Source organism: Vigna umbellata, chromosome 1 (assembly GCF_029865625.1).
Source record: "Vigna umbellata cultivar VRB3 chromosome 1, Vumbellata_1.0, whole genome shotgun sequence".
Taxonomy (NCBI): domain Eukaryota; kingdom Viridiplantae; phylum Streptophyta; class Magnoliopsida; order Fabales; family Fabaceae; genus Vigna; species Vigna umbellata.
The window spans coordinates 87,785,813-87,916,494 of record NC_142165.1 but is presented as its reverse complement, the minus strand read 5'-3'; the positions used below and the strand labels follow the sequence as shown (position 1 = coordinate 87,916,494).

At 32.2% G+C, this 130,682-nt stretch overlaps 9 protein-coding genes, 1 long non-coding RNA gene and 2 other non-coding genes across 18 annotated transcripts; 8 read left to right on the top strand and 4 right to left on the bottom strand.

Moving 5' to 3' along the window:
- Positions 1-4,142: 4,142 nt before the first annotated feature.
- Positions 4,143-4,214, bottom strand: TRNAE-UUC (transfer RNA glutamic acid (anticodon UUC)). The gene has a single exon. It is a non-coding gene; the product is annotated as a tRNA-Glu (tRNA).
- Positions 4,215-28,355: 24,141 nt separating this feature from the next.
- On the top strand, positions 28,356-32,656 carry LOC124826501 (cholesterol 22-monohydroxylase CYP90B51-like). The gene is made up of 8 exons (XM_047299333.2): positions 28,356-28,793; positions 28,872-29,196; positions 29,299-29,454; positions 29,599-29,850; positions 29,983-30,075; positions 30,294-30,372; positions 30,545-30,651; positions 32,209-32,656. The coding sequence occupies exons 1-8, from the start codon at positions 28,588-28,590 to the stop codon at positions 32,431-32,433; spliced, it is 1,443 nt and encodes a 480-aa protein (XP_047155289.1). The 5' UTR covers positions 28,356-28,587; the 3' UTR covers positions 32,434-32,656.
- Positions 32,657-35,490: 2,834 nt separating this feature from the next.
- On the top strand, positions 35,491-42,631 carry LOC124826513 (succinate dehydrogenase [ubiquinone] flavoprotein subunit 1, mitochondrial). Its single transcript, XM_047299347.2, has 16 exons — positions 35,491-35,802; positions 35,916-36,083; positions 37,250-37,337; positions 37,520-37,666; positions 37,750-37,890; positions 38,856-38,941; positions 39,032-39,124; positions 39,213-39,276; positions 39,406-39,549; positions 39,759-39,946; positions 40,861-41,035; positions 41,116-41,286; positions 41,411-41,480; positions 41,578-41,698; positions 41,784-41,821; positions 42,303-42,631. Exons 1-16 carry the CDS (start codon positions 35,737-35,739, stop codon positions 42,403-42,405), a joined length of 1,863 nt encoding a protein of 620 aa, XP_047155303.1. The 5' UTR covers positions 35,491-35,736; the 3' UTR covers positions 42,406-42,631.
- A 4,682-nt stretch (positions 42,632-47,313) lies between these two features.
- On the top strand, positions 47,314-51,363 carry LOC124826512 (uncharacterized). Its single transcript, XR_007027870.2, has 3 exons — positions 47,314-47,472; positions 47,545-48,736; positions 51,097-51,363. It is a non-coding gene; the product is annotated as an uncharacterized LOC124826512 (long non-coding RNA).
- Positions 51,364-69,591: 18,228 nt separating this feature from the next.
- Positions 69,592-70,587, bottom strand: LOC148206697 (uncharacterized). Its single transcript, XM_088108638.1, has one exon. The coding sequence runs from the start codon at positions 70,585-70,587 to the stop codon at positions 69,592-69,594; it is 996 nt and encodes a 331-aa protein (XP_087964764.1).
- Positions 70,588-78,556: 7,969 nt separating this feature from the next.
- Positions 78,557-82,740, top strand: LOC124826511 (uncharacterized). 4 transcript variants are annotated; one of them, XM_047299346.2, is made up of 7 exons: positions 78,557-78,779; positions 79,014-79,115; positions 79,496-79,589; positions 79,999-80,175; positions 81,203-81,301; positions 81,386-81,631; positions 82,203-82,740. In XM_047299346.2, exons 3-7 carry the CDS (start codon positions 79,524-79,526, stop codon positions 82,503-82,505), a joined length of 891 nt encoding a protein of 296 aa, XP_047155302.1. In that variant the 5' UTR covers positions 78,557-78,779; positions 79,014-79,115; positions 79,496-79,523; the 3' UTR covers positions 82,506-82,740. The 4 variants fall into 4 exon arrangements, with proteins under 4 accessions (XP_047155302.1, XP_047155301.1, XP_047155300.1 ...); XM_047299345.2 differs by lacking the exon at positions 79,014-79,115 and having other exon boundaries at positions 79,456-79,589; XM_047299344.2 differs by lacking the exon at positions 79,014-79,115 and having other exon boundaries at positions 78,558-78,779.
- A 2,775-nt stretch (positions 82,741-85,515) lies between these two features.
- Positions 85,516-85,589, top strand: TRNAI-UAU (transfer RNA isoleucine (anticodon UAU)). Its single transcript has one exon. It is a non-coding gene; the product is annotated as a tRNA-Ile (tRNA).
- Positions 85,590-92,745: 7,156 nt separating this feature from the next.
- Positions 92,746-93,872, bottom strand: LOC124826510 (Putative methyltransferase family protein). The gene has a single exon (XM_047299342.2). The coding sequence runs from the start codon at positions 93,701-93,703 to the stop codon at positions 92,828-92,830; it is 876 nt and encodes a 291-aa protein (XP_047155298.1). The 5' UTR covers positions 93,704-93,872; the 3' UTR covers positions 92,746-92,827.
- Positions 93,873-94,598: 726 nt separating this feature from the next.
- On the top strand, positions 94,599-100,660 carry LOC124826509 (Clathrin adaptor complex small chain family protein). Of its 3 annotated transcripts, none has more exons than XR_015783713.1 (8): positions 94,599-94,815; positions 95,036-95,115; positions 95,215-95,257; positions 95,344-95,405; positions 95,840-95,936; positions 97,770-97,902; positions 98,250-98,341; positions 100,319-100,337. XR_015783713.1 is itself a non-coding variant. In XM_047299340.2 (8 exons), exons 2-8 carry the CDS (start codon positions 95,047-95,049, stop codon positions 100,383-100,385), a joined length of 501 nt encoding a protein of 166 aa, XP_047155296.1. In that variant the 5' UTR covers positions 94,602-94,815; positions 95,036-95,046; the 3' UTR covers positions 100,386-100,660. The 3 variants fall into 3 exon arrangements, 2 of the variants coding, with proteins under 2 accessions (XP_047155296.1, XP_087960740.1); XM_047299340.2 differs by having other exon boundaries at positions 94,602-94,815; positions 97,770-97,840; positions 100,319-100,660; XM_088104614.1 differs by lacking the exon at positions 94,599-94,815 and adding an exon at positions 95,521-95,659 and having other exon boundaries at positions 95,100-95,115; positions 97,770-97,840; positions 100,319-100,660.
- A 206-nt stretch (positions 100,661-100,866) lies between these two features.
- On the bottom strand, positions 100,867-108,174 carry LOC124826508 (FAD/NAD(P)-binding oxidoreductase family protein). The gene is made up of 15 exons (XM_047299339.2): positions 107,660-108,174; positions 106,923-107,102; positions 106,740-106,797; positions 105,949-105,999; positions 105,634-105,716; positions 105,008-105,095; positions 103,276-103,317; positions 103,104-103,178; positions 102,953-103,021; positions 102,337-102,452; positions 102,068-102,180; positions 101,799-101,878; positions 101,517-101,637; positions 101,303-101,369; positions 100,867-101,188 (listed from the first exon to the last, which is right to left on the bottom strand). The coding sequence occupies exons 1-15, from the start codon at positions 108,073-108,075 to the stop codon at positions 101,056-101,058; spliced, it is 1,692 nt and encodes a 563-aa protein (XP_047155295.1). The 5' UTR covers positions 108,076-108,174; the 3' UTR covers positions 100,867-101,055.
- A 5,103-nt stretch (positions 108,175-113,277) lies between these two features.
- LOC124826507 (uncharacterized) lies at positions 113,278-116,895 on the top strand. 2 transcript variants are annotated; one of them, XR_007027867.2, is made up of 9 exons: positions 113,278-113,464; positions 113,723-113,794; positions 113,886-113,960; positions 114,877-114,960; positions 115,555-115,624; positions 115,709-115,800; positions 115,995-116,036; positions 116,148-116,284; positions 116,615-116,683. XR_007027867.2 is itself a non-coding variant. In XM_047299338.2 (9 exons), the coding sequence occupies exons 1-9, from the start codon at positions 113,438-113,440 to the stop codon at positions 116,684-116,686; spliced, it is 615 nt and encodes a 204-aa protein (XP_047155294.1). In that variant the 5' UTR covers positions 113,280-113,437; the 3' UTR covers positions 116,687-116,895. The 2 variants fall into 2 exon arrangements, 1 of the variants encoding a protein (XP_047155294.1); XM_047299338.2 differs by having other exon boundaries at positions 113,280-113,464; positions 116,204-116,284; positions 116,615-116,895.
- Positions 116,896-126,356: 9,461 nt separating this feature from the next.
- On the top strand, positions 126,357-128,508 carry LOC124826506 (GATA transcription factor 18-like). Its single transcript, XM_047299337.2, has 2 exons — positions 126,357-127,284; positions 127,731-128,508. Exons 1-2 carry the CDS (start codon positions 126,847-126,849, stop codon positions 128,004-128,006), a joined length of 714 nt encoding a protein of 237 aa, XP_047155293.2. The 5' UTR covers positions 126,357-126,846; the 3' UTR covers positions 128,007-128,508.
- Positions 128,509-130,682: the final 2,174 nt, after the last annotated feature.

Genomic DNA, 130,682 nt, shown 5'->3' with positions numbered 1-130,682 from the left:
ATCCGTATATTACATCCGTATATAATAAATATATTATATACGGATCTGAATCCGTATATACTGATCCGCAGATAACTGGCTATTTTCTTGTAGTGTATCAAGAGAATAACTATCGATGTGTATTTGGATAATAGTTTGGACAATTATAGGATAGTCCTTCATTAGACAGTTGTAGATACTCTTTTGATTTCTTCATACAATTTTTAGATTAATAACATAAGCTTATATATACGAGGACTTGTTCTTCCTTTTTATAAGGAAGAAAAGAAAATTTTCATAAGTCTAGTTCTTCCTTTTACTATTATTTATTCTTTTCATTTTTTTTATTAGTATTTATTAAAAACACAAGAAAATATAGCTATTAAGAGTTATCCATAAACTCTAACTAGACTAGGTTATATTTAAATATAATAAAAATAAAAAGATTTAATTGTTTTGAAAGAAAATAAAAATGTAACTGAGTAACTACTCTGTTAATAAATAATAATTATGTTTTCATAAAAAGAAACACTTTATTAAGTAATTATTATATTTTCAAATTTATTTTTTTATTAATTATTTACGTCATTAAATAAATAATGTATACAAAATGAATAATAATTTAAGCCACTTGAAGAGGAAGATCATTGTCTACGTCTTTATTTCTTAAATTATAAAAAAGAATAATATATTTTTAGTTCATGAACTTTGAGGTAAAATTAGAATTCATTTTTTTTCAAAATTTTTACATATTTTGGTTTCTAAACTCTAAAATGAATTGATATACTCATTTTAATCAATTATGTTCAATTTTTTTTGCCATGTCAAATGCATTTTCATTCTGATATTGTGTAAATAACTCAGACATCAACATGAAATGCATTTGACACGTAAAAAAAAACTTAATTAAATTGTGTTAAAAGAACTCCTTTATTTTTAAAGTTTAGGGATCCAAATGTAACAATATTTTGGACAGAGCGAATTCCAATTTTGAATAAAAGTTTAAGGACTAAAAATATATTTGACACAAATAATAATTATATTTTTATAGATAGAAGTACATTATGATTGACTAAGGGTGTCAAGCTTGTCAAATTCAGATTGGGCAGAGTCATCCTAACATCAATAAACAAGTTAAAAAATTGAAGATGTCCCATCACTAGACAGGCGAACTAACATGGAATTTTTTTCATCCCTCAATCACCTATTTACCTATCACTCTTTTCTTCTCCTTTATCATAATCAATCTTTGTTGGTTTCCATCATATTCCCACCTGCATGACATGCAGACCCACATACACATAAGAAATATAAGCATAAGATCGATCATCTTCATCTTTGCACTAAGAACCTAGCTGATGTGACAAAAATCTCAATCTGGCCAAAAACTCCAATATGCAAAAATCATCACAACCATAAATCTCAATCTACAAAACCATTACAACAAAAAACCAACCATAAAAAAAAGGAACAAACCAAAACAAAACCATAAATTAGGGAACCACAAATTAGGGCAAATGAATAGAAGAAGAAAAACAAACTTGTGTTGCCTTCATGGGTGAGCTTCGTAGAAAGAAAAAGCTTAGCAAATTAATCAAAGAAGAGAAACGAACCTATCACCATTGGGGTGAGCTTCGTCGCTATGGGTGACCTATGCCACCAAGAGTGAGTTTAGCCGCTAATGAGTCTCACCGTAAGTCTCAAAGTGAGAAGATGAGTATTGATATATTTATACATGTAGGTCTCTCTTTGGGGTGAATGAAGAAAAAAAAATGACACATTTAAAATGGATTGTGGATCGGCTTGACTTAACAAACTAACAAGTTGGACTTCTCCAAGTTGATAAATTTGAATAAGTAATTCGGTCTACCATTTTTCTCTCGAGTTGGCCCAATAACTCAAACCTGTTTTGACTCTTTGAATCATTGTAAACGAGTTTTGTAGATAAAATTAAGGTTTAGTATATCATTTGGTTCCTAGTTTTGGGCTTTTTGTTCAAAGTCGTCTTACTTTTTAAAAAAGTTCAGTAAGACCTCATATTTCTTTAAAAACGGCTAAAAATGGTCTTTTTGGCTTATGGCGTTAAAAGCATAACGGTGCAATTGCCTCTGTGGCCAAAAGTGAATGTTGTGTACAGTTTTGCAATACGTGGCATGTTTGATATATTTTAAGGTGTAAATTCTAAAAATAAAATTGAATGATATGGAAAAAGTTTAACTGAGGGTTAAATAAAATTACAATTAGGTTAGAATCGATTCACGATTTAGGGTTCAAGAATCTGATGAAAGTGATCTTCAATTTGGGTTCATGGTTCGTTGAAGGTGCAATTGGAAGAACCCACCTGCTAGCAACCCGTTTCAGCATTCATAGTCTCTCTTTCTTCATTCGTTTTTCAATTCAATCACAACAAAAGACAGAAGGAAACCTACCGCACCCACCTTCATCTTCTTTGCGTGAGGTCACTACAACACCACCTTCACCCACGACTGCACTTTCCTCGCCTCGCCGTTAACGTCGAAGCCAGACATGATCGTCGGTGTTGCTGCATCTTTTCCAAGGTGCGTTGGCTAGGAGCTCCACCAAAGTTACCACCGACCCTTTTTCTCAATTATTGTTCAACCTTCTTCCTCCTCTTTGAATGAGTTTTTTCTGGTTGTGAGTGTTTGAGGTGAAGAAGAAGACAACGATGGGGTGATGATTGTCGAAATATTGGGAGAAAGATGGAGTTTCTGATTTTTTGTGAATTGCAAATTGACAATTAGGGTTTCTGATTTTGCACATGATTTTTTGAATTGTGAATTGAGATTCTGATTTTGAAAATTGCAATTGGGGCTTCTGATTTTACACATGATTTTACAAAAACCCTAACCCTTTTCTTTTACCTAATAACTTCAACTTTTTAACATTTCCATATACCTTGCCAACTTAATTCACCTCACTTTGCCACATAATAAAAAACTGCACATCATTCACTTTTCGCCACGGAAGCAATTGCACTGTTATATTTTTAATGCCATAAGCCAAAATGACCATTTTGAACTGTTTTTAATGAAATTTGGAGTTTTACTTAACTTTGAAAAAAAAAAACCATAACTAGAGACCAAATAATTTGACTTACTTCAACTACTGTAAAATCAATATCTAGCCGTACGTCTCGATTCCTTCAATTAAGATGAAAACAAAGAAATTAACATGACTTTTAAATTTATAGGCCAGAGAATGCAAATTAATGAAAAGCTGCATGTTCTATCTAATAACTTGATTTCCATGTTTCATATATATAATAATTCATATTGGCAGCACGTAGATATTGACTATATAAGAATAATATATATAGCCAGGAGACAAATAATTTAGGGACTTATCTAATAAAAACTTATAGATTTCTAAAACCTGCAACATTTCTATTTAGACACAGTATTCTCCCGCACAAAAGGAGGAATAATTTCAATTCATGTTAATTATTTTCTAAAATTAAACTAAATTAAGATATTTACAAATATGAAAATAAACCTCATAATATTCTATTAAGAATAAAACAATGGAAGCTTGAAGGAAATTTTGAACCATTCTATACCTTTAACTTTTACTTTTCCATGAGCGTGTATTATTTTCTTTTACAAAGCATAAATTTTAATAATTTTCTTTTTTCACAGTTTAACCCAACTTTTCAACATATGTGTTTTTGTTGAGTTATAGAGGTGCGAATTTGCTGTATATAGTAAAAACAATTTTTAAAATTTTTAAATAATACAATAAAAACGAATTTTCAGTCGTATATTTTAGACAAATATATAAAGAAAATTTATTTATCTCGCGCATTTTTTTCCCAGGTGTTTAAGTTTGACTTTTCCACATATACAAAGAATGCATTATTCAATAATCAAACCAGGTTTTTCCCGGAATTTTATGTTCTGTTTAATAAAAATAAGAAAACGAATTTGTTATTATAAAAAGTACATTAATGATTATACACAACAATAGTTTTAGCAGTGATTAAATTAATTAATATATAACATTTCTATTTCAATTGATGTTTTATAGCTGCACCGATTGGGCCTATTGTTTTATTAGTTGCACCTATCCTTTATTGTTGGGCCTATTGGATTATAGTGAATTAGGGAAGTAATAAATTACAAAGCCATTAACAAAAAGTGAAAAAGTTCCATTGCCGGGAATCGAACCCGGGTCTCCTGGGTGAAAGCCAGATATCCTAACCGCTGGACGACAATGGATTTTTGATATTAATCATCAGAATAATATATATCCAATACGTAAATGCAGAGAAAGAAAAACTGAACAAAATTCTTATGGAAATAGTGTGAACAAAGTTAAATTAAATTTAATTTTTTTATAATAAAGATGCTTATATGATAACAACTAATTCGCAACAATAATTGATCGAATAATATGATTGTAACATGTTTATAGAGGTCCACCACCAACAGACACCTTTTGCTTTCTATTTTGTAAGTTCTATAATAAGCTGATATTTAAATGGCATGAATAATGTGTAGATTGACAAAGTGATACATAACTTTTAGAATATTGAGCACTGTGACAGAAATCAGGTAAGGAAGGGTTAACATAAACAAAATTTAATTTTTATAAATACATTTTAATAATTTTATCTCTAAGATATTATAATATTTGTCATTAAACCAGCGCTCTACCTGTCAACTGACTTTGCTTAGAGGATATAACTTGTATAATTTGTCTTGTATTAAACTGCCTTTTTTCTTCTTATAATTAATAGAGTTAAAAGATCTTATATAGAATTGAAAATTGATTCTATTATAATTAAACACGTGAAAATTTTATGGTTAGAGTATTATATTACGTCGCAGTTATCACACTTTTCATAAATACCTAATTATACATTTAATATATTCATGCTATAATATAAAATATAAGTTATTAAGAATACAATTCAGTCTCTATCGAATAAGAGATCAAGGCATCACTAAATATAAAATACCTTTGACGCATGGCATGGCAGATATATAATACAAAAGAAAAAAAAAACAAATAACGTGCTTCATACTTCTTGAGCTGTGGAACAAGACCAGTCTTAAAAATGAAGTTTATTTTGATAATGAAAAGAATGTCATTTGATATTAAAATTGTCAATTGCAACACTTTAGTTAGAATGCGATCAATGAATATTAAGATTATCAACCATGCAGATTAATAGAATTATCTTATAATAACAAAAATAAAAGCTTCAAAACCTGACTTATCTTCTACTTAGTGCTCAGTTTTTTTCTTTCTGTTATTCTGTTAAGATTATGGACCATGCGTTGTATATATTTTCCTTTCTTTTTTTTTCCTTTGTACATAGGTAGTTTTTCACGTGAATACAACTTTTTGTTTTCTTATTTTCTCATGCTATGTCACTGTTTATGTAGGTGAGGCTTATGCAAGTGCAGGAACATCTGCGTCAATATATCAACACCAAAGCCATGCATTTCTAAGACGGTATCAAAAGCACTTCATTTGAAGTGCTATAACATATTTTTTTCTCTCTTTTTTTTTTCATCTTTCTTTTCATTTATTATGAGTAAAGAGTTTTTTTATAATATCTTTGTATCTGTTAATAGTCCAACCATTTCTTTGGTATCATCCGTGTTCGACATAAGAAACTATCATTCTTGGAATGTCTCTAGCTGTTTTCATTGCTAAGAACAAACTTAAATTCATAAATGAAACAGTGCTTGAGCCAGAGAACCATAAGGAGACTTAGAGGCAATGTAATAACATAGTAATATCTTGTACATTCTGTTTCACCCACCATTTGTTAGAATATTTTATGGATAAGCGAAGCTTAAGATATCTGGAAAGATATCAAGACTAGGTACTTTCAGCGCAATTTTATTCTTGCAAGAATCAATGTCCTTATGGTGTTTATGTCTTGAAGACCAGGTCATGCAGTTCCTCAAAGACTTGAATAAATAATACAATAACGTGAAATCACATGTTCTTTTGATGGACCATATGCTTTCCATCAACAAAATTTTCTCCTACGTCGCCCAGCAATAAGGACAAATCATAGAAAGTAACTTATTCAATGAGACTAAATTCATGGTAAATGATATCAACAATCAAACAAGCTGCACCTATACTGTGGATAAAAAAGCTCATCTAAAATCTAGTTGTTACAGCAAAAATGGATTCTTGTGGAATTAACATAGAAATGGTTTTAAGAACACAAAGTGTTGTTTGTGTTCATTATGGAAGGAATGGTTACACAATAGACTTGTATTATAGAAAACATGAAAGCATGAGTTCCTACCGACATATAATTACAAACATAGTCGATAATTAATGAAGGATAAAATTTTTTGTCTGATAGTTACAAATAGATTAAAATATTTAGTTGGTAAAATTATCCATAACACTTTTACTATTTGATAATTTTAATTCATTGATGATTTTATACTTACCGACCAATTTTGATGGTTGATAAAATTTTCTTATAATAATATTAATAAAATCAACTCTATTTTCGTTTATATGATGCAACGAGATAATACCTACGTTGTTACATATAATCTTAATAAAAGTAATGCTTGAAAATTTTATTTTTTATAACAAGATTAAATCCATTTTTACAACTCATAAATGTCATGTTAAATTAAAAGATAAATTGTTTTAAAATGTTGTTCATTTTATTCTATCATTTGACTATGATTTGAATTCCATTTCCAGTTCTCCTTCCTTCCTATAATGTCTTCCTTCGTTACTTTCCTGATCACTGTGCATCATCTTTTTTTCTAATTTTTTGCCTTCATTCTTTCTCATGTGTAGAAGGAAACCCAGCAACAAAGACCCAAGATCCAAGACTATGTTCAACTTCAAAAAATGTTTGACTTTCTTTTATGGATTTTGTAGTTCTTTGATTGGGTTATAGTAAGTGTTTAGTAGTGGTGGGTGTTTTGTGTTCGGGTTTCTTTAATCCAATTATGGATTTGGTAATCTAGAATGCACTACCAAATCCAAGAGTGTATACTGCATTGAGCAATCAAAATGTTTGAAATTGAAGCAGTATCAAATTCGACAATCTTGTATGCATCTATAAATTTAGGATTCATGAATTTGGAATGCATTCTCAAATTAGGTACTGCATTTCGGATTAGCCAATTTGCTAATCGATTTTGATTAGTAAACTGGGCAATCCGCAATGGTTGTATTGGATCCAAGAATGCATTTTAGATTTCTTAATCCAAAATTTACAAGTGTATATACTAGATTGATCAATTATTGAACAATTAAGAATTCACTTGGTAAAGTCGATACTACATTTTAGATTGGCTAATCCGAAATGTGGAATGGCTAAAAATTATGCAGTAGGAGTTTTGACTTAATATGTTTGTTCTTTTTGGAGGTGTTGAAACTCTTGGACACAAAAGATTATTTTAGAAGACTATCAAGTGAAGTTGATTAGAACTGCATAGAAGAATGTGAAATGTTAATGAGAAAAGATGAAATGTAAGAGAATATTATAGTGGACCTTTTATGTTAACTTACTTGAGTGAGTGCGAGATACTGCTCTTATTCTTTGTTTTGTAGTTATAGTTTTGAGATTTGACAATACATATATATTTTGTTAGGACATGAAAGAGATTGTATATATATATATATTGTTAGGACGTAAAGGGACTGTGAGTATATAAAATAATGGTTTAATACATCATTTGCTCCCTACTTTTAGGGGTTTGGTTCAAAATGGTCATACTTTTTGAAAAAGTTCAGTAAGGCTCTATATTTTGTTTAAAAATGTTCAATTCGGTCCTTTTCGTGGACGCTGTTAAAAACATAACAATGTTGATGCCACTGTGGCCAAATCTGAGTGAGGTGTTATGTTGGATGATTATGTGGCACTGTGAAGTGAAGTGAGTTGGTGCAAGCAACCCCACCGGATTTGGATGATTACGTGGCCAAATCAGAACAACGAAGGCCACTATACCCAAAACCAGATTTGTTCATCAAGATCTCCATCACTTTGTTACAAGCAACCCCACCAGTGCAAATCCACCAAATCTTGAGAAGAAAGATGTGTTTGAGTCATGGTCGCTCATGAGCTTCACTATCGCGACTCTATCGTAAATCACCCCGAAGTTGTCCGGAGTGATTGTTGTTGAAAGAATGACCCTTCATTACGAAGGTACCACCATCGCAAGTGCTTTTCGAAGACAGCCACCACGACTCCATCGTAGACCATTAACAAGGGAACTTCACTGCCTGAAACAGAGCTCCGCTGTGAATGTATAAGGGAGCTTCTATTAGGGAAAAGAAGAAATAGAGTGTCTCGCCAGACCTGTAAGAAAACCAGAATCAAAACCACCATCACTTCGAACGCAACCAAAAATCATTATGTTTTCAATGATCACCACTGCTTGCGAGAGCTCCATGATAGAAAACATGGCGGCGCACCAGAAAAGGGATCAAGATTGGGGTTTTATGAAACCCACGATAGAGAGAGGAAAAACCCATGGATCACTGGGTTAAAAGTGTGAAAGGATTAGCCATGTTCGATGTACAACGCACTGTTGGTGAAGAAGGAAGGAAGGCAAAAATGCATAAAAAGATTGGGGATTTTTCCCCAATTTAGGGTTTCTTATTCTAATTTCCACTTTAGGGTTCTTAAAATGTTAGGGTTTTAGATTGAAATTTTCTTTGATTTTAATAAAAGAACTCACACTTCACTTCACAGTGTCACGTAATCATCCAACATAACACCTCACCCAGATTTGGTCACAATGGCATCAGCACCGTTATGTTTTTAACATCGTCCACGAAAAGGATCGAATTGAACATTTTTAAACAAAATATGGGACCTTACTGAATTTTTTCAAAAGATATGACCATTTTGAACCAAACCCCAAAAGTAGGGACCAAATGATGTATTAAACTTAAAATAATAATTTGATTTGCAACCAAATATATAAAATATTAATCTTTGTTGGTGTCCGTGCTCTCCTTAAACCCATTAATTGCAATCAGAAAACAACATACCTAGTCTTTTATACCAACCAAATCAAATTGTATAGAGAATAAGAAGTGCACGATGGAGGTGTGGCATGCTCTTCTTTTCGCAATGGAGGTAGATCTTGGAAGTGTAATAGTACAAATACTAAGGATGAACACATAAAATCATTAAATTGTGTGAGAGAATGAGATAGAACTGCATGATTTTTTGTTGAAGAGAAAAGTGAAAATGGAGTGCACGCAGCGGCGTGGAAAAGAAAGGGAAAGATGGGACACAAAAACCAATTAGGCTATTTAATATACTCAAGGATAAAAGTGGGATTATGAAAGTTAGGGGTGCAGGAAAAAAAATGGAGGAAGAATGGCCTAAAAATGATTCATAGATATAAATATAAAGTATTCAACTTTAAGTCACTGTTTATTTATGAGGAGATACAAATATTTGTCTTCTTCCTTAATATTTATAAAACTATATTTCTTTTAATGGACAGCTAAAAAAAATCATAAAATGCCTTTTCGCCATTTAATTTTAACTAATTCTTGTGTTTAAGTAAGCTAATTTGATTTGTTTGTTTTTTTAGAAACTTCTTTCCTATTCAATTACTATAGTTAGTGAATTTTTGCATGGTGCTCCCAATTTGAGGAGGAATATTATCTTTATTTGTATTATTAGTTAAAATAAATTTTATTATAATTTGTATAATATTAGTTATATATATATATATATATATATATATATATATATATATATATATATATATATATATATATATCTTCCTTAGTTGAATAAATTTTATTTGTTTTTAATACATGAACACAAGAGTATGGTATATTATTGCTTTCTTTTATTATTTCTATGACATATCACGGAAATGAAAATTCATATTTAATATTTTTCTGGTAGGTTAATTATGTTTGGGTTGGCTACTATGAACTTTATTAGTGGAATAATTCTAAATAAACGTATATCTAAGTTTTTTTAGCTATATTAATTTACTGTGTGAACCTTCAAAATTCAACTTAGTCCTGTATTTTTTCTGAAAAAGTAAAATTGGGTTTATCCACAACTGATCCAGAGACTTGGGGTACACTGTACTAGTGGAAAAAAGAAGTTTCCCGCACACAAATCGTAAACACCTTATATGGAAACAGAAATTTATGCCTTTGTTCAAACTCTAACTTATAATTCAAGCTTCCGTAATGTATTTTTCTTTTATATATATTAATAAAAGAACTAATAAATAATGATGGTGATAGACAGACTTCTAAACCAAATAGTTATAGTTACTGGGACCACTATTTTATTTTATTTTTACTGAATTTTGGAACGGAATGTTATGTTTAAATCTTGCTCATGAAAAAAATTAAATATAAATGACAATAAAAATAACCATGTATTTTTATATTTCATATTTTTAATTTAATTTTATGTACATATAATTATGTTATGTAATGAAATTTATTTTAACTTTAATACATCAACACTATTTGTTCATTACTTTTGTTAAGTAATTATTAATTTTTAGAACAAATGTTATTCAAAGGAAGGTGGAAAAGAGTTATTTATGCAGAAAATTATCATATAATGAATATGGGAGCTAAATGGATTCTCAATTCCATGCAAAATCTCTTAGAGTTAAACTTTGTATCATAAAAACTGCAATGTGGAAGCATCAACAAAATGTAGGAAAATGTAATAAAGAAATACTAGGACACACAGTAAAACAAGAACCATCAATGAGATCAGAAAGAGAGGAAAGAAAAAGGATAATAATATAAATGTACAGAGATGCAAGTATAAGAATGTACCAATTTGTAATATAAAATAGTTAAAGCGTACTTCATAGGATGAAATGAAAAGAAGTGCAATCATTTTGTGAATCTTTAAACATGTGAAGAGTATTATGTTAGTTACGGTTGAATGTTCTTCTACATATATAAAACTATCAAAGGGTTTTATATATATATATATATATATATATATATATATATATATATATATATATATATATATATATATATATATATATATATATATATATATATTATGTGCCTATGTAAAAGAAATTTTAATTTTGATTTTATATTTAATATATACTGATTATTATAAAATACTTTACACGAAATATAATTAGATATTTTGATTTTTTGAAAAGTATCTTTTATATACCTTTAGGGTGTGTTCGTTTGGAGTGATTTGGAGGAGATGATTTGGGGGAGATGATTTGAATGGATTTGAGTGGATTTGAGGGTAATTTTTTTGTTGTTTTTTTGAGTGGATTTGTGGGTAATTGAGAGTGGATTTGGAAGTAAAGTTTGTGAAAATTAGTGTAGGATTTGATTGATGTGATAGATTTTAAAAATTAGTTTAATTGATATAAATTGAAGATTACCAAAATGTCCCTAGTTATAAAATGTTATTTATAAATGTTATATTTAATTGTAAAAATGTTTATAAAGAAAAAAAAATTATGAATAATTTATAAAATTAATGTTTAAAAATTTAAAAAACTAAGTAATCAATTTTTTTTAATAAATTAGAATACTAAATAATCAATTTATTAAAAATAAATTAGAAAATATAATAATCAATTTATTAAAAATAAATTAGAAAATATAATAATCAATTTATTAAAAAAAAATTAGAAAATATAATAATCAATTTATTAAAAATAAATTAAAAAACATAATATATCTAATTTTATTAATATTAAAATAATTATAAAAAAACTTGAAAAAAAAATAAATAGGAAATCGCGTAACCGGTTACGCGAACGCGTAACCGGTTACGCGAACTCGTAACCGGTTACGCGAACGCGTAACCGGTTACGCGAACTCGTAACCGGTTACGCGAACGCTTAACCGGTTACGCGAACGCGTAACCGGTTACGCGAACATGTAACCGGTTACGCGTTTCTAGCGTTTCTTAACCGAGGGCACACGCGACATTTCGCTCACAATCCGCGCAAATCTCTTCACAACCGCGGGTGACTGAACAGTGCAACCATCCCGCATTTCATCGCAAATCCGTCCGCGCATTTCACTCCAAACGAACGCATAACGAGCTGAATTCTTCGCTCGCAAATTCGCATGAACAGTAAATTCCGTTCATGCGAACTAAGCCTTAATGAATTTTTATAGAGTTTGTAGCTATCAAAAAGAACATAGAATAGTGTTTTACAGTCTTCCAATAATGTTTTAGATAGTGTAGGATGAAATTCACAAACAGAAGCTACACTTTGCCATTGGTTTAATGTTCAAACTTTTTTTGTCAGCAAATTAATATCAAGCTTAAAATAATATTTTAAAATTGCTTTTTTAATTTTTAAGATATTTTTATATTTTGCTAATATGAAAAGATATACCATAACCAAGTAGTACTTATTATTTTTATTTGAATTATATGGCTCATCATTTTTGACATTTTAATTTAGTTATTTAAAAATAAATAATAAATATTTATTTTGGAAAATAATACTCTTAAAATACTTGTTTCAGCTCTTATTATAAGATAGTATGATTCTTTATGATATTATGTTTTTTTAATAATGTAAAAAGAGTTCCTTAAAAGAATTTGAAGCTAAATAAAGAAAAATTAGCAAAAATTATCATGGATAGATTTTGTGACCAGTATAATTGATTATTTAGAATAATAAGGAATTTTAGTATTCATTACTTCAGATATTTTATATCAATTATATAATTGACGTAGATATTATTAATGTATAAAATTCTTTCACAAAAGCTACTATAAACTTTATTCACATACATTAAACATTTAGTCATAGGTTATGTAGGGCATGGTTTTGAGTGTTTTGAAACTTATTCTGGATAGGGTTTTTGGTATGTTAATCCAAAAGAAAAAAAAGTTCAATTTGTACTTGAACTCATTGTCAGGAAACTGAATTGAAAATATTTTAAATTGTGTTATAAATAATATATTATTATTTTTGAAAAATGTAAGAATTGATAGTTAGATAGTTAACAAAAGATAATTGGAGGGAATGGTTGCACGTAGCTAGGAGGAGAAGTGGTCAACGATGAGAACTTAGAAAGAAGTGCCAGGGAAAGCTATCTGACAATAAGAGTGATAGAGAGAAACGCGTGAGCAATGATTGAGGTCCCCCACGACCCTTCCCTTCCTTTCAATGCTCAAACACACAGTTACATGAACGTCTTTCCTTTCGCTCCTGCTTCTTCAACTTTCAACTTTGAAGCTTAATTTGTTTGCTTTTGTCTTTCTTTCCTCTCCTTAAAGCCCCTTCAATATCTGTCACCACATAAACCCACCTCGTTTTTCACAAACACATGGTACTTCCTTCACCGATCAACTTCAGGACCACAACCATTATTGTACTTAAAACTTCACTGCTCTCAAAATTAGGATAAGCAAACACACCTTAATCCACCAAATCAGCACCCAACAAAAATCTTAACAATCTATTCTTAAATTCAATAAACCAATAATATTAAATAAATAACATAACTCAGAAAATGCACTCTTCTTTAAAGATATATTTATTGCTGTGGATTGGAAAATACTGTAGCTCTGTGATTTCTGTCCCACTCCGACTTACTCCTTTCCTCTTCCGTCATCTTACTGTCAGATTTATTTTTCTTAGGCTCTTTATTACTAACTCTCAACTCTCCTTGTCAACCTGAAATCAAATTTCAGTTTCTTACGTCTTTAGTACTATCTCAAAATATTTAGTCATTTTAGAATAACTAATTTATTAATTATTAATGTATAATTCTAACATTGAAATATATTTTAAATTTATATTTATCAGTCAAATGTTAAAAAATATATTCTTAATATCTAAAAGTTTGTTTTCTAAACTCATAATTTAAAGTATGAGTCAAAATAATGAAAATAAAAAGTTTTGGTTGAAACAAATAGATATTGTCAAAAACAGTGTAAATAAAGAATTTTGTATTTATAAAAATAAATAAATAAATATATATATATATATATATATATATATTATTGTTACTTATAATTTTCATGATAAATTACGAACTTATTATTATTTTTTATAATTTTCAAACCAACTCTATTAATTTTCTCTGTAACGTAATTTGTTATGCATAAATGACAGTAAGAACCTAGAAAATAGAGTATTAGAGTTGGTAGATGTATTAAAATAATGAGACCAGAGTATTTTATTATAAAATAACCTTATACTATAAATAAAATTTTCTAAAGCTTGGTTCATTATCTAAAATACTTTTCTCTCTCTAAAACATTATCCTCTTCTCTTTCTCTCACTTCTCTCTACAATTTCTTACTCCTTCATCATCTTTTCAACGATCAAGAAGTGTTTAGGCGATCCCTGCATTAAGGGCTACCTATCTGACCGATCAATTGGTTGAATCGAGTAAGTAAGTGGTAAACCCTTTTTTCCTTAGTGTTTAGGGTTTTTTATCATTTTGTTTTATATGGGTCAATAATCCATCTCCCTTGATTCTTATTTTGTTTGTGGTTCTAAGAGTGTTCTCCAATCACCAATCAGTGATCTGTAGGTTTTCTAGAAATTCCTTGTACTGCAAGAAATTTGTGGAGTGTTTAGAGGTTTTGGAGCTGTTGAGTCAAGGTAAGGAAAGCTAGATAATTGTTTTAATTGGAATATGTTGTGTAAATTTGATGGAATGTGAATAATAAATTGTTTGGATGAAATAGGTTATGGTATGTTATTGATATTTGAGGTAAAGTAAGGAAATTGAAGATTTGCATGATGATGAATGATGTATAACTTTATGAAGCTGTTTGTATGTGTGTGGGATGTTGGATTTGGGTTGGTGAAGTGATTTGTGTTGATTGAATTGTTGATAGAAAAGAATTCATGTTGATTGTAGGTTATTTTGGTATAGAAATGAGTTCTTAAGTAGTGAAATAATGAAAAATGGTTGTTGAGTTACTTTCTTGCAGTTAGGATGGGTTGTGAGATGTTTTATGTCATGCTCAAGCATCTACTTTGGTGGGAAATTGAGTTGTGAATGTGTTGTAGAGATGAGGTAGAGTTCTACTTAGTTTTGAACTCAAATTGGAGGAAGTGAACTAGTGAAAATTTGAGTTTGGGATTTTATGAGCAAATGGTCTGTTTGGAGAGTCTTGGTAAGTCATTTGGGACTTGTTAGAGTCCCTAAGTTTCTTGGAATTGTGCCACAAATGGTAGAATTCAATTTGAGTCTTTAAGTTGAATTTTTGTAAGTTTTTAGGGGAGATCTTGAGACTACCTGTTTAGATTGATGTTAGAAGGGTTTATACACCCTTGGTTGAGTATAACTGAGCGTATAAAACAATCTAGGAGAGTTAGAAGTTGGGAAAAATAGTTAGAATTAGTAAAAATTGGTATAGGATGTGTAAGTCTACATAATTGGTGCTGCAAATTATGCAGACTCGCTGAGCGAGTGGATTCGCTCAACGAGTGGTTGTAGAATGGGTTTTTTGTCTGAGGATTTTCGCTCAACAAGAGGGTGCGCTCAGCGAATGGTTGAGGTTTGGGAACACTGTCAATTTTATTCAGATAGCGAGTGGATTCGCTCAGCGCATGGGGTCGCTAAGCGACTAGTCCAGGGGGTGTTTTATTCTTTTTATTCTTTTTTTCTTATGGAGTAGAGTTACATTTCTATTCATTGTGAATGATGTATAAATATGTGTGAGATTATATGATCAAAGAGGTGATGTGATGATGATGTTCAAGTAATGTGTGAGGTGCGGATTTCAAGTACCATGTGAGAAAGGAATACCAAGGAGGAATATCCTAAGTTGGTTGTCTTATGCTATGTATTGATGTAGGGGCTCCTGGATTGGGTAATGATATTGACATTCTCAATAACCCATTTAATGTAGAGATGGGTGATTATGTCGTGGAGAGTAGTAGGATATCCTAGTCTGTGGCCACTGGTTAGGGTCATATATGTTTGACGGATTAACCTTGGTGTATGGTTTTATTGGTGGTGGTTGAGGATGTGGTTATTGTTATTATTTTTGAGCTAGGTTACTCCACCATACACAGGGTGCGGGTTCCCCATGAGTCCGATATTAATGCATCTATCCGGATAGTGAAAAAGTGTGTTAAGTGTATTGGAAAAGTTGTTGTGTTGTTTGATTCATCATGTGCATGTATATTGTTATTGTTTTAAAAAGTATGTAAAAATTTTTTATATTCTAGCTTACCCTTGCTTTTTTGTGGTTTGTCTTTGTATGTTGTGTCTTTTTCGTGATGATCACCTTAATGGCGTGACCCTAAAGATGCAGTGTTTTCAGTTGGCACACTTGAAGGCGGGGAGTGAAGTTTATAGTATAGGTAGTTGTTTTTGTTCTTCAGGTGAATATTTTTATTCACCAAATGTAGTTCTTGTTTTATCATTATATGTAATGTTCAGTTTAGTAGTTTTATATTACTAAATTTGGGATGTTGCAATGATGACATGTAAATATATTTCCAAATTAATATGTATTATTAAAATTAATTATTCAAAAAATCAAATAAAAAATATTTTTACTAAATTTTACTTTATATTTAACTCTATGAGAATAGACTTTTCTCCATTCACATTTTTGCATGCTTAGGGGTTAAAGTCTTATGCTTAGCAGTTTGGAGCAAAAATGCTCCTAGATCTACACAATGAATTGGCGTTTAACGCAAACTTGTCATCACTCACCTCTGCATCAGATTTCAAGAGACCTAAAATTGTGATTTGGGGAAAAAGAAATATGTTCAAATGATCAAATTAGTATTTTCTACTTAATATTTTAGTCAAATGATACATACTAACTTGCTTAAATGATTAGATCTTAACAACACACATCTAAGCTAACCAGATTTTCAGTAGTTCAAATACCAATATTAGCAAATCATACAATTTCAAACAATCCAAACACTCAATTTAACATTGTCAAATCATTTATACTTTAAAATAAGATAATTAGATTCTCTTATTTGAGAGATGACCAAGCAACTCTAGAACTTTATTAAAATATAGATTCGCTTATTTATAAAAAAAAATTATTTATACCTAAATTTTTAATATTAAAATAATCAAATCTTATTATTTAAAACATACTGTAAATTTTAAAATACAATTTTTTTACACTCTTACAATACAATTTATTTTCAGCTAGGAAAGATAAATTTTATAAGATGTATTATGTATAAATATTATTCCAAATAGTTTAATATTTTTTTACAGAGTATTCAGTTTTAGAATGAGATTTTCAATATCTCAAATCAATTTATTGGAAAATAATATGCATAAGTTAGTATAACCAAGGACATTTCAAGATTACTTGTAGCAAAACATAATATTAAGTGGCTGCTAAAAAAATTCTTACTATTCAATTTTCTTTTTTATGTATCTCATTTTATAAATTAATTTCGTTATCTTTTTTCTTTTTTTTTCTCTCTTTTAAGTGGTGTTCACTCTTGGGTGATGGATGAAAGTTATTATTCTCCTTATACCAAATGATTAATATTAATGTTTCTTGTACAACCATCATAAAAGTCACTTTATCCTCTCTTTTTTTAACTTTTAAGTACAATGGTTTGGTTATAATATATTTGATTTGTTAAATTTCTATTCATTCACGTAAGGTAGAATATTAATATATGTTTTTGTGGTCCTATTGTTATATATTATCATTATTAATATATGATAAACAATGAAAAAAATAATCTTTCCTTCTCAACATGCATTTTAGCAACCACGTAATGTAAACACGTATTTTAATCAGAAAGAAAATGGAAAGAGATTTATGAATGTTTAATGTGAGCCTGACTTTGCACTTGAGACTCCTTTTTCTTTCTACTTTTTGTCACTTCTCATTATAATTTCTTTTATCTAAGGACAACACTCTTAAATTTAAATTTTAGGTTAAACCTCTTCGGAAGTCCTGTGAGTTTTTCCCAGTTGCATTTCCGTTTTATCGGTTTCGCCAATTTAGTCTTTTATAATGAAAAATTGGCTCAATTGAGCCATTGCCATTAAATTAGCTTAACGTGGTTAAATTTTTTATGACATGTGATATTGACATGGACAGTTTTTTAAACATGGCATTGAGAGACCATTATATGTGGCATTTGATAAAAGAAATCCATTCCGGGAATGCATAACAACAAATTAGAGATCAAGCGTCTCGCAGACAAGCCAAAGTCTGACACTTTCAGGTCTTTGTTCTCGTCGAGGAGCAGATTCTCCGGCTTCAAATCACTGTGGGTGACGCCACGATTGTGGCAGAAGTCAACGGCGTTGATCAGCTGTTGAAAGTACTTTCGGGCGATTTCTTCCTTCATTGGTCACCTTGGCCAAGAGTTCTCCTCCCTAATTCAATTTCAATGAACCCTAATCTCTTATTATAGGTTTTTGTCCAGTGCGATTTAGGATTCGTGGTTAATTTGGGGGTTTTGAGATTTGTGATTTTGTTTTCTCTTTACAGGTTTCAAATGGTTTAATGGAGAAGAAAATAGATGATGATGAGTTCGGTTGGAATGTGAAGAGCTTGAGCGTTGGTTACGTTGGCCATGGTGGCGATTTGCCCTCGCGGTACTGGATGGAAGGAGATGAATTAAAGCGAACCTGGCAGAGTCATGATTTTGATTTTGTGGTTAGTTGATTGCAGGTTGATGATGCACGAGGAAGACGATGGTGGTTCTGAGGCGCGATTAGATTCTCTGATGATGGTTTTGGGTGGTGCTTGACTGTAATGGAAGATGACTTTTTTTAAAAAATTTTAATCAAAATGTTAAAATGTTTGTAAATTATAGGTAGAGCTCTGTGAATGCCATGTTCAAAAAACTTGTCATGTCTACCTCCCACTTCATAAAAAACTTAACCCCGTTAAGCCAATTTAACGGCTGAGATCCAATTGACTCAAATTAACACTTTTAGGACTAAATTGAAGATTCTAATAAAACGGGATCTAACTAGGAAAAACCCACATAAATAAGAACTTCTGAAGGGGTTTAACCTAAATTTTAATATCCTTCTCTATTTTTGAACTCTTTTTTACTTTTATGAGTTTATTTATTGACCAACAAAGTGCTATGATGAATTTCTCGATGAGTGAAAACTTTTCTTTTTTTATTAAAGAAAATGAATTATTAAAGAAAATGGAAAAAGCAACATAAGAGAAAACTACAACAAGCAACAAAATAATTAATAAATGACACAAGGAAAATTTTGTAAAGGATAATTTTCTACCAGTTTTGATTGAGAAAATTGGAAGAGATGAAAAATAAATGATCAATGTATATTGGGAGTATAATGTGATTGCATAAGAAAACAATATCATTGACTAATTGAGAAAGGAAGTTGATGTTACTATAAGAAATTATAAGAGGAAGAGAGAAAGAAAAAGAAAAGGTGTCATAAGAAAAAAAAAGGGAATGTGGGTAATATTATTTTTTTTTCAATGGTTTAAGCAAGATAAATAAAAAAATAATAATTATTGATCCAATATTGACCAAATAACCTAGCAAAAATTTTTTTTGAAATTAAAAAAAAATAATTACAAAACTTTTATTTTTTTAATAATTAAATTAATTAAAAATAACCAATTTTTTTAAGTTATCATAATGTTTTTGATTTTTTAATTTCGGTAAAAAACACACACATAAAATAAAAGAAAATAATATCTTTGAATTAACACTTTTGTAAAAGAAATAATTTAAGCTACATTTGTGCATATACAAAAGAAGGACAAATTTAGATGTTCAGAATTTCCAAGAAATATTAGTTTATAAAAATAATGAAATAAAATTAAATTCTTTATCCTTAAATTTACATAAAACCATAGTTGACAAGATAGCTAATTACTCTAAGAAGTTTTCCTATGGGTGAAAGTTTATAACTGTCTTCCATCTTATTTAATTAATAATTAAAGTTTGTGTTAATCAAAATTTTAATTACTAATTAAAAGTTATTTCATTTTCTCTTTTTTTTAAAAACGATAAATTACACAATTATTATTATTCTAATTTATTATTTAAATAGTACTATTAATTATTATTACTCAAATTTATTATACATTAAATTTTGTACATAAATCATTATTACTAAGATAACAAAAAAATATTGGTAGACAGACATATGTGAATAAAATTTTCGACAAATAACTAATACCTACACGAATATCAAATATTTTAATATTCATTTATAGAAAAAGTCAAATAAAATACATATTATTTATGCAAATATTTATTATTCATAAAAAATAAAAATAAAAATTTAAGTTATATTTTATTAAGTTAAATTTAATTAAAATTAAAATTAATTTATATTTTATTAAATTAAATTAAATTAAAATTAAATTTTAATTTGTATTTAATTTAATTTATATAATATCTAAAATTTGTTTTATAATTTTATTTATATTTTATTTTAAAATATATATAAAATATATTTTTTTAAATATTATGAGTATTCACTGGTAGTTATAAATTTTAAAATATTTATAAGTATTTTTTAAATAAAAATTTAACAAATAACGAAAAAAATAATATATGAGTTTTTTTTTTCAAAATAGAAATACAAATGGATGTTCGACCCTATGTAATTCCTAATTATTAGTAGGTTTAATAAGTTTGGAGGTCCCTATATTTGCAGGTTCGTTTCACTTGGGTCCTCCAATTTTAGAAGTGATCAATTAGGTCCCTAATTTAACAAAATTGAGTCAATAATACCCTTTCCGTTAAATGCAAGGGAATCTGAATGCAAATTAAAAATTGCAGAAATTGTCACGTATTAACCTCAAACTCTGTCACCTGCAAATAAAATGATGCCTCAGCATGCCACCTGTTTAATTTGCATTCAGATTCCCTTGCATTTAACAGAAAGGGTATTATTGACTCAATTTTGTTAAATTAGGGACCTAATTGATCACTTCTAAAATTGGAGGACCCAAGTGAAACGAACCCGCAAATATAGGGACATCCGAACCTATTAAACCTTATTAGTAATAATAACTTTTATTTCCACCCACTCCAGCTACAAGTTTGAAGAACATAAATTAGGCTTCTGTGACTGATAGGCCCTATCTTTCCAAGTAAACAAGTTTATTTGGGTAAGTGTTTGAGTATTGGATCTACAGGAGGATTTTAAGTGAAAAAAAGGTTTTACTTAAAGAAATTTGTTTGAAGAAGGCAGGTTCCAACGTAATCACTTTTTCTTTTTTTTCTACTTTCCCTTTGGGTAGGATTTTTTGGAAAGCTAATTAGTAGTAGAACTAGAATTAGAAGTAGAAGAAGCTTTGAGAGAACATCGTGATGGCATGTGCGCTTGTCCTTTACCTGCAAATGGAATATATAAATGTCACGGATAACAATCACACCTACTCTTCCTCACTCTTCTCTATGCCTCTGCCTATTCTTTCAATTGCATCATCATCTAACATAAATGCAGTGAAAAATAAAAGAAAATAAACTCAAATATTAAATTATTTCAATATAGATAAGTTTAGCTTATTACTAATGCTATATTCTGTTGAAACCTACCTCCATTCTTATTTTCTAAAAAATGTTGTCCATTACTTAAAGTCATGAAAAATTAAGAAAAATTTTATTGAATGAAGTAAAGGAATTAGAGGTAAAATAACTTTTGAATAATTAGTTTTCTAAATTTATTTTGAATAATTGGTATGCAATAAATAAATAAATTACATGTAGCACAGTACATTCCGCCATGTTACATAGCCCATGACAGGGTTGTAGTGACATGATTGACTATGTTTCCACCCGCACGAGTGGCTTTCTTTTGTTTTTGTTTTGTACTTTTGTCATCTTTATTTCTTACGGCTCCTCTATATCTTTTTCTTTTATTATCATCCTCTTTTACTAACTTTTTCTGCTGACTCTGCTATGCTATGCTCTACAACCCTACAATTTAATAATTTTAAAATATTAACCATCTAAAAAACATTATTGTAGCTATATTATAAATTTAGTTTTGATTAATTTATAAATTCTGTAATTTTTATTTATAGATAAATTATTTAATTAATTTTTTACTTTTAAATGTTATATTTTAATTAAGGTTTTTAAAGTTTTTTAAAACTAAATTTTTAATTTATTTTAATTTTACAAAATTAATATGTGTAACGTATCATTTAATAATATAAAAAATGCTAGATAAAATATTATAAATTTTGATAGTATATAATATATAAATAGAAAACATAAAAAATATTACTATAGTTATCTATTATAATAAATATATTAACATAGCATATGTACAATAACACAGAAAAATTATATAAGGTTTTGCAAAAGACAAAATATTATTAAATAGTCAACTAATTAAAACTTAAATCATCACATTGTATTATCTTTGTCATTCACCAAAAGTCATTTCAGTACATAATTCAATCTCATTAAGAGATGATCATTACAAAAGAAAACAACACACAAAAAAAATATAATAAACTAGTTATAATATATTATAATCAAATGGAATCATATTAAATACCAATTTAACATTTATAAGGTAATACGATTCATAACATAGATATAATTAACTCTAAACTCAATTATCTGGATATATGTTTTAACATAGGACTTCACTTTAGGTGGGACTCGTAATAATATTTATATTTTGTGAGTCATAAACACAGAGGTTATCACCATATTACTCACGAGGTTAATCTTTTCACACCTAAGACAAAAAATTCAGAACAAAGACAACATGTCATTCTCTCCCCCACCACATTCATCTCTATATGAGTTAAATGATTGATAGTATATCATGATACCTCTTTTTTGAACTCTCATATGTCAAAGCATACACTAAATAAACATTACCATCACATAAAATTTTTCCTTGAAATTCCCTCAACAATCATACCACACATAAACATATCCTCTTATACATTAATACAATTATTACACTCAAAAGCAACAATCAATGGTTATATCCATGCTAAGAAACTAAAATGAAAAAACCAAAATAATTATAAAAATTGGCGCTTAGGGTAGCGCTCAACGCAAAACCTCTCGCACAAAGGTGGCGCTCAACGACATCTCTAACACTTAGTGTTAGACCTTTCGCAAAAGGTGACACTCAAGGAAGTTTCGGCGCTCAGTGACAATCCTTATGCTCAACAACAGTCCTGACCATCATTCTTCTCGCAAAACATCTTGCTCAGTGACACTATTTTGTAGCTTAGTGACCTGGGATTGAAATGATTCCAAACCTACAGTGAAAAGTGACGCTCAATGGTGTCCAACCACCGCTTAGTGCCAAACCATTTAGAAAAAGTCGCCCAACTATAAAAATAGGCACTCAACAGTCTAGATTAAAATTGCTTCCAAACTTACGCTCCACCTTACACTAGTACGACTCTACACCATGCTAGAAAACAACCAACTCAAATATGTGATTTGGGGGACCAAAGACATGTTCAGATGATCAAATTAGTATTCCGAACTTTGTGCTTGATTCAAAAACAGTTTTCAATGTCAGAGTAGCTCAAATGGTCAAATACTCAATTATCTCAATCACCACAGTCCAAACACAAACTAAACACTCAATTTAATCAACCAACCATATAATTCAATTCAGGATAAACAAAAATCATATTCAACATGCCAATTTCAATTAGCAATATCCAAATCACACACATTAAAGCATCTAACTTCCCTTACTTAAAAGATGACTAAAAATAACTCAAAAACCCTAAAGCACCCTTAAAAGTACAAATAACTCATGTGAACAATGCAAACACAATCAGACACATTATGAAAACCGTTGATCAATAGAGACTCACAAAATAAGCACAAACACAATCTACAAGTTGAACAAAAGCCACATGGAGAAGAAAAAACAACTTACTAAGAAATTGACAAAAAAACTAGCTTACCTTATTGAAGAAAATGATCAGATGATCTTGAGTTCACTGTCAGAAGAGATCCTACCGTCTTTAATAATCAAAAAGACGAATAATTTGTAAGATATTTTAGAAAAAAAAGGAGAGAAATTTCTAAGAATTTTAATATCATATTAAAAATTGAACTTTAAATCTAACTTAATATTATAAAATTAATTTATAAAATAAAATTTATATCTATAAATTTACCTTATATCTCTAATAAATTTAAGATTTCTAATATAATTTAATATTTATTTCTAGTCAACGAAACCATTCCATAATTTTTTTTTCTTATCTTACAACTATGTTTAAATAAGATGGCATTTTTAACTTCCAATTAACTTTTTAACACTTATTACATAATTGTGTCAAAATACCCTTAAGAATCAAAATAGTTATTTATCCTTAAAGTAGGTGTTTGTTTTTCCCCTTCCCTTCTACCAAACAACTTTGCTAATTTGGTTAACTCCCGTGGTCTTTATTTCCTTACAATTAGTGTACTTATTGTAACGTTATTCGAGGCGAAACTCATTAGCATTGGAACAGACGCGAACTTGCGATTTTTCAGTTACAGATTACAAACTTCTCATAAAATAAGAACAAAATATAAAAACCAACACAATTTGTTCTCTTTCTGTTTTCTCCTGCATTGTTCATTTTAATTTTTGTTTTGTAGTGTTGCATCTCCGTATCGAAAACGCAACTTAGCAGTAATGGGTCGTGGGCCAAATGCCATGAACCTTTCGGCCATCAATGACTTTTCTTGCTAGGTGGTGAATTTTCATGCAGAGTATAAAGACACCTTAACAATTACAAAATTCAAAATTCTCAGTTAGATCAATCCCAACCAATAGTTTTTTTTTTTCTGATAAAGGTGAGGTAAAAGAAACAAAAGGACAAGTCCTGAACAAGACGAAGACACAACTTAAGAAAAGACTGAAATAAAGAACGAAATAGATTTGCAGAAAACTTGGAAAACAAACAAAGATGCCAGAAATAGAAAAGAAACACAACCTAAATAGAAGACAAACACATTAGACAACGCTTGGTATGGAGATTCACAGGGCAAGGCACTGAGGGCTGAGACAAGGCACGATGAGAGTGAATAGAAGACAACAACAAAATGCTTCTGACTTAGGAACAAGATGATGTCATGCGATTCACCCCAGTGATGCATCGTCAGACAAAGAATAATTGGAGAGCATGTGAGATAGCTCAAGTTTGAGGGGATAAAGTTTAAGAATTCAAGATCAGTTGAAATGATGAAAAAAGAGGGGAGATAATGAAATGTATGTGTAAAAACACCTATAAATTCATGTTCTTAATGGATTGGATTCGAAGGAGTGTGTGTTTTATATAGATTTGTTTATGATTTATTAGAATCAAAATTTATATATATGGATGGGTTTGTTAACATATTTAAGCTCTTTTTCTTCAATAATAGAAAAAAAAATCTCCAATAAAAAAGACATACTTTAAATACAGAGGTATTTTAATAATTTTTACTTTTAATTTAAAATAAAAAATTATAAAAAATAACAGAAATACTCACCTAAACTTAACTCACATTTCTCACTTATCTAATTTGTTTTTCTCTGATCTCCATCATCTCTCTCACTGACACATAGCAACCCACGACACCGCAATATGTTGTTACTGCTCTGTTCGTTTATTTATTTGTCACCTTAATAACAAATAATTGATGATGTTGATGTTGATTTTTGATGGAAAGGTTGTCTTATATCTTTACCCTTCTAATTGTTATTAAATTTCGTTTTTAAATTTTAGAAGCAGTAGTTTATCTTCAGGAAGTTTGATACTTTGACTATGATGTGGTCTGCCTTGTTTGGTGGTTTCCTTTATTCATTTTGCTTAACATTTGAATAACAAAATAATTGATAAGTTAAAATCATGTTGATTTGCAAAGTGAAGAATCTTTTTTCACTACTTTGTAATAGAAAGTTGTAAGCCTTAAAATTAATCTTCTAAACAGGGCATTTCCTCCATCAAACAAAAAGTTCGATTCTTTCAGAAGTTGAAAGACAAAATAGAAGCTTCAATTGCAATTTTGGAACCTTAAGAATGAATAACAATTTGGAAATGCCTTCATGTTGATAACAAATTGTACTCGGTACTTTATGACGGATCAACTCACAAATTTCCCAAGACAAAACCATGTTTAACCATAAATTCTAAAACGATTTTTACACTTAATAATAAGTTCATGTTAATCTTAAAGTATCTGACAACAACAACGAATAATAGAAACAAAAAAAATTACAAATATAAAAATTAAAACCTATTTTTTTAGAAGTTTCAAATTAAAAAATGTGACATTCAGCACCAAAAATATTTTTAACTTAAAATTATGTGTGACAGTTTTCTACATCAAAATAAGATTCAATCATGGGCTAAAATAAGCTAAAAGTGTTTTTCTACCATTGCAACATATTAGTCTACTTATGCTTACCAAAAAAATTAATCAATCACAGTAGAAAATCATGAAAAATTGATGGAAGTTATGGCAATAAAATTCATTCAGTGGCAATATGGCTAATGTTCTACCTAATATTATCATTCGAGACAAAATGATTAGGTTTTCTTAGTAAAATCTAACCAGCATTTCACCATTTCTATCTAGTTACCAGATGAAAAATTAAGATTAAAGTTAGATGAATGTTTCTGATTTTATTTTTATATTTTTATTTTAAATTAAAAATAAATATTATTAAAATATCCTGTATTTAAAGTATTTCTTTTTTTATAAATGAGATTTTTTTGTCTATTAAAATTTGATACACCCTTTTAAAATATATTGAATAGGTTAGCAAATTCATATATATATATATATATATATATATATATATATATATATATATATAATATACACACTTTGATGTTTGAGACATCGAAGTTATACTTCTACAGTCAAATAAAATAATTAAAAAAAATAAAAGTTTTATAAATTTTAGATTTTTATCAACCGAAACATTAAGTAAAATAGACTTTCGTTTATCAACAAGCAAAATTTATAAATTTGCTATAATTTAAAAAATGTTATTGCGTGTTTATTTTTTTTAAACCAAAACATATAAAACTATTTCAAAAGTCAAATCTGCACCATATTATAATATATATAAATAAATTTCTTACTTCTATGCATTATATTACTAATATGTATAAACAAATTTCTTAATTTTGTACATAAAATTAAGAAAAATAAATATCTAATTCTAATAAACATCTATTTGTAAAGATGTCTACACATGTTTAATTTCACCTATTATTATTATTATTATTATTATTATTATTATTATTATATATATATATATATATATATATATATATATTTAAACTATCTCAAAATTCATTCCAATAAAACTTTTAATTATTAATGTATACAAGTAATTTTATTATGAATATTTAGAGGGTGGATAATTTAACGTATATATTATATTTTGTATATTAGGACAGTCCTACAATAGTAATATTATTTATATACATTTTGAAGCTACTATACTAAGAATGCTAAATCGTTTTTAGTTTCATGTTCTATCTAGTTATAGAAACATTATAAAAATCATACAAACTTATATTAATGACTTAAATGATGTAATTAAAAAAAAGATCACATGAAAAGACAAAATAGATTTGAGACTAAATTACTCAATAATATATTATATTAGATACTAATTTCTTGACTTTTTACGTATATAGACAAAAATGAAATGAGATTTATGTATATAGGCAAAAAAAAATTTAAATTACACATTTAGGCAAGTTATGGACCAGACCCACGCATGACTTAAAGTTTTGTTTTAAGGTTTTTAGAAATAGTTTATATACAGATATAAAATCAATAGGAATTAAATTTAAAACTTTTCAAAAATTTTGACTGATTAAAATCTTAAAATTCCTACAATATCTCAACAAGATTAGCTAAAAATTTATTTATCCTATGTTGATTTGTAATATCGTTAGTGTTACTGAGATGTTCAAAAAGGGAATATATACACCAAAAATAGAAATTTATGAATATTTTGTAACTGTCCCTGTTTTGTAGACTTAATTGTTTTCAGTTATACCATAAATACTTTTATTTATATTAATTACTGTATAGACAAAACCCTATTTTTTGGTTATGATCTTATCTGTGCTTTTAAAATTTGTGATTAATAAGTTAATGACTTAATTATTGTATAAACATATCAACATTTTTTTTATTGTAATCATAAATGTATTTAAATTGTGATTAATGAATCAATAAAAACAATGGTCCCATCACGTACCACTACTTGCTATTTGTTTAAAATGTTGTGAATGTTTTGAATACGTATTTATAAAAATGTGGTGTATACATATACCTCGTAATTATCGGATTCAAGCATAATAAATAAAAATAGAGATTGGTAAATTGGTAAGGTGCATGTTTTCCAAGTGTAAAGGCTACTTCTTCACTGCTTTCAGCTATTCCTTTTCTGCTTAAAGACAGAAGAGAAGGTTATAAAAGCACCCTCTTGGCTATACACTTTCATTAGGTTTGATCCCATTGGAACACCTGCTCTTGTGATTTCACCAAGTTAAAAAATGGAGCCTCCTTTTCACCAAGTGTGAAAGCTTTTCCTCATCTGTTCCGCACTGCACACACATGCAACTTTCTTTTCTTTCTTTTTTCTTTTTTGTTTCCTTCACACAGAGAGAGAGAGAGAGAGAGAATCAGAAGAGAAGAAAGTAGAAATAATCAGACAGGCTACTCCATGTCAGACTCACATCTGACTTTCTGTTTTCTTTCTTCCATCCTTGCTCTTATAGTCATCACCTTCATTTTCACCAAAAGAAAGAAACCAACCCTTAATCTTCCCCCTGGCCATACGGGGTGGCCCCTCCTTGGGGAAACCATAGGGTATTTGAGGACTTACCAAGCTCTTAGACTAGGAGAGTTTATGGAGAATCACATAGCAAGGTAAGCCCCCCTACCCCCACACACAACATCAATATTGGAACCAAAAACAAGTTAAAATTGTTGGATATATATGTGCAGGTATGGAACAATTTACAGGTCAAACTTGTTTGGGGAGCCAGCCATAGTGTCAGCAGATGCAGGGCTCAATAGATTCATAATGCAGAACGAAGGGAAGCTGTTCGAGGCTAGTTATCCTAAGAGCCTCGGTGGAGTACTTGGAAAATGGTCTATGTTGGTCATAGTAGGAGACATGCACAGAGACATGAGGAACATATCACTCAACTTTCTCAGCTATTCCAGGGTCCGATTTCATCTATTCAAAGACATCGATTACCATGCCCGTCGTGTTATTTTCTCGTGGAAACATAATTCTACAATATCAGCTCAAAAAGAAGCAAGAAGGGTAACTATTTATCACTGATCGCTTACTAGTTTTCTTTTGTTATTATTTTCGGTGTTACTCAAAGAGCACGCATAATACTTCGTCACTGAACTATTATTGCAGTTCACCTTCAATTTAATGGCGAAACAAATCATGAGTTTGGACCCTGGTAAACCGGAGACAGAACAATTGAAGACAGAATACGTCTCTTTCATGAAGGGTGTTGTATCTCTTGTTCCTTTGAATTTGCCCGGAACAGCATACAGAAAGGCAATAAAGGTAGCAATATCGGTCAATTACTATTTAATATCAGTGCTTTAAAGAACCCCTTTTTCCTATAATTAAATACACTTGTAATGAGTTTTTAATTTTGATTTTTGAATTTTTAATAGGTAAGGTTTCCTTTTACTGTATGTTGTACAGGCTAGGTCCACCATTCTGAAGTTCATAGAGGCGAAAATGGAAGAGAGGGCGAAGAGGGTCCAGAAGGGTGAGGCAGTGGAGGAAGAAAATGATCTTCTAAACTGGGTTGTGACTAATACAAACCTTTCAAATGAGCAAATGCTTGACTTGATATTGAGCTTGCTCTTTGGTGGCCATGAAACCTCGTCGGTAGCCATAGCTCTAGCTATTTACTTCTTGCCGGGTTGTCCTCGAGCTATGCAACAATTGACGGTAAGCATGCACCGGGATGATCTATGATACGTGGAATATTTTCTTAGGACAATTGCAACCACAAATTTCAAAAGATTAACTTTATTCCTGGCCAATTATTATTATTTTTTTATTTTTCTTCAAAAATAATAGGAGGAACACGTGGAAATAGTCACTTCCAAGAAGAAGACAGGGGAGGTTGAATTGACTTGGGATGATTACAAAAAAATGGAGTTTACTCACTGTGTAAGTGTCACATATATGATAAACAAATTGGGGTTTTATCTTTCTGTCCTTTTGTGACTCTTTTTGTAACAATACTAATTATTATTCTATTTTTAAAAAGTATTATATATCTATATATATGGTGGATATGAAGTCCGACATTAACGTGTTTGCAAATCACGTGTGCAATGAATGATTCTACGTTAATAATAAATTGCTCTTTCTTTGTGTCTGGGAAGGTTTTGAACGAAACACTTCGACTAGGGAATGTTGTGAGGTATCTTCACAGGAAGGCTATTAAGGATGTTCGGTACAAAGGTGAGAAATAGGATAGGATGCTACAGTATCTCACTGTTTTTGTGTACATATTTGGTTGAAAGAAACGAAAACGAAAGAGGAAAGGTTGGCTTAAGTGTTATAGTAAAAGAGAAAGGTGCCAGAAATCCAAAACCATATATGTGTATTGAAAATATGTGTTTGTGTTTGAAAGGTTATGACATTCCACGTGGGTGGAAAGTTCTTCCGGTGATTTCAGCTGCTCATTTCGATCCTCAACACTTTGACCAACCTCACCAATTCAATCCATGGAGATGGCAGGTAATTAACTTCTATATATATATAACCATTGACTCATTTCCACGCCTTGCATCATTATTTTTCTAAAGCTCATTATTACCACATGCAATCACTCCATTCATGGCAGCTGTGGCCCGTGAATCAAATCCCTAATTCATAACATTCACATAACCCTATATGCCATTCGAAGAAGAAAAGAAAGTAATGAAAATAGGAAGACTAAATAGAAAGAAAATAAAATGTTTGAGAGAAATGAGGTATTGAAAAACTAAGTAGGGCTCACGGATATCCTTTCTTATGATATTTTGTTTTCAATCCTGTTTCTATTTTTCTTGTTGTCTTTCTTTAATAAATCGTTTTCCATTTTCATTCTATTATATTTTTACTTACTCTATCTGTCTCATGTTTGGCGCATGGACCATATATAGGTTTTGTTTGTTTCTTGTTTTTGTTGAATAAAACACATCAGTCTTCTGTTTCCTACTGAATATTATCTCTTTTTTTAAAAGAAAGATGAAAGAGTAGAATAAAAAAGAATATAAGTAGTTGTATAGTTATGTTATAGGTAGGTTTTTTAGCTTGGGTTTGTAGCTTCCTTTATAGTACATGATAACACTTTACATTCGGCGCTTCAGAATCAGGCCCCCACATGAGGTAGACACGCCGTACAGCTTTGACGAAACTGAAAAGAATGCTTCATCCTTTGATCCTCCTTGTTGACTTAGTCATAACCAGATAGATACTTCCACTGCACTCAGATTCTCTTCATATTATAGCTTCCACGTTATAATAAAAAAAACATTCAACTGTTTCATCTAAAACTCACTCACTGTTTACAACCACTTTAACATTTTCTATGTTTAACCAATCATAATCTCATAATGATGAAGCTCAAAGTACAGATTTATGGAAAATTAAAAATGGGTAGTCTGAGATAATGATTGGGTTAAAACCTCTAATTTTGATGCCTGAATAAATTAGATGGCACGGAGGAAAGGAAGAGGGAGAATAGTAGAGTTGGTAGAGTAGAGAGATGAAAGGATCTTGGGAACAGTAGTGGGTCCCAGTGGATGCCGAACACGCCTCTTTTTGTGCACGTGTGTCCATGGCCCTGTTCTCTCTGTCCTTCCACATTATAAATGAATGCCCGTGTGCAAGTGGGCCTCTCACATCCCACGTGCATCTCTGTCTTTTCCTTTTTCTTTCTTTTCTCACTCAACCTTCTTCATTCATTACCTTTTTCTTACACCTTTTCTAATATGTCTATTGCTTCTTCTACTCTTACAATTACTTATCGTACCCCGTAATAAGAGGAAAAGATGCCATCATCACTGTCATCATTATAGAGGAAAAAGAAGAGAAAAAAATCATCATTTCAGAAAATTATTTCTAGAATAGGGAAAATTTCATTTCAGAATACATTTTACATGGTCCAGAAATTGAATTCCAAAATATATAATTCAGAAGTGATTGGAGGGTAAAATGGTAATTTAGAAAATTTGAGGGAGTGTGCAAAGAAATTGCACGGGTGCAAGAAGTAAAAGCCTGTATTAATATGTATTTTGGTTGGAGTTGCAGGGGAGTAATGGTAAAGCTGATAATAACTTCATGCCATTTGGAGGAGGATCAAGGTATTGTGCAGGGTCAGAGTTAGCGAAGGTGGAAATGGCGGTGTTCATCCACCATCTGATTCTGAACTACAACTGGGAACTTCTGGAAGGTGATGAACCTTTTGTATACCCTTATGTGGATTTCCCCAAAGGTCTACCCATCAAAGTCCAAGCTACATCATCATCCATCTAAATTGCAAACTCTCTTACCATCTACTGCCTGCAACATTATTAGATCTTCTTTGCTTTTAGTTCTTCTTTTCCATTTCATGCTTTTAGAAAATAAAAAATAAAACTATGTTTGTTTAGCTTTCCTTCTTTCCAATACTTAGAAAACTTAAATGATAAAAGTCTGTTTAGTTTATCATTTTTTAGTGAGTTCCAAGTTTATCTATAATTATATATAGTTGAACTTATGTTTGTGATTTGCTAGCTGCTTGATTGTTTTCAAAAGGAGTAATTTTACTTTTAAGAAGTGGTTTTAGAAGATGAACGTAGTAAGATACTCAATGTTCTTAAAGAATATGGGGTTTAAGTTAATAAATCTTAAATACACTATCTTTTTTAGAATAAACAATTTTTTTACAAGCGATATTGTAATGTTCTCTTTAGCATGCGAGAAGTTATAAAAAGACAAGAAATAGGTAAAAAGATGGAATAACTTATTTAATTTGAAAAAGGAATAAAGTGTAAAAAATCAAATTACGTCATTGAAAGAATGGAATGATTATTTTATTAGAAGAATGTGTAGAATTATATTAAATTTCATAATTTTGTTTAACAAATTCAAATTATTTCAGCGAAATAGTTTTTAAATTTGTTACATGCCTCTGAAAAATTTTCACACAGTGAAATATAATTAATTATGGTACCTAGGATTATAATCCATGGGACAAGGTCTTCCTAAAATAATTTGACCTTTTGAAGTAAAATAGATATATTAGTAAGAAAATCATGTAAAATTTTGGTTTAATAGCCAATTTAGTTCCCACTTTGGTTGAAAAATCTCAATTTAGTCCCTCGTTATAAAAGTGTTTTGAATTAGTCCTAACTTTTAAAATAGTGGGTCAGATTGGTCCTTTCTGTTAAATATAAGTTAACAAAATTAATGGATGATGATGTGACACAACTTAAAGCTAACGAGGGACCAATCTAACACATCAGCTTTAAGCTGTGTCACATCATCATCCATTAATTTCGTTAACTTATATTTAACGAAAGGGACCAATCTGACCCACTATTTTAAAAGTTAGGACTAATGTAAAACACTTTTATAACGAGGGACTAAATTGAGATTTTTCAACCAAAGTGAGGACTAAATTAGCTATTAAACCTAAAATTTTCTATCAATTTCTAAAGTCTTTCCAAATAATTTGAATAACTTCCATATACACAATATTACAACAAAGTTTTATAATTATATTCATTACGATACGAAAGTAATAAGAAGTTTTGTTTATGTAATGCTATTTTTCTCTTTCTTTATTTAACCACTGAAATTTACATTTATATGACAAATTAGAGTGTGAAATCACGTGTGGTGATATTGATGATTTAATAACATGTTATGAATTAAAATATGTTGAAAGATATGATGTGATATTTATATTGCATGTAATTATACGGTGTAATTTATACGGTGTAATTTATACGGTTGTTTGATAATATGAAATAGAGAAAGTCTTATTATAAATGTGTCCATATATGTGATATGTTGGTATAAATGAGAAATTTCAACGAAAGGTGAGGACACTTGATATAGTAGTTCTAGAGGTATACTTGTTAGATAAAACTCTTTCGGAAACTGTTGTACTTGACTAGTGAAACTTTTTTCGAAAAGTGTGTTCTTGTCGATAAAGCTCCCTAAAAGAGTAATGAAAAGTTATATATGAGCTGGTAAACTATGTGTAAGGACTATGTTATTGATTGAACCTCTTAGGCCAAGACTACATGTAAATTAATTGTTGATAAATGATATGATAATAATTGCTATTCAATTATGTGTTATTTATTAATTATTGAAAGATTGAAAGTCATATATTCATAATTTTAATTATTATCTTTTCTTTTAAGTAAATTCACCTTTTGTATATTTGTGATTTGGTTTTCATTTGTGATGATGATATAACTTATATTATTGGTGAAGAAATAATATTACATATGGTTTAGATGCATAACAATAATAAGGATTGTGTTAGGAATGATTTTGCCTGTATTTCACATGTATTATTAATAAACATTAAGTATTTGACTATCCTTAAATTGGAATGAATTTATTGAGTAAAACATGATGAAATAAATGAACATTTTCATTTTCTTATTTTATGTTGAAAAATCAATACGCGAGGTGTTACACTTATAATGAGTTAATTTTTTTTATGTTTACATAATTTTACTCAACAAATTCAATTTCTTTTACGGAAATAGTTTTTAAATCTGTTACCTGTCTTTAAAAGAACTTTGCTATATAACCATTCACTGGGGAAAGCCTTACCGACATAATTTGACCTTTTAAAGGTAAAAAAAGGTAAAAATATTTTGTTTTTGAGAATTGCATCAACAAATCACTTTCAAATTGAACTTTTATTTCATTATAAGATATGCGGAGAAAATTTATTTTCAAAACTAATTGAAGAATTATGTTTACTAATAAATGTCTCATATTTAATTAACTATTCTATTGAGACAATTAGACGCAATTACTCCAACACATAGAACAATTTATTTTACTTTTATTTTAAGGTGTAGAAGAAGAGAGTTACCCTTGGAAGAATTACTTTGTGAAGTCTCTTTCAGAGAATTTTAAAGAATATTTAGATCTAAAAGATAATAAGAATTTGCTTGACTTTATTTATTTATATATTAGATCACAACTTTTATCAAAGGTAAGTAACTCATTTTAGGTGAGAATCTCGTGGCTTTAGCTTTTGATATTGACTCTTTCTTCCTCTTGGTTTTAAAAAAAAATTAATACAGTTTTTATAAAATAAATTCCTTCTCCATTTAATCCATATGATCATATCTAGTTTTGGGATGCTACGGTGCGTTTCAGGGCTACGTGGACTATCTATATCATGTCAGTCGTGGCATAAAGAACACCACCCACACTCGCTTTTTCCATACACAAACACTCTGGTCTTGCCACGCGTCACTCTCTTAAATATCTTACGTGGACCACTTCACTTTTTTTTTCATATTACCTTACGCAACCCTACCCGTGATAGTCACGTTCCAATATATCCATGCATTCTTTCCAAACAACCAAAACCCTCACCGAAAATTCCTGCGTTACTTGCCTAATCGCATTCTGCTTCTTCCTAATTTGGCTTAAATTTCAATCACTTTAAAACTCAATATCAAAATTAATTTCATGCTTTTGCTACTTGTCCAAAACACTACCAAATTAGAACAACACACCAAAAGCACTGGAAAATAAACAGAACATTGGCAAGGGGTAGAAGAAAGAAAAGAGAGTGAACAAAAAGTGTGCTTCGAAATGTGGCGGTGCGTGGCTCGTGCGAATCACCAATCACTGAGATCTCACGTGTCAAGATTTTTCTCTGTGCGAACAATTCCGTCAAATCTCTCACTCTGTCTCTCCATTTTCAGTTTCCGATTCGTTCATGGAAATTTTGTTTTGTAAACGGCGTTCTTTTGGTCGTTGTGTGTGTGCAGAGTGGTGGAAACTCCTCCTACAACGTGGTCGATCACAAGTACGATGCGGTTGTCGTGGGTGCTGGGGGTGCAGGGTTGAGAGCCGCCATTGGACTTTCCGAACATGGCTTCAACACTGCTTGCATCACGAAGCTCTTCCCAACTCGTTCGCATACTGTTGCAGCTCAGGTGCGAGATCTTCTCCCACTTTCCACGTGTTAATGCATGTTACTTGTTTGTCGAAATTCAGGATTTTACCTTTTTATCGACTTCATTTGTTTTTTGGCTTTTCGGTTGCTATAGTTGTGGCACAAGTTGTCTGCATATGTGAAGTTATTCATTTAGTAAGGTAGTAATAATAAAATCAGTTTGTTGGTCATAGAGGATCATGACATGAGAAGCAATTTGGTTTAGACGAAATACACTCATTCAACGACGTTGAATGTTATTTCCACATTTTTCTTGGAACTAATTAGCCCTATAGCTAGAATGGGCCTCAATTTTGATTATTTACTTTAAATTAATCCTTTTATGGACCACCGAATGAGGGATATTGGCGTGGTTTTAATTTGGGCTGTTAAAAAGGACTGAATTGAATCAATTGATACTGAATTGAATTGTGTAAAAAAATTTAATTGTTTTGGAAGAAAACTGAATTGAATTGCTCTTTAAATAGAACTATTTGAACTAAACAGAATTATAACTTCTATGATTGAAAAATATGCTTTAAAAATAATATGTCCATTGGTAATAGTTCAAACAATTCATATAGTAATTCAAAAACAATTCAGAGTAAATTCATTTTGATTCACTCAAACTATCTTTACTGTAATGCAGTTCAATTCATTTGAACAATCATATAGTTCCGTTTCGTTGAACCACTTTTAGAGTTTAGTACAATTTTACTGTAATTCCATTCTGTTCAATCATTTTGACCACCCCTAGTTTTAACTAGATGACTATAGCTGTGGTAACTTGAATAACTTCTTTCATTTTATCATCTCCACTCACAAACTTTTAGGCATGTTTTAAATTTGATATTACACTGTTTATAGTGGGATAGTTGATGTAATGTATTCCGCTTATTGTCTTTTGGTCACTTAACACAACACCTCATCTTTGTTTGACACCACTTTTAGGGGATGAAAGACATCATTTTGGCTATTGCTTTGCAATGATAAATGAGGATTTTTCTTTCTTTTCTTACCTTATCTTTATGTTGTATTTGTTTGCATGGTTAGTTAAAGTACTGGTTGATGCTCAAAAGTGGATTAAGTCGGCCTAACCAGACCAACGTTTTCTTCTGAATCGAATATACTGATTATGCTCATGCATGGCAACAAATTTGTGTGTAGGGTGGTATAAATGCTGCATTGGGAAATATGACTGAAGATGATTGGAGGTGGCACATGTACGACACTGTCAAGGGAAGTGATTGGCTTGGTAGGAACTTACTCTACCTTAAAACTTTAAACTTTTTCGTTTTGTCCTACAAAATTTTCATATAACAAGAAGATGATTAGTTTTGCTGTTATGAATATCATGGAAAGTAGAGACTCTTGTCTTGTCCGTTTTTTTTTTTGTTTCCTTTTTGGATATGAAAAGGTAAGCTTCGTGTTCTGCAGGGGACCAAGATGCCATCCAATATATGTGTAGGGAGGCACCAAAAGCAGTCATTGAACTTGAAAATTATGGACTGCCATTTTCAAGAACTGAAGATGGAAAAATATACCAGCGTGCATTTGGTGGTCAGAGCTTGAACTTTGGAAAAGGTAAATGCAGATGGTGGAATATTATCACTTTTTATCTGAGAGTTCTGATTTTGACTCTTTTTTTTCATGTTGCTATACCACAGGTGGTCAGGCATATCGTTGTGCGTGTGCTGCTGATCGAACTGGACATGCTTTGTTGCACACTCTCTACGGCCAAGCTATGAGACATAATACCCAGTTTTTTGTGGAATATTTTGCACTAGATCTATTAATGAACAGTGATGGTAAGGTTCTCTGGAAAGTAGTTTCTTTCTCCGAACAATTTGCAATCAATTAATTGCACAGCGTATCAGCATTCACAGGAAAGGATTTAATAGCATAGGACGACCAGAAAGTTTCCTGCACTGTGCTGCAGGAGAATTATATCCTGCAAGTGGATTTTATGCATCCACATTTGCATTTTAGAGTCTCATCTTTTCTTTATACTGTTCAAGTATTCGTGCATTTGTTAATAATCCGCCAAATTCGAAATAGTTCTTGTATCATTGACAGAGGAAATGAACTACAGTTTTGCCAAAGCTATAATACAAAGATAAATAGGTCACAATTTTTCTTCTGCACGATAATAGCTACTAAAAGGCACATAAAGGAAAGTATGGGATTGTAGGAACAATACTTCACTATGTTGGTATGTCCACAGGCTAGGAAAGCAATTTCAAGGTTCAATTGCAAACATGGTTGCCTGTTTTGTCCAGCTAATCTTGAAATTAGAGTTAACCAATACAATGCTATTGTAGAAAGTAAAAGCTGAAACTTTATATTTTTGTGCATATCCCGGAAATCTAAAGAATTTAGCTTTCCTTCTCACCTTGCCTGCTGACTTCTTTGGTCATATTATGACTAGAACGCAAGCAGCAACACTGGTGAGAGAAGAACAAGAGTAATTAAAATTATTAAAAATTCTGTCACATGACACAGTTATAGGACCAGTTTTATGAATGGTACACCAAAGTATACACTTCTTTTTTTATTTATATTTAATATTTAAGACTTGAGATTAATTGGCTATATGTTCTCATCACTTATTTTTCTCACAACTATCACCTGTCCTTCATATGTACAAATATGGCGTTACTTGTTTGTGATGCTCACTGGATTGTTTAAACATTTGCAGTGCTGAAAAGATGTTGCTGACTGTGTATGTGTAGGAGTTGATAAAGTTAACAAATTTTCCTTGTTTGAAATACAGGTAGTTGCCAAGGAGTGATTGCCTTGAATATGGAGGATGGAACATTACATCGTTTCCAAGCAGCTTCAACAATTTTGGCAACGGGGGTACATCATTTTCTTTTGCATGTTAGACATTGAAGTTTATAATTGTACTTGTCGTGAACATGTATGTGTTAATCTTCTGTTTTGCATCAGGGTTATGGTAGAGCATATTTTTCCGCCACCTCAGCACATACATGTACTGGAGATGGCAATGCCATGGCTGCACGGGCTGGGGTCCCACTTGAGGTATATTTTTAGGCTTTGCAAATTTTGTTATTATGCTGAAATCTTATATAACAAGTGTTTCAACATTTTCTTGTCATAAATTTTGAAGGATTTAGAGTTTGTGCAATTTCACCCTACAGGCATATATGGAGCGGGCTGCCTTATCACGGAAGGTTGGAATGTCTTAGTTCTTATTTGCATATAGGCTATCTTTTGATTGTATACTGTAATGACAGTTATGTACGTTGGCCAATTTAGTCGAAACATATATTGCTTCTCATTTTCTTTCTTGGACCTTCTAGGTTCTCGTGGTGAAGGTGGGATTCTTAGGAACAGTGAGGGTGAGAGGTTTATGGAACGTTATGCTCCTACTGCAAAGGATCTTGCATCAAGAGATGTCGTTTCCAGATCAATGACTATGGAAATCCGGGAAGGCCGTGGTGTAGGTATGGGTGGCCTTAAATTAATACTTCTATGTTCTGATAAAAAAAATATTCTAACTATAACTGTGCTGTTAGTTTGTATATAATTGTGGCTATATTATTTTAGTGGGACGTTGTCTTCCTCTAGAAACTAGATATGCACGATATTTTCTTGAACCTTGACCTTCTAGTTAATTTGGACAATTAATTTGACCATGGAAATTGTTTTGCAGGACCCCATAAAGATCACATCTATCTACACCTGAATCACTTACCCCCAGAAGTTCTCAAGGAGAGACTACCTGGTATCTCTGAAACAGCTGCTATTTTTGCTGGTGTGGATGTTACTAAGGAGCCTATTCCTGTTTTGCCAACAGTGCATTATAACATGGGTGGTATTCCCACAAATCATCATGGAGAGGTACAATGTTAAAACTAATTGTTTAACCTCCATTTGAGAAAAGGAAAGAAAAAGAAAATATGAGAAACAAATTAAAAAATGAAAAATAAATTTAATTAGTCATTGTCATACCTATAAATATTTTTTCTAGAGCAAATATTTGCTACCATTATAAATTACTGCTCTCCGCTTGCTTGATGCACAATAGTTGAGAAGGACACATACCACAACAGATAATTGTTTGGTTTTATTTTGACGACTCCAACCTTTATATTGGCTTGTAGTTATGTACCTTACACACAAAAGAGACAGAATGTGCCAGAATGGATTGGATTATTCTGTTATTAAAGCAATTTTCTATTTAATTTATCACTAGACACCTAAACTTTTAGTTGTTTTCTATACTTCATAGAAACAGTTAGAAACGGATATAAAGCTGAGTTTGACATCCTTATGTGTTGAAAATTTTTGTGGTATGAAGTTATCCGAAAACCGTGATTGAGGAAGTCATGTTGGTACCTAAATGTCTTTCTAATATTTTTGTGAATCATTTTGTACCTGTTGCGTTACATTACTCCCATTACTATATGTATGTATGAATGTATTTTTTGTAACTAACTACCACCACTCCATTTCACTTCTATCTATGAGGGAGACTCTTGCAGAAATCTATTTATTTCTCAAATTGCTTCTCCAGGAATTTGAATATGTATGTCATTGCGTCTGTCACATTGCAAATAATGATATATTTTATTAATTTTGGTTTATGGCATACTTGATTACGTGTTTGGTTTATGGCATACTTGATTACCTGTTTGGTTTATGCATGCTATCTTGTCCTATGAATTTGTTATATTTTCATTAAATTTTTATTTAAACTACGCAAAAAAATGGAAAAAAAAAATTGGTCTAATATACATTTTTTTCTTAATTAGGTGGTTACTATCAAAGGTAATGATCCAGATGCAGTAGTTCCTGGATTAATGGCTGCTGGGGAAACAGCCTGTGCTTCAGTTCATGGTGCCAATAGGCTTGGTGCAAATTCACTTCTTGACATTGTTGTTTTTGGTAGAGCTTGTGCAAATAGAGTTGCAGAAATCCGTAGACCAGGCAAGATTCATTCTCAGTTATAAATAGATTGTGCAGGCTGAAATGAAGTGAAAAAAATTCACCTGATTAATATTTTGCAGGAGATAAACAAAAGCCTTTAGAGAAAGATGCTGGTATGAAAACAATTGCTTGGCTGGACAAATTGAGAAATTCAAATGGATCATTGCCAACTTCCAAAATTCGGTTGAATATGCAAAGAGTAATGCAAAACAATGCGGCTGTGTTCCGTACCCAAGAAACATTAGAAGAAGGTAGTACTTTGTTGATCAATAATAATTGTTCTTCTTATCCCCTTCCTATGCCCAAAGTACACTTATAACCTTTTCTGCTCCTATAGTTATATTCTCTCTTTGAATATCATGTACCTTGTGACAGGTTGTCAATTAATTGATAAAACATGGGAGAGCTTCCATGAAGTCAAGTTGGAGGATCGAGGTTTGATATGGTAAAAATTCTTTGGCCTATGTCACTTGGATCCCTATTACTTCAAGAAATCAAATCTGTTCCATCATTTTAAAAGTTCTATGCCTCAATATTTTCAGGAACTCTGACTTGATTGAGACCATTGAGTTGGAAAATCTTTTGATTAATGCCTGCATCACCATGCACTCTGCTGAAGCAAGAAAAGAGAGTAGAGGTGCTCATGCCCGTGAGGACTTTACGGTTAGTATAACCTGCTGTATATATTTCACCCCATTAATATGAATAGTGGGTCTGATTGAATACGGTGCTTGCTTTTAATTTACAGAAAAGAGACGATGGAAACTGGATGAAACACACTTTGGGGTAAGTCATGTTTCAATTAATTTGCTATTTACATGAGTAGATATTTGGATTGCGTTGGTTCTCTTCATTTCTTGTGGGAATCCTGATGCTTTTAATGTACACAATCCTGTGGATTCTAAGTGCATCAGAGTTTGCGTCTTTAATCTCTTGTATTAGTAGAGAAGTCAAGCAATCAACAAAACCAGTTGTATTAGTTGACACTATCTGGTATACGTACCATCTTTAAGTTATCCTTTCTTGAAGAACCTCCGTCTCTGGGTAGTTTAGTTTTCATTGCAGGAAGGGACAACCCTTTATGTAATTCAGTGTGTTTGCTGTCTTTTATTTAGTAAACCCCATCAAATTTGAAGTTGTGACAGAATTCAAAAAACGGACATGCATGTGGTTTGCCGGATTTACCGTCACACTTTCGACGGTATAGATACTTATGTTTATGAGTTGCTTTGCTTTTGTTAGCTGAGCTTTTGTGCATGATTTGCAGATATTGGGAGAATGAGAAGGTCCGGTTAGATTACAGGCCAGTGCACATGAACACGTTGGACAATGAGGTGGAATCATTCCCTCCTAAAGCTCGTGTTTATTAAAATACTTGTTTTAAATTACTACTATGGATGATTTATACGGATTGTTTCACCAAGTATGAAATATGAAATGGCAAGTGTAAGTGAAAAAGGATTCAATAAAAGTGTTGTAGATGCATGATCTTGATGATAATCGTTTGATTCATCATCACTCGATAATATACTATGTCTGTATCGAAAGCTGAGAATAATACCCATAAATCTCAATATTAGATTATCTTTTGCACAATAGTAGTTTTAATCTTTTTTGTATTCATTTTTATTTTTCTAACCTAAGTAGCAAATGAAAGCCTGATTAAGTGTCTTATGTTGGACTCTGGGAAAGATTAAATAAGTTGTGGAAAGTAATTGAAGTGCTATTTTGAATAGTGGGAGTTTGTGAAACAACATTTTAAGTGATTGTTGTAAACAAGGTTTTGATATGAAAATTTGTAACATTTTATTTTCATAAATAAACTGTAAGTGATTTTAATTAGTTACATTGTTCCAAATGTTGTCCCTATGTAGGATCATAAGATTCAATTAGTTATTTTAAAGCACTATTTTCCCCAATCTTAGGTAGATCGAATGGGTTCAATGAAAACATATTCATTGGCACACCACTGAACACTGCATTGAATTGGTTTAACAACTTACTTGATAGTTTCATTTCTTCATTTGAAAAGTCTTCTATTATGTTCAAAGCCCATTTTACACAAATAAGATCAAGTCCCTTAAAAGGAAACTTACTTGACATGAAATAATGATAGGGTTACATGACACATTTATTCAAAATCATTGTCAAAATCCCACAACCTAACAAAAAAAAAGTACGTGATGCTTTTGGGAAAGCACATTAAGTCAATATATTTAGTGAGTCCTTAGTCCAACAAAAGATAAACACTATATCGAAAGTTTAAAGTAGGACTATATGAGATATGTGCACAAATGTGACAAGTAGAAACCGAAAGTACCCATAATATATCATTTCACAATATTGTTAAAAATGGAGAATTAATATTCTTGATCCCTTACCACAACTAGTCCACCTACTTAAATTCCTAATAGTCAAAATTGAATACTTTACAAAGTGAATTGAACCAAAACCATTATTCATAAAATCAATAGAAAAAATTAAGTAGTTCATTTCGATGTGTAGATTTATAGTCTTGCATGTGTTTAGTAATGGCACTTAGTTTGCTAGTCGACATGTTTTCACAATTTGTCAAGAGCTTATAATTAAGCAAACATTCACACCACGGGAACATCTCTAAATAAATGGTGATGAATGTATGAATGCCATAAAATAACTTAAGCAACACATTCTTATAAGAGTTATAAGAACCATGACAAGATAACTAGTACAAAAAGAGGTTTTTAACTCGCACATTACGTTTCGGTTTTTTTGAAACCGAAGCGTATCAAAACACGGTGGCAATTTCGTAATTTTTGCGAAATTATATGCCTCGGTTCAATTGGAACTGATGTCTAAAGGGTATACTGTCTCGGTTCTCTGACCAACCGAGGCAAAAAACTCTGCTTTCCTTCTGTAAATTAGCTTTTTCACCTGCCAACTTTTTCAAAATAGGCTTACTGCCTCGGTTCTGTGCAGAACCGAGGCAGTATGTCCTGCCAAAAGCTGACAACCTCTGGATCTGAACGTTTCAAATCAATTTTGTTAGCCTTTATTGCCTCGGTTCCATTTGAACCGATGTCATAAGACCTTTATGCCTCGGTTTAACCATGAACCGATCCTTATAGTTTTTTTTTTGCCATTTATAATTTTTTTTTGAATTTTTTATGATAGGTTTAGGCATCGGTTGTCTTTAGATCCCTATAGCTTCTTCGATTTTTAAATATCAGACCTTGCATTCTCCCCTTCCACAACCTTCTCACCACCACCATCCTCAACTCCCACCAAACAAACTTAACCTCAGACTCACCATCCTCAACTCGCTCTGCCGCCGCTGCCTCCACCATCGGTCGTCGTCGTTGCCTCCACCATTGGTCGTCACTGTTGCCTCCACCGTTGGTCGTTGCCGCTGCCTCCACCATTGGTCGTCGCCACTGCCTCCACCACCGATCGTCGCCATTGTCTCTACTTCTCTCACGCGAACTAGTTGTTCGTTGTTGCCTTTGGTTGTACGTCATCGACACTGGCTGTTCGTCACCGTTTTCGGTCGTTCATCATCGCCTTCAGTCGTTTGTCGTCGCCTTTGGCCGTTCGTTGCCGCCTTTGGCTGTTTCGTCGCCGCCTCCGTTGTCCCAAATAAAAAAGAAAAAGAAAATATTTTGAAAAGCAAAAGTCCCCATTTTCTGAAAAAAATAAAAATAAAAAAGGCATCTACCGCCTCGGTTCGAAACCAACCGAGGCAAAAAACTCACACATATTGTCTTGGTTCAGAACCGAGGCAAAAAGGTTATCCCATTTTGCCTCACCTGTATATACCTCGGTTCAGGAACCATGGTCATAAACCCAAAACAACCGAAGCAATAACCCTTCGTTGCACTATTGTATAAGATGTTAACACAATCTCAAGTGGACAGAAACTAAAGTAATGTAGACAACACAACATTATTTGACTATCCAACGATTGTTGGATGACCATTACTTAGGATCCATGTTCCCCTGTCAAAATTTACATTCCTATTAGGTTTGATAGTTGCCATAGAATTTCATAGTTAATTAAAAGCTAATTGAAATGGGAAGAGAGCAAGTTTTCTACAAGAATAAAATAATGCAAAAAGCAATATACAACAAACTCACAGAGATTCAGTCGTGAGTGTTAGTGCAGCTTATAAATAGTCTTATTAGTTCACCTTGTATTTCAACCTTGTTCTTTAATCACATAATGCCATCACTTCAACTTCTAGCATTTGGTATAAATAAACTTTAAATTTGTAAAGTTTAATCACATAATGAAGAAGGTATGAACTATAACAACTATTATGGCACAAATTAACGTCTTCAAGGAAAACAACACTAAAATCTTAGAAAGAATAATGAATAAGAGACTTTAAGAAAAACAACAAATATTAGGACACAAGAGGAGAATAATAGGGTAACCAAATAGAATGAGCAAGACGTACTTCAAGATTTATATTATCAACTTTTTTAAATATAATATTCACTTAAGTTTGTATGTAATATCTCTATATACAATTTTATTTTATCTATAGATTTAATTAAAATTATCTATGGTCATATTTCTTTTAAATTCATTTTTCATTATAAGAAAAATATGAAATATTGACCAAAATTTCAATTACTATATTACCATCCATCACTAATGAAAGTAGTGATCGATTTAATAAACGACCCATATCGATCATTATTTCTTTGGTCACTAATACACAGCAAAATCAATCAATGATTTAATGATTGAAATCAATGTCCGATTTAGGGACTGAAATCAATGACTGATTTAGTTACAAAATTATTGATTAGTTTAGTAACCAAAATTAGTAATCAATTTAGTAACAAAAATCAGATTTATTGAACAAAATCAACTATAAATTTAATAACTAATTTAGTGACTGAAACAAGTAATTAATTTAGTTACCAATTTCCATCTAATTTAGTCACCAATTTCCATCTAATTTAGTGACTATTTTTTCAATCACTAATAATATTATTCTTTAATTTTAATGACTTTTGGAAAAATAATATACTTAATGAATGTATAATATATATTATATGGTATAAAATTATTTGAAACAACATAATGGTTTCAAATAATTTTATACCATTGATGTAATTTAAAATCTATAAAAAATTATAGCATTATAAAAGAAAAATAGCAAAATTAGACCTTCAGCTGATATTATGCACTAAAAGAAATCAATATCTTTGAAACAAAATTATATGATAGAATAAACATCATAAAAAAAATTTTAATAACGGAAATAGCCTAATATTACGGTAAAGCCTTAAAATATAACTTAACCGTTCATTCATTTAAGATAAACTTGTAGGAAATCATGCTTTTGTTATTTTTCTTATTCAAATGGAAACAACCATAACAAGAGAACAAAAAGAAATTGAACGTATTCACCACATGCTAACTTGTTCTCAAATTTATACTTTAAATCTCATCTTGAGCTTATTAGAATCAAAATGAAGAACTCTTTTCCACCTTCAAATGACACTAAACTTTTTTCCATCTCTTAATTAAGTCCTTTTCCTTTTACTGCTTATTATTAATTTCAATTATTGCTTTAATTCATCAGTTTTTTATTCTTATTGGCCCTTGTCATTAGATATTTGATTTAGTTTAATGGTCATGGTCATGTGTGTATCTTGAAATCTTAATGTCAATGAAATCATTAATTACACTCCATATATCATTCAATTACGAAAAAAAAAACAAATAATCATAAATTGATACTTATTACTCGAATTTAATTACTCGTTGACATCATAAATTTACAATATTTGATCTTTATCAAATTATAAAAACTAAAAGCAACCAATAAAAGGTTTTGCATGTCTGAAATAATAATTATATTATTCTTTAAAGTTTAAGAATTTTTTTTAATTTTTTTCTCTATTTTGTTTTTCATTTAAATACTAATAAATACGTTGCTATATGTTGTGGTTGTTGAATATTAAGAGGATTACTTAAAAAGCTGTTTTTATCTCTATGAATTTAAAAAAAAAATCATTTGGCTTATAATTTGTTTTATCTCTTTTCGAAATTTTATATTCCCTCTTATATTTAATATAAATATTAAATAACTTTTAAAATATCGTTGTTTGATGATAGAGTATGCTGATATTAGTGAGTCTATTTATTTATTACTTGAAAAAAAAATAACAACCAAGCACGAGTCAGAAGGGATTATCTAACCAACACTATCTGGCTGTTGCAGAGAATATCACGCGTCTAAAGTTGGAAATCTCAACCGTTCATTCGACTAAAACAACCCTATATATAATAACTGGTGCGTTTCCCCTATTTTCAATTCAGAAGTTCTCTCATTCCTCTCGTACGTACCACGTCTCAAGAGTTCGGTTTTCCTATTCGTGACCTGGTTTTGACATGGATCAGATTCCGATCTACTCGCCAATCGTGCTTTTCCTACGAATTGGTACGATTACTTTTCGATTCTTTTTATTTTCTTGCGTACGTTCTATCACTTACGTGTCTTATTTGATTAAAGATTTTCCAAGATTTGAAGCCCGGTGTCACCGATCTACCGTTCAGAGGTGTGATGATCGTGTTCGTGTTGCTTGTTTCGTGAAGGCTCGATGAATATAGCGCAGATCGCCAGAACAAAATTACCAGGTGCAGCGCTTCATAGTTGCCGTTCCTGTGTGGAGTTCTTCGCATTCGGATTTAAAGAAATTATATGAGGATTCTTGAGGGGATAGGTTCGGTGTATGTAGTAGTTTGAATATTTGGGGATGAAGTGGTTATGGAGAATTTTGTCAATCGACCTTTGCCATGACAGGTGCGCTTGCATGGCAGGTCAATACAAATTAATAAAGAAAAATTATTTGTGGGTTTTGAGGGAGATCGCACGGGAATTCCCGGGTTCTCCCTCTGGTGTGGTGGTGTGTGTGTCTGTGTTCCTTTTCCTTCTTTCTCCCTTTCTTTATATTTTTCTTTTCCTCTCTCACTCTTTCTTGCGACGGATACACCACCACTGGACTCGCTTCGTCATCGAACTAACAAGGTATCGTCTAATTTATCAATTTAACTTTACCTTTACAATAACGCCTTTCTTTTTTGGTAACATAGTCAATATACTAATAAAAACTAACAAAATCAATGCAATTGCAAACATTGAAACAAGTAACTCGTATATGAAAAATTAATCACTATAGTTTATCTCTCGAAATGGTGAATTAGTAATTGAAGTGATATTATGTTGTTAATTATAATTTTTTGACCGTTTTCTTTTATTTACTGGGAATATCTAACAGCTTGGATGATAGATTCGTAACAACAACATTGATCCTCCGGTCGACTTCTGTAATAACTAATCAAAAGGCGAAACTACTAGTTAACACTTTATTGATATTTTTTCATCTGTTAACTTTTAAAATTTTGCAACGCCATTACTACGAGTATCATTTCCAGTTTGAGTTCTTATCATTAATTGTAACCCACAATCTGTTCTCCTTGACATTTAGCATTTCATTTTCCCACAATGCATAGATTTTTCTGTAGATATACTCGTTCGATTGAAGTCTTCGCAGCCGGAAGGGTGTGAACAGTGTTTCATCGTATCAAATATTGCAGTGATCTTCCTCAGCTTGACTAGAAAGAATTGCAAGGTTTCAGGTGTTCAAAAGGCTAAATTCAAGGGAACATTTCAAATATATGTTCTTATTCATCAATATTTTGAGGTAGCTTTCTAAAATTTTAGTGAATAAAGTCTCATTGATGGTTTTCGGTCTCTGGAATAATTCTGTTTGGCCTCTGGTTTATGTTGTTGATTATGTTTTATGGATGGAATGGGATCACCATAGATTTTATCTCTTACATTTGAAGCTTAGTAATGATTTTTTTTCTTTTATTTTGAGTTTATTTTTTTATGTAATCCAACTTTCAATTGAATTGTTCATGCGTAGATCTTGTTCAGTAATGAATGAATTTTTACGTGAAATAATGCCAATTACCTTCTTCATTAATTCCAACTGGGGATTCTTGTCAAAGATGTTAATGTGTGCACTTATAATGGAAATTGTGTTAAGTTAGAATTTTATGTGATCCTAAATTACTACTTGATTATAAATGAGGATTAATGTTTCATGCAAGGGCCCTGATCCTCAATTATGCAATATTTATGAGTTATCAAAGATGATAATGTAAAGTGTGAAAGGAAGTCCTTTTTTCATCATGTATTTTATTCATTTCGCTGGAAATAATCGTTTTATTTTGAATTCAACGAGATCTTTAAACATTATTCAACTTCAATTGCTCGAAACTTTTTTGAGAGGTGAGGTGATATTAGATAATTGGTCGATTTGTTGTGAGTAAAAATATTGTTATGCAGAATGTACTGATTATTAGTATTAATATTATATATATATATATATTATATTTTATTATATTATATTATAATAGTAATAATAATTAAATCAATGATTATTAAACATTATTTAAAATGTATATTAGAGGATATATTTAATTTATTAATCATATAAAAATTATACTTTTCTTTTAATTAAACTTGTGGTATCAGAAATTATGTGTTTGAAGTTTTAGTAATAACAGGATTTTGAAAGTTGTGGAATGAGAAAAAAATTGCAATTTCTCAAGGGATTGGCCATTATCTTTAACGTTTATGTTTGCTTGTATGAATATTATTATATAACTATATTATAAATAGTATGTGTATGATGTGCTCTTAATGTTCAAATGGGTTGCTTGAATATTCTCTAAATATATGTTACAGAGGTGATTTGGCCACATCAGTTGCCTTCTTTTGAAATTCGTTGAGAACAGAAATAGCCACCTAATCTGGAAATTGTTGGAGAAAAAATGTATTGTAGATTTCTAACATTTTCTTACGCATGTTCTTTCTTTGGGAGTACAAATATTAAAAATTAACGAGTTTCACTCAATTAAAAAGGTTTATTCATGATTGTATAGTTTTTAAATAAACATAAGATAGAACAGAGTGTTTTAAGAAGTGCTATGTTGTTAATATTTCTCCATAAGATTGTGAATTATTTTCTGCATTTTCTTTCCAAGGTGAGAAAATTTTGTTAAAGAGTATTTTGATTTGAACATTGAGGAGGGGTTGAAATATTTTTTAACTAAATGTTTGATCCATTTATTTTCATGAATTTAGGAATTATTCTATGTTTTGCAAAACTTTGATTATAGCTATGTTTTCTGCAGAAAGACTGCGTTATAAATCCTGTAGTTTCTCTTGAAAGTTCTGTAAGCTCAAAATGGTAGAGCGCTCAATGCATGTTTCATTGACCTAATCTACAAAAGTTGTGAATGCTATTTTAATTTAATTTCAAATTAAGTAGATAGTTGGCTTTGAGAGGTTGGTGATTCGACCCCATCCGGATCTGTCAACAGTTTGTTGTGGATGCTTATTGAACAAGGTTTTTTTTAATAACAATATGGTATATTTTTATACACTTCTTTTACAAGTATTTTTTTCTGAAGTTTTAAATAGTAATTTCTAAATTAAGTTGTAGTTCATTTCATACTGATTAGTTTATCATGATGCAGTTGAGATAATTCTCTCTAGTATAAAGTTAACTATTATTATTCTGACAACTTTTATTACGAGGATACAATCGGGTGATTGTTTTACAAAAGGAACTATAATTCATTCTTAAGACTTTTAAATATAATTGGGCATAGGCTAGAAACTGGAAGTGTAACTGAAAGGCTGCATGAATTTGTTTTAGATATTGAATTCTGACTCACTATAATATTCTATGGAGAAGCTTTCAGTAGTTATTGGAGTAACGAATTTTTAGCTGACAATTATATGTATTGACAATTATCAATGAGAATTAGGCAGTAAATATGAACCTCTAGTTTATATATAACCATTCATCGTTAGGTGGAAAAGATAAATTTATTGTTAGGAGAAGAAAATATAATTGATTAGGAGAAGAAAAGATAAATTTCTTAAATCATTTCCGGTTTGAGTTCTTTTTCATTAATTGTAACCCAAAATCGTTTTTCCTTGATTTTTACCATTTCAATTTTCCACAATGCACATATTTTTATGTAGATATACTCGTTCGATTGAAGTCTCCGGAACTGGAAGGGTGTGAATTAGATATTGCAGTGATCTTCCTCAACTTGACAGGAAAGAATTGCAAGGTGTGTTAAAAAGGCTAAACTCAAGGGAACGTTTCAAGTACATGTTCTTATTCATCAATATTTTGAGGTAGCTTTCTCAAATTTTAGTGAATGAAGTACCATATTGATGGTTTTCGGTCTGTGGAATAATTCTGTTTGGTCGCTGGTTTAATTTTATGTTGTTGATTATGTTTTATGGTAATGGGATCACCCCAGTAAATATATATATATATATATATATATATATATATATATATATATATATATATATATATATATATATATATATATATATATATATATATATCCATAAAATCTCCACCCTTAAATTTTATTTTTCACACGTTAGAAGCTTAATAATAGTTTTTTTTCTTTTATGAGTGTTGGCTTTTGATTTTATTGAGTTTATTTTTTATGTAATCCAACTGTCAATTGAATTTTTCATGCGTGGATTTTGTTCAGTAATGAATGAGTTTTTACGCGAAATAATGCTAATTACCTTCATTAATTCCAATTGGGGATTGTAAAAGATGTTAATGTGGGCACTTAAATGGAGATTGTTTTAAGTTAGAATTTTATGTGATCCAAAATTACAATTTGATTATAAATGAGACCTTTAATCATTATTTATATATATAAGTAATAATAACTAGATCAATGATTATTAATCATTATTTAAAATTTATATTAGAGGTTATTTTTAATTGATTAATCGTATAGCAAATTATATTTATCTTTTAATTAAACTTGTATGAATGCTCTATTCGAAGGTTTAGTAATAACAAGATTTTTCAAGATGTGGAATGTGAATAGAAATAGCATTAGATGGAGTTCAATTTTTCCATGTTAAGAGGCAGAATGTTTTATTTTTAAATTAAATTTATTTCATTCTTGGATTAATTAATTTATCGTGAGGATGTAAATTGAGACGATTTTATGGTATAATGTTTGTCAGTATTCATTATGACAACTTTTATTACGACGATACATACTAGAAATTACTGAGGCTGCATGAACTTTGTTTTAGATATTGAATTATATTCTATGGAGAAATTTTTAGTACTTATTGGAGTAATAAATTTGTAGGTAACAATAATGTGCATTGACTGTAACTTATAAATGAGAAATAGACTGTAAATATGAACCTTTATTTTACGTATGTACCATGAGGACCTAATAATGCCAAAACATCATAGCACATACAATAATGCTAAACACACAAAGAAATACTGAACACTCTCAACCATCACGAAAACTTCAAGCTTAACTAGGGGAATAAATGTACTTAGGGCTGAGGATGAATATACCTCGACTTAAATACCACTTAAGGAGACAATCTCAAACAATCACACTAGCACCAATACCCTAATAAATATAATATGAATAGCTAATGGAGACTAATGAAGGATTAAGGTGATCAATCACAAAAAGAAACCCTAAAATGAAACACACCTATAAATTATAGGCTTGCTAAGAATAAAGTTCGTCTAGGTACTATAAATAGACATTATTAATATATTATGACATACATTTAATTATTACAATATTTATTGTCTAACATATTACTAACTTGAACATCAAAGTTGCATTGCAAGCTCCTTTAGCAAAGACTTTTATCTCGTGATCAAGGTAAAAATATTCAAACAAGGAGACACAAAGATACTTCAAGTTGAAAGGAGTGTTTAAAAGATAATGGACACATGTGAAGCACGAGCACATCTTGATCTAGTAAGAACATTTAAACCCATCATAGCGTCGAGGTATACATATGTACATGGTGTCTACTAGAAATATGACAAGCAAGGGGAGGACACTTGAGATTGAGGTACTAGGTGGTGGTTCTAACCAGATGACAAATCAGATGGAGTTGTACAAGGAGTTTTGGTTGACTTGATGAAAAAATGAAATACTAAAGAAAATGGATGTGTTATAGTCAAAAAGTACCAAGAAAAGGAGAAAGTTTAAAGAAGTAGAGGTAGGAAAGAGTCAAACAAAAGAGTCAAGCTCAGGCTACTCAAACAACTTAGTCAATGTACTTGGACACAGGGGCGAGTAATCATATGTGTGAAAATGAGAGTTTTTTCAAAGAACTCACCAAGGTGGAGGCCAGATATGTATAATTTGGAGATGACTCTAAGGTGGTCGTGAAAGAACGTGGAACAATCTAGTATTTATAGAAGGATTGATGGGTTTGAGGGATAAAAGATGTTTATTACATTCTTGGGCTCAATAGTAACATAATGTGCATAAGTCAATTGATGGAGAAGGGTAACTAGGTTCTAATGAAGGACCAAGTATTTACTTGAAGGACAAACTCAAATGTTTGGTTGGGTATAGATGAAGAAAAACATGATGTATAAGTTGGAGTTGAATATTCTATAGAATAAGTGCTCGAAGCTTGATGTGAACGACAAAGCCATGGTATCACATTTTTGGTTTGGCCACTTGAATTTTAAAAGGCTGCCTAAGCTGTTAAAGAAGGAACTGGTACTTGAACTACCAAGCATGGAGTTTGAAAGGAATTTTTTTGAAGAGTGTGTACTCAGAAAACATTTGTGGATAGGTTTTTCGAAGACAACCGAGTACAAGGTAGAAGAATAGCTTGGACTAATACATATTAACCTGTGTGGATCGATCACTCCTAGTTCATGAAGTGGTAAGAAGTAATTCATTTTATTTATAGATGATTTTTCTCGGAAAGCTTAAGTGTATTTCCTATAGGTAAAGTCAAAGGTGTTTGAGGTATTCAAGAAGTTCAGGTTGATGCTAGAGAAGGAGATCGATAAACATATAAAAGTTGTGCAGTTTGATAGGGGAGGCAAGTTCATGTTAGGGAGGTTTATGATGACATAAGGCGATTCTAAACAGCTTCGTACTCACCACATTAGAACGATGTGGTTGAAAGGAAAAATATAACCATCCTTGATATGGTTCAAACCATGCTCAAACATAAGAATATGCTACAAAAGTTTTGGGTAGAAGGAGTACAATGTGGAGAATAAGTGTCCACATACTAAATTGGATGGAATGACGCCATAAGAAACATGGAGTGGAAAGAAGCCAAGCGTGAGTCATTTCAAAGTGTTCAGAAGCATGGCTTATGGTTATGTTCTAGCCTAACATAAAATAAAACTTGAAGATAGGATCAAAAGGTATGTTTTTATTAGGTACAATGAAAAAATGAAAGCTTATAAACTATATAACCTAATTACAGAGAAGGTTCTGGTAAGCTAGGATGTTTAGGTTCATGAGGAGAATGAATAGAGTTGGGACAATATGAAGGAGAAGTCGTCTGGAAGCTTGAAATTTGGGGCAGAGATCTCATAAATATATAGCAGGAGCTCGAATGTTAGTAGAAGAAGCTCGAAGTTCATTCCTAAGAGGATTGATGAGTATTCTGATAAAGAAGATCAGCCTTTGAAATCTAGAACTCGAAGTTTATGGGACTTTTATAACTCCACTGTTGAGGTACATGTGATATGTATATTGGCAGGTGCAGAAGATCTTAAATTTGAGGAAGTCGTGTTCTGTGAGAGGTGGAAGAAAGCAATGGATGAATAGATTGGTTTAATTGAAAGGAATGATACATGAAACCTGGAAAATCTACCTACAGAAGCCTAGCTAATTGGTGTGAATTGGGTATACAAGAAGAAAATCAATGCAGATGGAAAAGTGGAAAATTTCAAAGCCTAACTTATGGTAAAGAGCTACAAACAATAGAAGGAAATCGATTATTATGATGTTTTTGCTCCTATGATGACGATCGAGACAATTCAATTATTGTTCTCCTTAGCAACCCAACGTAAATGGAAGATACAACATATGGATGTGAAATCAAATTTTCTAAATGAAATTCTGAAAGAGGAGGCCTACATGGAGAAACCTCTCGGCGACATGCAGAAAGGTGAAAAGAAGAAGGTGTTGAAGTTGAAGAAGGTGTCATTTAACTTAAAATAGGTCCCTCGAGCATGGAATGAGAGGATTAACACTTAATTCAAGAAGAATGGTTATGAGTAGTGCCTATATGAGCATACTCTATACTAAAACAAGAACAAAGAGGATATGATGATTGTTGTCATGTACTTAAATGAGTTGATCTTCATGGGAATCAAAGTCAAGCTGGTCGAAGAGTTTAAGGAGGTAATGAGAAATGATTCTTGGTTTTTCATCTCCACAAAGCCATGTATGGGATTAAACGAGCACCTCGTGCTTGGTATCACATACTTAGTACAAACTGAGTTATTTTGAGTTTGTTTCAACAATAAGTGATCCCTCCCTTTTCATTTAAACTTCTTCACATTCTACACTTTATATGCTCATATATGTTGATGGCTTTCTCGTTACAGGATCTTCTAAGCTTGTCTTCTCCAATCTTATCTCCACTTTAAACAACACTTATGCTCTTAAAGATCTTGGTCGTCTTCACTATTTTCTTGGTATTGAAAGTTGGACATCCATTAGTTCTCTTCATCTTACTAAAACTCGATATTTTCAAGATCTTTTAGCCAAAGTCAACATGCTTAACACCAATCCTTAACCTTCTTTTATGATTTCCTTACTTAAGTTTTATGCTGATGAATCCATTGTGTTTAATGATCCAACCTTTTATCATCAAGTTGTAGGTGTTTTTGTATATCTCATTTTCACGAGACCAAACATCATATTCATCGTCAATTATGTGTGTCAGTCATGCAACAACCTCAACACCATTCACTGAAAAGCCATGAAAGGATTCTTTGATATATAGTTGGCACCAACACTCATGGTTTTCTCTTCACTCCCTTTTTGCATCTTCATATCAAAGGTTTTCCAGTGTTAATTGGGGTTCGATTTGGATTATCAAAAGTCCCCCTTTAGTCATTGCATCTATCTTGGTTCAAACCTCATATCATGGTTATCTAAGAAGTAAATAGTTGTGTCTCACAGTTCCATGGAGGCAGAATACTAAAGTCTTGTTGCAACTGATATCAAATGGGTTCTTTCCCTTCTTTCTGAATTACGTCTCTCGCATCCTACTCCAATTAACTATTTAAACAATCAAAGAGTAATTTTTCTCATACAAAGTCCTATTTTTCATTCTCGCACAAAACACTTTGAGCTTAATCATATTATATTTGTGATCAAGTGCAGAAAAATCAACTCATGGTTAAACACATTCCAACAGTGTTTCAAGTAACTGATGTATTTACCAAGTCCATCTTCGGTGCCCCTTACTTGAGCTTTTGTAGTAAACTTAAAATAATTGATATACATTATCCACCTTAAATTTAAGGGAGCATAATAATCATTATAACAATTTTACATAAAATTGTATTGTCGTTATTTTTGTTACTTTAGTTGCATAACCTTGCGTGACCTTTGTTTTCTCTATATAAGATTTTTTCTTTAAGTAAGTATTTTTTTCAATCAATAAATGGTAAGTTCCTTTCATCTTTCAATGGATTTAAATTTATTATAACAATACTACTATCAAACTATCTATTAATATATAATTTTATGTTAAATATATATACATTTCAATATGAAAAATGAGTTATAAATTCTATATCTACTAGAGATCAAGTCTAAATAATTGCAAGTCCTACCGTTACACCATTAACATGTTGGCTATTTTAGGTTGTGTTTGCTTTCGCGGATGGCACTGTTTGCGCCAATTTGCGAGCGATGAATCAAAAAAAATTTGTGTTCGCTTCAGTTGATTAGCTCGGATGGAAATGAAGTGATGATTTGCGGGATTCATCCACTGTTCATTCACCCGCACATCTGAATAGATTTTGAGGGATGATGATGAAATAGTCTGAATTGCCCATGTTCTAATAATTTTATTACAATTGAATACACCCACAATTGATCTGGAGAAGCCGTAATCGGTTACAAGAGTGTTGTAACCAAGGAGTAATCGGTTACAAAAGTGGTGTAACCGGTTACAGCTGCATGACTAAGGGCATTTTTATAATCTTTAATTTCTACCAATTAAACTAATTTTTAAAATCTATCACATCAATCAAATCCTGTACTATTTCTCACAAACTTTACTTCCAAATTCACTATCAATTACCCATAAATCCACTCAAAAAATAATTAAAAAATTACCCTCAAATCCACTTAAATCCATTCAAATCATCTTCCTCAAATATACCAAAAGAATAAAGCCTTGTATTTACCTCAGTCTTTAAAGTTTAGATCAATACATAAGGAGCAGAGAAAAACAAAAATACACCTTGATACAGCAAAATGTTGTTAAGATGGATTTTGTACAGAACAAGTGAGGAAAAAAAATGTACAGAACTGATTTTGCATGTGCATAACAAAAGACTTCAACTGAATAGCTGTCACATCTCATTATGCAGCGCATGTCAATGGGGAGACATTTATGGCCATTTGAGTTAATGTGTTTTTTATTTGATGTGATAGAAAAACAAAGTAAAGTGTATTAAGATCAATGCAAGACTCGTTATTTTAATTGAATTAGAAATCAAGTCATGGCCTAGTGAAACATGAAAATCTTTTCTAAGATATTCTAAACTATTCAATGTTATAAAATAACATTTTAAACTATTCAACCATACAAAAACAATATTCTAGACCATTCAACGATACAGTAGTGATATCAAGGAATTTTTTAGATATTCTAATAAGATTATATTATTCTAATAAAAAATATGGTGTATGTTACATGTTTTAAGTGTTTTGATGGCATTATTAGATATGTCAATACAGAATGGTTAAAAAGTAGTTTCTACATATCAATTTTTTCAGGCATCATCCTAATTGGTGTAGTTTTGAAGAAATCCAAAATTTAGTTTCCAATATCTCACTATAAATAAAACCCACAAAATATATCATAACTTTAACATTTTTTTTTATTTCACAATCTTAAATGTCAAGGTTCAATTTCTTTTATCATCCGCAACTCTCCTTTAAACACATTTATCCAAAATATATTATTATTAAAATTATAAACATTATAACATTGTAGTCTTCTAATAATTTTGGTTTCGATTATAACATATAATTAGGTATTAAAAATAACTGGTTATCTTAATGGTGTTTTGTAAAGAAAATATAATATTTTAATTATAAAAATTCAAACTATAAAACATATTTTTAATTAAGAAAGTTTATTTCTTTTTTAAAATCATCATCTCTTTAAATTTTCTTTCTAGATTTTTTTTCTCTATCATCTCTCTTCAATTTTGATCTCAATCTTTGTTTGTTTGTTTGAGGATCAGAAATTGTAAAATTATTCTTAACAAGTGGTTCTAAGAAATTATTTGATTAAAGAATTAAATAAAGTAACTTCGTGTTTTATTCCTTTTTGGTGTTTTATGCATGTGACTCAAGGTTGTTTTTAGTAAATTTGTATTATTCTACGATCATGATGTTATGCTTAGAACTCTAATTAGGATCTTGAATCAATTGTTTAGGTGATCTTGTGTTGTATAGAGCTTTAGGAAGCAATAATGTGAGAAAAAAAGGATTTTTTGTCTCAAGTGAGGGAAGTTAATTCTAACTATTGCATATTTAATTCATTCTAATTTCTGATTTTACATTTAAAGCTACAATTGTATGATCAATTGGTTGTTTGATTGTTTGATAGCATATGAAATGAGATGAAGGTTTCTAATGAATGTTTATGTGTCATGAAGTTAGAGTTTCTATGATTGTTTTACTACCAATTATGTATTTTTGGTTGCAATCATTACAAGTTGTCATTTCCTTCCATCATCACCAACCCCAATCCTAAAAAAATATTTCTACCAATCAAAAGTTCTTGACTTATCTTTTTCTTATTAAGTTGAACACTCTCCTTACCATCTTAAACCCTCTTCTGAGAAACATCATCTTTTTTGTCATTGACATCAACATTCAAAATATCTTTAGTAATTGACTCATCCATAGTTACTAAATCCTAATACAATAATACAATAATACAAATTCATTTAATTTAACAATGAAGAATAACATGGCTACTAATGAGGAAGGCAAAGAATAAATATTGACCTTAAACAAAGTGATGTCAGGTTGTGCAACAATTGAAGCAAGATATGTGACCTGTTTGCGTCTGCTCTAGTCTGGAGGAAATGAGGATGACACTAGAGGTAGAGTTTTAATCCAAAGAAGTAAATGAAGTATTGTATTAGGTGAGACAAATTTCTTATTTAATTTTTTTAATAATATTGGACTATCAAGCTAGACAAAAGAGATTGAATTAGGATGCGAGTTGAAAAGGTCATCTCGACCCATTTCTTTTGGTCAAAGCTTATCCAAACTTAATCCTTTTGTCATCCATTTTTTGTACAATATTTGAACTGGCCCAATACTGTGCATTTGAGTCCGCGGCCCAACCCATGATGGCTTGCTGTTGGATAAGTGTGTGGCGAGTGAAAGAGCCACGCAAGCAGTGTGAAACAGATGTGAGAAGAGAGAGAACGGAGCGAGTGGAAGCTTCTCTAGGCGATGCAGCAGCAGCGGCATCAGAGTAATTCGGCGACTGTAGAGGCGGCGGTTGGCGACGGCGAAGAAGACAAAGATGAAGACGACAACCAGAAAGGTAAGAAAAATGGTGTCTTTTCTTATTATGAAGAGTTTTTAAACATAGATGAAATTGTATTGTGTTCCTTGAAACAAAAAGGAGAAGCTCTATTTATAGAGCTCTGTAAAACTAACTAGAAAAATCTAATAACCGTAAACCATAAAATACAGTGAATTATTGTCTTTTGACAGTAAGGAATCTATTTGATTCCCAATAGCCTCCCCTCAAGCTGGACGGTGGATGGTCATCAGTCCAAGCTTGGGAACAATCGACCTAAATCTGACGCGATGTGGGAATTTCGTGAAGATGTCTGCCAACTGCTTGTCGGATCGCACGGGAAGGAGATTTAGGAGGTGTTCCTGAACTTTCTCACGGACAACATGGCAGTCAAGCTCAATATGCTTGGTCCGTTCATGAAAGCTCTGGTTGTGAGCTATGTGCCTTGCAGACTTGTTGTCGCAATACAAGGCAGGAATTCCTGACTCTTCTATTTGAAGGTCCTGTAGGAGATAACTGAGCCACTGTATTTCACATACAGTGGCTGCAAGAGCTCTATACTCAGCTTCAGTAGAGGATCTGGAAACAGTTCTCTGCTTCTTAGACTTCCAGGAAATAAGAGAAGATCCAAGGAAGATACAGAACCCTGTTGTGGATCTTCTGGTGTTGGGACATGTCGCCCAGTTAGAGTCACTAAAGGCCTTTAGCTGCATAGGAGAGTCAGCAGCGAAAAACAACCCCTCAGAAAGCTTGGATTTGATATACTTGAGAATATGTTGAATGGCACGATAATGATAGTCAGTAGGTGATTGCACAAATTGACTAAGTAAATTAACTGAAAAGCATAAGTCAGGTCTTGTATTTGTGAGGTATAGTAATTTCCCTACTAGCCACTACAAGAAAATTGTGTTTTATATACGGATTATTACATACGGATTTTAATCCATATATATTAAACATTTTACATACAGATATTATATACGGATTTTTAATTAATTAATAATTAAAAAAACTTTAGAAAAAGCCCCGATCTTCTTCTAACTTTGAAAAAAAAAACCTAATTACAACTCTCCAAAATGAGTCCCTCACTCACTCACTCACTGACCCTTCCTTCTTCCTTCATTTCGGATAAAAAAAAACCCACAAATCCTTTCTTCTTCCTTTTTCTCAGTAGAAGAAACACTCAGATGGTTTTGTTTCCCCATCTCACACCCTTACTTCTTTCTTCTTCCTTCCCTCCTTGTAGCCACGCGTTCTTCCTTTGCCATGTCTTCATTCAGACCGCATCATCAGCCACATTCATTTTCTTCTCCAGAGCTCACCATCAACGGTAAGCTTTTTTTCTCTTCACAGATTCATTATCTTATTTCATATTTCTTTCCTGCCTCAGCCTATTTAACAATAAAATTCCTCTTCCACCGATTATCTTCATCTCCTTCTAGGGTTTCGTCATCCTTTCACCATTTTCTTGAAGTTTCACCTATTAAATCCTCTTTTACTCCGTTTAAAAGTTTTTCCTCCGATTGAAAATTCTTTTCCACCGTTCAATCTCGTTTTGAACCGATTAATCGGTTCATTTTAAGTTTCCTCCCTTTCTTGGGTTCCTTCAGTCCAGATTAGGGTTCCTACTCTATTTAGGGTTTCTATGAGTCCTATCTCTGATTCGGTTTGTTCTCCTTCAAATTCTCTCTTCTATTTTTGCCTAGGGTTGGTGCGAAGGTTATCGCCCTTAGGTCTTGGTAGAATCTTTCTCGATCTCTAATTCCTCCTTATTTCGCTGCGTTTCATTCTCGGAGAAGCTTCAAGGTCCTTTAAATCAGCTCGCGTCGCGCGTTCAGTCCTCTTCCTTGGAGCCTCTTCCATCAGGTGGTATTCAGAGCTTTGATTCTTCCACGCAATTTGTAACACCCGAATATTTTAAAGGGTATTACTGATAGTAGAGACTAAATTAATTTGATATCTCATATAAACAATCAAACTTTATTTCAATTACTCCAAAGTACAATACCAAACTTACAAACTTTAAACAATATAGTCTTCACCATTGAAATTTCAACTTATAAATTTTACACAACATAATCTTCCCAATACAAATTTATTCTTTTTACAAAAATCCCTGAAAGTTTTTCCCCGCATCTCTCTCATCTCTAAGCTTTTTCAACCGCATCTGCAACATTATCTAATCACATATAACATGAGTTATATGATCATAGTACAAACAAATAAGGGTAAGCCAACCATATCATAAAATCATTAAACTTGTAACAAAAATATTAAAATCAGGTATTTCTGCAATTGATAAAATATCATTATTCCGATGTCATTAATTCATCATTATCAAAATCATCTTTCTCATTTCCATAAATCTTACAAGTGTACCATGCTTACTCATGAAGCCTTATGGTCAGACCGCTCTCTGCCTGCTTCCTTAAGCCTCACTTACATACTATGTCTTACTTTCTGAAGCCTTATGGTCAGACCCCTCTCTGCCTGCTTCCATAAATCTCAGGTGTTACTTTGCTCATACCAAACTCTCATGGTATAACTCGAACATACTACTCCCGGTAGTAAACATCATTTCATAAGTAATGATTTCTCATATCCACTCCAACATTTCATAAAAACCAACAATTCATACCCTCTTATCCACCTAACTCAATCATGTTCATTCTTTAATCATGAATTCATAATAACCCGTTTTGGTATCGATAAATTAAACACATTGACAGATATCATGCTTCATATTATAAACTCATTTTGCCCATAACGAGTATAACTCAACATATTTTCACCAAACAAAGATCATGGATCAACCAAAATACATCAACATATCTTAGGAACTACATATTAAAGTCTGGGCTCAATGTAATGATAAATAAAATATATATGAAATTTTTACCATGATAATATTATGCATCTACAATCAACTTGTTTTATTTTATTTTCATCCTAGTAGAGATTTTTCTTTACCCCAATTGGTCACCGGAGAGGACCCAGATGTCTGAACGCATCAAACTCACCTTCGACGCCAGCACATATGACTAGTCACAACTGACTGGACCAGGCCAGGGCTGCTCTATGATCAGGGATGTGCCAACTCAGGTTTTTAAGGTTCCTCTATCCTACCAACAAAGGGAGGCCTTCAATAATTAACAATTTATTTATTTAATTTATCTACCTTGTTTTCTTATGCTCTAAATCTTAAAATGCCTAATTTTACTTCCTCTCACAACAACCTCAAACACTGTATATATATTTAATACCCATATACAAGCTATTATAGAACCCTTATTCCAAACCTTCCAACAAGATTAATTTCAGCCAACAAACTCATTCAATAAAATCATCACAATAAACATCCATAATAGAATTCATACAAGATAATTATAAACAATTAACAATAATAAAACATTACTATAAATGGTCATAGAAGAATACAATATTTGACAATCATAAAAATAATCTTAATATAAAAATTCATGGGGAAACAAGAAGTTGAATCTGGCAGAGCCGGTTAGACAACTTCTAATCCATCCATCAATACAATATAATTAAATAACAAGAACAATACATGTCTGGGGAAATAAGAAGTTGAATCTGGCAGAGCCGGTTAGACAACTTCTAATCCTTCCAAAAATGCAATAAAATAAATAAGTAAAGAAATAAATAGTTTGGGGAAACAAGAAGTTGAATCTGGCAGAGCCGGTTAGACAACTTCTAATCCTTCCAAAAATGTAATAAAATAAATACGGAAGGAAATAAAAAAGTTTGGGGAATCAAGAAATTGAATCTGGCAGAGCCGGTTAGACAATTTCTAATCCTTCCAAAATACAATAAAAATAAATAAGGAAAACAATAAAATGTTTGGGGAAACAAGAAATTGAATCTGGCAGAGCCGGTTAGACAATTTCTAATCCTTCCAAAATAAAAATATAAACCACTAATAACATACAATTGACATAACATAATCAATATCACATTTTACAATTATCACACTTGGATATTAACACACAAAAAAAACATATTCTCATTTAAAATTCAAAATCATACAGAAACAAAATACTCCATATTTAAGATTTAAAATCAGACAAAAGAAAAATATAGCATATTCAAGACTCAAGATAATACAAAAAGAAATACTCAAAGTTAGCTTCCCTTACCTCTATTCCAGACTTAGTTTCCTCTTCTCAAACCGTTCTCCGGAAACTTCCAGAATTTCCCCTCTTTAACTAGAATTTCCTCTAACTCTCTTCTCTCACAATTTCTCTAGAATTTTGGTGTAAATCTTCAGCCTCCCCCCCTTGGCTATTTATAGCCAAAAATTTTACTATTCATTTTTACTATTCATTTTTACTATTCACTTTTACTATTCATTTTTACTATTCAAAAATTATTTTTTATTCACCATTCTTATCTCTGAATGATTAATTCTACGTGGAGTGTTCTCTTCCATAATTTATTTTAATATTTTTTTTTTTTAACTATTCACTATTCACTATTCACTATTTACTATTTACTATTCACTATTCACTATTCACATTTCTAAAAAAATCCTAAATAAGTTATCAAAAATTTGAAGCTCTCCCTCCAAAATTACTATAACTTTATATCCAAAAATTTACATTTTTCTATCCATTAAAATTATTATTACTAATAAAATGTTAAAATTTACTATTATAAATATTTTTTTTTTTTTTCATGGATCTTACATTTTAACATACAAATATTTTCAAGGATCTTACACAATTCAAAAGCTAAGTATCTCTCTCCTTTGTGTCGTGTTTTCATTTGATTCATTATTGTGTTGACATTGTTTCGCATCTCTGTTTTGATGTTTTTCTCTGATTCATGTAAGGTTGAATTTGTATTGGCTTGTTTTGTCTTAATTCTGAGTATTATATGTTAATTTTGCTCATAAACTGTTTGTTTAAATGTCTAAGAGAGCTAATATGAGATTGTTCATTCTTGATAACTTATTACTCTTCATATTAAAATGTGCTCCCTGTATCCTCACGCCAAAGGCATATTGTTAGGGCTCAAAGAGAAAGGCATCGACGTTGCAATCGCTTCTCGCTCACCAACTGCTAACATAGCAACAGTTTTCCTCAACAAATTGGGCTTCTCCTCACTCTTTGTCACACAAGTCAATTCTTGTGCTTATCTTGCTTTTCCAATTCAAATTTAAAGCAACATGCATTAGGTTTTTATTTCTCTTGTGAACTTTGGTTTGTTCAGAAAATATATTCTAGCTAGACACATAAAACAGATCATTTTCAGCGGATTCATTCGAGCACCGCTGTCCCCTTCAACTCCATGCTCTTTTTCGATGATGAGAATAGGAACATCCAATCGGTAATAATATAAACTCTCACGTTTTCTTTTAAATTCATTTCGTTGTCATCATCATCGGATATTATTGTCTTAGGTCTCTAAAATGGGAGTAACTAGCATTTTGGTAGGAGATGGGGTAAATCTTGGGTCGTTAACTCGAAACTGGAACGCTTCACAGAAGAACAAGCAAAAATGGCTTTCCAAGTACTCTAACAAGCTAGATACTTCCAACCCCGCTGCATGATTTTTGACATCCCATTAAGTTTTCTCTCTCAGAACCACACAATATTTTGTACCAATCGTTGCCCTTCAAATAAAATGAAGAAAACAGGGATTTGAGTTATTAAATTCATATATGAAGGAAAAGTATTGTATTACTATAATATTGATTAAGACTTTGATATAATTTTCTTTATATTCAAAAGTAATATTGAGTTTTCTCGTTATTTCTTCTGGTCCATATTGCAGGATTGTGTTGCTACAAGATGGTACAGAGCCCCAAAGCTGTATGGCTCCTTCTTTTCTGAGGTATATAATTTGGCCAAAATTTATGTAATATAGATCATTTATAGAGGCATATATGCTTATTTTTAGTTGCAAGGCAGTATTGTGATATTATTGTTGAGACTTGTTTGAGTTAATAACAATTTTGTAGACATCATTATTGCATGCTGCTGTATCATAATCTTAACTGGATTTGTTTGATTTTTATTCAAGGGTTGTTCCCCTTTAAATTTGGATCTGAGGGAGAAAATGTAATTTCATTTTGTGGTTGCAGAGTAATGTAGAACTATGAAGTTAAGTATGCAATATAAATGTTAATAAATTGATGGGAAATTTGGTTATATTTTTTAAGAAAACATTTTTAGAAATATCTGAGAGTTACTTTCATTTTGTTAGAATATGCTATCTTAGTTTTAAAGTTGATTGCACGTTACCTGACTGGATGGTTTGGTTACTTGTGGTTTTGGAAGGAGTTTGAATAATAGTAAGTTTATTAATGATTACTAGGTGAGTATAGTAAGTTAAATAAAATATATGCACATTTTGACGAAAACTGAAAAAAACTGAAGAATGAAAAATTCACTTTTTGACGAAAATACTATGCTACAAAAAGTGAATTTAGATTACAAAATAAGGTTGAATATAAAAAGGTTAAGTCAAACAAGTTTAAGTTTCATATTTCAATGATATTCTTATTGATGTTATAAAGTAATTGTTCTTTATTCTTATGACATGTAATCTTACATTACAAGAGTTATTATACAATATCTTAGTTAGTTTTTCTAGATTTCTATCACATCATTCTTAATTAATATATTTGTGCAATTTTATTTCAATAAACGATTTTAATATATCTGTATAGCTATTATTAATGTTGTAAGTTGTCTTAATTAATTCTTATGTTTTTTTGTAATAGCTGCAGTTGAAGCACTGTGAAGATGGTAGAGAAAGTGGAAGAGTTTAACATGAAGTGAGTGATAGAGGAATTTGAGAGGGTGACAAAGGATGCTAAGAGGTTCAGGACTGCAAAAGGAATAGAAAATTAGGATAATTTATTTTTTTTATAAAACTTTAAAGTTACATACGGATTTTTCCGTATGTGATTAATTTTTAATTACATATGACTTTTACATACGGATTTTCCGTATATAATTATATACAGATTTTATATACGGATTTTTCCGTATATAATTATATACGGAAAAATCCGTATATAAATTATATACGGATATATCCGTATATAACTTATCTACGATAGTTTTATATACGGATTTTTTTCCGTATATAAGTCATATGTAACCAAGTGTTATATACGGATTTTGGACCTTATATACGGATTTTGACTGTATGTAATTCAATTTTTTCTTGTAGTGAGCCTTCTGTAAGGACCTGGATCATCCAGGTAGCTGTCCAATTTGTATAATGAGCTTGTGTCGCTTAGGAAAGGAGTAGACGAAGGCTTACATCCCAACATTCCTGTTTCTTCCAGTATATCCAAGGCATATTTCCTTTGACATAGATGGATACCCCTTTTAGATCTGGCTACTTCCAATCCTAGGAAGTATTTGAGTTCTCCTAGATTCTTTATTCGAAACCTATTGTGTAGAAGCTCCCTTATGTAGTTGATCTCTATCATAGAGTTCCTTGTTAACACAATATCATCCACATACACAAGTAGAGGAGTAAAACTTGTAGGTGTCTTTTTAATAAACAATGAATGATCAGACTTAGATTGAACAAACTTGGCAGTTATTAGGAAGGAGGAAAGCTTTTCAAACCATTGCCTACTGGCTTGTTTCAAGCCATATAAAGATTTGATTAACTTGCAAACTTGTCCTTTATTATAGATGTTCAGACCTGGGGGTGGTTCCATGTAGACCTCTTCATTAAGGTCTCCGTGTAGGAAAGCATTGTCAACATCTAGTTGATGTAGGAACCAATTGTTTGAAGCAGCTAGGGCAATGAGTAACCTGACCGTGGTAAGTTTAGCCATAGGAGAAAAAGTGTCAAGATAGTTTATGCCCTCCTGTTGTGTGTAACCTTTTGTCACTAAACGGGCTTTGTACCTTTTAATGCTACCATCAGCTTTGTATTTTGTTTTATACACCCATTTACACCCTATAGCAGTTTTCCCTGGAGGCAGTGGAGTCAAAGCCCAGGTATCATTGTCTTGCAGAGCTTTGATTTCTCCCTGCATGGCCTCTACCCATTCAGTCATTCCTTTTGCCTCACTGTAAGATCTGGGTTCTTTGTTTCCAGTGACAGCCATGGTGTACCTTAAATGTCTGTCTGAAAAAAATTATCACAACACAACAGATCAGAAATCGGATAGGGGGTTTCAAAACCATTCTTGACAGATAAGGATTGATTGACCTGATGAACATAATCTTTCAAGTATTCAGGAGTCTTTCTAGGTCTGTCAGATCTTCTGCATTTTTTATTCTCTTGGCTGTTGCTTGTACCATCACTGTTGTCTTCATCATCAGAGAACTGTTGCACCTCTTTTTGGTCAGTAATATCTAACTCAGCATGTCTGTCAACATCAGTGGGATAATGGTCTTTTAGGAGGTCATTGAGAGTATCAGCTTTGTCTTCCTCAGCATCACAGTCTTCTTTGTTGCCTTGCAGGTTTTTGTAAGGAAAAATGTCTTCATGGAAGACGACATTTATGCTTATAAAGAGCTCCTTGGTATTTATGTCAAGCACAATGTAACCTTTCACACCACATTCGTATCCTAAAAAGATTCCTTTTCTAGCTCTATGGTCGAGCTTACCTCTATTATTTTCAAGAGTCGAGGCAAAACACAAGCATCCAAAGGTCTTGAGGTTTAAATAGGTGGGGGGTAATTTATAGAGAAGTTCATGAGGAGTTTTGTTGTTAAGAATGGCAGTAGGCACTCTATTTATTAGATAAATAGCATTGCCAACAGCATAAGACCAGTAAGCATTAGAAATATTTGCTTGAAAAAGGAGATCACGAGTCACATTTAGTATATGTTGATGCTTTCTTTCAACAACAGAGTTTTGTTCCTGAGTCTCAACACAACTCTTTTGGTGATTGATTCCATGCAAATTATAGAAATCCACACAATTAAATTCAGGGCCATTATCAGATCTAATAGTTTTAATCATTTTGTTAAACTGATTTTTAATTTTAGCAACAAAATTTTGCAATAATTCTCTAGTTTGACCCTTATTGTTCATTAGAAAAACCCATGTGTGCCTACTGTAATCATCTACTATGGTGAGAAAGTACTTATGACCATGGACAGAAACAGTGCTAAGGGGACCCCATATATCACAATGCACAATTTCAAACCAATCAGTAGTGACAGAGACACTTTTAGGAAATGATAATTTTCGTTGCTTAGCATAGTGGCAAGTGTCACAAACAATGTCAGTGTCAACTTTAACATAGGGAAAATTTTCACATATGTGTTTTATAACCTTGTCTCCTGGATGGCCTAATCTACAATGCCACAGGTTTACATCAACATTCTTAAAAGAGAAAGCAGTCTTAGCAATATATCTTTGATCAGATTTAGGAAAAGCTTGTAGATAATAGAGTCTCTTCCAAGAATTAGCACATCCAATCATCTTCAATGTATGGTTCTCCTTTATCTGACAAGTCTTAGACGAAAAGGTTAGACTGCAATCCAAGTCTTTAATAAGACTTTGAACAGAAATCAAATTGAAACAAAATTCAGGGATATAGAGGACATTAAAAATGATAAAGTTCTTGGAAAATTGCACAGTTCCTGCGTGTTTAGCAGTGAGAACAGTATTATTTGGCAGTTTTACAAAGATAGGTTTAATTTTATAAAAAGTGACAAAATTTGTTCTATCATGTGTCACATGATCTGTGGCACCAGTGTCTATTATCCAGGAAAGGGTACCTTGTTTATTCTCAGTTTCACTTCTTTGAACTTGATTGACTTTGTGAGCGGGTACATCAATTTTGTCCATCATTCTGAGAAGTTTTTGCACCTATTCAGCTGTGAAAGAATTGAAAATGTTACCATTATTAGTTTGATGTGTGCTCTGAACCCCTTCAGGTTAAGTACTGTTCTGGCAGGCATTGGCAGAAGTCCAGTCAGTCCTTTTGTCTTGGTTGTTGTCACCTTTCTTATACCAAGGAGGGTACCCGTGTTTAGAGTAGCACTCATCTATAGTGTGGTTCATCTTGTTGCAAAATGAGCATTGTTTTCCATAGTTAGGATTCCTGCCTCTTCCTCTTCCTTGGCCACGAAATCCAGAACCCCTTCCTTGGCTCTTCCATTGACTGTTTTTATCAGCAACATTTGCCAGAACCTTGACATCGGCAGAGCCATGTTTCTCTTGTCTCTCTTGTTGCATAATGAGAGAGAAAACCCGATTGATATTAGGTAGAGGGTCCATCAAAAGAATTTGCGTTTTAACAGTGTTGTAGGAATCGTTTAACCCTTTCAAAAAGCATATCACATGTTTCATTTCTCTATACTTCAAGGAGATTCTTGAGAGATCATAGCTGCATGGGATTTTACATGTGCAAGTAGGAATGGGTCTTAGAAATTCCAATTCCTCCCATAGGATTTTCAGATCAGTAAAGAATTGACTCACTCCCCTTTCTCCCTGTTTAATAGAATGTATGTCCTGAAGCAAGTCAGAAATCTTGAAATAATCTCCTTTGGAGAATCTTTCTTTCAGCTCATCCCATAATTCTTTGGCTTCTTCAACGTATATGACACTTTCAGCAATCTGTGGGGAGAGAGTCTTTGTTATCCAAGATAATATCATCACATTGCATCTTTCACATGCATCAAACAATGCGTCAGTTTTCTGGGGTTTCTTTATGGACCCATCAATAAACTTTGTCTTATTCTTGGAAAGCAAAGCTCTCCTCATACTTCTGCTCCAAGAAGAATAATTGTTCTCGTTTAAAGTCTGCGTAATGAGAGTGAGACCCGGGTTCTCACCTGGGTGTAGATAATAGGGGCTGGATGGGTTGGGAGATTCACCTGGGTGTAGGTAGTGAGATTTGGATGGGTTGGAGGATTGATCCGTTTGATCCATGAGGAAAAGAACCCAAGAAACAGCCCAAGAAGATACCAAGATTTGAATCAGAGGCAACGGAAGCAGAGCAGGTATTAGACCTGCTCTGATACCATATTTGAACTGGCCCAGTACTGTGCATTTGAGTCCGCGGCCCAATCCATGATGGCTTGCTGTTGGATAAGTGTGTGGCGAGTGAACGAGCCACGCAAGCAGTGTGAAACAGATGTGAGAAGATAGAGAACGAAGCGAGTGGAAGCTTCTCCAGGCGATGGAGCAGCAGCGGCGTCAGAGCAATCCGGCGACTATAGAGGCGGCGGTTGGCGACGGCGAAGAAGACAAAGATGAAGAGGACAACCAGAGAGGTAAAAAAACGGTATCTTTTCTTATTATGAAGAGTTTTTAAACATAGATGAAATTGTATTGTGTTTCTTGAAACAGAAAGGGAGAAGCTTTATTTATAGAATTATGTAAAACTAACTAGAAAAACCTAATAACGATAAACCATAAAAACCTAATAACGGTAAACCATAAAATACAGTAAAATTACTGTCTTTTTAACAGTAGGGAATCTATTTGATTCCCAATATACAACTTTCGTGTTGGTGGTTCCGTACAGAAAGAATAGTCCCGTATATGCTTAATAGTTCTTTTTTCTCTTTTCGATATGAGCAAAATAAGTATTTTATTTTTTTATATAAGCGATATTCACGTGGTGACATCACTCATTTGGCATTTCCATACTCTTAGTTGAACCTTCTAGAGGAAGCGGGTGTTGGTTCAAGTTTTAATAAAATAAATAAATTCATATTTATAACTTATGGAACCACCAAAGATGACATACATCAATCCGCATGGACCTCTAATAAACTAATTTTAAAACAAGTTAATTGAATTAGGTTAAATGTACTATTGGAATCCATTTGAAATCACATCTCAACTTAATTTTAGGTGGTCATCAGTTTTCTCAAACATAAAAAAAATAATTATCAAAATGTTTATATTTATACGTGTAATAAATATAATAATAATTTAAGGAATTACACCACACATGTTATAACATATTATTTATTTTTAAATGAAAATATAATAATTTTAACCAATTTATTAGTGTTGTATGAGTTTATTCTTCAGGAAAGTCGTGTCAATGACTCAATGCCGGGCTGGTTTTGTAATCAAACCATTTGTATCGATGATCGCCTTTTTTAGATATTATGAATTGTTTAGGAGTCCTTTTTGTTTTTCCTTTTGTGTGTGAATCGTGTTATTCACATGGGAAACCATCCTTTAATATTCTGTATAATAATATTTTGTATTTTAAGTTTTGAAAACTTTTAGATATAAAATTCCCATTAAATAGAACAACCTCATTCTAATTTGTTTTAATAATAAATATTAACATATTTTATTTTTAGTACAATACAAATAGTGTTAATATAAAATGTTTAATTTTGATTGTAATATCTTACCTTTATAGCTTACCACTGATAAAATAAGATAATACAAAATTAATGCAATTATCTCCCAAAGTAAATAATTTTACAAACAAAATGTATATAAAAGAATTAAGCATCACTTAGAATTTTAGAAAACTCTTATATAGAATAACTACTACAATAGAAGAAAATTGTTTTGGGTCATCATCGTCTTCCACCATAGGCCCATCAACACCTACCTCTCATATTTCACATTGTGAATTGATCATCACAAAAAAAAAATAAACAAATACAAAAAAGACAATAAGGTAAGCTAGTGTGCAAAAAGAGTTATTCTAAAATAATCAAATTATATCAAATATAAGGTAAACATGGATTAGATACAATAAATCATATAAATACACACAAAAAGTTGACAGTGACTCAATTATCCAGATACATGCCTTTAACATTAAGCTTCATTGTAGACAAACACTTGTATTTATGGTTTGCAAAGTCAAACAAAGGGATTATCACTATGATACTCACAAAGTTAGTTCTCTTCGTGTCTAGGACTCTCGATTGGTTAGGACCTCCTACGACTCTTACCACATAACTTATTTTGCTTTATTTGAGTGTGAATAGTTATTTTTAAAATACCTCCTTACTAACGACTCTTACCACATAACTCTCCTTGAAATTCTTTCAACACCATCATTATACATGTCTGCAACCATATTATCACTTCAATCAGACACAATAATAATCATAAACATACATAAAGTTTGTTATAAATCTATCTCAAATAGTCAAAGAATAAAAACATATCCAATATACAAACTAATGTCAAACCTTTCACAAAAAGTGGCGCTCATCAATAGTTCTAGCGCTTAGTGTCATCCTTCTTGCAAAACGTTGCATTGAGTGACACTTTCTAGTCCTCAGTGTCTTGGAGTTAAAATTCTCCATACATGCCACACAAAGATGGTGCTCAATAGCACCTTGGCACTATTTAACGCTAATCAATTCGTAAAAAGTGGTGTTCAACAATACAACACCCTAGAGTTCATAGGCCTGCAACAAAAACTGGTGTTCAACGCCACCCTGATATCGCTTAATGTCGTATTAGTTGACAACAAAAACATTTTGTGATTTTAAGGGAACTTTGACTTAATCAATTGCTTAAATTGGTACTCTTTTTCCAGTGAGTTGGTTAAAAACATTTTTTCACATTAAAAATCGTACCAATTTTCCTAATTGCCCAAATGATAAGTTCTCTCAATCACACAAATTAAGCAATAATCAAGCAAAAAACAATCATTCAAACCATACAAATCAATTTAGTCATACACACTAATTAGGTTAATCAACATGCAAAACATCATATTTATCAAACTCACACACACACAAATAACTTGTTTCCATTACCTGACCCAACTCCTTACAAGACCCTAACCAGAAAAGCTTTTTCCAACTTACAGGATGTTCTATCTATACATAGAAACATCACAAGAACGATCAGGACATACTGTTACAATCACTGATTAGTATATACTCGTATAGATGACTAAAATGGTACATGCAAGTAGAAAAAAAGGCTTACATGCAACAGATAACAAAAAAGACAAAGAAGAAAAGGTTGAAACTCAACTTATGAAAATAAAGAAACTAATCAATCTAAATTGAAGAGCTCGTCGCAAGGGTCAATTATATGATCTTGATTCTCCAATCAAACAAACAAAGAGAAAGAAATCTTAAGAAAAAGTTAGAGAAAAGTAATTTCTAGAGGAATAATGTGTTTTAAAATAATAAAATTCATTTATAACAAAGTTATTTATATTAAAATATTTTAATATTAAAATAATCGAGTCTTATTATTTTTAAACCACTATTATTTCTAAAATATCATTTTCTAGGTTTTTAGCATGATAATTTTATTTAAATTTTATTAATAATTAAGATAATTAAATATGTGTTTAATTTTTAATAAATGTCACACATATTTATTAAAAATTATTATTAATATGTAATTAATATTGAAGAGATGTTTTACTTTTTATTTTGAAAATTTAAAATTTTTAGAAGCTTTTTTTAGGATTAATTTTATATTATTGTCAATTTTATTCCTTTTAATAAGTACATGTGACAATTAATAAAAATTAAATATGCATTTAATTATATGATCAAATTTGTTATAACAAGTGTTGTAGTTTTTTTATTATACTAAAAAAAGAAAAGTTAATGCATTGACCAATTATTTACCTTTAAATTTTTTTAACAAAAATAATGTACATTATATGTATATATGTATATATAATCTATATATTTTATCGTAATTTTTTATTGACTAATAATAATTATCTTCAGGTTTATAATAGCATAGTTTTGATGAAATAAAAATTGTATTAGATTAAAAATATAATATTTACACTCTTAACGAGATATTAAATTGACTCATATAGATAAAATATGTTAATAATTTAAAAAATAAGACTTCATTAAAATCGTAAATTAAATTATTAAAATAAATTTAAATATAATAAAAATATAAAGTATATTATTCAACATATTTTAATAATAAAATTTAAAGAGAATATGAAATTATATTTATAAATAAAAATCATACATTAATTTCTTGACTTATTACAATTTTTATATTATTTTTCATACTCTCAACTAAATGTTCAAGAGGAGATATTGTTGATATAGGATTGAGTTTTTGAAAGCGAGTTGTCAAAAGAGATTTTTAACATATTGTTTATATAAAAGCATATTTAAAGTTAGGTAAGAGTTAATGTCACCTCTTTATAAATTTGGTTGTTTTGTACATGGATGGAATGAAGTTTGACATTATAGGAGTTGCATTTGAAGTGGTAAGTTGGTTTGATCATATGTTATATTATATGTTTACATTTGTTCTGTGAATGATTTAGAAGTACAAAATATCTTGAAAATGTTGGAAAACATTTATAAAAGGTTGTGTAATTTAAGTTAAGGGTTGTTTTTATGCCTAACATAACTCAAGCTCATGTAAGGGATAATCAATGTACATTAATTGCACTAATTACCTTATCTCGCTCAAATATCATGGTGAGTAACTCAAGCAATGACTTACAACTTGAGCGAATGAAAGACTAAGACAATTTTTTTCTCCTCTAAAAGCATGTTGCTTAAGCGTTAGATAAGAATACTCAAACAATAAAACTTATTACTTAAGCATTATTTTTTAGCAATCAAGTATGATGTTAAGGCGGTGCACTTATGTTTTGATATGAGAAAGTGTGGAACATATGGCTTGGGCACTTAAGCCTCCTAAAGCAATGAAGTTTTTTCTCAAACTTGTTAGACCAATCTCAACGAGTGGTTGTTACTCAAGTGATAAACGCTTAACCTTTGTTCACTTGAATGGATTTGGAGGAGAGTGATTGAATGAATTTGAGAGGATTTGAAGGTAAACTTTTTGTTGTTTATTTGAGTGGATTTTGGAGGTGAGAGTGGATTTGGAAATAAATTTTTTTAATCTGTCACATCAATCAAATTCTACACTAATTCTCATAAACTTTACTTCCAAACTCACTCTCACTTACCTTCAAAATTCACTCAAATAAACAACAAAAAATTTGTCTTCAAATCCTCTCAAATTCATTCAATCACTCTCCCCCAAATTCATTCAAGTGAACAAAGTCTAAGTGACAAGGTGCTCACCAGAGTATGGGAGCATAAAAAGGTGATGCTCTCGAGTTGCATTCATGCGAGTGGTGAATATATTATATACCTCAAGTACTTTATTCATATTGAAGGTATCCTTTTGAAAACTTGCTCAAGCAAAAGAGTGTTTGGAAAGAGACCACGATATGGTATACATATGATATATGTCTTATGGATGATATGTGTATAAAAGTATGATTAATTATATGTATTTTCAAAGTTATATGATTAATGTTGAGATGAATGATATGTACTCTCTCTGGATGACATTTAGTGGGTGATGGATCCTAGTTGATCACTTATATATATATATATATATATATATATATATATATATATATATATATATATATATATATATATATATATATATATATATATATATATATATATATATATATATATATATATATATATATATAAAGGTTGGTCTTGAATGAGGGATACAGTTTTTGATGGATTTTGTAAGGATAAGCAAAGTGGTATATCTTGGGTGATGGTGATAAACATAGAATTCATACTAATAGAGGCATCTCTTTCTGATTTCATTGTTGTCTAGTCATGTAGGCTAAACTTTTAGATGATGTGATGTTGAAGGATACTTATTAGCAGCAAATGCTTTGTCACACTAATATCATGAACGTAGGTCAACTAAGTATGTAACTAAGTATGTAGGTTTAATATATATCAATTATTAACATCTACTGACATTTTATTTATCTTGATTTAGAGCATTTTGAAAGGCATATCATATTGATATATATAATCAAATTTGATGTCGTATGTATGAAGATATGAACATAATTATGATATTATGTTTTATTTTCATTAACTTACTTTTATTTGTCTGTGCGTAATGTGATGATCAAAGTTAATTTAAAATAAAGGTTGATGTAGATGAAAGGGGAAAGTAAATTTTTAGATAATATAATAGTTTTTAATAGATTTTGACTATGATGTATTATAAATATATGATATACCCATTTCTAAATATAAATATTGTAATAATACGATTAATAAATAATTCTCTTGATTTAACCTACAATATATCTTGAATTTAAAATTATATATATATATATATATATATATATATATATATATATATAAAATTAGACAGTCATTATTTTATTTTAAAAAATTGAGACAATCTATAGTACAGGTATATATACTTCAATTTAAACTTTTATTAAACAATATATACTGTAAAAAAAATATGTAGAATCATCATCTGTTTAAAAAAATATAAAAAAGTGTGATCCCATTGTTTATATTAAAAGAATCTTCCTATAAATTTTTTTATATGTTCTTCGTTTGCTTTAAAGTTTTCCATTTTCATTGTTTCTATCAAAAATAAGTTTTAAACACATTATATTAAGTTATTGTAAATTAATAAAGGCTTGCTATTTTATTTATTATTTTGTAATTTTCTTTATCTTTTTTATATGGGTATATATAGTAGGACTATTAAAAACATAATTTTTGTTATGATATACATAAAGGAAATATTTTACTAGTGTTCAAAAGACGTTGACACTACCATATTTCTTAGAATAAGTCGTACAAATTTCTGGTTAGGTATTGATGCTCAAGGATAATGGTTGAAATATATCTATAAATAGAAAGTTGTGTTCCAAAAGGATGTTTATGAATTAATACATGAGATTAAAATAACATCTAACTAATAAATAAGATCAAAAGAAGATTTACTAAGAAATATATCCTAATTGTATCTTTAGAAGATGTTTATGAACTAATAAATGGGATTAGAAGAATATCTATTTAGAAATATATTCCTAATTGTAAATGAGTAATCTAGAAAAGTGATATGAGTCTATATCATCTTGTAGGAAAAGTTACAACTTAGTAATTTTATCAAATTGAAGTTCATAGTTAACAATTGTTCCAACATTGATTTCATAGAATCAACGTAGACTTGCTTGAAATGGGACCTTTTTTTTATATAGGTGATGGAAGATATGTGTAGATCTCCTTTAACCTTTCCTACTTGCATACGTATTCACCTTTTATTGTGTTTGTTAGTAGCTTTGGGATTCTCGGATCAATTGGGTATATTTAGGTAAAATATATCAATTATTGTAATTAATTTACAATTCTAATTTAAGAATCCAACATTTTCTAAAATTTAAACAACACTTCATTCGTGAATTTTTTATCTCTCCATTAGAATCATTAAACTCAAAAGTTCATATTCACGAGTTTAAAAACTTAACTTGCAAATTTTGAAGATTTTATCTCGTATTAAAATAGTCATTTGGGATAAATAAAGGTAAAGTGATATTAGTTTGCATAACTGTAAAATGAATTAATTTAATTTTATAAATTTTGAAATGATAAATTAAACAGTGAAGTATTGGAAATATCCGAATAAAATTAATTTATAATATATAAATGAATAAATATTACCTAATAAATCAGTATTACAGATAACTTTTTCATTAAAGAATGGATAGTTGGACTAAACCAAATTGACCAACTTATTTTTGTAATATATTAATAACAATTTTAAAAATATATATCCAATAACTTCGCTGATAATTGGAACATAAACTTGTGGATCAGAATCAATTGACTATGCCGGAAACGTTAATTCTAATTGATTTGACACTGTTATTTTTGTGATTCACTGCAAATTTGAAATTTTCAAATTACAAAATAGAGATGATGCTTTGTAGCAGTGGTAGCATCTTTCTTTGGAGAAAAAAACACATGGCTCCCGTGTAGTTTGCTTTAAATAATATTAAATTCAATCTGGCCTGATCTGACTATAATGTAATGAAAAAATGGTGAAGTTATGAAGAAGACGTTAAAGAAGGGAAATAGAAAGCGTAAGTAAGTAGAGACTCGCGAACTAAGTGACACTCGTGTGAGCCAAATCACAAGAGACATGCGCCAGAGTGTGCTTGATTGCGAATCCACCCATCCATCTCACTCATTCTCCACTCACTCAAACGCACACACAATAACAAACACAATGCACGCCCATGCCCACTTCCTAATTCTCTTCTCAAAAACTTCTTCAATCGTATAGCATTACCCTTTCAGCTCCTTCCATACCTTCATTCTCACAAGGTTTGCCTTCCATTTTCATTCTTCACTCTCTGGATCCGATTCTCGAATATTGCTTTATATTCTTTTACTGAGAATCCTTTCTCTTCTCTCTTTTTTTCTTTTTTCTGTTTTACTCTTTTCACCTCTCTCCTGTCACTGCTTCATCAGATTCGAGGCCTTTATATGTGTGCTTCGGTCTTCGCCTTACTCTTATTCTGATTCGTTTTACATTTTATTCCTTCTCGTTTTTGTCAGTCAACGCTGCCGTTTTACGCTAGTGTGTAAAACGGATCGGTTTGAGAAGAGAGAAAAATCAAATTGAGGTTGAAAAGGTTGACCTTCTTCGTGTTGGACTAGGTGAACGGAACATAATTGGTGTCTTTTTTCGGTTTTGTCTTTTGTACGAATAGATCGGTCGATTGCTTATATTTTATGTTGTTAATTAGTTTTTTATGCGGTGAACGAAGGGGCTCCGGCAATGTTTATAAAGAATTGTTAGCTGTTTGGGTATGTAACTGTGCCGTGTTTTGGTTTGGTTGTGATTAAGGTGATGTAGGTACTTGGGATTGAATACAGTGGTTTTGATTTGATTGTTATTGAGGGGAGTTCTTCTTTACGAGGGTTTGATTGTTGCTGACTTCCGGTTATTGTATTCTATGTTTCAACTTTCATGATTTTGTGGGGTTGTTGATTTTAGGCTTGAAGAGGAAGTGTAATCCTGAAGTTTTCTGCTGCAGGTGGAAGCTAGTACATTTGGTGGACAACATGTTCCTTCTTAGAAGGCAAGGCCAAAATCAGCTGGAGAATGATTCCTCAAAACAAGATACAAAGGTATACCTATTTGTTAATTCAGAAGCTCCGTATCAGATCTGGAAAAATCCCAAAGAAGAGTTCTAACAGTACACTCTCTGCAATACACACTCTCTTGTTGATTAAATTTTTTTGAAAACAACAAAATAATATGTGGGGTTCCATGAGTATGAAGTGGATCCCTCACGATTCTGTGGTTTTCAACAACTTTTAGCCAATAATAGAGAATACATCAGAGAACGTGTGTTAGAGAAAGCGTTTCTAACCTTTATGAAATTCCAAATACAAAGTTATTTGAGTCTGTATTATTTATCTTCATCGCAATTGGCATCCATTAAGGATGATGGGAAATTATTAATACTTGTCCATAAAAAAGACATTCATGAATGCTAGCTTTTACGAGGACCAACTGTAACACATCTGTAAACAGGTGAATGAACTCAGGGCTGCTGTTGGGCCCCTCTCTGGTCGTCGACTACTGTATTGCACAGATGCATGTCTAAGGAGATATTTAGAAGCAAGGAATTGGAATGTTGATAAAGCAAAGAAAATGCTGGAGGAAACACTCAAGTGGAGGGCAACTTATAAGCCAGAAGAAATCCGTTGGGTTAGTTTGATTTAACTGACTTTGTTGCCCACATGCTTAATTTGGTGATGCCAAAATTGAAATTGCCTATGATCATTTCATACTTATAGCACTGATCCATGTTGTAAACAATTTCACAAATAAATGATGATCGATCAACATATCAGCATACGGTCTTGATGTTTATCATCTTGTTCTTACCTGTCTTGAGCTGACATAAGGTCCGTGTGTTGTTTTTGTTTTTACTTGTGACAGAAGCAATTCGTTTATATTGTCCTTTTACTGTATGATCTTGTGCAAGATACTTCTCTACAGTCTTTACTGCAAACATCTCCTGTACTTTTTTTTCTTGGAGCAGCATAATTCTTAGTTTATAAATCAATACTTCAGTACTAGATTATTCAATATAAGGGCAAGAACATATACATCTAAATTTTAGAATGTTGAGATTGAGTTGTTTCTTGTGAAATCAATTAAGACCATACATTAGCATAGTAATATATTTAGTTCCAAAATTATGATACGATGACCTCTACATGTGTTTAGTATCTGCTTATTCTGCAAGGACAAAGCCTCTCTTTGTTTCCACTGAAAATATGAAAGAAGGAAATTGAAGCAGCTGAAATGTGAATGATAAATAGAACTTCATCCGTTTGTTTGCATTTTAAAAAGAGTGGGAAATAATAAAATTTCATGGACTCCACATGCAAGGCGTGAAACCGAGTGGATATTACAGCATACACGTACAGTGCAAACACTCCTAATTTTGCCCCTAAATTTCAGATTACGTCCGTTACTACTATATGTTTTAAGAATAAATTATACTATCATATTTCATTCCTTCTTTAATTCTATTCCGCCAAACAATACATTTTCTCTTTGTATTAATTTTATTTCCTATTCTCTTATTTATTTATTTTCTATTTCATACTCCATTCAAATATAGCATCAATGAAACCATCATCAAGTGACAGCCTGTTTATGAATGTTGCCCTTTCATGTACTATATATGCCTTGTATTAACAATTGAATAACCTCCTACATCCAGGCTGAAGTAGCACATGAGGGTGAGACAGGTAAAGTATCCAGAGCTAACTTTCGTGATCGACTTGGGAGGACTGTGCTTATTATGAGGCCAGGAATGCAGGTTTGTACAATCATGTATTTTTAATAGGGCTTCTCTGTACACGACTGGTTAACTTAATCTGTCTAATCTGTTTTCTTTTGTTAGAACACAACATCAGCTGAAGATAATATCAGGCATTTAGTCTATCTATTGGAAAATGCTATCCTAAATCTTCAAGAAGGTCAAGAACAAATGTCGTGGTTGATAGACTTCACAGGATTATCATTGAATACAAATATTTCTGTTAAAACAGCTCGTGATATTATTCACATTTTACAAAATCACTATCCAGAAAGGCTTGCTATTGCTTTCCTGTACAATCCACCAAGAATATTTCAGGCTTTCTGGAAGGTTTGTTCTGCTGCCCTGCAAGTTATATTCCGCCTTCTTTTTCATGGCTATTTAGGAAGTTTGCATTGCATAGCAGTTGTTTCTATAATTTATATTTTACTTTTAAAGACCAGGCAATACTTGGCTTAACCATTTTTTCTTATGTTAATGCTAATGTGTTCTGTCACTTTTATCTTCAGAACATCTGATGATCTTTATGTAATTGAATGTTCAAATCACATAATGTGTGTCAGTTAGGGAAATTTTTGTTGGTTTTCAGCAAAATAAACTATACACTGTAGTTATTCTTGAAAATCAGCCGAGTAGGTAGTGTTGGTCTTTAATATGTTTTTCTTCTTAAGTTCTTTTGTGGATGGGGTCTGGGATCATGTAGAAGGATATATGAAATATACTTAGTTTCTTATCCCCCCATCCTTCTCTTCTGTACTATTTTTCTTCTTCACCACCTTGTCGTATTTAAAATTTTTCATGTTGGTTGACTTCTATGATTGTGCTCTATTTAAGGTTGAATTTGAGCTTTTAACAGTTACCTTTTCCATTTAACAATTTGAAGTTGATCTTATTTTGATAGGCCGTGAGGTTTTTCCTGGATCCGAAGACAGTCCAGAAGGTGAAGTTTGTTTATCCTAATAATAAGGACAGTGTGGAACTAATGCAATCACTCTTCGACCTAGATAACCTTCCAAGTGAATTTGGAGGGAAAACAAGTTTAATGTATGACCATGAAGAGTTCTCACGGTTGATGACTGAGGATGATGTGAAAACTGCTAAGTTCTGGGGAATTGACCAGAAGCCTTTCAACCCTCCTAAGAAAGGGCATGCTGGAGCAGAGGTGGCACCAGAACCCGTGTCTGTTCAGACAGTAGGTAGTTAGTTAGTTGAGCTACTTTTAAAACTGTAGTCATTTATAAACTGAAGTGACTACATATCTGAATCATTAATTCAGTGGCTAATTTAAGGAGCCGAATAAGCGTTATTTTGTATCTTTCAACTTTTTAACCATTTATGGCGATAGCTGCCATAGTCCTCGACTTTTAGGTAACCGAACTAAAATTCAGACTATATATGTCAATTCTCCAATCCTGTGCAAAGTTAATTTCTTGTTGCTAGCTTGTCCTTGTGCCTATTCAAGCTAATACAAAGTATACAAAAATCATTGATCCTAAGCAGAGAAATGGATGGCAAATGATTGAAATTGATTTTTCTTCTTCATTAGGATACGACGTAATGCGATTTTAAATGCCAACTCAAATTTAAAACTATATTTAATTTGTTTTCCTGTCTATTTAAATCTCATCTCATTATTTTGATGCATTAGAATTTTATTAATTTTAAATTGATTTAAATTCATGTTTTGTACTTTATTTATTAGAATTCAGTTTTATATTAAAAATATTTTAAATTTTTAATGTTGATGTATTAAAATAGTGTAGAACAATTTTATATGTTTCACCAATTAAAATCAATGTTAAAATGCCTTTTAAATGAATTATTATAGAGACAGTGAATAAATGTGATTGAAAGATAGAAATTAAAATTAAAGTTAGTTTTCTTTATAATATTAAATGATACATTAGTTTTCTTTATTTTTAGAATAAAATAAAACATTTATTCTTTATATAGAACACTTAGAACATGTTTGGTAAAAACTTGATTACAAGATAGTTGCTGCTACCTTCTAGATGATAAGTTAGCTTCTTAAATTAAAGTGTTTGGTGAATTAACTGATAAATTAGTTAATATATGTAAAATAACAAAAGAAATATGTAAATGAAAGTTGTCTTTTCTAGATGAAAATATATTATTATGTCATTATAATTTTATATTTTCTAAAATAATTAAATTATTAATAAAAAAAATTAGATTTAATTAAAAAATTTAGATTTAATTAAAATTTTAGTCTAGTATAAATTTGGGTATTTTTAACTGAATCTTTTTTTATTTTTATTTTTTTGCCAATTAGATACTCCGAATTTATTAAGTTTTTTTATCTATTAGATATTCAAAAAATTTATATATTTCAATTGAGTCTCTGCAATTTATTTTTCATTATCTGGATAATATAATTGTCTTTCCATTTTACTTACATGTATTCATATATTAAGAAATTTGATGTTTAATAAAATGAAAATTTAAAATTTAATTAAACTATTTTTTTAATAATTTTATTTATTTTAAAAATTTTATAATTTTATTTTATTCAAACAAGTTATTTTATTTAAATAAGTTGATGTGATAAATATTGATCAATTTTTATTTTTATACTTTTATAAATTTAATTTTTGTTATTTTTACATTTAAACTGTTATATTGATCAATTTTAATTTTAATTCTTAGTGTTGATAAAACTATTTTATAAACTAGTTAAATAAATTAATATGTAGGTTATTGGTCTTATCAAATACACTCTTACTGTCACTTAATCCTTATATTAAATTATTAATAAAACTAACTAATTAAATTTTCAATGATACTATTTTCTTAATTTTAAAAACCTTAAAAGTTTTAAAATCTTAAAGTCTATATATATAATATTATTTAGTACATATAATAATATAATCTTAATAGAAAAAGAAATCGGTATTATTAAAATGCTTCTGAAATTAAATTCCCACTATAACAGTAAATAAAATTTTATTAAATATAATATGCTTCTACTTTTTTAATTTAAACATTTTAGTCTATGCATAATAAAAAAATGTAATATATTAATATGTTGGGATTATTAATATTCTATTCTTAATAATACAATTTAGACTAAAATAATAATGACTTATGTTTCATTATCGCAATAACCAATCTTAAATTATGATGAATTTTTTTTTACCAAAACAACTATTATATTAAATTATATATATATATATATATATATATATATATATATATATATATATATATATATATATATATATATATATATATATTATGATAAAAAAATTATTTTATTTTATTTAGTAAGTGAGTTTATGGTTTATTTTGTGAGAATTAGTGTACAGTTGGAAATCTATTGAAAGCTAAGCTTGTGGCTATTCATGAAAGCTTGAATTTTTCACGCTCTCATCACGTATGATGTAAAAAGTTGCCACTGTATAAGACTTTCTGAAAGAGAACTAACATATTCAATTTGTTCTAAAAACTACATTGTTTTGAACTAAAATCAAATATTAAGCGGTCTGAAACATCTTTTAAAATAATTTAGTTCTTACACAATTCTATTTCGAAGTCGAGATTAAAAGAATTAAATGTATTTTTAGTTAGTATAATTCAATGAATTTCTGTTCATTTTTCTAAAATTGAAAATAACTATTTTTTAAATCTCCAACGAAAGGTTAACTAACTATCACAAGTGTTAATTACTGGTGTTGTAAAATACTATCTTCATTAGAAAAATCTAAAGATGAATTTAAGTTGTTTAAAATAAATTTTATTTTTAAATATTCTAAAATGAATGTTTTAAATAGTTGTTTCAAAGTTAAAGAGAATAAAAACCAAATAAAAATATCTTACATAGATTAAAACTAAAAATTGCTCCCTAAAATAAGTACTAAAGATCTATTATATAGAAATCTATTTAAATACACGCATAAATTAACTAAATCAATCAATTTAAACAATTTTTTAATTCATAAAAAAAAACTTAAAATCCATCATTTAAAATGTTCAATTTCACTTAAATTATTTAGACGTCTACAATTCAGTTTTTTTCATTTGTAATATTGTATTAATTTTTCTACAAATAAAACTATTATATTAATTGGTAAAATTAGTCGGTCTTAGTAAAGTAATTTAGATTGGATTTGATAAGTTTTTTTTTTTAAATAAATAAATAAATGAATTTTAATTATTATGTAATTACATATTTATAAGCATATTAAAAATAAAAGGGTCCCGTAGCTCAGTTGGTTAGAGCGTTGGTCTTATGAGCCGAAGGTCGCGGGTTCGAGCCCCGCCGGGACCATCTTTCACTTATAATTTTGTTTCGATGTCTTTTTATTTTTATTTCAGTCATGTTATTTTATTTTAAAATTTTACAAAATTTCATTTTAAACACGTTTCAAATGCACTAATTCATATAGGAAAAAGGACTATGCTATTTTAACAACGATTTTTTGACAACATCATGTGTCATGATTCCATTGGTCCGTTTTCAATTTTTTTTTTTAAAAGTTTGGTTGAAACTGAGTAGCGTTTCTCAAATTTGAGATTTCAAATATACCCCTGACACTATTTCATTCATAATCAACGTTCTCTCTTATTTCCCTCGTTGTGTCTCTTCATTTACCGTTCTCGCTCTTGGTTCTCTCTCTCCCTCCATTTTTGTTTTCTCTTCAAGGTTTCGTGAAGGTCGTCTTCTTCGTTAAGGTTGTTGTACGAAATGGCAACGTCCCCGTGAGCATGGTCCGTCGAGCAAGGTAAATGTTTTCTCCTACCATTTCCTTCATTGCATTTTCGGTTTGGGTTTGGGTTTGTGTTGTTTTCATTTTTGGGTTTTGGTGTTTTGCTCATTTTGTTTTGGCTGATGCAATTGACCGTTGTCACTCTTTTTCAAAAAAGTATATTTATACTTTGAACGAACGTATGAAGATGTATGTGAGGGTTGGATCACGAAGGCGTTACAAGAGCAGAGCGCTTAAGACTCTGTACATTGGAAATTGAGTGCTTAGAATAAAAAATGAGTGATAATTGTAATGATTTGTTTAAAGAAAGTTATGCAACAATGTACTTAGATGAACAAAGTAGTGTAATGTAACCTATTTTGTTCAATGTTATAAAAGATACATCTTTGCTTCCGTTAAATATTGTTAATGTTAGTTGAAATGTTATTCCCTTCGTTATTGTCATTGTGAAATGAGGTTTTGTTTGGAATGTTAATGAATAAAGTGGCCACTTTGATTGAGTATTCATGTTTGTGATGGATAAATGAAACCATGCTTGTGACATGATGAACTTAGCAGAAGTTCTGAAACTTTTGCACCAAAAAACACACTTGTAATCGTTTACAAGTGCTTGGTAAACGATTACACGAACAAAATCTGGGTTTTGTACAAAAACTTGTACTATAGGAGCCAATTGTGGTAACCTAGATGACCATAGTCAAAATTTTTAATTTGTTGGCATAAATTCAATGGTTTTCACTCGACTTTGTTGTTTAAGTGTGAGTAGAGGCTGGAAAGTCATGTTTGGACACCCCATGATTGAGGAAATGAACAATGTTTATGAGATTAGCAACTTAGGTGATGTCCTGAAACTTATGCACCAAAAAACACACTTGTAATCGTTTACAGGTGCTTGGAAAATTATTACACGAACAAAATCTGGATTTTGTACAAAAACTTTTACTCTAGGAGCCAGTTGTGGTAACCTAGGTGACCATAGTCAAAATTTTTAATTTTTTGGCATAAGTTCAGTGGTTTTCACTTGATTTTGTAGTTTAAGTGTGAGTAAAGATTGGGAAGTCTTTATTGGGCACCCCACGAATAAGGAAAGGAACAATGTTTATGAGATAAGTACTTTGGTGAGATCCTGAAACTTCTGCACCAAAAAACACACTTGTAATCGTTTACAGGTGCTTGGTAAATGATTACACGAACAAAATCTGGGTTTTGTACAGAAACTTGTACTGTAGGAGCCCGTTGTGGTAACCTAGGTGACTATAGTCTAAATTTTTTATTTTTTGGCATAAGTCCAGTGGTTTTCACTTGATTTTGTTGTTTAAGTGTGAGTAGAGGCTCGAAAGTCATGTTTGGACACCCCATAATTGAGGAAAGGAACAATGTTTATGAGATGAGCAACTTAGGTGATGCCTGAAACTTCAGCACCAAAAAACACACTTGTAATTGTTTACAGGTGCTTTGTAAACGATTACACGAACAAAATCTGGGTTTTGTATAGAAACTTGTACTGGAGAAGCCAACTGTGGTAACCTAGGTGACCATAGTCAAAATTTGTAATTTTTTGGCATAAGTCTAATGGTTTTCACTTGATTTTTTTGTTTAAGTGTGAGTAGAGGTTGGGAAGTCTTTATTGGGCACCCCATCATTAAGGAAAGGAACAATCTTTATGAGATGAGCAACTTAGGTGATGTCTTGAAACTTCTGCACCGAAAAACACACTTGTAATTGTTTACAGGTGCTTTGTAAACGATTACACGAACAAAATCTGGGATTTGCACAAAAACTTGTACTACAGGAGCCAGTTGTGGTAACCTAGGTAACCATAGTCTAAATTTGTAATTTTTTGGCATAAATCCAATGGTTTTCACTTGATTTTGTTGTTTAAGTGTGAGTAGAGCCTGGGAAATCATGTTTGGACACCCCATGATTGAGGAAAGGAACAATGTTTATGAGATGAGCAACTTAGGTGAAGTCCTGAAACTTCTGCACCAAAAAACACACTTGTAATTGTTTACAGGTGCTTGGTAAACGATTACACAAACAAAATATGGGTTTTGTACAGAAACTTGTACTGTAGGAGCCAGCTGTGGTAACCTAGGTGACCATAGTCAAAATTTTTAATTTTTTGGCATAAATTCAATGGTTTTCACTCGATTTTGTTGTTTAAGTGTGAGTAGAGGCTGGGAAGTCATGTTTGGACACCCCATGATTGAGGAAAGGAACAATGTTTATTTGATGAGCAACTTAGTTGATGTTCTGAAACTTCTGCACCAAAAAACACACTTGTAGTCGTTTACATGTGCTTGGTAAACGATTATCGAACAAAATCTGGATTTTGTACAGAAACTTGTACTCTAGGAGTCAGCTATGGTAACCTAGGTGACCATAGTAAAAATTTTTAATTTTTTGGCATAAGTCGAGTGATTTTCACTTGATTTTGTTGTTTAAGTTTTAGTAGAGGCTGAGAAGTCATGTTTGGGCACCCCATGATTGAGGAAAGGAACAATGTTTGGGCACCACCTAGGTTACAAGTGTGTTTTTTGGTGCAGAAGTTTCAGGATTTCACTTAAGTTGATAAACCATTGGATTAATTTAAAAGACTTATTAATATTGTGTGTTCCTTTGTCATCAAAACACACACAACGTAAATAAAATAACATTATACATAAAGTAATCATGAAAGTTATGATCTTATTGCAATAACAATTTGTACATATATGTCATTGCTTTTTACAATGTGTACATATAACAATCTTATTGGAAAAAAATTCATCTTCCTCTAAATACAAACAAAATTTTTACAAATGGAAACAATCCTAGACCACCTATTTCTAAACCTGTTGTCATGAACACATCAAAAACAATAAATGAGACCAATTGTTGACTATCTCTAAAACTAACATCATGCCCAACCCAGTGTTGGACCATCACCTTCAATAATTTGAAATTCACCTCCAAATGGCTCAGAATATGCAAACACCACCTAAATGAAGTCATCTTAATGCGCTCTACATGAGCGTGTCCTAGTAAGTTATTCATTTCAACAATGATGGATGAATCCATTGAGATACGAAGGCGTCATTACAAAACATTAACAAAAAATTATTATTAACTAAGATTCAGAGAATAACACATCATCTATAAAAATAAAAAATTACATTTCATCTTACATTTCCTTTTTGGGATGTCATTAGACCTGCAGTTATAACATAAACAAAACAACAATCCACAATGAGAAGATTCTTAGGGTTACCGAAACACGAAAACGCCAATCTCTGGAAATTTTTCATCAATCTTTTTCCATTGGGGTGAATCAGCAGGGTATCGAAGAAGATTATCGCACTTTCTTTCGTCAAAGTGTCATTTAAGGTTCTTTGCATCTTCTTTAACAGAAAACATACATTTGAACCTAGGTATTATAGGCAAATACCACATCACCTTAGCAGGTGCACCATCATTACCTTCATCAGCAGTGTTTCTGTCATATTTCTTTTTAAAACGGGATAAACCACATGTTGAACAATACTTTAGCGAAGCAAACTCCTTTGTGTACAAAACACAATCATTAGGACAAGCATGTATCTTTTGATATTCAAGACCCATTGGACATAAACAAATTTTTGCCTCGTAATTATGAATAGGTAGAGTATTATTTTCTGGAAGCATCTCCTTCAACAACTCCAACAACTCGGTGAAACTTTTATCGATCCATCCATTCCTTGTTTTTAAACTAAACAACTTTAAAGTTGTAGACAGACGTGTAAAGTTCGAGCATCCGGGGAACAACAGTTGCTCTGAATCATTTATAAGATAATCATACAAATTAGCTCTTCCAAAATTATCTTCACCGACATCACGTATCATGTCCTCTAAATAATCACTCATCCATTCTTCCACATAATCTGTTCCTCGTGACGTGGTAGGCTGGTCCAATACTTCTCCATTTCAAGTCCAAACAGTATAAGTCCTCATGATGCCGAACATGAATAGATGGTCACGCACATTGCCTAAGTCTTGTCATATTTGATTAAGACAACGCACACAAGGACAAAAATATGTCCCGTTCACAGACTTAGCATTTTGTTGAATGTATTGCAAGAACTCCGAAACACCCTTATCATATTCTTCACTGATGCGACGTTCATTCATCTAGCTTCGATCCATTCTATGTTCGTCAAATCATCAGTTTAAGTTTTTAACTCTCACAAGGTTAGGCCCTCCCATTCAAAAAAAAATAATTTTCATAATTTGCTAAGACACGTGCAAAGAAGTCTACATCATAAATTTGATAAAATTTCGGCAGCATTTCGCATTGGTCTCCGAAATACACGAAATGAGAGTAGTCAACGATGACCACAATCAAATATGCATCCGGAGAACAACACAAATACTGAACCGAAAGTTTATCAATCTTATCCATAGACTCCAACTTACATGTTATTGCAAATTATGAAAATTAATTTTCTCAAACTGTCCAATCGGACAATTCAAAATTTAACACAAACGATTAAAAGATTAATCGTTTGTGTTAAATTTCAAACGGGAACTAAGGGTCACTCAATGATTTGATACTTATAATCTAACATGAAAATAATAACACAACTAATACATGCATATTCAAAAGCCAATAACACATGCAGACCTTAAAGTCAAAAACATGCATACACAAAACCCAATAACATGCGTACAAAACAATTATTAACGAAGAAGCTAACCTGAAGAGCAGATTCCAAATGAAATGGAGGGAAATGGAGGAGTGCACGACCTAAAACATAGGCCAAAAACAGTAAACAACGCCGCCCAAGAACACGCAAGAAACTACACCAAAACGCACCAAAAATGATTTTTAATCGGTCCAAATGAAAGATATTTCATCACAGAACAATTTAATTGGATTAAAAATAAATTTAAATGGTCCAAAACAGAGAAAAACCAACCTGGAAATGCAATGCGCAGAGAGAAATCGCGGGGAAGACGATGAATAGTGAGCGTAACTCCTCGTGGGTTCGCGTTTTAGTATAAATGCCACTAGACGTCCGTTACTGGAAGGCCCCGACGTCTATAATATTATAGACGTTGGGGCAGTAACTAATATGACGTGTTTTGGTTTTAAATATTGATATTCGCGGGGGGCTTTAAACGTCCGTTAGAGGGGCACCGACGTCTATAATACTATAGACGTTCGTCCCCCCACAATGGACGTTTAAGAGGCTGAACACCATTAACTCTTCAACTACCCTGTCAGCAACGTAGACGTCCGTTCTAGAGGGGGTCGGACGTCTATAATATTATAGACGTCGGGGCCCCCAGAACGGACGTTTAAGCGGTTGAACACCATTAACTCTTCAACTACCCTGTCAGCAACTTAGACGTCCGTTCTGGAGGGGGCCGGACGTCTATAATATTATAGACGTCGGGGCCCCCAGAACGGATGTTTAAGTGACTGAACACCATTAACTCTTCAACTACCCTGTCAGCAACTTAGACGTCTGTTCTAGTAAGGCTCCGATGTCTATAATATTATAGACGTCCGGCCCCCTCCAGAACGGACGTCTAAGTTGCTGACAAGAAAGTTGAAGAGTTCATTGCTTCAGCCTTTTAAACGTTCGTTAGAGGGGTCCCGACGTCTATAATATTATAGACGTCCGGTCCCCTCCAGAACGGACGTCTAAGTTGTTGATAGGGAAGTTGAAGAGTTCATTGCTTCAGCCTTTTAAACGTCCGTTAGAGGGGCCCCGACGTCTATAATATTATAGACGTCCGTCCCCCTCCAGCACCGACGTCTACAGTCCCACTTATTTACGGATATGTCACCGGTCAATTATTTACGTTGGGGTTTTTGCGGACGGACATCTATTGGGTGACGTTAAAGGTCAATTCTGTACTAGTGTGAAAAAGATGGTTAAGGTTCGTGCACTTCTACTTACAAAAAAACACCACGACAACGATAATACCAATGCTCCACAGGGACGTCGAAGACTACTTCGATGTTGCACAAGAAGGAGGTCTGAAACACCGAGAAGGCACAAGACGCCAGTAGGGTTTCAACACCATAAAGATGAGATAACGAGAGAGATGAGAGAATGAAAAAGATGAGAGAACGAAAGAGATGAAAGAACGCGAGAGATGAGAAAGGATAACTGGGAACGAAAAAAGAATGAAAAAAAGTGAAACAAAATTTCGTAAATTTCCTTTTCAATTTTACCCTCGCCTAATCAATTGCATATTATTAGGTTTAATGTCTCAATAGGTCCCTATTTTTGTTCAGAATTTGAAATAGATCCTTTTATTTTTTGGCGTCTCAATTAGGTCCTTATTTTTGTTAATTTGATGCAAATAAATCCTTTCCGTCAATTTCATCAAACGACGTTAATGAATGTGTGACGTGGCCTTACACGTGTCAATACTGTCCTCAGGCCACGTAACACATTCATTAACGTCGTTTGATGAAATTGACGGAAAGGATTTATTTGCATCAAATTAACAAAAATAAGGACTCAATTGAGACGCCAAAAAATAAAGGGACCTATTTCAAATTCTGAACAAAAATAGGGACCTATTCAAACATTAAACCCATATTATTATTTTTTTCAACTTCAGCAGCCAATAGCCAAGCCAATGGCCAACCGCCACATGCGCATTGTCAAATCGTTGGTAAAAAAAAGAACGTTGTTAAAAGAAGGTTTTTTTTCTTCTAGGAAAAGGACTAAACAAGAAAAATGAGGAGATAAAAGATCCCTTTGCAATGAACAATTTCCTCGACAAACTGCATTACAAAATCTTGATGATAGAAAACACGGAGCTAACTCTTCCCAACGAAACGATAAACAACAACGCCAACCCTAGATCCATCACAAGGAGGATCAGTATGCAAAACATCAACATGAAAGTGCTTTTTTGCCTTCCTAAAAAACGCCGATTCCTTCTTCCACCTTCTCAAGTGAGCCATCAAAAACATCATCTTCTCCTTCCGCTCTCTCACCGCACCTTCTGTTAGCATCATCAAACGCAGGGTTTCCAGCAGAGGCTCATAAAGGTGATCGTGATACACTACATCCGACGCTACAATAAGATCGAAATCCCGTCCGATCGCTTCCACGTCATCAGCGTGGCCCCACCTCAGAGGCGCAACTGTTAATTCCCCGCCTCTGGGCCCCACAACCCCCGCGTTTGCGTCCGCGTTGAATTTCAGATTGGGAACTACGTGAGGAAGGTCCGTCAGGGTCACGTGGCCGCCGAGAGTTGCGGCAGCGACGATTCCAACGATGCCCGTGCCGGAACCGAGCTCGAGGATCCTGAGACGGCCATTGAGCGCGGCGGAGAGAGGGCTGGATGAAGGGTCAGCGCGGTAGCGATCGAGTAGGGAGACGAGAGAGGTGGCGGCGGGCCAGAGCTGGAAGGAGAGGCCCTCGGAAGGTAGCTGACGAATGGTGAGCGTTGATTGAATCGAAGAGAGAAAATGGTTCTGGAGCAGGTGGTGATTGGGTGCAGCCTCGTGTAGGGTAGTGGAGGTTCCGTGTTTGTCGTGATCCTCTAGGAGGAGCATTGTGAAGGGGTTTATTATCTGGTCTTCCTCATTTTCTTGAGTGGCCATTCTTTTCGAGCTCAGCCGTTGAAGTTTTTGACTTAGGGATTGCGCCGTCGCGCGAGGACGTAGGGCAATTTTCTGCGTCCCCATTTATGTGTTTATATTCAAAGCGAATTAATCTTACTGTTTTTGTCTATTTTATTTTTACCAATTTTATTTTTCAATTTATAAGATGCTGGGAATTTTGCAGACAGGTAGAGATGTCACCGTTAAAGTGAAATTATTACAAAATTTCTTTAATTATGATGATTTAAAAGAAATCGGAGAGGGTCTTAGTTGTATGACGCTTTTTCTATGTAAGAGTTAAATACTATGTGATATTTTTTATAGAGTAAATTTGATTATTTTAAAATTGTAATAAAGATAAAAATATAGTAGTTAAATATTATTTATTAATTTAAAAGACAAACTTTTAGTTAAATTATCCATTGTATTTTATAGTTTATTTTATGTGTTATTAATGTAAAAGACTTATATACTTATTCATAAAACTTTATATAGTTGTCGCATTAGTAAATATGACAAAAATGAGAAAATGTTAACATTTATTGAATGTATATACAAAAATATTTATGCTAACGGTGTACATAAATGGTTTCATATTTTTTTAAAAATAATTTAACTAAGTCACACTAAATGTTTTCTCGAATATATCATAGTGAAAAATTATTTCAAACTTCGCCTATTTAATATCAAAGAAAAAGGCAATTAGTCATTGAAGTTGACATTTAATTTAGACTTTTTAATAGAATTCCATTTACTTAATTAATACTTATCATTCAACATTTTATACTGTCAGCTACTTAAAACTAAGTTTTTACACAAATTTTAAAATAATTACGATCAAATTCAATAAATTTAAGCAGTTTTATTTATTCATAACAAGATTAAGGATAGTAATAGAAATAAAAAAATATAAAAAAATAAAAAAACAAAAAAAACTCCGCAAATTTCATATATATTTTCGCTTATAATTTCTTTATTGCATAATTATTTTCTGGTCTATCTCTATGTGCACCTTGGACACACGCTGTAATCCTAATACGCTGGCAGTGGTGTGGGCTTAAACGAGGCAACAAAATTATTACCAGTGAAAAAATCGACAAACGGTGCGTTTAAGGATTCCGTTCGTCTTCACAGTTTGCAGTAAGACCAAGGAAAACAGCGGCCATCGGCGATTGTTTTGATCGGAGACGGAGCTGGTATATCCCGTTCACACTCTTATTCAATTTCAATTCAAGTTATTTTTCTATTTCATTGTCTCTCTAACTTTCTCCAAATCTCGTTTCGTGTAATTCATCGTAAGATTGCTTCACTTCCATATATCGTTGATATATTTTCGTGTGCTATGTAAGAAGTTGAATTTGAGTTATGATAAGAAAAGGAACTCCATTATTTATGCATATACTTAATTGGTTCCAGAAAGAAGCAAGATGATCAAAGCAGTGCTGGTGATGAACACGCAGGGGAAGCCTCGTCTCGCCAAATTCTACGAATTTCAGGTTCCTCCGCTCTCTTCAAACCCTTGGTTTCTGCATTTCCATTTCTCATTTAATTGATGCAATTTTCACACTTTTTATTTTCTTTTTGTCCGGGATCAGCCCGTGGAGCAGCAGCAGGAAGCCATTCGCAATGTGTTTTCAGGTCTCTCTCTCTCTCTCTCTCTCTCATTCTTTAATTTTCTTTTGAATTTTGGTTTCTTTTTTCGTCAATGTTGTTTCATTTTGTAGTATTATGCAGTAGACCTGAACATGTCAGCAATTTTGTGGATGCCGAGTCCTTCTTTGGCCCGGTACTTCTCTACTTCCTCTAAATTTGATTTGTCAGAGTGTTATGATCTGTGTATTTTAATTTTCATTAATTAGGCGTTGGAAAAAAAAAATGAGATTAGGGCTTTTTCTTTGCAGTGTTTGTTGGCACAGTACTGATTAAAAAGATTGTATGGATTTGTATTGGCATATGGTGGTGGCAAGAGTAATAGCTAGGACTGAATTACCAAGAACTTGTTTTGAAACTAAAGTTAGAAGGACTGCTATGATCGTAATTGTGAGTGTGCTTTTAGTTTATAATCGAAAACTTTCTGTTAAGTGTTGTGAGCTTGATGACCGACCGGCGTTGCCTGTGCTCTTTTGAGCAATTCTTTGGCTTGTTTGTAGTAATACTGTTATCTCATCTTTATTCATTCGAGGAATGGAAGTATGGATTTATTATTGTATTCTTATGCAGGACTCTCGCCTTGTCTACAAGCACTTTGCAACTTTATATTTCGTGTTCATTTTTGATAGTTCTGAAAATGAACTTGCTATGCTTGATTTGATACAAGGTAGAGTCTTATAATATCTAACTTTTTACTGCATTGCATTAAATGTGAAAATTGAAAATATCTATCTTTTAGAGGGACGAGTTGCTGAATAGATTAATTGATCATTGTACTCAGTAATGGTAACTTGTTGGTGTGCTTGGGAATCAATCAGTTTGTCACAAATGTCTTAAGAAGCTACGATGTTTTGATTGAAAAGTGGATTAATTTTTTTCTCTATTAATATAATTCTTATGAATTGGGAAAATTGATATCATGAAATGACCGATTTCTGAATGACCGTGGATAACAAATCCTGCTAAGATCTATCATAAAAATGGTGAATTTTCAACTTTGGTTATATATGATATAACTCAACGTTGCAATACTGGTTTTACCGTTCCTTGCATCAAAGTAATTTAGATTAACATTTTTAATACACATTATCAAATGCCTCTCAAAGTAGTTAATTCGTAATGTATGGGACCGATGCATGATTACAAATGACGTAGTTTTCTTGTATGGGTGTCATCAATATGATGAAGGTGGAGATACAACCAATGGAGCTTCTTTATGGTCCGTAATGGGTTCAGGACTAGGATTATTGAAGTTAGAATTAGAGTATTGTTTGTTGTTCTATGTTATTATAAAGTTGACTCTAAGCCTAATTCAACTCTACAAAATCTAATTGTAGGGTGATATTTGTACTCACTTATATTCTGGAAATTGTCTTTATTTCTAGTCGATGTGGAATTTTCAACACACCTCCCCCATGTCGAGTTATGTATATCTTGTGTATGAGACTAGATATTTGTGGGTGGTCCAATAACAAGTGGTATGATTGACCCAACAAACAACTAATCACGTTAGGATATACTCTAAATGACTCTAATGTTATATTAAGAAGTAACTCAACCCTATATAATCAGTTGCTTGTAAGGTAAGGTTTGCATTCACTTATGTACAGTAAATTGTACTTATCTCTAGTTAATGTGGGATCTCTAATATAGGTTTTGGATCTTTTTTAGTATGAACATATTTTGGATCTTTTTAGTATGAACATATAACATATTTAATATTCAGAAACTTAGTTGAAGTTATAACAATAAAAACCTGGATTACAAGATAAAAATTCTTCTAGAATTTTATACACAGACTGTACTTTAAGTACTTCATACCTACCATAATCATCCTAAAACTGATTGAAATAATAAAAAATAAATACTAGAGATTATTCCGTGTGAAAATTACAGAATAATGTTAAAATTAATTATGATAAACCGTTTATACCTTTTAAATCATTCTGATATTTGGTAGAGCTTAATGATGTCTTAATCCATGTATGTAGCCAACCTTGCATTGCGGGATATGACTTAGTAGTTGTCTTACACCATAAGCATGTGAAAGAATACCCATATGCATACGCATCTACATTATAGATTTTTAAAGGGAAAGAAAAGAAATTTAATCCATGTTTCTAGGAAAATGTTGTGAAACCTACTTACAAGTTGATACTAAAAACTCTTTTCAAGAAATCATGATTTGAATGTTTATTTGGGCTTAAATGCTTTTGTGGTCATTTTGCTTTTTTCACATTCTGAACTCTATTGGAGGTAATAGTGTTAAACGTTAACAGTCCATTTAACGTTTAAATTAGTCATTCTCTTCAACCATTTCAATTTTATTGCATATTGTTCCAAGGATCTGGTGGGGTAATTATTTGCCTTATCATTATATATTATCTATTACATTCTGCATGACTATGTAGATATGCTAACACTGTTTCATTACTGCTTCTGACATTGTTGTTAATTTTTTTTGTTTTTATTTGCTTATTTTGTCCCTTTCTGCCTTCAGTCTTTGTTGAAACATTGGACAAATGCTTCAGAAATGTATGTGAGCTTGATATCGTGTTCAACTATAGTAAGGTTGGATGCTTTGTGCCCTCGATTATGAAGTTTTCGTTCTTTATCTCAAATTGCTCTATATGGTAATGTACCCCTGTATAAATATATGAATTAGAAGCTGTTACGATTTCGGGAAACATTTTTTGCTGCATATATGATTTGCTGGTGTTTAATGCAGTCTATAAGTTTGACTCGTTGAATTCTCAAATGTGAAGCAATTGACAATGTTTGACTTTGCACTTTTTATTCTAGATTGACAACTCCTTTATATCTTTTTTTCTCCATAAATTGTGTTGTTTTGGAAATGCCCTTCAATTTTGGGAATCAATTCTTTCTTTTGCTTAGTACCTCAATAGTGATACTTCAACCTAAGCAAATCTGCATCTTAAATTTCCATTAATGTGTTCCTAAAATATTAGTTCGTCTGCAGTTGCATACTATACTAGATGAGATCATTCTCGGAGGCCAGGTGTTGGAGACAAGTTCAACTGAGGTGATGAAAGCTATTGAAGAAATAGCAAGGTGCTCTCTCTTTCCCTTCTGGTTTTTTACGTGGTCTTTCTTCTTTACATAGGACTCTCCCCACTCTAGCCTATTACTTTCTCCAAGAATACGATGACTTCTCTCTAAACCTCCCCTTCTTTATTTGTAGGCAATTGTGCCTTATTTCTTCTACTATGTCATCCCGCCAAACTAACCTAACTGACTTCCTCGAAATTGTAGACCTCACAATCTATCAATACTCCTAGTCCCCTTAAAGTTTCACCTTGTCCTCACCACGAATGGCTTGTAGCTGCCAAAATGAAGTTCCATTTGATGTTCAACTGATTAAAGCATGATTGATGACCAGGCCAGTTTGGCCCTGCAGCCCAAGAATAGATTCCACTCCTTTCAAGTCAAACACAAAACATGTAAACAGCTCTATGCTCCTTTAGTTCTCTGTTTTCAATGTCAGTTTTGGCCATGAAACAGCATCAGAGGTTCTTTAATTAATTATACTGAGATCCCATGGCTCCCTTACGAATTACACTACTACACATGATTACGACTGAGGATTACCAAGATCTTCTACCTTATTTTACTTTTGTGGTAGATTAATTTTGTACTACCCAAACCTAAGACCTCCATTGTTGTCATTGGTTTAGTCCTTGGTTGTCCACTTCTGCTAAACATTGGGACTTCTATCAATTTTAACCTCTTTGTAACCCAAAAAAGATTCATTTCTGCCACTATGATTCTTGATATCGAAGAACTTCATTTTCTTCTTCTTTTCTAATTCTTTGTCTAGTATGCTGTCAGGTTGCTCCTAATTCTTGTAGCTTTTGAGCTTCTGGTTTTGTTCTCGTCATAACTTCATATCCTGTCATGTCTTCTTTCACCCAAGGTTCGTCACCCTGACTCCCATCACTTGCCTCCCCGTGCTCTTTCCCCTCTTCCTGTACCTACTTACGTTAATCAAAAGCATACCCTGGTTGGAATATTTTGACCAGTACCTTCACAAATTTCCACCAAGAATGGGTTGTGTCGTTTCCATGTTACTCAACCGTGGAGAGAACATTACCTCTAAGAGCCTCAACTTCCTCCGATAGATAGCTTTTCTGCCTTTTGTTTGAGTGGCTTCAAAATACAGCTCTACCTGGATAACTTGCCAATAAATCTCCTCTCTAACAAATGTTGGAATCATCTTCAATATTTGTAACCCACCCATGGCACCAAGATTGGAGCTATAGTGATAGCAATGATAAGACTGCCTCAGAATCTATAAAGAAAAAGAAAGATGTATTTTTTTATCGATGAACACTAAATCCCAAATGTTGTGCCGGTGTACTAGCAGGCTTAGGCTTGAATTAGAAGATATAAAATGAATGATTTCCCATGAAAAGACCAAGATTCTGCCCACTATCAGACTATATAATCCCTGTCAAATGATAAAGATGATTTCTCTCTTGTTCTACCTACCCTCTTGCGCTTCTATATATCTTCATGCCCAACAAACTAATTAACTCCCTCACTGATAGATACTTAACTGTTAATGGTATCTATCCAAGTGCTACGTCATTCTAGTTAAATTAATTACTAGGTCCTTAAACTATTTGGTAATTTTTAATTAAATCCCTAAACTAAGAAAATTGTAATTGCATCGTTGTTCTTTTAATTTTTTTGTAACTTAATTAGTATTGATATAAAATAAAATTGGAAAAAAAATACAGATTTGTGTAGGTTTTAAAATCTTAAGAGACTTAATTAAAAATTACAAGATCAATGACCTAATCGTAATTTTTATTTTTATTTAATTTTAAGACCTTATTAGAAATTCCCAAATAGTTTAGCAAATTAATTTTTTTATAAAAAGACTTTTGTATGTATTTTACACAGATGGAATGATAATGAATCAAAATAATTATTTTTTACATATATTTCCGTATAACATTTTGTTGTTTATATGTATTTTTGTGACTGCATAAACATATATCTAAACGTGGTTTATTGATAAAACAGACTTGAAGCAGCATCCAGTGCAATCAATCTTGTTCCAAAATCTGTTTCTGGTTGGAGGTCCCGGTAAAATAATTTCAATTAAACCTCCGGAAGGTTGGGTCTACACATTGAGAGGGGCAGAAAGGTGAAATGTATCTATGTTCTGGAAAGTTCGTTGGATATTGTTGTCTAGAACTCTAGAGTGCTACTAATTGATATACGACTGACATCCAGTATCATAATTGAGTTGACCATGGAAGCTACTGCCCATTGATCTAACGACACGGATCGCTTAGGCAATTGGTGTGTTTGTATTTGTGATTGATTCCCTAACCATGTTGATCAAAATAACTATTGTGTACATCTTTAACTGTGCACTCATTGTTCCCAGCTGATCCCAATTTCAGTTAATCTGTTTGATTTAAATTACTTGAGAAGGTTTTACCTCGTATAAATTTTTTCCTATATAATTCTTGATCACCCGTATCATGCAATATCTACCGAAATCAATGTATTGAAACCCCAAAAATCATCTCAGAATTACCAGTTCTAGTTTTCTCAAATCCATGTCTAGTTCTGCATCGTTGTTATGCAGCTCATTCAATTTGATAAATAATTGTCTTTATTCTTCTATCTAATGCGTTCCAAATTTTGCAATAGTTACTGTAAATAATTCCAATGGAAGAGCCATCCTTTTCTAAGCCAGTTTACAGAAGTAACAATGTGGGTGAGGCATAATTCAGGATAACTCCCACCACTTAAATTCTTTCTCTCACATCTTGAAGAACTACGCGAGCAGCGTTACGTCCAGGTGCTCCCATAACTCCACCACCAGGATGTGCTCCACTTCCGCACAAATATAACCCTTGAAGCGGAGTCTTGTAGTTTGACCTTAGTCCCCCAATCAACGAAATATTCAGGTAATTATTATGTAGTTGAAACAACATTTATATGATCAAAAAAACAGAACCACATTATATTCCGGGCCACCATAAATTAGCTTACCACCCCTTTGCAGGTCGCATGAGGAAAAGGGAATCCAACCCCATAGCACCATGGAATATATTCCCTCCTGCCAAAAAGAACATTTCAAAATGTTAACGGTCACAATATACAAACTCTTTCTAGTAGAGAACATCGAGGGGTTGGGAAGCTTTTTGGCTCGCACAAAAAGTTTCAACTGCATATATTTTTGTTTGGGTGAATATGGCTAAGTTACCTGTCAAACCGATTACCCTTTCAAGATCTGGTGGAGTCAGCATGTCATAACCAATGATTGATGTGCTGAAGCCCGGAGCATATTCATCAATCAACGTGAAGCATTTTTTTGCAAACGCTTCCTGAATAGATTCAATATAAAATATTTAACAAGTTTTAGCATTAAGCAGCCACCTACTCTCACAAGTTCAAGACTAAGGTGGAACAAAAACAAATCCATGCACAGAAATGCATAACATAAGGAAAAAAAATCAATGCAACTAGAAATCCAAAATAAACTGACTCTGTAATCATGATCTTGCCAGTCACCATCCAATGGTTTGTAGGGTGTATACTGCACAAACAGGTTGATCACATGCTTACCTATGAAGAACACACATTTCATTAGGTAGATGTTATCAACAAAATCCACCGATCCGGTTCTAGTCTACTAGTGAAATTCAATGGGATGCCAAGAAATCATATGTGGCAAATACATTAAAGCAAAGTAATAAAACCTCCTCCAGTAAACTAAACATAGTAGGACATCCTTAAATACATAGTTTCAAGTACCAGGTGGAGAAATAGTTTTGTCCAGTACGGAGGGAATTGTCATCTCAATAACCGGTTTTCGCGATGGTGTTCCATTAGCTGCATCTTGACAAGCGGAGTGAATATCCTCCATGCTAGACATATATTAACGGGCAAAGAAAACTGTCATGTTCTGAGAAGAAATAAGTTGCAACTGTCCATATTGAATAATGTTAAAGCAAATGTATATATTGATTAGAAAGCATGACCTGAATCCACAATAGATGATCTAGGATTCAATTTTAAAATACCTTTCTGAACCTATATGAATTGTGCCGACGTGCTGTGGGCCAGCATGAGGATGATCTAACTTGCAAGAACGAAATTCGGGCAATTTATCAACAGCTACATTTATTTTTGTTGTGGCCTGTTTCAGTAGATATTTTCCAAATAAAAGAATGCCAATTAATGAAGAATTTACTGAGAACTTCCCCATATTCCATATTCTGTCCTGAGTACCAATGGTTACTGGGAAAAGAAAAGAAAAACCTATAACACCAAATCAAAATCTGTCCTTGCAGGTCTACATAACCGTTGCAGTCTGTCAAATGTCAATGACTAGCATAGAAATTAATCATACTTGATCAAAGAGGTAGTCTCACTGATTCATGTTGTTTATAAAACTATCCTGGTCCTGTTCTCTCTTTTTTTCTGGCCATAACTACACCAGGCTTGTTGTCTGATGAATTTTTGAAGTTTTTACAGGAAATGTGATTTTTCCATTCATGAATTCTAGGCATTCTTCGTTACCAATCAAACATAAACTGCACATATATTTTAATCTTACCTATTATTCTAGTTCCGTAACACAGTAGAGATTGAGGGTATTAAAAATATATATAAACTGAGAAAAAGCAGTTAACTTACAGAACTGTAGTCAGAGTGCTTAATGGCACGGACAAAATCATTGGGGAGTACATCATGAGGCACCAATTCCTGGTTCATATTAGCAGATTCTATAAATTAATGTCAAGTATTGGTACAGAAGTTAGTATTTGCAGCCAGTTTGAGAACTTACAATGAAAGTTTTGTATGGAGTTGCATTGGACAAAACAATTGAAGAATGCACTTCAGTACCATCAGCCAGAGTCACCTATATGCAAAGCCATATCTACAAAATTTAATTGCTAAGATCCACTATTAAAAATCCACTTAATTGAGAAAATTCAAATGTCAATAACAACACTAACCCCACAGACAGTGCTAGAATTTTCAATCAACAACTGAGACACCTAAAAGAATACAGAACAGCTGGTTAGAGCCCAAGAGAAATAGAAGAAGAAAAGGGAGAGGAGGGGTAGAGGTTAGAAACGAAACATTAATTCTCCTTCCTTTTTTCCCTGTTAAACAAACGATATCACAGGTTGATATTTTAATTTTGGATCAGAAGAAATGTAATTAGTGAATAAGGTCCTGTCAACAATAAGCAGGGAGATTAAAAAAAGAAAAGAGACAAAGAATGTGCTTGCTTCCGTTAAGGTATCTGCAAAAACTTTATTGGAGCTAAAGTTGAAAACTAAAAGATTAAGACCAGCCCAGACCAGCAATCATAACTTGGGAAGTAAAAGCAATCTGAATTCCAAGTTTGTCTTCATTGGGAAGATTTTGATGGCAAAGGAGGACGTTAGGATAAAAAGAGCGAACTTGCTTACAAGATTCTGCCTAGGTGGACCAACACTTTAATGGACTAATTTTTTGTACCTAATAAAATATTAATAATCTAAAAAATTAAATAAAATAGTAAAATAAATTATATATAAAAAATTTAATAAAGTAAGTTTTAATTTATCTAAAATCAAGGATATATGAAAAAGTAGATTCGAACTTAAAAAACAGAAAATTTAAGGAATGGTGTAAAATTAGTTGAAAGCACGTGATTATGGGCTCATCAAATGATAAAATTAGAATATTAAAAACATCAAATAAGTTTTATAGTTATTTATAAACAAATATCCCCTTTTAACATTGTTAGAGATTTCACATCAACTAAAGATAAGACTAATTTACTAGATGTAAACTTCATCTTATAAATCAGTTTTGTAGGATAATTAGACTTAAAATTCACTTTTAATAAACACCAATCTAAGAGAGAGAAAATTGCATGATGATATCACAATATAAGCAAAATTCATAACTAACTTCACTATACTTACTAATGTCATCCCCAAAGAACCCTTCATTTGAATGAGATTCTATTTCAAATAATCATCTCTCTTTCTTGATATCAAGATCAAACCAATAAAGGAGAGTTTAGGAAAAAGAATCTTTATTTTTTAAATGATATTAATAAAGTAAATGGCAAATAACTTCCTTAACTAGCTAACTTTTGCTTAATTAACGCACAAATTAGTTATTTTATCATCCTTTCCCTTCATATTCTTCTTCTCGTAATAAAATTCTTATTTTATAATAAATTGTTTATTATTTATTACTCTTGTTGACCTTATTCCTCATACAATTGACAAGCCTTTTAGCTTGCAAGTTATGGGAAAAACTACTTTTTTAAAAGGGCAACAATACCTTCCTCTCTTCAGTGTCCAGAACGGCCTCTGTAAAACCAGAAGGTATTATTGAGTATTGAGATACCCTAGTGTTTCAATTCTTATTCACATTTGAACAACCTTCAATTAGGTCAATGATTATGGTCAGCTTTTCTTGCCCGGTTACTTCTATTTCTAATTAGAAATTTATCAGAGATAAAATTTAAATATTTCAATACCCTTGACCTGCCTGTGGCCTCTAGTTTCATGGTTTCATTTAGCTTGGATCTTGACTAAATTATATTATTTTCTGGTAGTATTTAAAGATCCAATGGAATAAGGGCACAAACCTATCAGAATCTGCTTAGAATGTGAGAATTGTCGCTGTGCTTACTATGGAGGAAGCCAATTTGAGAGTTAATAGAGATTCTTGATGGCATACCTCAGCATCAGTCACAACATGCGCTCCAGCTTCAATAGCAGCATTACCAATAGCCTTGGATACTGAGCCCATTCCACCTTCAACATATCTATATGAAAAAAATAGCACGCTATTTACTCGCTTGTATGAACAATACAAAGTTATAGACAAAGGGTAGCTAATTGATAGTTTGTGTCTCTCAACTATAATTAAGAAATAATGATTCAAAAGTGTTAAGAAGAATATCATATTGAGACAAAATTGGTAGTGACATTTTTCTTTTGACAAATTTATCTACTCATGTTTATTTTTGTGCCTATTTTTCTACGTATAATGCATGTATGAAAGAAAATTTAAACACAGAATCAAAGAGGTCAATAATCTCCATCTTTGGACAAAAGGAAGTAATGCATAATACTTGAAATATGAAAGAAAGTACTTGGTAACCTATAATGTTCAAGTATGAAATGGAGAAAAAAACTGTCTATGGATTCCTTACTCTAAATGCTTTGGGTAAGATGCAGAGGAAAGTACAAGTAAACTTAATTTCAGATCATTCCAGCGTATGAAAAATATTTTGTCAAAGAACAGTATTTCATTCTAACCATGCACTAGAAAGATATCAAACTAGCAAGAGAAATACATACGACCAAATCCCACGATCCCCATCAGTTTCTCCCATCACATGATGTAGCAGAACGTATCCACTTCCTGGGGTGTGGACACTGACCTGCATTACAGATATAGAAATACTATGTATGCTGTGAAAGATGAAACAAAGAGTATGCTATTTTTTATCACAGAAAACTCCGTAGAATAGTTGTACAGAAATTCTAAGTCTCTGTCTCTCAAAGAAGAAGGATTAAGAATATCATATCTTGAAATTGTTTTCTACTTTGGTCCATGTTGTCGGTTTACAAAACAGCAGTGCAATTTTTTACAGTAAAGATAACTGCCCTTACCGTACTGCCTATCACAGCATCAGTTGCAAGGGTTGCCTTCAGAACATCTGCCTGCAGAAATAATGCCATACAAGACTTTACACCATTAAGAGAAAAAACATATAGAAATTGCAACCTTATTAACATGATTTATTCACAATGTATTTGATTTTGAAAGATAATTGGGTCAAACTCAACATCAAACTAATGAGGAAAGGTTGCTTAAGTCAACCCCTTCACATCCGAGGTTAGACATCTAGAGCATGAAATTTAGAAGACTAGACATTAACAAGGAGCCCAACATTAGAACTAAGATAGACTCCAATACCTTACTGGAATTAAGAATGAACTAAGCCTATCTCAACCTCAAAAGTTTGCCCAAGGATGAAGGATTTCCCTCAAGTCATTATAAGGGAAGGGGTGTGTTCCTCATATATTGAGCCAGCATGGGATCTTAACACCCGACCAACAGAGTAGATATCGTCATATTAGTATACTGAGAAATGTATGCTATGCGATGGAATATATCACAAAAAGAAAAGAAAAGATTAAGATTACATGCAATCTTTATTCCATGATCAGATATGCAACCCAGTGTCACGTTGAACACTTGAACTAGCCTTTTGAAAATATGTTTATATTAAAAGTAAATAATAAAAGGAAGTACAGCAAACTTCTGAGACATGAGATATGATCACAAACAAAAGTCTATAACATCAAAGAACTGAGAAGATATATGATTAATGATCAAGACATATAGTCCATTTGAAGTTGAAGATCTAAGTGAAAAGTAAATAAAACCATAAAATTACTTCAAACCAGTTATTCAAAACTTTAGAAGATGGGGACAACAGAAGGTCCATAAAGTCCCTGCCAAATAAATAAACAGTTTCAAATTAGTTGCTACCATGTACTCTTTACAGGTTTTGTATTCAAAGCATCCCCAAATCATTGGTCATAAAACAAATTCCTCTTGGATAAACAAACACACTTACACCATATCCTTTTGTCCCAAGGAAGACACATGCCGCAGACAACTCGCCCAAAATACTGAATTCTGTATTTTATTCTTCAACTTTTCATTAATAGACGATTTATGCTGCACAGATTCAGGTGGAGGCGAATCCAGCACTAGATCCATGAACTTAGAGAAGTTCTCAAGCTGACTCTCATATCTAAAAGATTAAGAGAAATTATTAAGAAAATAAAAGAAAAAGCAGGACATCTTATCAAATCATGAACATACAGTCAATGCAGGTTGAATATAAGGTGATCAAACAAATACGCATCTTTGAAGAGGTTATGAACAGATTGAATGAAGAATACCAAGACACATTCGACCAAGTTGCATTACTGTTTAATAGACAAATAACTTTTTAAACTTTTATGGTTATCTATTCAAAGTTGTTGAACCATTGAAAGAGCGAATAAGATGCAGCTTCTTAACTAGTTTTGGTGATGTCAGAACTAAAGTTTGACTCTTATAAGGCCTTTAGACTGGATGTGAAATTCAATTCTGATTTTGGAACAACATCAAAAGTCAATCAGAACTGAATTTGACTTTGATAATTCGTGTTAACATAGGTTGTTGGAGCGACACTCCAATTTTTTTATGTTAATCAATACTAGATAGCTTGTCAGAAACTGTATCTAGGTTTTTGAGCGTAAGAGTTAGATTTATTTTGTCTAATATGGAGCAGAATAATGCAGCAGAGTGGAAGAAAAGAGAGACCTTGGATAAGCCTCAGCATCTGCGAGCGAGAATTTGGATATCTCAGAGTGGTTAAGCTGCTTATCGGGTCCCAAAAGAAGGTAGCGTCCATCAAGGCAGGGCGTGAACGACGATGGATTGCGCTTCAGAAGCTTCAAGCCATGCTTCCCCAACTCCAGTTCCTTTATAATGGACGGTCTCAAAAGGCTTTGGAGGTAACTGCACCGCGAAAACTTGAACCCCGGAACAAGCTCCTCTGTCACGGCGGCGCCTCCAATCACGTGGCGGCGCTCCAGCACCGCCACAGACAGGCCTCCACGCGCCAGGTATGCCGCCGCTGTGAGGCCGTTGTGGCCTCCGCCGATTATCAGCGCGTCCCATTTCTGGCCCTTGAGAGTGGCGGTGGCGGTGCTGCTGCTGAAGCTCCTTCGCCACATTGTGTTAATGTTTGGATTTTGTGTTAATTATGAAAGTATTCATGGTTTTAATATTATTGTAGGGGTTTACTGGGTTCGTGGATTTCGACTGTGTGGGTTTATGATATATAAAAGTTAGGAACTTTCAGTATTTTGAAAGGAAAATCTTGTTGAAATATCTTATGGATTATATCGTAATTCTTTTCCAAATAAATATAGTATAAAAAAAATTAGCACGGAGAAAATCAAAAAATTTATTATTTATTTAAATAATTTAACTTAAATTGCCTTACTCTTGATATAATTTAGGTTTAACCATTCACTAAGTCCCTATTTTCGCATGAAATCTCAATTTCGTCCCTTTCTTTCTGAAAATATCAATTGGGTCCCAATTTTATGAAAATTGCAACAAATAGATCCTTTCCGTTAAATAGTGTCAAACGGCGTTAGTGTGATGGCACGCTGTACTCTGACGTGGATGACTGAAGAATCTTTCGTTTTCCTCTTCCTCTTTTTCTTTCTTTTCTTTATCATTTTCTTCCTCCTTCATCCAACTCGTCATTATCTGTATCATCATCCTAACTTCCGACTTCCAAGGTTCTCTTCTCTGAACAATGACTTCTCTTGGAAACACGAAAGCAGCCATGAAGACGATGAAAGTGTTAGACTCTTGCCTAAATGCAGCCATGCTTTTCATCTCCCTTGCATTGACATGTGGCTCAAATCTCACTCCAGTTGCCCTCTATGTCGTGCTAGCATATTCACCTTCAATGCTGCAACAATTCATGTGGCTACCCCAGTCATAGAATTGGGCAGTGGAACTTCAGAAAACCAACATGCAGATGAACATGTTGCTGTTACTACAAGGGACAGTGATTTGGATGCAGTGGAAGGAGAAGTCTCACACGGTGAAGCGGTTCTGAAGACTGCATTGCGTGCTTTGAGTGATCTAGGAAATTTGAAAGGAAGGCATAGTGTAACACAGCCAACATCCACCAACCATTACATATAACCACATACCTCATTCATCTCCAATACCCACCGTGACCCAACCACCTCACCTTCTTCCTCCATTTTCATCATCCAACTTCAAATTCAAATTCAATCATCTTCAACTCTCACAAGAAAAACCCATTCACTCAACAAAACCATACCCTTCAAAACCAATTCACCTCAACAAACAGAAAACCAAATATGCTTCAGCTGATTCCTCCATTCTGTCAACGCCCACAACCTATATCCATCCATTAACCACTAAGAATCCCAAAGACCAGGGTTGCCGTTTGTACCAGGGGGATCCGAGACCGTGGCGGCCCGGGTGGCGTTGTCGACGGAGTCGTGGACCGGATAGAGGATCCCCTGTGGAGGTCGTTTCGTCGTGGCGGCTGGATCGGGGCTCGGCAGTGGCAGTAGTGGCCAGATCTGACGGTGCGGCCCGTGACAGTCTCGGAGGCAGCGGCAGCCAGTATCAATCCGGTGCAAACCTCCCGCGCGAGAAGAAGAGAAAGGGAGCTTGGAGCGGCGGCCGGCGGTGGCTTCGTCCATGGGCATCGGAAGTGGCGACGACGCTGGCTGGAGTGCGGTGGCCATTTCCGGTTGGGACGCCGGCGAACTGCTGGGAGAAGAAAGAGACCCTGGGTCTCTCTTTGGTCTGGCGCGGAGAAGAACGGGAAAATACTGCTGCTGCTGCTTGAATGAACACGTCAGATAACACGTCAGAGTACAGCGTGCCACGTCACACACACTGTAACGTCGTTTGACACTATTTAACGGAAATGATCTATTTGTTGCAATTTTCATAAAATTGGGACCCAATTGATATTTTCAGAAAGAAAGGGACGAAATTGAGATTCCATGCGAAAATAGGGACTTAGTGAATGATTAAACCTATAATTTATTTGAAGGAGAGTTATGAAGAAAAATATTTTGTTAAAATTGAGACATTTGAATTTTTTTTTAAAAAAGTTTAAACTGCAATCATTATTCAACCGAAAAAGTGATATTTAATTTATTTTATACAACTTGTTTGTATCTAGATATATAATTATAAAACATTTACTAAACAGATGAAGATAATTAGTTCACACTTTTAACACAGATTTCATTTTTCTCATAAACTTGTTTAGATTTTTGTTCATATTCTCTGATCAAATATTCAATGATTTTACATCTTGCATTTAAAAAATAAATAAAAATCTTATCATGAAATTATAGTGTTAACTAATAATATAACATTGACATTGATACTTTAATAACTTAAAGTGGGTATATATGGTTTTAAGCTGGTGAACTACTTATATAATTTGTAATTTGACAAATATAAATTTTGAATTTTAGAAATAGATTTGGATATGTATAATTTTGGCTCAGTCTGTGAAGTATCATATTCCGACCGAACAGAATTTATAAGACATAAGGTTAGATAATTTATTTATTTTAACATATTAAAGAAAGATCAAATCAAATAAAAGCAAAATAAATTGAATTGGATAGAATTTATTTAATTTTAAAATAAAATTAATAATTTGATAGTTAAAACAACAAGTTATTTTAACTAAATTATTTTTTAATGAGTGTGACAAGAGATTATTCTGTCTTAAGGGATAATCATAATTATATCTAACCAACTATAATAAATACTTCGAGATTTTGTTCTTTTTTAGCAAAATAATCTTTCGAAAGTAATGTATTTGTTTGGTAAAACATTTAACTTAGATTATAAATAAAATCGTGATAAAATTATTTCAGCTATATTTAATAAGTTTTAATTTATTTGTTATTGTCAGAAAGAATAGTATTATTTGTTTAAGGTAAAAAGATGATGCAGAGAAATTTAAGTTGAGGTTTGCTAAATTTGAAGATTGAATTATTTGGTGAAGGCCAAAACAAAATATTTTATTGATGTTTAATCATTTACTTCGAATGACTTAGTCTATGATGGATAATTTTATTTTACGTTAGTTATTTGCTTGAGTTTGTGTAATATTCTTAATTTGATGTTAGTCATTTATTCAACAACTTTAATTGAGTATATTTAATGTCTTTGATAAATTGGTTAGTGATAAATTACTTGAATACACAAAATATTTTGATTCAAATCATTTGTTTTTAATGACTTTAGTCCAGGATAGCAAATATGTTTTGTATTGTATAGTCATCTAGTCAACTATTGATCAAATGGTCTGATATTAGTATATTATAATTCACATTAAGCAATCAAGTAATAGTTCAGTTAGACACCTAAGATGATCAATCGGTCGTAAGCACTTAAAATTATTAAGTGTCACCTATAATTAGCTTTGTATGTAAAACACGTTTACCAGGTATTGGGTCATTATTATGACTATGTTAAATACAAGTTTTTCTCGAAATCTATAAATACAAGTTTGAGGTAAGGAGGTACGTGATTACATTTACTGCGAATTTAAAATTTTACTGTACTAACCAAACAATCATGTTACTAACTTGAGCATCGGAGTACCTTTGATGGATACATCTCATGCATGGCTTAGAGATAGAATATTAAGAACTTGAAAGAACTATGTAACCGAAATTGAAGACGATTATAGAAGGCTCAAAGAAAAGTGTGAATGGATGTTTTTATTATGATCCCTAACCCCATACCCGAAACATTTTGGCACTCATCATTGGACCGTAAGATTCTAAAGTAAACTTCGAGAAAATGAGTTTAGAAGACACGATCGAGATTATCAAAGCGTTGCAACAATAGATGTTGGAAATGCAACAACGATATGAAGGAGAGCTAACGACCTTGCGAGTCGAGAACGCGGCCAAGGCCGAGAATGTGACGACGGCCAGAACATTATTGTTTGGTTGGAGCAAACCGCCCAACATTCTATCCCAGCTAGAGTGAAACAGCCTACGAGAACCAAACTTAGGGATAGTACCCTGAAAATCGTGCAAGAGGAGAACTCAGGGATAGGGACTAATCAACATTGTGACTCAAGGAGGAGGAGTTGTAGTAGGAGCAGGGACCACCCCCTGTGCGACCACATCAACATTGTATCGAGAGGATTCGCGGGTGACATGTCTTCTTCCTTGACTAGAGAACACCACGTACGAGCCCTCAAAGCGGTTTATTTGGTGGAGAAGAAGTATAAATATATGTCGCTCAACACCTTCACATATGAGGACTTCAAAGTCCATGACCCTGATCAAGACGACCCTATTGTGATTACAGTGGAAATAGCATGATACGGAGTGAGCAAAATGCTCAATGATCAGGGAAGCTCGGTCGACATCCTATATTGGAAGACCTTCCAGAGGATAGACCTTTCGGAAGACCTCATTGTCCCATAAAATGAGCAGATAGTTAGTTGACTTTGTTGGATAATGGGTGGACACCTATAGATATGTGAACCTAAAGACCAGGTTGGGAATCAAATGAGATAGCTTAGCATGAAGCTCAGAATTAGATACTCATGGAGGAGAACACATCTTGCAATGTACTAATCGAGTCCAAAGCCTCAACACGTTTGGAACGATCATCTCCATCCCTCACTTGACGACGAAGTTTCTTTTCAAACAAGGGATCATAAGTATTGTTCATCCAAACAAAAAACTGCACGAGAATTTTAGTATAATAAGATATTAAATTATATCTTTAGTAAAAAAAATTGATTCTATAAATTTTGGTTGAATTTCATTGATGAAGATAATTAAAAATGTTTGGTCTTGTTACTTGTGTTTATTAAAAGGAATGCTTCAAGTAAATATGTAAGTATTCTTAAATAAACGGTTAAAAAATTTAAATTTTCAAAGTGAAAAATAAATATAATTATATATTAACGTTGATTTTGCTTTTAATAAATACATATAACAATTATTAAATATACTTATTCAATAACGTTAATAATTAATATTAATGAAACTAAAATTTGTGTAATAAAATATAATTATTTTATTGTTGTCCAAAAAATGAAACATGTTATTATTTGTTTTAGTGAATAAACTATTTATCATTTTTCTTTTAAGAGAACATTATTATTTTAATGAGAAATGATAATTATTTTAAATTGTAATAAAAATAACTTTTTTCACAAGTATTACTTGAAATTTTATTTATATAAAAGATTATTTTATAAAATATTCAAATAAATTAAGAAAATGTATAATTTATAATTTTTAAACTTTCACTTGCCTTTTACGGCAATTTTATCAAACATACCCATAAAAAAGATTCCTTTCAAAATCATGCAAATTTAATGGGTGATGCGAAGCAATGTGAGAGATAGCGTTTTGATAACCCTCACCCTTTCTTTATTATTTATGTTAGTTTTTGTAGCCTCCTGTTCTTATGGGAAGCAGTTCTGGAATGTGCTGGAAGTGCAGGGAAGAGCTTTGAAATCACGCCTTCGCCAAAATGCCTACAAAAAAGCCACCCTTCAAGGTTTGGCCCATTTTCTCTTTACACATTTCAAATGATGTCTGCACCATAAACGCCGCAAATTTTATCTCATTTTTGTTTTTACTCATAAATAAGCAAGTAACCGAATAAACTGTATGACTGTATCTTCATGTCTCCCCTACTTATTAATGATGCATCATTACATTAATTTCACTTTGCAATATTCCTTCATCTAATTAATAACTACCCCTCTTGGATGAATCAATTGATGTAATCTGTGAGTTTGTTATCTTTCAATAGATAATTCTGGGCTCTTCTTCCAAGGCTCGTAGAGAGATTCTTTCTGAGATGGGATACGAGTTCACAATAATGGTATGTGTTCTGATGTAATTGCTTCAATTTTTTGACCGTTGTTCATTAATTTGATGGAAGATTTAAAGAGTTTGGCTTGCGTGCAATTTAGACTGCAGACATTGATGAGAAAAGTATTAGGAGGGAAAAGCCAGAAGATTTGGTAATGGCATTAGCTGAGGCAAAGGTATGAAATTTTTTGACCGTTATTCTTATTATTGTTTTATTTATGTGGATACAAATCAAACAATCACTTCCTCTTGGGGTGCTGTGGGAAAAGAGGTCTTAGTTTGGGCTGGTTGTTCTAGAGATGATTGATTCCATAAAAAAAATTGTTTCTTTTTAGACTTCGCGAAATCCTTCGACACAGTTGTCCCTTTACTTTTTCAAGCGATATAGCCGGTTTCTTTTCTTGATAAATTGGTCTTCATCAGAGTCTCTATCTCTATAGTAATGTTTTGCTAATGCATTCGGCAGTCATAGGTAGCCAGTGGCAGGTGAATCATTGTGCATTATATTATATCCATGATACTTAAAGATCCAAGAATACTGGTGTTTTGTGTAAATACTCAGAGTTTACCCGGTTGAGGAGAAAAAGTGGGAAGTTGGAAAAATGGGCGAGGATTGGAGATGGTGTCGGATGATATGATTTTTATTTTCTCTAGAAGTTTGTGGTTAGCTGGTTGAAAATCTATTTCAGATAATTTCATGCTACACGAGTGATTGGATATTTTGGGGGTGAAAATGTAGATGAGTTGCGCTCTATCTTCCTTAACTTTTTCTGCAACAAGTTCATTCTGAATTCTAATCTCCTTAAACAAAGTACACGCATTAGAGCCGGTTGTAACACAAGATCATTGTCTTTGCTCAATTTCTGATAATATTTATTTTATAAGAATGCAAAACTTATTTAAGGTCTTTGTATCCGATTGGGGTGACTGAATATGCAGAAGGATTTCAGGCTGTCATCTGCTCATCCAGAAACGGCTTCTAAAAAGACTAAATAAATAAAATAATGGAAAATATAGAGCAATTTGAAAATCGCATCATCTATTGATTCTTCCGAGCTGCGTTTAGTATTCTAACCTTGATATTCTTATTAGGCTGATGCTATTGTGCAAAGGCTCCCAACTGGAGGTGGATTGGAGGAAGATGATTCTACAACACTGCTAATTACCGCAGACACGGTATTCTGTATTAACTATTTTTTGTTTCAACTATATATCATCGATTACAAATGCATGACTTTAATTTTCCTTTTGCTGATAATATCTGTACTACTCTAACTCTCTTCTGCTCTCTGCAAACTTATCCTGACGGATACAATTGTCCAATCATCTCACCTTCTTGTGCAGTTTACAATCGGATAGATAACTTAATATTTGTAAAAGAATACTTGAGTTGAAAAGAATGGAAAGAAGTTACATCTAGGAGAATAATATGGAATCCTCCATAGAGAAGCTTATGCAATATGTTCCCATGCCTTGAGTTTCTCTTCACTTTCATAATGAATTAGATTAGTTATTTATTTACGAACCTACAGGGAACATAAATTAAACTCACTTGTACTTCTACGTGTATTAACCTTGTTTGATGCAAATGCCATTTTATTACAAAATCAAGCTATAGATTTGGCTTCATGTACACTCTTTTGTGTTTGGGGTCCCCATGTTTTCTGTTTCACACTCTATATGTTCTTGCTTAAACTTTAAGTTACAATCTGAATCCTATATGGCCAGTAACCTTAGACTGTTGTAAAACTGTTATTAAATATTTTGCAGGTTGTGGTGTATCGAGGAATAATCAGGGAAAAACCCACCAGTGAAAAAGAAGCACGTGAATTCATCAAAGGTTTGCAGTTAGACAGATTTAGTTCCCTGCTTTTGTTGTCACGGTTATTGACAGATTTAACAGCCAGTAGTCGAATATTTGCAGGATACTCTGGTAGTCATGCAGCAGTGGTAGGATCTGTTGTAGTAACTAACCTTGCAACTGGAAAACGTTGTGGGGGATGGGATAGTGCAGAGGTACGAGAAAATAAATTTCCTTCTTAGTATGCATATGTATTACCACCATTTTGAACGTTCCCCTTACCCTACTTGGCTCAAGTCTTCTTTTATGTGCCAACCAAGCTGCATTGTTTTCATTGACATATTTTATTGATTGATTCAATGTTTCTCTTGGCTGATAACTTGTCTAACGTTTGTGACTATTATGGCAGGTTTACTTCCTTGAAATTCCAGATGAGGTCATTGATAGTCTGGTAAACATTTTAGAAGTACACTTTTCACCCTTGCACTGAATTAGTATGAAGGTGAAAAGAGTACTTTAACTAGTTTCTCAAAACATATGATCTTCTGAAACTTTCTTTCAGGAAATTCTAGTCAACCTGAATACTATGAGTTTTCTTATTTGATGGGAGCTTCTCAGATTGACGAAGGAATTACATTCAACGTTGCTGGAGGGTTGATGCTGGAACATCCATTGACATTACCCTTTGTGGATGCTGTAGTAAGTTATCTTACTTTTCAACAGCACACTCGCTCTCAGAAAAAGCATATGCATGCACATTGAAACAAGATCCTTATGGAACTGTTAGCTTCAAATCCACTCATGATAAGCACTACTTTCAACATTTTTTCTTGGCTGTAATTATCGAGGCATTGTAATCTTTTGTTGCCATTATTTGGGGAGTTCTTGTATATCCACAACAAGCAAATATTTGCATCTACAGTTATCACTCATTTTCTCCACATCTGTGCCAATTAAGTTAATTTTCTGATGTGGATTCGTCCCTCTTCTTGTTTTCTTAAACAAAATGAGCTGTGGTGCTTGTGGTAGGTTGGCTCAACTGATACAGTGATGGGACTTTCCAAAGCTCTTACTGAGAAACTCTTCTTGGAAGCTCAATAGCTGGCGCAACAGCAGTCACTATATTCTAAGAGATACCAAGTGCTGGTGACGGCGAAAATTACTGCAATTATATTCAAAACTTTTGTTTGTTCTTTAACTTCAATGCTTTGTCTCCCAGTCTAGCATGACTTTATTGATTGTATTCACAATCCACTCTTGTATTACAAATTTATCAAACAGATGAATGCATCAGAAGCTATTCCTTTGAATTGCATTTTCCAGGACGATATTGGATATCATTAGCGTAGTTTTGAAATTTAAAGATTCTCTCAAAATTTTCACTTTCAGATGTGTAATTTTACGAAAAATGTTAATTCCTTCCCGAGCACGTGAGGATCTTTGGAAGATTTTGTTAGAGTTAAGTACCAGTTAGAATCTCACGTTAAATATAAATGGATACGAAGAACAACATGTAACAGAAGACTTACAAATCTATTATTCTAAAGCTGAGTTAAAGATGATTTCCTAATATATTATGAGTTTTTTTACAATTCCTGGCTTCCAAGACCAGCACTTCCAAAATAGAGGCTTTTACTTTCTGCACTTCCTCAATTTCTTTGCCCACCCACACAAATTTTTGAAATGACTATTTTACCTTTGAAAACTGATTTATTTGAGAAACTTTTCATAATAGGCTTTCCGGAATTTCGGGAAGAAGATTTCAAGAATCAAATTTTTGAAATACGGAAAATACAATTCGGAGAAGATTTTCTAGAATAGAATTTCTGTTATAAACTTTCCAGTATACAATGTTTTCCAGAACCTTCCTACATGAAATATGTTCCAAAAAAACTTTTCAGAAACGAGTTATTATTTTTTGCATTTTCCCTTTTTGTTTTGCTACATTCTCCTCTCTTCTTCTTTCTCTACAGTGGTAATGATGGTGAACGCAGCAACACAATTATAGGTTACAATGATAGAGGGTGTTTAAGCCTTTTTCTATTGCCATAGGACTGCAGTTAGTAATCGTGTGGTGCATAAAGCAATATCCCAAAGTAGATCATATTAGAAAACACATAACTTCCAAGAAGTGATTTTATATTAAACTAAGAATATCTAGATTGATCCCTTGTCATTTTGAAAACGTCTAGTAAGCAACACTTGTCAAGTTGTTGAGTACTAACAACAACCTACTTCCTAAAATCACTTAAAAGTTATTGAAAACATGAAGGGTTAAATATATTTTTAGTCCCTAAACTATCAATGAAATTTGTTTTTAGTCCTTTTTTTCAAAGTAAGGTACATTTTAGTCCTCCTATTTCAAAAAAACCTATTTTTGGTCCTCCGGGAGGATAAAAAATTAACATTTTTTTTAAATAGAATGACTAAAATGTACCTTATTTTAAAAGAGGGACTAAAAACAAATTCGCTTGATAGTTTAGGGACAAAAACAAATTGGCTTGATAGTTTAGGGACTAAAAACATATTTAACCCTTAATTTAATTTAAAAATTCTCAATTTAAGTTATTTTTTCAAAAATATTACATATACGATAAGGTTATGCACGTAAACATAATTTTATTGTGAAGAAGTGGTCATTAAATCGGAAGATTTCTAATTTTCAAAATTGAAGTCGTGTTTGTAAATCATTATCTCTGGATTATGAGGTGTTAGTGGATGAAATCGTGAAACATGATTTCACTTAAAATGAATTACATTTAAATAAAGTCTTGCAAGAAAAATACTAACATGACTTCTATTTCTTAATTTTTTTTCCTTTTCAAAAGTTTTTAAAATTTTAATATATATATATATATATATATATATATATATATATATATATATTGTTTTCATTTTATATTATTTTGTACTAATTTGATTAATTGGATTTTAAAATTATAATAATTTTAATATATTTATATGATCATATATTTTTAAATTTTAGGATATTAGTTTTAAAAATTTAAATTTTTTCATAATATTTTATATCTTAATTTCTTTTAATAATTTGATTAAAATGAACTTCTAATTTTTTTTCCGAGACATTTTTACAATTTAATTCACAAATTAAAATAAAGAGTTTAATTTTGTTTACTATTTTTTTAACTTTATATGTTAATATTTCTTAATTTTTAAATAAACTAAAAAAAACATATATATATATATATATATATATATATATATATATATATATATATATATATATATATAAAAGACATAATAATATTTATGTTTTTTAAAAATTTATATTATCACACTTCTTTTAGTTTAAATTTAAAAGTGATAAATGTAACATCCCAATTATAGTATTAAACTATAAATGAACTATCACATATTTAATAAAATAGAATAGTTAACATGACTAGGAATAAAAGTTTTATTATAGTTATACAAAACATAACTACAAATTTAACTTTATGTTCAAGCCAACTAGAATAAAATTATGTACATCTAACTAGTCTACATAAGACTAAACATATGTTTTCCCTCTGTCTAAAGCCTGTTCTACAGATACCTCATCACCCTCTGCTGATACACACTAGATGATTAGAGCTAGACATCAAAGCACAAGAGAATACCAACATAACACAAAAAATAAGGTAAGCTAATGATACAAAACAATTCATAATATACTCAAACATTTCTCACATAAATCATATACTCAAACATTTCTCAAACAATTCATGCCACGACCTAGAAAGACTATCCGAATTTAGTATGAATGTCGAGTTATGACGGGTTGTGCACTTGTGGTGGCTTCTACTATTTTGCAAAGCCATTACAAATGAGTTTTACCCTACCACATTCACAAGGTTAGTATGTACCACGTCTTAGGACATACTAAAAGAACCTAAACTAAGACCTTCTGCTACTCTCACCACATGTATCAAACTTCTCTACTTGAGAATGAATGATCGTTAGAGTTTCAGGATAACCCCCAAGGTTGAGCTCCATACATTCATACCAACCACACTTTGTTCAAATCATTAAGAATCCTCCCTAGGCCTTACACACCTCATTCCATTCCATAAATCATACAACAAAGTAGTATATATTTTAAAACCATACATATAAGTAAAAGGATTAAAAAACAAACAAAAACACATACCCACTCGCCCAACTAACAAAATATGTTCACCCGACAAGAGGCAAAACAGTAAGCCTTCCAAGCTAAGCGAGCTGACTCGCTTAGCCTCTGCAACTTTATACCAAAAACCTCAAATACTCACCCAACGAGCTCCTTTGCCCCATAAACTCGACCAATTAGCCTATATTCTGCTTGCCCAGCTTGATTGCGAAAATTCTACAAGACAAAAACTGAATAACTAACTCCCTTAAACACCCCATGACCTATTCAAAACATTTTTACCAACTTCTAACACTCCTAAACTAGATTTTACACTATTATAAACCTAAATAAATGTGTTAGACCCAACTTAAACTAGTTACAAAGGTTCTACAACAAGATTTTAATTTAAAACAATTAAATCCTAACCTTAAAGACCAAAATTGAATTTCCTTAGATTCAGCTCATATTTGAACAACTTTCGAGTCTAAACAAGTCACAAATGACTCAAAGATAAACTCTAACCACTCCCAATCACCTCATAACTACTAGTTCCAAAATTCACTACTTTTAACTCCAAACTTTGACTCAAAACTCATTCCAAACATGACCAAATTCATATAACTCTATTCTAAATCACCAATTTTACCATTTCACAACTCAAACAAGATATAATAAACAATACAACAGAACCTAGATCATCACTTCATCACTTAGACCAACATTTTGACACATCGCCCATTAAAACCTCTACTTTTGGACTAAACCAATTTAGCACTAAACTAGTTCAATTCTCCTCCACTTTTAACCAAATTAAACACCACCAACCTCCAATACCACAAAAACTCATAATTCAAACTCATAAGTATCATTCACTATGTCAAGCATCCAAAGATCAATTAGAGTCATTCAATTACAAGTTACACTAAAACAAATATCTACACTTCAACTAGCTCAACATAATTCACCACCAAATAAAAAAATTTACTTATCAAAGCAAAGAAAAGTTACAGCTTCCCTTACCTTAAGGAGAATTATTACAACTCTAAAAACACTCGACCGTTGCTTCAAACTCAAGGAACTCTAGAAACATCTAAAAATCATCAATTTGTGATCGAAGTGAGTCTTTACGACCATAAATTGACAAAAAACCAAGAATAGAGTATAAATGACACATGAGGAGGGGTTCTTAAGCATGATCATAGACAGAGAATAAACAGAAAAAAAGAGTAGAAGCATACTTGCTTTAAACAAAAAATTGATCGGTAGAGAATGAAAATTAAAAGAAAAAAGACCATGGAAAAATTGTTGCTAACATAGAGGTGAAATAAAAAGGATAATGATGGATGTAAGGGTCGTGGCTGCTTTTCTAATTTTGTGTAGAGCCAAAGTAGGAGAAAGTGGAGATGGATAAATCTGTAATGTGTTGGAGGAAATTAGTGGAGATGAGGATGAATTGTTGTAGAACAATGATGGAAGGGTTGTAAAACGTTATTATTCTTGTGTGGGTGTGAATGGTTGGTGAAGATGTTTGGTGGTGAAGATATTATTGGGTGTTAGTTGAACGACTGAGGAAGAAAAAATGGTTCTCTGTGTGTGGGTTTTCTGATTTTTGGATTGGTGTTGGAAGTGAAGAAAATGAATGATGATAATAATGCTTATCATGGAGGAGGAAAGAGTGGAAGATGAAGAAGATGAATATGTAAGGGAGGATGAAAATGGTGTTGTGTGAGATGAATGAATGAACAAAAGAGGAAGAAAGGGAGAAGCTTTTTCAAAATAGGAATGAATAAAATCATAGCCTTTGCAGTTGGGAAAGATTGAGGATGATTTTGCATGGTTTTCATTTAACATTAGAGCAAAAATGACTTTTTATGATGGATAAAATTGACCTATTATAACATGTAGATTGACATCATAGTTTTAAAAGTCATAATAGGTTTTTGGCTTTTGTGACGTAATAAATAAGTACGTTATAGTAGGTTCAACATATTATGACACACTTTCTGTCACCTGTCATAATATGTCTAGTCTATTAGGATAAAATTTCATTTATTAGTCATAATAGTTCACATACTCCTCTTTGTGCACTCATAACACAATCTTTTGTATAGTTCTTTTTGCATATCTATTAAGAAAGGAGAAATATCAAAGGAAGAAAAAATCTCCCTATTAAAAATAGTCTTGAACAATGATATATGTTCGATGAGGATTAAGAACATAGTGTAAACATATAAGATTAATCTAAGGATCTTAGATTATAGATCACCATCACAAAAAAATTTTCAAATAATTATTTAGAATTTTTTACACACTTATAAATGAATATATTGTTAATTTTAAAAATAAAAGCGTTAAATATCTTAGTAGTGAAAAATTAGTAAGTTTGAAATGTAGTTTTAAATTTGGTTTGATAGGTGATGAAGAGAGGTTTTTGCGAAAAGGAATAACTCTCTAAAAATATGATTCATTATGAACATAGTCGTATTATAAAACGAGTCATGTTAAATTCAAATCACTATATAAAGGATGAAAAATAATTATTTACAAATTATAATACGTGAATAAAGAATTGAAGAAAGGATTTTCAATCAAGAATATAAAATTAAGTTGAGACAAAAACATAAATAAAGTAAATGTCGAAAAATAAATTTGCAACACAGATAACAGATTTTTTTTTTCAAGACAGATCAAATCTTATTAGTTACCTATAAATAAAATTAATATTTCATTTAGTTTCCAGTTCCTAAACCCTTTAACATATTCCCAACACAAGAATAACAAAAGGTTTCAATGAAAATGCATATGTTTTTGACCCATTATTTCTTTGCCAAAAACGTAGGATTTGTTAATGCTCTATAAATCCTCTTCTTTCTATATATAATTTATCTTCTATTTGTAACACATTCTATTACATTACACATTTAGGGATAGGAAAATTTTAATTATATATTTTCATGTATGAAACAGTACAAAATAGTTTGAGGAAGACGTTAATTTACCAAATAGTCAAAGTTATACTTTATTTAATTGTCTGTTTCTTTAATTGCTGTCTCAAAGTGAAAACGAACGCATTATTGATATATATATTGAACTAATGAATTAAGGTGTATGTGGTTATCATTTTCCTACAAGATTCGAAATTTAAAAATATAAAGTTGGGTGAGAAAATTGTAAGTGTGTTGTAATTTGTGGGTCTTCCAAAAAACTTGTCAGAAATGAAGTATATATAAATTTTTGTCTGACAGAAGAATCAATGAATTGAATTGAATATTTTGCTTTATAAATATGAATTTATTTCCACAGAATCCGAGAATGCATCTTAATTCCATGGACATCGTTTTGGATTTTGTTTGAAAGAAAAGAAAAAGTGGGTAGTACGCAAGGGATCAGTTAATGAATTAGGAAGTGTTGGAAAGTAGTTTTGGGTTAATTAAAAATGAAGAAACTTAGTGATTTAGTAGTAGCTTTTAGCAAAATTAGTCGAGATAATGGAGAGGCCAGTACAGTATAGTTAATAATAATAATAAAAATAATAATAATAAATGAAAAGATAAAGAAATGGTCTTTTAAGGCGCATAGTATATGCACAGTGGTTTAAGACCACCTTTGACCAAAAGGTTAGATCTCCTTAGAGGAGACAATTAGAGGTTACAGTTTGTAGGCTGAGATGTTATGATACTGACAACAACTCAACTTTCTTAGGGTAGCATGACTTAATAGGGGTTTCTCTTACAATACAATCTCCTTTTCTAAACGTTGGTCCACAGCCTCCACCTTCGTTTTACTACTTTATTTTTCCTTCTCTTCCTCCTTTTTCCCTCTTCATATTCCATTTTCTTCAATTACCCTGCCACTGCAAAGAAGATCCCGTCAACAACAAGATCACTAGACCCGTTCAAACTATCTCTCTCTTCATTCTCTATGGATCACATTTCGACCAAAAACATATACTATAACAAAGTGAATTGTCCCTAACCCCCAAGTGAGAGAAAGACAGACATTCCAGTTGTATCTTGTTGCTTTTTAGGAATGCAATTTTATGTGTTCCCAAAGTTTATCATGCCAATTATTGTCTTATTTATTTAATCTTCCTCAATATACGTATAATACCACCTTATTCTTATTCTACTGCATCCCTCCCACCCCTAATTCTATAATAATAATTATCATAATATTAAAATGTGCCTTCCTGCGTTGTTTAACACACTTGCATGCATGCATGCAAACAAATCCCTCCCACGATACCCACGTGGCATCTAGATTGACGATATTGTTGGTATTATTATATTAATTGTTGGCAGTAAATCAAATTTAGGATTTTCGTCGAATTAGGTGTTAGATACGATTTGGGTAATTATTATTGGTATTTTTATTTCTTTTTTTATCGGCCTCTTACATTGGGAAAGTGAAACACTGTGACAGATGGGTCCCATGAAATCCAACAATCATGATTAGGGAGAGCATTACATGTAAGACCGTGTAGAACTGCGGTTGTGAGGCGGTGACCATTACTTGCACCACTCGCATGCACGTACGCTCTCTCCTCTACAACTCATATTTTGGAGTACACAACAAGAAAAAAAATACCTTGATAAATAATATATTAATTTATTTTTAAATACACTGCATTACGTTTTAAACAATTTCTATAAAACATACGCTTCTCCAAAGATATAAATATTTCTCCTCGTTCGAGGTTCTCTGATAACGCTTAATAGGACCTTTGTTTATTTAGGATAAACAATAGTGTGCGATAGATACATACATTCCTTCACACGTCACATGCGAACCAGAAGCAGCAGAGCAGAAGAGGAAAGGCTCAAACTTCGAAGTGGAAAAAAAAATGCTACGCATATGCTGATGATAATGTATAAAATGATTTAAAAATGGTTTTAAAAATCACACATGAAAGTTAAGAGGGTTAATATTAGATTAGATGTTTTGAAAAAGATGAATTAAAGAGTAAGTATTTAAGATTTGATGAAAGGAGGTGAAAGAGAGAGTGCTAGAGTATGATCCACGTAAGAGGAGGTTGCGTGAGGATGTAGAAAATGTGTGTAAATGAAAACATAACCCTCGTCTTGGGCTAATCGTAGTTTACAAAGCGAATAGAGAGAGGGCATCTTTTGGAAAGCGTGGTCGTCCCCGTTTGTCGAACTATGGTTCATCAATCTCTAGACGATCTGATTCTCTCTCCTTCTCTTTCTCTCTCCGTGAATGTTTTTGAATCTTTTGATCGAATGGGGTCGATATTCCAGAGGAGGGTGTGTTGGGTTTGGGCATGATGAATGTGGGTCCCTTTTGCGTTATTTTATTAATTTTGAAGAGATTTTTGGTTGGTTTTAGTAATTTATTCGGATTTGATTTAAAAATTTTAGAGAGGCTTTATTTCTTTTTGGTATAGGAGTTTCTATCTTTGACCCATAGAAATGTGTTGTTGTCTAGTGGACTAGACACATAAGAAGCCAAGTAAGAAGCCAGGCAGAGTTGCTTTGATGATTGCAGGGTATCTCATTTGGGATACCTTTATCTCTTTCTCTCTCTTGGCCTACTTTTTCCCAGTGTGATCCAAAAACCAATCCAAATCTCAGGATCTTCTCATCTTGATCAGTTTTTCTTCTTCTCCTTCTTCTTCTATCTACGGCTACTAATACTGTTGCCCCCATCAGCAACTGCTCCTAAAAAGCAATGTTGGTGTGATGGGGTTTGGATTCGGGGCATGAGGTTACTATCATGACAATTGACGAACTTGGCTTTGTGTTTGGATTCACGTGATCCTCACAGTACGGATGGAAAAAACTGGTCGTCGTGTTGTTGTTCCTGCAGATTTGACGGATTGAACGGCCTATAACAACTAACGGAGATGTTTTCTACCATTTCAAACAAACAATGGTCATTGTTCTGTTCAACTTCAAATCATAATAATAAGTCTTGGCACATAAGCACACCCGCCACTAACCCCACCAATCCCAGCACAACTCATCAAAGAGCGTGACCACCACCAAAATTAAATTAAAAACGTTACTTCGCTAGGATAATTTTTAAGTCATTTTATTGCTACCTATAAAAGAGAGTGAACACAGTTTAAATAGACCGAGTCAACGAATGAAGGGTTTGATTAATTAAAATTAGGTTAAATCGAAATAGAGAGATGGATTGGCTGAATTAGGTTAAAAGAAATGAAATTGCAGAAGTAAAGAGTTGAGAATATGAAAGGTTTGGCAATTAATATATGGTATTACCAAGGAAGGGGAAGGGTGTAGGCGAAAGTAGAGCAGTGGTATGTGGTTAATTAGCAGTATTGGGATTAGAGCGTGTTAGGGAAGAGAAGAGAGCGTGGGAGTGGGAAGGTGGAAGGATAGATAGATAGATAGATACACTACTAAGACTACTACTACTATTCCATTTTCCTTGGGGGATGGCAGTGGCAGAGATACGGATACAGACAGAAGTTTTGATGTATTGGGTTTGCGACTAAAAAAGCCTCGTGATCGGAGAAGGCAGATCCGTGGACGAATACTGTTACCACTGTCACGTGCCCACTTTTGACTACCCAATGACCAAACCCTCACCACACCACACTTCCTATGCTACCCCTCTCTCTGCTATAAATTAACATCATGCATGAGAAATTTTTATAAACTCACAAACAGTGCCGCAGATAGAAACTCTCAAACGCTTCCTTCCACTCACTCCCTGACTACTCTCACTCAGTACCACTCTTCCCCTTTCTCTTTCTTTCTCCCCAACACATCCCCAGCCACTGGGTCCCTCTCTGTTTTTCCATGTCTTTATAATTTTCCTTCATGCCCCACTATATTATATTGCACATACATTTGTGCATCTCTCTATTCGCAGTTAACGACAACGTGGACTGCACCTGCTGACTCGTATTTCGCCATTTTATTAGCTTATAAAGCTACCTGACAACACCCACTTCTCATTTCCCCCGTACCATTTTAACTCTTTCTTCCCACTGCTTCCTACCCTCTTTACATTTCAAACGTTTTATCATTACATTTCGCACCCACACTCCACTTCCTCCTTCTACTTCTCTGCCCTTTCCCTCTCTCTTTATCCCTTCTTAAACCCCAACACTCCCACATCGCATACCATCGCCTCCCCTTCCCACACCACCAACCCAATAATCATGCATCGTTGTTGCGGGAACTCCCAGGGTCACGTGATGGGCACCTGCACATGCACCATGCTTCACACCGAAACTAACTCTTACTCCATCCTCTTTTCTATGCCCAACACCCACGCTCCCTATTATGATTACGAACACGAAGTCTACTCCTCCTACACGCCCTCTCCTTCTTCCGTCGACTGCACGCTCTCCCTCGGTACCCCTTCCACACGTTTCACCGAAGGCGAGGAGTTACGGAACCGCCACGAACCTCGCTCTTCCGTCACCAACTTCAGCTGGGACTTGCTGCAATCCAAACACACCACGCAATCTCAAACCAATAAATCAACCAGAGCAACCAATGCCGCCTCCAACAACGACCCTCTCCTCGCTCGTCGCTGCGCCAACTGCGACACCACTTCTACTCCCCTATGGAGAAACGGCCCTCGTGGCCCAAAGGTACAAACATTCATTCATTAACAAATCTTAACAGCATATTCTTCATTTTCCCGGTATGTCTTATTTACGAACTTCACATATTTTATCATTTTCAATTAAGAGTATAAAATGTTTCAGACAAGACGAATATACGACACTACCACTTTCTTATGTTAATTGTTTATGTCAAAGTTGTGCCTTGGTAAATGGAACTGGACATATTTTATAAAAGTAACATCAAAAGCTTCTACTTGGTAACCAGGTTTATAATTACGCTTTTTTTTTTAAAGTAACACCAAAGAAATAAGTTCGTATCTGTACATTTTTTTAAAAAAAATCATTGAATTTGCAACAATATGTTGAGACATTGATAAGCCATTTATCTGATGTATTTTGAAACCCTGAAAATAATTAGTTATCAACTTATTCGATTTTGTTAACGTTGCGTTTGAATTGAATTGATGCAGTCACTATGCAATGCTTGTGGGATCAGATATAAGAAGGAAGAGAGAAGAGCATCGGCTGCCGCCGCCACGTCTGCGGCGGTTCCCGGCAGCGTAATGGAATCATCTCGCTCGTACGGCAACCAAAGCAGTTCGTGGTACTCACACTCGCAGATGGGGAACGAGTTACGTTTCATGGAGGATTCCGACGATAGAGATTCGGAGAACGGCATTCCGTTCTTCTCTTGGAACCTTAACGTTCCAGACCGAACGAGCATGGTGCACGACTACACGAGATGATGAACGATGGCGATATCCTTAATACGTTAATAATAATAGGGAGAGAAAAAAAATGACAAAAGCGAGTAGCAGCTACCTTGACGTTAGAAGACCACACAGGTGTACGTCGACGTTTTACGATGGTGATGTAGATGTTTTTGATTGCGATGGTTGCATTATGGTCTCGTCAATGTGATGTTTTTTTTTTGACCTTTTCCTTTTTGTTTGGTTCCTTTTCTCCGTCTTGCTGCGAAAGATGGAGTGAGAAGGGGATAATTCTATGTTCTTAGTTTGCTTTTTCTTTGGTCTTGGTTCTTTAACTTTCTCTTTCAGTTACTTGTTAATCCTACCTTTCTGTTGCTTCACTTTCCCTCTCGAACTCTCCGTTATATAGTATATTATTCTATTCTGTATTGATGATGACCATGACAGTGTTGGCATGTGGACCGTTTGATGTGTTTGGTGCAAAGCCATTATAGCTTTATGGTCCATTTTGTTGTGTTCTAAGCCGAAGTGGTTCCCTCCTCTTATCACCTTCTCGTATTTTGAGTTCTCCATCAGGCATGGAAGAGAATTGCTAAGTGATAGTAATTTTAACAAAAAAATATATAAAATAATTTTAATATTCATTATTCTTATTTTTGTCTCCGTATAAATTTTATAGTTATAAGATAATAACAGCATTATGTCTGTGAATTAATTTCCTTATCCACATGGAGAGAATTTTCAAAAGCCATTCATACGATGATTTGATACACTTTGGGAAAGGAAGAGAGAGAGAGAGAGAGAGAGTTTAGTGCATTTAATCGGGTGTTATAATTCTGACGGTTGGATATGTATGTTGGATCACTGTTCTCTCTGAACCGGACACCCTGCGGTTCAGAACAGTAAACTGAAATGTCTTTTTGAGCACTTCATCGAATCCGTCCGGTTAGAGTTGCATTGCACTGACTGCCAACTATGACTACTTTTTTCATCATCAAATCGACCATCATTAGAGGTACTATTTGGTTTGCCGATGGACTCATCAAAATTGTCTTTTCTTATATTAACAAAATCAATAATTGACTAACAATTTCTTTTAAGATTTTCATGGAAGCTCAAGTGAAAGTAATAGTGTATTGCTTCATGCAGAATGAGATTTTAAAATCGCTTTATTCCACGTTACAACACAAATATATCCGGGTGCAATATGGCACTATTAATATTTAATGCACCACAAGAAAAAAAAGTGGTGCAATAGTATGATTGATGCAATTGTTTCCGCGGCACATGTGCTCGAGAGAAAAAGTGTACTAGCATATTTATTAAATTTTGATGTTAACGTTTCAATATCTCACTTTGTTACGTGTTTTTGGTGCCCCATTTGATTCACAACAACCATTGAACCACACGAATATAGTATGAAATAATTTTCAGCTACTAAAGTGCTAAAAGAAAACGAGTGTGTTTACTACTTAGCTTCCCCCTTGACGGGAGAATATAAGCCTATTCAAATAATATGTTGCATTTATTTGTTCTCCATGCCCTTTTTATTATCAATAAAAGATGAACACTCGTAAAGAAAAAATGTTTTTATTTTTTTCACCTCTAACAATTTTTTTATGCTATTAAACAATATATAACTAATGTGTTTTTTTTTTCACAAAATAATGAACTAAAAAAATATAAAAAAAAGTTTAAGTTAGAGGCTATCCGTGTGCTCGTTTAACATGTGTAGTCAATCCTATGATTAGAAAATATGCTCAAGAAAAACATGAAATGACGGAACGGGTAAAAGGTCCATGCATGTTTTGAATGGAAGTGTTTTAGCTCAAACCTCGGATAATGGAGTTTCTTTTTCTTTCTAACTTTTTTTTTTTCGATCTTAGTTTCTAAAAAAACCACAAATTTCATTTAGTTTTAAATTTTGTTTACATTTGTTATCGTTATATTCAATTGAGCCTTATATCTAACATATTTTTTAAGGTATACTTAATAATTAATTTAATTGATTAAACTATAAAAAAAACAAATAAAGATATAAAATTAAGGACCTGACCAAATTACATTTTTTTTAAAATATATGAAGATTAAAATAATAAAAATAAAGGAGAACAAGATCATATACAAAAATATGAAAGAGAAAGGAATCAAACTTATAATTTAGGTTATTTATTTTGTCTTACAGCTCACGATGAAAAGTATTTCTAAATGCAAAGACATGTTTATGAAAAGAACGACCTATATTACAAAAGCCGAAGATGAAAATGAAACATAAGAATGAAAAGAAAGACTGGACAAGGATGAACATTGAAATAACACAACCTATCTACTAGCATTGGCCATCTCCTAATGGTCAAATTTTGTAAAAGTGCATCTCATTTTATAATGGTTAGACCCTCTTTCTGGTATGAATGTTTCAGTTGTGAGTTTTGTCTTGAAAACATCATTGGAAAAAGGAAAAAAGATATTTATTGATTTTGACTCGTAAATAAAAAAACAAAAACTTTTATGCAGTGTTTTTAAAACCTGGTTTATATATATCAACCTGTTCAAACTAGGTATTACAATGTCTGCATGGTTGATGAAAGAGAGGCCAAGAAAGGAGAGCTCGTTGGTTTTAGAAGACTTAGAAAGCATTGCATACTTTTTACAATGAGGGATATTGAATATAGTAAAACATACTGTTTAAATCTTACACACATTGTATTAAAG

Bases quoted from the DNA above. Each gene is read 5' to 3' on its own strand.
- LOC124826501 (XM_047299333.2), top strand. From the start codon at position 28,588: ATGTCAGACTCACATCTGACTTTCTGTTTTCTTTCTTCCATCCTTGCT. The intron at 29,851-29,982 runs GTAAGCATGCAC...CAAAAATAATAG, and splicing joins GAGCTATGCAACAATTGACG to GAGGAACACGTGGAAATAGT. The intron at 30,652-32,208 runs GTAATTAACTTC...TTGGAGTTGCAG, and splicing joins TCAATCCATGGAGATGGCAG to GGGAGTAATGGTAAAGCTGA.
- LOC124826513 (XM_047299347.2), top strand. From the start codon at position 35,737: ATGTGGCGGTGCGTGGCTCGTGCGAATCACCAATCACTGAGATCTCAC. The intron at 39,550-39,758 runs GTATGGGTGGCC...ATTGTTTTGCAG, and splicing joins CCGGGAAGGCCGTGGTGTAG to GACCCCATAAAGATCACATC. The intron at 41,481-41,577 runs GTAAAAATTCTT...CAATATTTTCAG, and splicing joins GAGGATCGAGGTTTGATATG to GAACTCTGACTTGATTGAGA.
- LOC148206697 (XM_088108638.1), bottom strand. From the start codon at position 70,587: ATGGATCAAACGGATCAATCCTCCAACCCATCCAAATCTCACTACCTA.
- LOC124826511 (XM_047299345.2), top strand. From the start codon at position 79,524: ATGTTCCTTCTTAGAAGGCAAGGCCAAAATCAGCTGGAGAATGATTCC. The intron at 79,590-79,998 runs GTATACCTATTT...ATCTGTAAACAG, and splicing joins CCTCAAAACAAGATACAAAG to GTGAATGAACTCAGGGCTGC. The intron at 81,632-82,202 runs GTTTGTTCTGCT...TTATTTTGATAG, and splicing joins TATTTCAGGCTTTCTGGAAG to GCCGTGAGGTTTTTCCTGGA.
- LOC124826510 (XM_047299342.2), bottom strand. From the start codon at position 93,703: ATGGGGACGCAGAAAATTGCCCTACGTCCTCGCGCGACGGCGCAATCC.
- LOC124826509 (XM_047299340.2), top strand. From the start codon at position 95,047: ATGATCAAAGCAGTGCTGGTGATGAACACGCAGGGGAAGCCTCGTCTC. The intron at 95,937-97,769 runs GTAGAGTCTTAT...TTCTGCCTTCAG, and splicing joins TATGCTTGATTTGATACAAG to TCTTTGTTGAAACATTGGAC. The intron at 98,342-100,318 runs GTGCTCTCTCTT...TTGATAAAACAG, and splicing joins GCTATTGAAGAAATAGCAAG to ACTTGAAGCAGCATCCAGTG.
- LOC124826508 (XM_047299339.2), bottom strand. From the start codon at position 108,075: ATGTGGCGAAGGAGCTTCAGCAGCAGCACCGCCACCGCCACTCTCAAG. The intron at 106,798-106,922 runs GTAAGTGTGTTT...TTTATTTGGCAG, and splicing joins TTGGGACAAAAGGATATGGT to GGACTTTATGGACCTTCTGT. The intron at 102,453-102,952 runs GTAAGTTAACTG...CTACTGAAACAG, and splicing joins AGCACTCTGACTACAGTTCT to GCCACAACAAAAATAAATGT.
- LOC124826507 (XM_047299338.2), top strand. From the start codon at position 113,438: ATGCCTACAAAAAAGCCACCCTTCAAG. The intron at 115,801-115,994 runs GTACGAGAAAAT...CTATTATGGCAG, and splicing joins GGGGATGGGATAGTGCAGAG to GTTTACTTCCTTGAAATTCC. The intron at 116,037-116,203 runs GTAAACATTTTA...GGAGCTTCTCAG, and splicing joins ATGAGGTCATTGATAGTCTG to ATTGACGAAGGAATTACATT.
- LOC124826506 (XM_047299337.2), top strand. From the start codon at position 126,847: ATGCATCGTTGTTGCGGGAACTCCCAGGGTCACGTGATGGGCACCTGC. The intron at 127,285-127,730 runs GTACAAACATTC...GAATTGATGCAG, and splicing joins ACGGCCCTCGTGGCCCAAAG to TCACTATGCAATGCTTGTGG.